This window comes from Ovis canadensis, chromosome 13, assembly GCF_042477335.2.
Source record: "Ovis canadensis isolate MfBH-ARS-UI-01 breed Bighorn chromosome 13, ARS-UI_OviCan_v2, whole genome shotgun sequence".
In the NCBI taxonomy this organism is placed as follows: domain Eukaryota; kingdom Metazoa; phylum Chordata; class Mammalia; order Artiodactyla; family Bovidae; genus Ovis; species Ovis canadensis.
In genome coordinates this window covers 84,775,222-84,919,400 of record NC_091257.1, presented here as the reverse complement: position 1 = coordinate 84,919,400, position 144,179 = coordinate 84,775,222, and positions in this window count along the sequence as shown.

Genomic DNA, 144,179 nt, shown 5'->3' with positions numbered 1-144,179 from the left:
CTAGGGGTACATGTATGTGTGGTATGTGTAGACAGTGCTCTAGGCAGAGGTAGCAGGCAGTGCAAAGGCCTTGAGGTTGAGTGTGAAGATGTTTGCCAGCAGACCAATGGGGCTTGAGCACAGTAAGGAAGGGAGGATCCAGGTCCCTGAAGAACAGACCATGCATGATCAAGTGAGAAGCCTGGGCTCAAACCCAGCTCCATAGCATTCTAAATCAACACTCACCCCATAGCCCCATGACAGCTGATCAGTTCTTCTTCAGTCTTTTTTGAAGTCCCCAGCAGAGCAAAGCTAAGGGACTCTGTGAGCAAAGCTAAGGGACCTCCCTGAGGTCCATCACGGGAGGGCAGTGGTGGGTAACTGAGGATTAACCACCAGAGGTTAACTGCAAATCTTTAGATTCTTCAGAATGGAGCTTTTTAAGCCATTAAACCTTTCTCTCATAAGTCCTGGACCCCCTCTTTCAAAAATAACCAAGACTCAGAACTGGTCATCAAAGTCTAGGTGAGGGGGTATTCAACTGGGGGCAATTTGTCCCCATGGGAACACTTGGCAAATTCTGGAGACATTCTGAAGAGGGTGTTACTGGCCTCTAGTGGGTAGAGAGCCAGGATGTGGATAAACATTTTTCAGTACTATACTGTGTATGAACCAACCCAAAGAATTACCCAATTCATAGTGTCAATGGCTTTGAGGTTGAAAAACTTCCCTGGGCAATTCTGGACAGCGGCCTCTGCGCTTTTTACCTTCCGCCCCTCACACCTGGTGAGTGGACAAGTCAGAGGCCTCTCCTCTGTGGCCACAGGGCATTTCTTCCCAAAGCTTTCTGCTCAGCAGCTGTGCTGGGCTCCCTAGACCCCCACCTTATCCTGTCCTTGGAGAGACATTTCCTTCTCTGGTTTCCTCCTCATCCCAGAAGTCAGCTATACTTGTTGATTTTGTTTTTAAAAATTTACTTAATTTTTGATTGTGTTGGGTCTTCGTTGCTGTGTGTGGGCTTTCTCTGGTTGCAGGAAGCAGGGGCTACTCTCTAGTTGTGGTGTGAGGGATTCTCACTGTGGTGGCTTCTCTTGTTGTGGAGCACAGGCTTTAGGTGTGTGGGTTTCTGTAGTTGTGGCACATGGACCCAGCTGCCCTGCGGCATGTGGAATCTTCCTGGACCAGGGATCGAACCTGTGTCCCCTGCACCAGCAGGCGATTCTTAACCATGGGACAACCAGGGAAGTCCCCGTACTTCTTGGCTTTAAATAGCACCTCTACTTTGTTAAGAGCTTGAAGACACTATGTCTTTTCGGCCCCTTTTCTGGGAGCTCAAGTTCTTTGTGCCTGCATTCTTCAACCACCATTCTCTCATCAGAGCTAAGTACTCGGTTAACATACACCCTGTGTGATGTGGCGGGATTTGAATATTTTCCTCCCTTGTCACTAATTGCAAACAATAAAATAAAACATCAGATTGCCACCAAGACTGCATTGCCATTGAAATCAGGTCCATTTCCATTTAAACAAGTTTGTGAAACACACTCATTGGAAACAAATGTGTTCCTTGCACATGAATTCAGATGACAAATGGCTTTTTTTTATTTTCCAGAGTATGTCTTTCTCCGTTCTTGGGAACTATGAGCTTCTTGCAAGTGCCTTTGTAACCTCTGGAGTCAGCTTGAGGCCTGATTCCATTTCCCCTGCTTACGCTTTTGGGGACAGAGTCCAGAAGGGGGTGGCTTGCTTTAGGGGCTGCGGCCGTCCTGGCAAGAGGGTTGAGTAGATGTGACTCCACCGACGTATCACTCCCACACTCAAAATCACGGTTGTCTGTTGACCACAGGATAAAGGCTGAGCTTCTCCTAATGACATTTGAGGTCATTCATTCTTACCATATGGTTCTTGTCCACCCAATGAGTTTTTGGCTGCTTCTTCACCCCACGAGGGCTTCCCTGGTGGCTCAGATGGTAAAGACTCTGCCTTCAATGCAGGAGACCCAGGTTCCAGGCCTGGGTCAGGAAGACCCCCTGGAGAAGGGGATGGCCACCCACTGCAGTATTCTTGCCTGGAGAATTCCAGGGACAGAGGAGCCTGGCAGGCTACAGACCATGGTGTCGCAAAGAGTCGGACACGACTGAGTGACTAACACTTTCACTTTCTTCACCCCCCTAGACTTTTCACTTTTCCCTAAACACCCTATATCTTTGCAGTTATTTCCACAACCAGGAATGCGCTTGCAGTTCATGCCTGTAAGGTGAACGTATCCTTCTGGATCCAACTCAAACATTACTCCTCTGGGAAGCCTGGCTTCCTTTTCTGGAATGCTCCCTTCTCCATATTCTTTTTTCAAATTTTTTAAAAAATTATTTTACATTGGAGTATTATTGCTTTCTGAAGCACCAACCAATACTTTGGCCACCTAATGCCAAGAGCCAACTCATTGGAAAAGACTCAGATGCTGGTAAAGATGGAAGGCAATAGGAGAAGAGGGTGGCACGGGATGAGATGGCTCTATAGCGTCACCAACTCAATCGACATGAATTTGAGTAAACTCTGGGAGGTAGTGAAGGACAAGGAAGCCTGGCTTACTGTTGTCCAAGGAATTGCAAAGAATTGGACATGACTTAGCTACTGAACAACAAAACAATAGTTGCTTTACAATAGTTGCTGTGTTAATTTCTACTGTACAGCAAAATAAATCAGCTATATATACACATGTATCTCCTCTCTTTTGGATTTTCTTCCCATTTAAGTCATCACAGAGCATTAAGTAGAGTTCTCTGTGCTACATAGTATATTCTCATCAGTTTTCTATTTTATACACGGTATCAATAGCGTATACGTGTCAATCTTAATCTCTCAATTCCTCCTACTCCCTTCCCCCTTGATATCCATACATTTGTTTTCTACATCTATGTCTATTTTTGCTTTGCAAATATCTATATTCTTAAAGTGCTGTATCCATACCTCTGTCGGAACTTGCTCCACAGGGTATACGAAATGCATATTTACTCATAGAACCCAAATAAAACCAAGGCCCCACGTGGCCCAGTCTTAGCATGGAGTTGCATTTAAAGAATCACATAAAGCAGTTGAAGGAATTTAAGGCAATTTAAGTCTTTTATTGGTATCTCTCAAGTGTCAGAGAAGATCCAAATCCTAATTCACAACAACACTTAAAATTCTCTCTCCTCATTCCTGACTTTCAATTGCTCTCTCCTTCTGTAGCTGTCCTCATAATTAACTCCGCACTAAAAGTGTCTAAGCCATACCAATCACAGCTCTTGACTTCCTTGTTACTTCTCTTTCTCTCTCAAGTTCTTTCCTCCTCCTAAGTGGGTTTTCCTTACATTTTCCTAAATGGGAGTTAAAAAAAAAAAAAAAAAGAATCCGAGGGAAATTACTGGCAGACTCAGAAGCTCCCTGAGATGGCAGAGGAGAAAGAGGGTCAGAATAGCTAGAGATACGCTTCTCTTTAGTAGTCTGGGAGGTGGTGAGTTGGCAGACCCTTACAATTTAGTGTCAATTTACATGTCTTTCCCCTGGTGCTGGCTTGTCTCTACTGCTGGACTTCAGGATTGGGTGTGCATCCCATTCATCTGTATCTGAGCCCCACGCCTAGGGCTTTTCCCTAAATGTTCACTTGAGGTTTCTTCCCACAATTCCTCTCATACTGAAAAATTCAAGCATCAGATTGGGTGGATTGAAATTCTGCAGGTTCAGCCCAGACCGTCTGTGTTCCATACTGAGGGATGTGGGGCATGGACCCTTATTCTAGTCACCATCCACTGGGGTTGCGTTCCGATGGAGTTGGCTTTCTTCTATTCCCACCCCTCCCCATTGCTCACACTTATTTGTTTTTGTTTTCCATCTGTGAATGCCTGAATTATTTTTACATGTTCCTTGAATTTTGAAACAGATTTTTAATTATACATTTTCAACTGTTTTAATGTGAACATATGAGCAGCTACCAAAAGTGCAGATAAAAGCACCACATTTCCAATTGTTTGTCACAATATTTGCTTTTTGCGAAACATTCCGGGGATGTGGTCTCCCACATCCACATTTGTAGGCTGTTTTGGAATTACTGCCAACAGCATGGCCAGTGTTGTGAAAGCTGAGAAAGAGAGGGTCTGGAGCTTGTACAGTTATTGTTTGGGTGGGTGGATTCTAGAGCATATCCCTGGCCAAGCTGTGAATACAGCAGGAATGGCAATGGGATTGAGCCTAAGTACAAGGCATCCGACAGACCAGTGAACAGTGTTCAAAGCATGGGTTTGGGATTGATTGATTGATCTGTTCATTCATTAATCAATTCAATTAATTATTCTTGCACATCTACCATGGGCATGGGATCCCATCCAGCTCAGGCCTGGGATTGTGTGTGGTGACTGTCTAAACCTGGAAACAAGTACTGACCAGAGGCTTTGGGACGTGGCCAACTTGAGTCATCAAGGGACTCAGATGGTGTGCAGAGAGGCTAGTGTATACACGGAAAGTAGTCTGAGGCTTAGACTCTTGTGTGTGGAATGAGGGGTAGTACACGAGAGGACTATTCCAGTATTCCCAGAGTTTTAGAGTAGGTGATGGGTTTTATGGTGGTCAGGCAAATATTTTCTCCTTTCTCTCCTTCTACTTCCCTCCCATGTCCATGGGAGAAGTATACTTATCTGCTCTATTAAATTGGATTTTGTCAAAGGCCTTGCTTCAGACTCTTTATGAGAATTCACTTCTTTATTCCTTGACTTTGGGCTTGACTTTGTTGTTTTTCTTGGTCAATGGAATGTCAGCAGAATCTAATCTCTGGCCTCAAAGCCAGCCCAATCTAGAGCAGCTCAGCCTAGAATAGCCAGATCTAAGATGATCTGAAGACCCGTAAGTGAAACATAAATAGTTATCATTGTATGCATGTGAAAATTTTGAGGTGGTTGTTACACAGCAGTAGCTGACTGATATAAGGATCTGACAGACCAAAGGCTATACTGAAAGACAGCACATGATTTTATACCCATGTCTCCTTCAGTAAAAGTACAAATCTCCTATGCTCCTCACCCCAGATCAGAGATTATGACACATCCTTGAGGGACTAAGTCCTCTTCTTCCTTGTTGAGCAGTACTGTCTTCTAGACATCTTCACTAATCAGGGCATTTGATCAGGTTTACTTGTTCTAGTTTACGCTATGGAAGGAGTAGATAGTATTTTAAATTTCCAAGAGGACAAATCATATTAGGATATTGAGGATACTTTCCATAGCTAGGCAAGTCCCTTGACATGACCTCAGCTGAGCTGAGAGATGGGCTGGGGAGTGGCTCTACCCCAAGATGATTATGGCAGGCCTGGATGTTTGTGGTCCAGGCTAGTGCCTTTACCACAAACAGGGTTGGGGCCTAGGGACAAAATCTGGCCTGATATGTAGAGTCCAATAGGGGTCTAGCATGATAGTGATGCTGGGAAAGATTGAAGGCAGGAGGAGAATGGGGCGATAGAGGATGAGATGGTTGGATGGCATCACCATCTCAATGGACATGAATTTGAGCAAACTCTGGGAGGTGGTGAAGGACAGGGAAGTCTGGTGTGCTGCAGTCCATGGGGTTACAAACAGTCAGACATGACTGAAGCTACTTAGCATGCACAGGGGCCTTATTGTTCTGCTGACCACAGACTCTGTTCTGCTGCCTTTATTTTGAGTGTGTGTGTGTACTCAGTTGTTCATTCATGTCTGACTCTTTGCAATCCTATGGACTGTAGCCTTCCAGGCTCCTCTTGTCCATGGGATTCTCCAGGCAAGAATACTGGAGGGGGTTGCCATGCCCTCCTCCAGCGGATCTTTCTGACCCAGGGATTGAACACATATCTCCTGCATCTCCTGCATTGCAGGGGGATTCTTTACCCACTGAGCCACCTGGGAAGCCATCTTCTTTGAGGGTCACATGCAAATCCCAAAGGGCCCTCCTATCTCTGAATCTCAGAAAGGAAGTCCTCAAACCTGCTGATAGGATGGGTTAGAGGTCACAGTGCAGTCCCCACCCTTTCCCTGGGAGTAGGGAGGTAGGCAATGGGAACCAAAAGGCTGTGAATCTCTCCCTTCAATGTCAACAGAGCTCTGAGGTCCCAGCCCTGGGACCACATGATCCGCTCTAGGCCAAGCTGGTCTTCAAGGTAATGTTTGATATTTGCTAGCTGGCCCTGCCGGGCTGTAAGTGCAATTTAGGATAATTAAAATGAAATGTTAGCAAGTAGTGTATCTCCCCATGATGATGAGACTCCAGTGTTGGATACAGCTGAGCAGCTGGGTCTCTTGATCCATCAGAGGGGGATGATGCCAGCCTCTAAGCTCCTGGCCGATCTCCCACGTGGAAGGAATTAACACAGCAGACATAATTTCCCCGGGGTCAACATGCCTCACCCTGCAGATCTGTCTCCTTTCAAGCTCAGGGAAGGCTGACGGCAGCCACCTGCTTGCCTGGCCTTGGAGACCTTGTCTGGGCCTGCTGACCACCTCCCTGCACCCACGGGTTTTGCTTCTAGCTGAAACCTCCCTCCCCCTTCCAGTCTAATCACCAGGGGGAGGGGAACACAATCAGCTTGGGTGTAAAATTCTAAAGTCCTTTGGAAAATGCAATTGGAACATAATCCCGCCTGTGAACATTTCCCAGTTAATTATCATCGGCTATATTTTTGGCATCAGGGCTGAGCGGGTGGGAGGGGGTGAGGGGGATGGGGGTGGCATCTTCATCACAATACCAGTTTTAGGAGTCGTTTATCTTGTCTTTTAGACTAATTATCCCAAACTCACCACTAGGCTGTCACACTTACATGCTCCAATAAATGTAGTTTTAAATCAGCCGCTGACTTGGCGGCAGGGTTACTAGCAGCGTCCCTGGCTCGTGTCTAACTAGGGCCATCCATCTGTAATCATGGCGCTGAGGGGAGGTGGCACTGTTCGGGCCTCCATGAATGATCATGCTTATTTATATGCAAATACGTCTGACAAATCAATAATGTATGATTTAGCTGTCCATGGGCTAGCAATCCCAGGTGGGGGCTCTACTGAAGGTCTGTGTTGGCTCCTGCCCTGTCCCACCAGGCCTTTGCCTGCAGCTCCCCTTCCCCACTGCAACCAACTTCTAAGGTTTCCAAGTTCAAGGTGTCTTTACTGAGATCAAGGAATGTGCCCTCGTGAGGGTCTTCATCCTTATCTCAGGCTCTGCTCTAATTAGGACTTTGTCCCTTTCTTAAACTCAGGACATTATTAATTCATCAAATATTTATTGAGAATCTACTATTTATTATCTCCATCTTTATCCCTACCTATATCCATATAGAAAACAAATCCTTGTAGAGCACTTACCATATTCCCAAACTGTTCTTGAGCTGTCTACATATGCTATCATTTAATTCTCCTAACAAGACAGGAGGATACTGGTGGCTCAGATGATAAAGAATCTGTCTGCAATGTGGGAGACCTGGGTTCGATCCCTGGGTTGGGAAGATCCCCTGGAGAAGGGCATGGCTCCCCACTCCAATATTCTTGCCTGGAGAATCCCATGGACAAGAGGACCCTGGCAATCTACATTCCGTGGGGATGAAAAGAGTCAGACACAACTGAGTGACTAACCACATTATTGGCCCTGCTTTGCAGAGGGAGAAACTGTGTCACTCCGTTGTCCAAAGCTCTTCAGGCAGAGAGGATTGGTTCTGGAACTCAAGCCCAGGCAGTCTGGCCCAGACCTTCCTCTCTGATCTGCTAGGCTTTGTCGACAAGTGCTGCACCAGCAGTGGGGCTACAGCAGAGAGCAAGGCAGACAGGTGCCTGACCTCACAGAGCTTTCATTCTTGTGGGTAGATAAAGAGCAAAAGCAAAATGTAAAACAATGCAAAATGACGACAAAGCTCATACAAGCGAACAACTAGTAATTCACAAATTGTGCAGGCTTCCCAGGAGGCACTAGTGGTAAAGAACCTGCCTGCAAATGCAGGAGACGTAAAAGATGCAGGTGTGACCCCTGCATTGGGAAGATCCCCTGGAGGAGGGCACGGTGACCCACTCTAGTATTCTTGTCTGGAGAATCCCATGGTCAGAGGAGCCGGGCAGGCTACAGTCTGCAGGGTCGCACAGAATCAGACATGACTGTAGCGACTTAGCACACATCCACGCACAAATTGTGTTAATTTCTCAGAAACTGGTAGAATGAAGAGCATAAGGAAGTCAGAAAACTCACCTAACTGAGCACAGCACTGTTGGCATGTAGTCAGTCCAAAAGCAGCGCATTAGTCTGGCTTTGCCAACTCCTGGGGACTTCTAATCTAGTGGAGGGGGCTGGCAGCAAGATTCTTAGGTGCAAAATATTAGGTCATGTTTAAGCACTTGAGAGGAGGTTGGTGGTAAGGAGAGATGGTGAGGGGCTAGTCTAAGTCCTGGAGAGAAGAGCTTTGACATGCAGTAGGGAAGAACAAATCTGACCCCATATTACGTCTGTTGCTTTTACTGTAACATTTGTATTTCATTGCTTTTGCTTAGAGTTAACTCAGATGACCATTATATCTACTACTGCAGGCAGGAATCCCTCAGAAGAAATGGAGTAGCCATCATGGTCAACAAGAGTCCGAAATATAGTACTTGGATGCAATCTCAAAAACGACAGAATGATCTCTGTTCGTCTCCAAGGCAAACCATTCAATATCACAGTTATCCAAGTCTATGCCCCACACCCCAACCAGTAACGATGAAGAAGCTGAAGTTGAACGGTTTTATGAAGACCTACAAGACCTTTTAGAACTAACACCCAAAAAAGATGTCCTTTTCATTATAGGGGACTGGAATGCAAAAGTAGGAAGTCAAGAAACACCTGGAGTAACAGGCAAATTTGGCCTTGGAATGCGGAATGAAGCAGGGCAAAGACTAATAGAGTTTTGCCAAGAAAATGCACTGGTCATAGCAAACACCCTCTTCCAACAACACGAGAGAAGACTCTACACATGGACGCCACCAGATGGTCAACACTGAAATCAGATTGATTATATTCTTTGCAGCCAAAGATGGAGAAGCTCTATACAGTCAGCAAAAACAAGACCAGGAGCTGACTGTGGCTCAGATCATGAATTCCTTATCACCAAATTCAGACTGAAATTGAAGAAAGTAGGGAAAACCACTAGACCATTCAGGTATGACCTAAATCAAATGACCTAAATCAAATCCCTTATGATTATACAGTGGAAGTGAGAAATAGATTTAAGGGCCTAGAGCTGATAGATAGAGTGCCTGATGAACAATGGAATGAGGTTCGTGACATTGTACAGGAGACAGGGATCAAGACCATCCCCATGGGAAATAAATGCAAAAAAGCAAAATGGCTGTCGGGAGAGGCCTTACAAATAGCTATGAAAAGAAGAGAGGCGAAAAGCAAAGGAGAAAAGCAAAGATATAAGCATCTGAATGCAGAGTTCCAAAGAATAGCAAGAAGAGATAAGAAAGCCTTCTTCAGTGATCAGTGCAAAGAAATAGAGGAAAACAACAGAATGGGAAAGACTAGAGATCTCTTCAAGAAAATTAGAGACACCAAGGGAACATTTCAAGCAAAGATGGGCTCGATAAAGGACAGAAATGGTATGGACCTAACAGAAGCAGAAGATATTAAGAAGAGGTGGCAAGAATACATGGAAGAACTGTACAAAAAAGATCTTCATGACCCAGATAATCGTGATGATGTGATCACTAATCTAGAGCCAGACATCTTGGAAAGTGAAGTCAAATGGGCCTTAGAAAGAATCACTATGAACAAAGCTAGTGGAGGGGATGGAATTCCAATTGAGCTGTTTCAAATCCTGAAAGACGATGCTGTGAAAGTGCTGCACTCAATATGCCAGCAAGTTTGGAAAACTCAGCAGTGGCCACAGGACTGGAAAAGGTCAGTTTTCATTCCAATTCCAAAGAAAGGCAATGCCAAAGAATGTTCAAACTACCGCGCAATTGCACTCATCTCACATGCTAGTAAAATAATGCTCAAAATTCTCCAAGCAGACTTCAGCAATACGTGAACTGTGAACTCCCTGATGTTCAAGCTGGTTTTAGAAAAGGCAGAGGAATCAGAGATCAAATTGCCAACATGCGCTGGATCATGGAAAAAGCAAGAGAGTTCCAGAAAAACATCTATTTCTGCTTTATTGACTATGCCAAAGCCTTTGACTGTGTGGATCACAAGAAACTGTGGAAAATTCTGAAAGAGATGGGAATACCAGACCACCTGACCTGCCTCTTGAGAAATCTGGATGCAGGTCAGGAAGCAACAGTTAGAACTGGACATGGAACAACAGACTGGTTCCAAATAGGAAAAGGAGAACGTCACGGCTGTATATTGTCACCCTGCTTATTTAACTTCTATGCAGAGTACATCATGAGAAACGCTGGACTGGAAGAAACACAAACTGGAATCAAGATTGCCGGGAGAAATATCAATAACCTCAGATATGCAGATGACACCACCCTTATGGCAGAAAGTGAAGAGGAACTAAAAAGCCTCTTGATGAAAGTGAAAGAGGAGAGTGAAAAAGTTGGCTTAAAGCTCAACATTCAGAAAACGAAGATCATGGCATCTGGTCCCATCACTTCATGGGAAATAGATGGGGAAACTGGGCTCCAAAATCACTGCAGATGGTGACTGCAGCCATGAAATTAAAAGCCGCTTACTCCTTGGAAGAAAAGCTATGACCAACCTAGATAGTATATTGAAAAGCAGAGACATTACTTTGCCGACTAAGGTCCGTCTAGTCAAGGCTATGGTTTTTCCTGTGGTCATGTATGGATGTGAGAGCTGGACTGTGAATAAGGCTGAGCACCGAAGAATTGATGCTTTTGAACTGTGGTGTTGGAGAAGACTCTTGAGAGTCCCTTGGACTGCAAGGAGATCCAACCAGTCCATTCTGAAGGAGATCAGCCCTGGGATTTCTTTGGAAGGAATGATGCTAAAGCTGAAACTCCAGTACTTTGGCCACGTAATGCGAAGAGTTGACTCATTGGAAAAGACTCTGATGCTGGGAGGGATTGGGGGCAGGAAGAGAAGGGGACGACCCAGGATGAAATGGCTGGATGGCATCACAGACTCGATGGACTTGAGTCTGAGTGAACTCCGGGAGATGGTGATTTACAGGGAGGCCTGGCGTGCTGCGATTCATGGGGTTGCAAAGAGTTGGACACAACTGAGCGACTGAACTGAACTGAACTGAACTGAACTGAAGAACCTTGCCTACAGCCCCAAATACAAGACAGCCCATTCTCAAGACTCTTACCTTTAAGAGTACCACTTTTTCATTCATATATAGATAAAACATTGCAGAACAGAGAATAACATTTGTCTTGTTGAGGGTTTACAAGAACATCATACCTGACCTACACAGTATAGATAAAGGATTCCTATACCAAGAACTTTGTGATAATGAACCATGCCCCTCCCTTTCTTTGCCTTCTACCTTGCAATGCAGGGGACCCAGGCCTGATCCCTGGTTGGGGAACTAAGATCCCATACGCTGCATAGGACCTTAGCCCATGAGATGCAACTGCTGAGCCTACATGCCACAAACAGAGAGTCCATGTGTGGCAATGAAAAGAAAGATGACATGGTGCAGTGAAGATCCAACACAACCAAATAAATAAATAAACAAGCATTGTTGAAAACAGAAAAACAAAACTTAAAAAGGGTATGACTGGCTCCTTTAAAAAAAAATGTTTTGCTGAAATCTTTCAGGGAGTTTGGAGTTTTTTGGAGGGCACGAACTGCTCGTTTTCCTTGCATGTTCCTGCAATAAACCTTTGTCTGCTCCAGACTCTGATGTTTTGGCTTTGTTTGGCTTCACTGTGCATTGGGCACATGAACTTGTGTTTGGTGACAGACACACATAAAGGCCTAATTTGTTGTTGTTCAGTCACCAAGCCATGGCCAGCTCTTTGCGACCCCATGGACTGCAGCATGCCAGGCTTCCTTGTCCTTCACTATCTGCCAGAGTGTGCTCAAACTCATATCCATTGAGTTGGTGATGCTATCTAACCATCTCATCCTCTAATTCACTCCTTAAGAATTTACTGAGTGGATACTATGTGCCAGATGTCTTATCTCAATCAACATCCACAACAACCTTATGAAGTTAGAGATGAGAAAATTGAGGCCCAGGATCATGTAGCTGGCAAGTGAACGGTGGGTGGGAGCCCGGCATTTGAAACAGAATATGTGTCCAGTTCTCCAGTTCTAACCCTAAATCTAAGTTAACTCTAATCCTGAACTGGATCCTCTAGAATAAGCTATATCTCAGGGCTGACTCAGGGTTCTGTCTCCATGTTTCCAGAGCATCTTTTCAAACCCACCCAGACTCACCATTCTTCATGGCTGTATCCTCAGCTTAATGAAGAGCCTAGCACAAGGTGGAGAATCATAAGGTAATTGGTCAAGGAATGATCGCCAGGATGGGGGTTCCCAGAGGCATTTCAGGGGAAGAAGAGGTTGGGCAGGGTTTTCTGATTTATCTTCCTGTGTATTCTTAGAAAGGATGAGGGCCTTCCTGGCTGTGTGTTACTGAGCGGGAGCCTATGGGGCCTTCTCTGGACAGGTCTTCCCCCATATCCTCTGCCTTAGCTCCTCTCTGAAGTACTTAGATATATTAATAGTATTTCATGCAAATTTCCTGAGTTGCTTCGTAGATGTGAAAACCCTCCCCCCACCAAATGGAAGATGTTAACTTCTTGATGACTGTGAGCACAAGCTTCCTGGGGCCCAAGGACTGATAAAGCTAACCCCTGTGACACCACCTTGTCCCCTCATCATTAGCCCATCAGAGAATTGCGCAGGAGCTGATCATGTACCCTGCGACCCCCACCCCCGCGTGCTCTTTAAAAATGCCAAAATCTTTCAGCGAGCTCGAGACTTTTTAGGGCATAAGCCACTTCGTCTCCTTGCATGGCCTTGCAATAAACCTTTCTCTGCTCCAAATGCCTCTGTTTCAGGTTGTTTGGCCTCACTGTGCGTCAGGGACATGAAGTTGCACTAACAGGTGGACCATGCCATTTTCCACCCTCTCCAGACTTCTGTTCCATCCACGTGGCTTGGGAAGTCAGTCTGTGGCAGCTTGAACAAGCTCCCTTCTCTATAGAAGTTTCCAGGAACCAGAAGGTAGAGGAAAAAAACAGATATTCTGCTTGAAAAGGCAGGAAAAAAAAACAAGCAGGCAGCAGCAGACTGTGCCCAGATAGGAGGGCTCATCAATTCCTGTTAGCAACTCTCCTCCCGCCTGGGGAGATTGTTCCTGCCTCATCTCCTGGACTGTTAATGCCAGCACTCCCTGGCACTCACAGCCAGGCCCAGCTCTGGGCTGGGGACCTTCACTTCAAGCTAGGCTCAGAGCCATGAAATATTCAGTGCCAGTGACTTTCTCTCTCATATTTCTTCATATTCGGAGTGGCCACTCAATTGATATGTAAATAAAATGCGCCAGCACCGAGCCTGTCCTGCACTGCATTATTTAAGCTGCAAAACGATGCATCATCCGTCATGGGGCCCATTGGTGGGACCCCGCTGGGCGCCGGGCAATAAAGCCCGCAAGAGCCTCATCAGAAGCAGCGGGTGGCCTAGTGGAAGTTCATTTATGCATGAAATATTCAGCCAGCAACAGTGCCAGCCTTAAACATCAGTAATTGGGGGGTTTCTATTGCTCCTAACTAGCGCCTCTAAATTATTGCAAAAGACTGGCCAATTTTCAAATTACATATATTTGTCATGCTCTTGTACCTTTCCTGAACTAACTGCACTGGCCCGGTGTTGTGGCTGCGTGCACACTCACCGTGATGAGCTGTGCCCAGTGGAGACGGGCACCTCTGCAGAGGAGAAAACAGTAGAGGCTGCATCAGTCCAGCAAGCCCTGTGCTCCCTCTCCGTCTCACTCTCCTGATTTTTGGCTGTACCACTCACTCTGGTTTCCTTAGTGGGGTCGTTTTCATGCTTATATCAGGTGTCTGAAACCCTGGGGTGGGAAGGCAAAGATTCCCCAGGGTTCCCCTGAGAAGGTCGAGTCCAATATCTGCCCTTGTGTAGACTTGCCTAGTTCTGCGAGGACACAGTTCATTGATGGTGCATCTTTTCTGTCCCAGGCCCTCCCTAGGGGAGATGCTGGGGATACAGCAATGAATTAAAAGGCAGGTCACCCCAGTCTTTAAAGAGCTCACAAGGCTGGTAGCTCACAGTCCCATTTAGATTTACTAAATCATCTTTGGGTAAAGTGTTATTGTCTTGCCCTCCCCTTGAGGCAGATTCTAAGACAAGATTGTGAATGCAGATTGTTTATTTGGGAGGTGATCCAGCAAACCATGGTGGGAGTGGGGAGGTGAGACAGGGAAGTGAAGGGAAAGAGGTTCATATAGAAATTGTTCATGAGCTAGGTACCTGGGGTTCCATCCCACTGGGCTGAGTTAGCATAGAATACATCTCAGACTTTCTCTATATGTAGGGTGAGGGAGATAAAGTATTTGTCCAATGGCCCCTGTCCATCCCTTGGAGGCACATTTCAGAGAGGTGCTGCTGCTTGTGGGGTGGGCGGGACAAGGATTAAGGCAGTATGCTTGGCATCCTCCCAACGTCACCCCTGGGAACTGGCAGCATCAGACAACCGTCTGTATGGGAGTTCCCCATTTTTCTCTCTAAATTCTGGCACAGGTCCTGCATGTATAGGGAGAGAGGGGGAGAAGTTCCCTGCGAAGGACTCGGCTCAACCTGCCCAGGGGGCCTGCTGACCTTTTGCACAAAGAGGTCTTGCCCTTTGGTTGAGGGTGCAATGGGTGAGGGTGGAAGGAAGGAGAAAGGAGGAAGGAAGCGGTGCTAAAAGCATCTCACGATCAATTCCGGATGATTGCTGATCATCTCAAGAATGCCTTTTCACCTTGGCTGCTACCTCTCAGCCTTCAAGTTTCTGTTAAGCATCCCCTCCTTAGAGAAGCCTTCCCTGACCAAGTAGATGGTCATCCCTTTATTCTTTGTCACAGTCTGTTTCATCCACAGCATTTTTCGAAATCTGTAAGGTTATCACTTACTTATCTGCCGTCTTGCTGTCAGTCACCCCCCACTGGGTAGTAAATTCCAGGAGGAAGTGATTGTGTCTACTCTCCTCACTTTTCTGTTCCTAGGGTCTGACCCGGCGTTTGACTCACAGGGGAAGCTCCTCATAAACGCTACTGAGTGAAGGAGTCAGTGATGACTGTGAGCGAGGGAGTATGATCCCTCCTGTCACAGATGGGGAAATTGAGGCTGAGAGACTCTGAAGGAATTGTCCCTGTGGTGATGTCAGGGCTGGAACCCAGCTGTCGGTCCCCAGGGCCCTCTGGCAATAACTCCTCTCCTTCTGTCCCCTTTCTGAATCCTTGGCATTCTGCCATTTTTCAGCACTAACACCTCCTCAAACCATACTTGGGAAACCTTGAGGCCAAATTCAGCCTTGAAATCCACAGGAGACAGGATTCCAAGAGTGGAGTTGCCCAGCCATGGGGCAGGCAGGAAAGGGTGGGTTGAAATTCCATTCACCCATTATGCCAGGCCACACCTGGCCCGCCCGCCCGCTCTGTATCCTGCCCCACCAGGGACATGATGTCAGCTCTGGTTCCCAAGGCTCAGATACAAAAGGAATTTAAAATCCCGAGGAGAATAAAATATCCAAATATCCAAGAAACCCTTCAGGGCCAAGACTCTTTTCTGATAAGCTCCTCAAAGGCATTTCCTATGTAGTAATAAACTTTTCTTTGTTGCTCATTGCAATGGACTGAAATTTGTTTTAATCCTTCTTTTGAAAAATAAGACAGATGAGGTGATTTTTTAAAAAAACTTTAAACATTTTAAAACGAGCTCAAATTTACAAGAAAGTTACACAAATAATTCAAAGAATTGCTGTACACTGTTTACCCAGGTTCCTTCACAGTGAACCTTTAACCACATGTATTTTATCATTGTATGTGTGTGTGTATAAACATACAATGTTTTTTCCTGACCTGAACTGTTTGACCTAGGTTTTGAACATAGCGTCCTTTTGCTGTCAATATATCAGTGTATATCTCCTAAAACCCAGGAAATTCTCATATAACTGTAATGGAAAGAGAACTTTCAAAGCCAGGAAATGAGCATTCATATAGTACATCATCTGATCCACTAACCTTATCCTGCTCTTACCTGTTGTCCAGTAATGTGGATGAAGTGCCCTCGAAGGAGCAGCATGTGGCTGTGGGCCTGGGGCTAAAGGAGACATAGTTCCAATCTTGACCCTTTCCCTTTTTACTCTGAGGACCTTGAATAAATAACATATTCCACCCCAAGCATAGGTTTCTTCCTCTATAGAACGGGAGTTACAATAGGACCTTCCTCTTGATTGTTTTAGGGACTTGCCTGGTGGTCCAGTGGTTAAGAATCTGCCTGCCAATGCAGGGGACACAGGTTCAATCCCTGGTTAAACCAGGAAACTTCCACTTGCTGCAGAGGAACTAAGCCTGTACACCTCAACTACTGAGCCTGTGCTCTCGAACCTGTGCACCACAACGAAGCGTAGCCCCTGCTTACTGCAGCTAGAGAAAGCCTGTTCACAGCAAAGAACACTCAGGGAAACTGCACCCCCCAAAATAACAATAATAAAATAAGTTTTAAAAAGATTGCTTTAGAATTAAGTGAGATAATGCAGAGAAAGCACTTACCCCTGTACCTGGCAGCCAATCCACATGCAGTAAATGGTAGCTCTTGGTGGTGGTGGTGGCAAAGGGATGCCTTGTATGGTGCCATGTGTTGCAGTGAGGGCATTTGACACCCCCTCTGCCTTTTCCCTTGTGACTCAGCTGGTAAAGAATCTGCCAGCAATGCAGGAGACCTGGGTTTGATCCCTGGGTTGAGAAGATTCCCTGGAGAAGGGAAAGGCTACCCATTCCTGTACTCCTGCCCAGAGAGAATTCCATGGACTGTAGAGTCCATGGGTTTGCCAAGAGTCGGACACAACTGAGTGACTTTCACTTCACTGCCTTCTCCAGGTTTGGGATGGTGAATAAGCCTCATGACTCTACCTGTGTCTACTTCTGACTCTGATTCCTCTGCTTCTGGACGATTGTGAGAGTTGCCATTGGTGCCCCCATGACACATCCCCTTATCCCATCTCTGACTTCAGCTGTATATATTGTGGGAGGTTCCCATGCACCTGGAGAAAGTCCCATTTTAAAAATTGAAATATAGTTGATTTACAGCATTGTACTAGTTTCTGGTGTACAACACAGTGACTCAATTATATATATATATATATATATATATATATATATATATATGCACTTTTTTGGTATTCTTTTCCATTATGGTTTATTAGAGGATGTCAAATATAGTTCTCTGTGCTATACAGTAGGACCTTGTTGTTTATCTATTTTATACATAGCAGTTTGTATCTGCTAATCCCAAACTCCTACTTTATCCCTTCCTACCCCCCTTTCCCCTTTCATAACTACAAAGGGTTTTCTATATCCGTGAATCTGTTTCATAAATAAGTTCACATGTGTCATGTTTTAGATTCCTCATATGATAATATCACTTGGGGTTTGTTGAGAAAGTCCCATTTTAAGGGCTCGCTGGGTCTCCCAGCTCTCCTGTCTCAAGCTCTTTTCCAAAGCCTCAGGGAGTCTCCTACGCTTGCAGCATATCCAGGTGCAAAGGCATCAAGCACAGGAGTGGAAACATCCCTGGGGGTAGCTGAAAAGAGTCGGTGTGTTGATGCCCAGCTTCCTGTCCTCTGAGGGACAGGTCTGAGGTGTGTGAATGCTGTCGCTTCGGTCACATCTGACTCTTTGCGATCCTATGGACTGCAGCCTGCCAGGCTCCTCTGTCCATGGGATTCTCCAGGCAAGAACACTGGAGTGGGTTGCCATGTCCTCCTCCAGAGGACCTTCCCAACTGAGGGATAGAACCCAGGTCTCTTACATCTCATGCATTGGCAGGTAAGTTCTTCACCACTACAGCCACCTGGGAAACCCCCAGTCTGAGGTACAATCTCACGATTCCCCAGAGGGTCTCCAGTGAGAATGAGACTCACCTTCCCACAGTGGTAAGCAGCTTGTATTGGCTTTCCATCCCCTGTGTCTTACTCTTCCCCATCCTCATTTCAGGGGTCACCTCCCAAGTAAACTGCCTGCATCTAAGTTCTTGTCTTAAATTCTGCTTTGGGGGGAACTCAGATTAAGAGACAAGCCCAAAGGGCTTTGGAAATGTTGGCTGTGTCCCTCATTTCTTCCACTCATACTTCTAGAACTCAGTTTCCAGCCCCAGGCTCTTTATTCTGCATCTCAGACCCTCCTTTGTTCTGTTTTGCCTCATCATCTGGATTCCTGGTGGTAAGAGAGAAGTGCCAGAGCCCAGGTGAGGCCTGACTCTCTGATCTCCTTCCAGAATACCTCCAGGATTCACTTCCTCTTCTCTAATCACACACTTTCACTTTGGGTTTTCTTGGTGGCTCAGACGGTAAAGAATCTGCCTGCAGTACAGGAGACCTGGGTTCTATCCCTGGGTTGGGAAGACACCTTGGAGAAGGGAATGGCTACCCACTCCAGTATTCTTGCCTGAGAAATTCCATGGACAGAATGGCCTGGTGGGCTACAGTCCATGGGGTCACAAACAGTCTAACACAACTGAGCGATTAACACTTTCATTTCATTCTTCTCTTACAGCCATTGTCCTAGCTCAGGTTTCACGATCTTCCAAGAATACTGAAAGTGTCTCAGCTGCCTCTTGTCCCGAATCTCTCTCCTTCCATCTATTTTATTAAAAAAATATTTATTTGTTTATTTGTTTTATTTTTGGCTGAGACAGGTCTTAGTTGCAGCACTTGAGATCTTCATTGAGGCATGCCAGATCTTTTCATTGTGGCTAACGGACTTCTCTCTAGTTGCAGCATGTAGGTTCAATAGTTGTGGCGTGAGGGCTTCATTGTCCCAAGGCATTCAGGATCTTAGTTCCGCGAACAGGGATCAAATGCACATCCCCTGCATTGGAAGGCAGATTCTTAGCCACTGGACTACCAGGGAAATCCCTCCTTCCATCTATTTTGCATGAGGCTTCTTAACACGCAGTTTTATTTTAATGTTTCTACTCTGCTTAGAGTGCTGTTGGACCTACAGGATGAAGCCTTCACCCACAGCCTGGCACAAAATGTTCTGGCCGGCTTGTTCAGTTTCTCCCACTTTCTTGCCAGTTCTGTGTCTCCAAGGACACCCAAGGCCCTGCAGGTCCCAAACAACTCAGCCTGTCTCATAGTCCATGCCTTGCCCCATACTGTTTTCTCTGCCCAGAAAGTGCATCTGCCCTGTGGGGTTTGGAAAATTCCCACTGACCTTCAAGTTTTATCTCAAACATCACGGCCTCTTGGATGCCCCTGAGCATGTCCTCCCTTGCCTCTTTCTCAAATAACATCTATTGCCCTGAACTGAAGCTGTTTCTTTCTCCATTTATCTAGACTGGAGCTCCTTAAGGGCCAGCCTGGTCTTGTTCACACCACAACCCTCAAGCCCAGCTCAGTGCTTGACTCAGATGAGCACTGGGGAAATGTTTGTGGGGTGAATTAGAAGGACAGATTTCAAAAATATGTTTGTTCCCTTATTCACTTATTTGGCTGTGTCGGGTCTTAGATTTGGCATGCACACTCCCTAGCTGTGGCACACAGGCTCTAGAGTGTGCGGGCTCAGTAGTTATGGAGCCAGGTTTGGTTGCTCTGCTGGTATGTGGGATCTTTGTTCCCGGACCAGGGAATCAAATCCTGTCGCCTGCATTGAGAGGTGGTTTCTTAACCACTGGACCACCAGAGGAGTCCCAGAATGATGGGTTCCTGAGCTTCCAAAACAAACTTCCTGTTAACGCTTGCCTGATACCAACACTGAATGGCCCTATGTGGATGCTATTAAAATAATGAATGCAGAAGGGGATAGATGAACAAGGCTGGGAATTGATCTTGGACCCCTGATGAGATCATTAAGAACTGGGGGAAGGGGTGGGAGCACCACTCTCACAAGTTGAGATTCCGCTAGCTTCTCTCCCTTCCTACATCAACTCCACTCCCACCCCCACTTTGATTTATGAGCTGGAAGCCTTCCCCCTCCCCCATCCATTACCCTCATTGCAGCTCTAACTCACCATGGAAAATCTATTTGAGTCAAATAGAATTTTTATCTTTGCCTGGGAATTAATGCATTTTGTAAAAGATGTTTTAATCATGCTTTCCTTATGGCAAAAATCATTCCTTAAAAAATATCTACCCCAAAGACTCAGGCAGGTGTCCCATAGATGTACCTTGTCTCCTTGACAAGGAACACTTTGTGAGGAGTCTAGACTGGTCATACCTGAGGACTAGGTATTGTTGGGGGAGGAGGAAGCTGCCTGGAGGGGATTTTGGCTGGGTGATGGAGAGGGGCATGGAGAGCTCCTACAACTCTTAATAGAGATCATCTATTTTATTATTGTTAATAAATTCTTCCTAGAATCATGTTCTCACATTCTGGTAAAAATGAAGATTTTCATTCTGATGATTTGATTTAATTAAAAAGAGGCTGGGGAGGAAGCACACTTTGGGGAAAGAAGCCACACCCCCCACCCCAGGTCCAAATTCTAGCTGTGCCACTTTCTAAATGTACAGATAACTCCTGAGCTGTGGGAAATTGGGAATTACCTTAGTCACCACTTCTCTGCTACCTTGTGAGGACTGAGTGAAAAAAATGCACAAAATCACACAGCTCTGACACATAGTAAGTCCTCAATAAATGCTGCTGCTGCTGCTGCTAAGTTGCTTCAGTCATGTCTGACTCTGAGCGACCCCATAGACAGCAGCCCACCAGGCTCCCCTGTCCCTGGGATTCTCCAGGCAGGAACACTGGAGTGGGTTGCCATTTCCTCTCCAATGCATGAAAGTGAAAAGTGAAAGTGAAGTCACTCAGTTGTGTCAGATTCTTTGAGACCCCATGGACTGCAGCCTTCCAGGCTCCTCTGTCCATGGGATTTTCCAGGCAAGAGTACTGGAGTGGAGTGCCGTCACTTTCTCCACAATAAATGCTAGCTTTCCTTTACTCTCTTTCTTCCTTCCTCATTTGGAATCAGATGATCTTAAATCAAGTTTTAACATTGCCACTTCATAGCAGCCAGGCACAGTGTAGGAGCTCTGTCAGTATATGTTGAGCAAAAGCATAATTTCCTTTTCGGGTCACTGAGAAATTCTGCTCTCTCTTTGGCTTATGGAGATAAAAATTCTACCAAACGAACCTTTCCAAGTGGGTTGTGGATTTTTGCTATATTCTCTGCAGTCGACCTGGATTTGCTTTTCTATTCTGTCACTGTCTACTATGTTGCCTTATTTAAATTGAATTCTTTTATCATTTGATCTGTTCAGTTAAGTAGCTCAGTCATGTCTGACTCTTTGCACCCCCACGGACTTCAGCACGCCAGGCCTCCCTGTCTATCACCAACTCCTGGAGCTTGCTCAAACTCATGCCCATCAAGTTGGTGATGCCATCTAATCATCTCATCCGCTGTCGTCCCCTTCTCCTGCCTTTAATCTTTCCCAGCATCAGGGTCTTTTCCAGTGAGTCAGTTCTTCGAATTAGGTGGCCAAAGTGTTGGAGTTTCAGCTTCAGCATGAGTCCTTCCAATGAATATTCAGGACTGATTTCTTTTAGGATTGACTAGTTTGATCTCCTTGCAGTCCAAGGGACTCTCAAGAGTCTTCTCCAACACCACTGTTCAAAAACATCATTTCTTCGGTGCTCAGCTTTCTTTATGGTCCAACTCTCATATCCATATAATACTACTGATATTTCCATTTAAAATTTATTTGTTTCTTGTTTGCCTATCTCTTTTACTGGATTTCAAGCTTCATGGTGGCCCGTGTGTTTCTGACAAACGACTGTATCTCTAGAATTTGGAACATAGAAGGTGCTGAATAAAATAATTGTTGAATATATTCATAAATAAGAGCATAAGAAGAGTAAGTGAAAAAAAATTTTTTTAATCTCTGCGTGATGGTAAAGGTACCAAGAGCAATATAGGGCCAGTCTGTTTCCAGAATAGCTTGTGTAAAGACTTAAAAAACTGTAGGCACTAGAGTGGGGGTGGCTGTAAGGGACACTTGTGAAAAGAGGTGCCTTATCAATGTAAGATCTCTGAATGTTGCAGAAAAAGGTCTCGGATGGGGAGGAAGGTAGTTTGGATTGCGAAGACCAGTTTCTCAGTGGGTGTGGCAGGAGGGAAGGAGTTGACCTCTGATAATGAGGTAGGAGAAGGTATTGTACGAATCTTCCTGAGAGGGGTAGCCTATGTACCAGCTTTGAGAGGATGGGAAAGGAGGGCTTCTCTCCATACCCTCCTGGTTTGATGGTTGAAGGGGAGGAAGTATGTGCTGCTTGAGCTCCCCTCCGTCCCCTCCTTGGAGCTGGTGGCATGGGGTGTCTGTCGAGTCTAAAATGAAGTGCTCCAGGGAGACCTCTTGGGCTTCCCTGCGAGGGGAAGGATCTGCCTACAATGCAGGAGATGCAAGAGACATGAGTTCCATCTCTGAGTCAGGAAGATCCCCTGGAGGAGGGCATGGCAACCCACTCCAGTATTCTTGCTGGGAAAATCCCATGGACAGAGGAGCCTGTTGGGCTACAGTCCATGGGGTTGCAAAGAGTCAGACATGACTAAAGTGACGGAGCATGCATGTACAGGGAACCCTCTCCCTGATGGACATCACTTTCAGAATCTTGGAAGCTTGTGTCAGAGACTCTCATTGGCTCACAGGGATTCAGGGTCTCGTGGCTCAGAGGTAAAGGATCATCTGCTTTGACTTATCCCTCTGCTATGAGTTGCTTTGGAAAAGGGCTCTGATTTGGCTGTTACAGAAGTGGGAGAAAAAGGTCCACAGGGAGAATGAATGGGAACATTCATTTAATTCCCTCATTCAATCACTCATGTAATTAATTTACTTAATGAATTTTTAAAAGGTTTTTTATTTGGTGTGGACCATTTTTAAAAGTCTTTATTGAATTTGTTACAATATTGTTTCTGGTTTATGTTTTAGTATTTTTGGCTATGAGGCATGTGGGATCCTAGTTCCCTGACTAGGGATCAAACCTGCATCTCATGCTTTGGAAGATAAAGTCTTAACCGTGGGGCCACCAGAGAAGTCCCTAAACAATGAATTTTTTGGGGGAACACTTCCTGTGTGCCAGGTACTATGTCAGGCCAAGGAATTCAGTAATGTAAATGTAAATTCTATAAAAGACACGCTATCTCCCAACATGAGGCTTACAGTCTAATGGGGAAAAAAAAAAACACATTTATAAGATAAATGCACAAAGAAATACATAATCACAACTGTAGCTTGTTAGGAAGGGAATTTCAGATATCAGTTTTCTGTATTGGTTTTCAATTGTCACAAAATTTTGGATAAAAAAAAATCATCCCAAAATTTGGTGTCTTAAAACAACGAGCATTCATTTAGCTCATGAGTTGGCAGTTAGCCCAGAGCGCAGTGTGATGTTTGGTCTTGGTTCAGGCTCTCCTGTATCTGTTCTTTGGCTGTGGGTTGGCTGATCTGAATGGTTTTCAACTGGGGTGACAGGAGGGGCTCATGTCTGTTCACATATCTCTTTTTGTTTTTAAAAACTAATCAATTTTGGCTGTGCTGCGTCTTTGTTGCAGCACATGGGCTCTTTGCTGCACGCAGGCTTTCTCTAGTTAGGGCACAAGCTCAGTAGTTGCGCCTCATTGCCCTGTGCCATGTGGGAATCTTAGTTGCTGGACCAGGGATCGACCCTGTGTCCCCTGCATTGGCAGGTGGATTCTTTGCCACTGAGCCACCAGGGAAGTCCCATCTGTTCACATATCTTATCTCCAGGCTGGGTACATTCTCATGATGAAGGGTAGATGAGCAAGAGGGTAAGAGAAAATACACAATGCCTCTTGATGTCTACGCATCACTTCTGTTTTATCCTATTGGCCAAAGTAAGTCCCAAAGCCAGCCCAGATTTCAGTGGTGGGGAAACAAATGCCACTTCTTTAGTGAGAGTTGCTGCAGAGTCATAGGCAGAAGCTACGGATGAAGGGAGAGAGGATATGGTGAAGCACTGGGGCAATCAATCTGTGGCAGTATATCCTGTTCATGTAGAATAGGGCACTTGATTTAAATCCAGTGGTCACAGAAGGCTCCTCTAAGGATGTGACATTTCAGCTGAGCTTGGCAGGAAAAATAGGAGCTAGCTAAGTGAAGAGAGAGGCTTCCCCGGTGGCTCAGTGGTAAAGAATCTGCCTGCCAATGCAAGAGATGGCGGGTTTGATCCCTGGGTAGGGGACGATCACCTCGAGAAGGAAATGGCAACCCGCTCCAGTATTCTTGCCTGGGAAATGCCATGGACAGAGGAACCTGGCAGGCTACTGTTCATGGGGTTGTCAAAGAGTCCGACAAGACTTAGCGACTACAGGACAACAGCGACAAGTGAAGAGAGGGGCAGAACACTCCAGGTGGTGAACATGTGCTCTCTGAACTCTGAAGTGGGAGCCCGCTGGGCAGTCAAGAGACCAGAAGCAGAACAGCACGGCCAGAACATGGCTAGAAATGCTTTGGGGTGAGACAAGGCTGAAGGGGATGGCAGAGGCCAGCCAGGCTAGCTCTGAAGTTGCTCTGCCAGGAGCAGAGGCTTTATTTGAAACAATGATCATAATAGTGTCATGGAAGCTCTAATTGAGCATCTAATTGCTCCTGGTGGGGGTGAATAGAGAAAAAGACACAGCCCTTGTATGACTCAGCCATAAAAAAGCAAAATAATGCCTTTTGTAGCAACATGGATGGACCCTCAGATTGTCATACTGAGAGAAGTAAGTCAAAGACAAACAACATATGCCATCACTTATATGTGGGACCTAGAAAAGTGGAACCTAGAAAAATTGAACCTAGAAAATGAACTTATTTACAAAACAGAAATAGGATCACAGATGCAGAAAACAAACTTATGGTCATCAAGGGGAAGGAAAGGAGGGACAAACTGGGAGATTGGAATTGACGTATACACATATACACACTGCTGCTGCTGCTGCTAAGTCGCTTCAGTCGTGTCCAACTCTGTGCGACCCCATAGACGGCAGCCCACCAGGCTCCACCATCCCTGGGATTCTCCAGGCAAGAACACTGGAGTGGGTTGCCATTTCCTTCTCCAGTGCATGAAAGTGAAAAGTGAAAGGGAAGTCGCTCAGTCGTGTCCGACTCTTCGCGACCCCATGGACTGCCCCCTACCACGCTCCTCTGTCCATGGGATTTTCCAGGCAGGAGTACTGGAGTGGGGTGCCATCGCCTTCTCCAGCATATACACACTACTGTATATCAAATAGGTAACAAATAAGATCCTACTATATAGCACAGGGTTGGGCTTCCCAACCCTCGCAGGTGCGCAGCCGGCTGGCTCACTAGGCGCCTGCGGCTGCGAGGAGCTACCCCACGTCTGAGGTCAGGGGCAGTGGCCTAGAGTGCCAGGCTGCGACGGTGCAGGAACAGCTGGAGGAGCTACCCTGCGTCTGAGGTCAGTGGCGGCGGCTGGGAGGAGCTACCCCACGTCTGAGGTCAGGAGCGGTGGCCGGGAGGAGAAACCCCGTGTCCGAGGTCAGGGGCGGCCAGGAGAAGCCACAAGCCACCTCGCGCCCCAGGCCAGGGGCGGGGACCTTGAGGAGCCATCCCGAGCCGGAGGCCAGGGGCAGCAGCTGGGAGGAGCCACCCACGCCCGAGGCCAGGGCCGGCAGCCGGGAGGAGCAACCCGAGGAGTGGTGGCTGAGCAGGCACAGGAGGGCCCTAGAGGAGCTATCCCACGTTGAAGCTCAGGAATGGTGGCGTTAAGGAGATACCCCTCGTCCAAGGTAAGGAGCAGCGGCTGTGCTTTGCTGGAGCAGCGGCTGTGCTTTGCTGGAGCAGCCTTGAAGAGATACCCCACGCCAAGGTAAGAGAAATCCAAGTAAGATGGTAAGTGTTGCAAGAGGGCATCAGAGGGCAGACACGGAAACCATACTCACAGAAAACTAGGCAATCTAATCACACTAGGACCACAGCCTTGTCTAACTCAGTGAAACCAAGCCATGCCTGCGGGGCAGCCCAAGATGGGCGGGTCATGGTGGAGAGGCCTGACAGAATGTGGTCCACTGGAGAAGGGAATGGCAAGCCGCTTCAGTATTCTTGCCTTGAGAACCCCATGAGCAGTATGAAAAGGCAAAATGATAGAATACTGAAAGAGGAACTCCCCAGGTGCCCAGTATGCTACTGGAGATCAGTGGAGAAGTAACTCCAGAAAGAATGAAGGGAGGGAGTCAAAGCAAAAACAATACCCAGTTGTGGATGTGACTGGTGATAGAAGCAAGATACAATGCTGTAAAGAGCAATATTGCATAGGAACCTGGAATGTCAGGTCCATGAATCAAGGCAAGTTGGCAGTGGTCAAACAAGAGATGGCAAGGGTGAATGTCGACATTCTAGGAATCAGTGAACTAAAATGGACTGGAATGGGTGAATTTAACTCAGATGACCATTATATCTAGTACTGCGGGCAGGAATCCCTCAGAAGAAATGGAGTAGCCATCATGGTCAACAAAAGAGTCCGAACTGCAGTACTTGGATGCAATCTCAAAAACGACAGAATGATCTCTGTTCGTCTCCAAGGCAAACCATTCAATATCACAGTTATCCAAGTCTATGCCCCAACCAGTAACGCTGAAGAAACTGAAGTTGAATGGTTTTATGAAGACCTACAAGACCTTTTAGAACTAACACCTCCAAAAGATGTCCTTTTCATTATAGGGGACTGGAATGCCAAAGTAGGAAGTCAAGAAACACCTGGAGTAACAGGCAAATTTGGCCTTGGAATGTGGAATGAAGCAGGGCAAAGACTAATAGAGTTTTGCCAAGAAAATGCACTGGTCATAGCAAACACCCTCTTCCAACAACACAAGAGAAGACCCTACACATGGACACCACCAGATGGTCAACACCAAAATCAGATTGATTATATTCTTTGCAGCCAAAGATGGAGAAGCTCTATACAGTCAGCAAAAACAAGACCAGGAGCTGACTGTGGCTCAGATCATGAATTCCTTGTTACCAAATTCAGACTGAAATTGAAGAAAGTAGGGAAAACAGCTAGACCATTCAGGTATGACCTAAATCAAATCCCTTATGATTATACAGTGGAAGTGAGAAATAGATTTAAGGGCCTAGAGCTGATAGATAGAGTGCCTGATGAACTATGGAATGAGGTTCATGACATTGTACAGGAGACAGGGATCAAGACCATCCCCATGGGAAATAAATGCAATAAAGCAAAATGGCTGTCTGGGGAGGCCTTACAAATAGCTGTGAAAAGAAGAGAGGCAAAAAGCAAAGGAGAAAAGCAAAGATATAAGCATCTGAATGCAGAGTTCCAAAGAATAGCAAGAAGAGATAAAAAAGCCTTCTTCAGCGATCAGTGCAAAGAAATAGAGGAAACCAACAGAATGGGAAAGACTAGAGATCTCTTCAAGAAAATTAGAGATACCAAGGGAACATTTCATGCAAAAATGGGCTCAAAAAAGGACAGAAATGGTCTGGACCTAACAGAAGCAGAAGATATTAAGAAGAGGTGGCAAGAATACATGGAAGAGCTGTACAAAAAAGATCTTCATGACCCAGATAATCGTGATGATGTGATCACTAATCTAGAGCCAGATATCTTGGAATGTGAAGTCAAGTGGGCCTTAGAAAGCATCACTATGAACAAAGCTAGTGGAGGTGATGGAATTGAAGTTGAGCTGTTTCAAATCCTGAAAGACGATGCTGTGAAAGTGCTGCACTCAATATGCCAGCAAATTTGGAAAACTCAGCAGTGGCCACAGGACTGGAAAAGGTCAGTTTTCATTCCAATTCCAAAGAAAGGCAATGCCAAAGAATGTTCAAACTACCGCGCAATTGCACTCATCTCACATGCTAGTAAAGTAATGCTCAAAATTCTCCAAGCAGACTTCAGCAATACGTGAACCGTGAATTCCCTGATGTTCAAGCTGGTTTTAGAAAAGGCAGAGGAACCAGAGATCAAATTGCCAACATGCGCTGGATCATGGAAAAAGCAAGAGAGTTCCAGAAAAACATCTATTTCTGCTTTATTGACTATGCCAAAGCCTTTGACTGTGTGGATCACAAGAAACTGTGGAAAATTCTGAAAGAGATGGGAATACCAGACCACCTGACCTGCCTCTTGAGAAATCTGTATGCAGGTCAGGAAGCAACAGTTAGAACTGGACATGGAACAACAGACTGGTTCCAAATAGGAAAAGGAGTACGTCAAGGCTGTATATTGTCACCCTGCTTATTTAACTTCTATGCAGAGGACATCATGAGAAACGCTGGACTGGAAGAAACACAAGCTGGAATCAAGATTGCTGGGAGAAATGTCAATAACCTCAGATATGCAGATGACACCACCCTTATGGCAGAAAGTGAAGAGGAACTAAAAAGCCTCTTGATGGAAGTGAAAGAGGAGAGTGAAAAAATTGGCTTAAAGCTCAACATTCAGAAAATGAAGATCATGGCATCCGGTCCCATCACTTCATGGGAAGTAGATGGGGAAACAGTGGAAACAGTGTCAGACTTTATTTTTTGGGCTCCAAAATCACTGCAGATGGTGACTGCAGCCATGAAATTAAAAGCCGCTTACTCCTTGGAAGAAAAGTTATGACCAACCTAGATAGTATATTCAAAAGCAGAGACAGTACTTTGCCGACTAAGGTCCGTCTAGTCAAGGGTATGGTTTTTCCAGTAGTCATGTATGGATGTGAGGGTTGGACTGTGAAGAAGGCTGAGCACCAAAGAATTGATGCTTTTGAACTGTGGTGTTGGAGAAGACTTTCGAGAGTCCCTTGGACTGCAAGGAGATCCAACCAGTCCATTCTGAAGGAGATCAGCCCCGGGATTTCTTTGGAAGGAATGATGCTAAAGCTGAAGCTCCAGTACTTTGGCCATGTAATGCGAAGAGTTGACTCATTGGAAAAGACTCTGATGCTGGGAGTGATTGGGGGCAGGAGGAGAAGGGGACGACCGAGGATGAGATGGCTGGATGGCATCACTGACTTGATGGACGTGAGTCTGAGTGAACTCCGGAGATGGTGATGGACAGGGAGGCCTGGCGTGCTGCGATTCATGGGGTTGCAAAGAGTCAGACACGACTGAGTGACTGAACTGAACTGAGGGCTTCCCAGGTGGCGCTAGTGGTAAAGAACCTGCCTGCCAATGCAGTTTGACATAAGAGATGCAGATTTGATCCCTGGGTTGGGAAGATCCCTTGGAGGAGGGCATGGCAACCCACTCCAGTATCCTTGCTTGGAGAATCCCATGGACAGAGGAGCCTGGCGGGCTGCTGTCCATGGGGTCTCAAAGAGTTGAACACATCTGAAATGACTTAGCACACACACATGCAGGTATAGCAGAGAGGACTCTACTCAATACTCTGTAATGACCTATATGGGAAAGGAATCTTGAAAAGAATGCATATTATGCATATTATAACTGATTCTCTTTGCGGTACAACAGAAACTAACACAACATTGTAAATCAGCTCTAATCCAAAAAAATTAATAATAAAAAAAGACACTGTCTTTGTCCTTGGAGGGGTCACAGAAAGGTGGGGAGGTGGTCAGAGGAGTGATTGTGCACGCGGAGGGGTGTGATGAAGGGACACGCAAAGACAATTGGGAGTCCTGCAGAGGAAGCAGTGCCCTGGGAGGTGGGGGTCCAGGGGAAGGGAGCTGGGTCAGAAAGGTGAGTAGGTACCGCAGGGGCTGAAGGCGAAGGGCCTTCTGAATGGAGGAAAGGGTCTGAATGGCCCATGCGGGTATGAGAGGTGGTCAGTGTGGCTGGAGTGTGGTGAGATATCGGCAGGGGCTGGGCTGGTGGGGGCAGGCCAGGTCTGTGAAGGATTTTGAGTTGGCTGAGAAGTTGGGGCCTTGAGTGTGGGTTGGGGGAACCTCTGCTCTGTCAGAGGGTGGGGTGGGATGGAGCTGGAGTTTTATGGAAGGATTACTTTGGTCGTGCGCGTGTGGCAGAGGTCAGATGGGGAAGCCAGAGCTGCTGCTGGCATCCAGACAAGTTGGGGAGAACCGAGCACAGCAGTGGTGAGAGATACAGGCCGGGGAGGGGAGGTACAAGTTCCCTGAGACCCCGAGGGAGCCTCAGAGGAGGTTGTACCCGGGGCCAAGCAGGGATCATGGAGGTTGGAGGAGTTCCTGGGGGACCTGGAGAAGTAGGAGTGGGCCAAACCTTCTTCCCTCTTGCTCTCTCCTCTGAGGCTGAGGTCCCCGGAGCTAACAGGTTTTCTATCCAGTCTGTGATCCGTGATGGTGCTGGAGTGAGAAGGATGTGATTGGAGGACCAGACTGGGTGGAGTGAGAAGGAGCCATGGATGCAGTCCCCAAGGAGGGTCCCTTCTGCAAAGTGTCAGGGACAGGGAGGGACCTGAGGAGTGGGGTGGATCTGGGTTTAGATCCCACTGTGTGACCTTGGGCCAGTCAAGTCACCTCTGAGCCTGAGATTCCTCATCTACGAAGTGGGTACCCAAAAGAGTACTGTGATTATCTAGAGGTTGTGGGGAGAGGTCAGTAGGATAGATGCTTAGCACAAAATTAGGATGCCTTCCAGAAATGTCAGCAGCACTGCTGTATCACAAACTCCAGGGGGCACCTTTTACATGGAGAATGAGGTGAATTATTTGATATAGGCATTAAGGCCGGAAGACCTCAACAGTTGGTCTTCAGGGCCAGGTGATCTGATGGTACTAAGCTTTATGGGTGTAGGGCCTGGAGGGAGGCTTGGCATTTGGGGAGATGCTGGCCTGTCCCTACACTGCTGTCCCTTCCCCATAGGAGCTGCCCATCTGTCAGGGGCTCAGGCAGTCAGGCAGGCTGTTGAAAGGGCCTGCAGGCAAGAGACGCTTCCCCTGACAGGGGCGTCCTTCACTGTCAGCAGCCTCGCCTCGGTGGGTTAATAAAGCCATCCATCACCCTTCTCCACGCCAGGTAGCTAAATGCCTGTTTAATGCCACCCGGGGAGGGGGTAGCCTGCAATAGGATGCTCACTTGGCATCCTTACCTGGGTTGAGGACAAGAGGAACCTGCCTGGTGGTTTGGAACCTTACTGCAGCCCCGATGCAAACCCAGTCCGAGACCTCCCTCCACCTGGCTGGCCTAGGCTTCTCCAGATCACTTAGTGACAAATGGCATCAAGGCATCCAAGTTCCCGTTTGCTGTCTTCGTGCTCGCAGAGGATACATGTTGGAGCAGGAACAGGTGTCTGGTGACCGGAGCCACCCAGCTGATCTGTCCCACCCATCTGCCTCGGCACAGAGTCGGAGATGTGCGGGTTGTGTCTGGCTCTTCAGAGAAAGGCATTTGAGAGGCATGAGTGGTTGCTTTGATGCCTGTTCTGGCTAAGGGAGGGAAGGGGAGGGAACTTGAGGACTGTCAATCAAATGACAGGCTGCTGTTTACTGAGCACTTACTGTGTGCACTTCGCCTGCATATGACCAAACCTGGGTGCAGTTATTACCCCCATTGTGCAGATGGCAAATTGAGGTCCAGAGAAATGAATTGTGTATGATTAAAAAGCCAGAAGGTGCCAAATCTGAGTCCAGGTTCTTTTGACTCTGAAGTCTCTCTCTCTCTCTCTTTTTTGGAATATAATTGCTTTACAATGTTATGTTACTTTCTGCTGTACAACAATGTGAATCGCTCTAAGTGTACATATATCCCCTCCTTCTTGAGTTTCCCTTCCCCCCATCCCACCCCTCTAGGTCATCACAGAGCACTGAGCTGAGCTCCTTGTGCTATATAAGAGGTTTTCACTAGCTATTTTACACATGAAAGTGAAACTGAAGGTTGCTCAGTCATGTCCAGCTCTTTGTGACCCCATACAGTCCGTGGAATTCTGCAGGCCAGAATACTGCAGTGGGTAGCCATTCCCTTCTCCAGGGGATCTTCCCAACCCAGGGATCAAACTCAAGTCTCCCAGATTGTAGGTGGATTCTTTACCAGCTGAGCCACCAGGGAAGCCCTTTTTACACCTGGTGGTGTATACATGTCAGTGCCTTTCTCCCAGTTCATCCCACACTCTCTCCTTTCCCCTCTGTGTTCACGTATCTGTTCTCTATGTCTTTGTTTCCATTCTTGTCCTGCAAATAGGTTCATCTGTATCATTTTTCTAGATTCCGTGTATGTGTGTTAATATACCATGTTTGTTTTTCTCTTTCTGACTTACTTCATTCTGTATGACAGACTCCAGGTCTATCCATGTCACTACAAATGGCCCAATTTTGCTCCTTGTTATTGGAACCTCATTCTGAACTGGAACACTTTGCTGGCTTCAGGACTGGATGGTCTCATAGTTCTCCTAAAATCCCCCCAGTAATTCTGTGAATCAGTGTTCTCCCCCGACTTTATCTATGAAGAGAAGGAAGTTTGGGGAGGTGATAGGAGGAGTGTAAGCTCACCCAGCCCGAGACCTCAGGGCTGGGCTTCAACCCAGGTCTGTGGGACCCCAAACTAGTGTATGTAAAATGTTTCTTTCCCATCGGACCAGTGTGTTTTCAAACCTTTGTAGCCACAGATCTTCTTTTGCTCTCAAAGGGGAAATCTGGTTTGGGACCCTGGAATAGAGAGCAGATGAAAGAGGGTGCCACTCTGGTTAAGCGGGGGCTTTCCCTAATTGTCTCCTGCTGTGTAACAAAATGCAGTGGGCTTAATACACAATCATTGTGTATTATGTCTCGCGGTTTTGTGGGTCAGGAATTCGGGCAGGGCGCGGTGGGGATAGATTGCTTCTTTTCCACGATGTCTGTTGGAAGACTCGAAGACTGGGGCTGGAGCCTGCAGGGTCGTTTAGTCTCATGTCTGGCAGGCAGTGCTGGTTTTTGGTTGGGGGGTGGGTGGTTCACACTTCCTCCTCGTGTGGTCTCTCCCTGTGACCGAGTTCGGGCTTCCTCACAGCATGGATGTTGGGTTCAAACCACAGGCAGCCACAGAGAGAGAGAGAGAGAGGCAGACAGAAGCCATGATAGCTTTCATGATGTGGCTCAGAATGTCCCTTCCTGGCTGAGCTCAAGGAGAGGAGACAGACCAGAAGGGCACGTGGGACTGGAAATTTTGCTGGAGCTAGTTTTGGAAAATACCATTTGCCGCATGGAGCTGGCTAACCCTCTTCCTGCCTCCCTAGCCCCTGAGCAACCCAGGGGTTCCAAAGAGTAATTAGAAAACTGTCCCATAACATGTGGCCTAGGTGACCTTTTGAAGATCCATCAGTTCATTAATCAACAGTCAAATCACTTCCTAACTTGCCAGGTCTCTGCCGAAGCGGAACTCAGCCTCATCATGAAGCTCACCAGGCAAGTTCGTTCTTTCTTCATTCATGTGTCAAGGGATGCACCGCATCACAGCCTTTAGGGCACTTGTGGTTGGTGGAAGAGACACAAAGGCCAACAACCTTACTAAGCAATATGCTGAATACCGTACTTGTACCAGTCCAGTGCACCTCAGCAGAAATGAATAGACCTGGGGTGGGACTTCCCAGGTGGTCCAGGGGTTAAGACTCCAGGCTCCCAATGCAGGGGACCTGGGGTTCCATCCCTGGTCAGGGAACTGTATCCCACATGCCACAACTAAGACTTCTCCTACCCCAACGAAGATAGAAGACCCTGCATGCTGCAACTAAGATCTGGTGCAGCCAACAAACAAACAAACAAATAACAAAACAAAAAATCTGGAGGCCTCAGGGATGCTTAGGATCTTCTCCTTTGATTAACCCCTGCATTCTGGCCTTCCTGATTTTCCTCTCTGCGATGCCTGGGACCTTTCTACTCTTCCCTGCTTTGTCCTGGGGGTGGGGGCTTCTGCTTTAGGTGCCCCTCTTCCCTCTCTGCTCCTGTCCCCCCCTGGCCAGGTCAAAAATATCCCCTGTCTCTAGCTCTCCTCAGGGACCCAGCAGGCTCAATCCATCCACCTCCAGCTCACTGGCTTTTTGACCAGCAGCTGTATTAGTTGAGATAATTCTGTCAACACGTGCCTTTTGTACCCAGAACGTGCCTGGTTAAATTTGTTAAAGAATACCCCAGGCTAACACATCATTATACTCCCAGACTCATCTATCTTTGACTTCGGATTAATTCTTTTTTTTCCCCCCTCTCTCTTCACCTCCTCCATAAATCCTGGTGCACTTAATTAATTTCAGTTCCACTGTAAGGTCCATAATACAGAATTGTTCAAGCAAACACAAAATTAATTATTCTATTTACAGCCTTCTCATTGAGAGGAGCATTTCATCTTTCATAATTACATTTTGGAACGTCCAATTATGAATTCAGGAGCCTGCTGTTTTGCACACGGGGACAGTCCCCGACTTGTCCTCGAGGTAGAGGAGTCGCGCTGGTGGCCTCTTGTGCCCTCTGCACTGGTTCAGTCCTCGAAGGACCTTTTAAGGAGACACTGAGGCAGGGGCAGGATGACGGGATCTGGAAGGGAGTGGAGCCAAGAGATGCGGGGTGGAGGGCAGGGGGGAGGAGGAAGTTGGGGGATGTGCCGGTTTAATTGGTTTCTCATCATATGAGCAAGAGCCTTCAAATGAGAGAAAACAGACCTCTTCATCTTGCCAGGTTGGCAGGGAGATCCCTGGCTTTTCTGAAAACCTCTGAGCCAGGCACACGAGAGCCGTCTCATACCTGACTTTGCCCTGCTCTCAGTCACGAACCCCGGAAGTCCAGCTTTTCCTCCTTTTCTCTCTGGACCACGTTGTGACATGAGTTTTACAAAACCATCAGGCTCTCGGTCAGGACTCTTCCAGCAGAGGAGGAGAGCCTCTGTGTTCCCCAAGAGCTGCTCTTTGCCTCTCCAAGGTCATGGGCCAGCATCGCCTCTCAGATCAGGATGGGAGGGACGCTTGCTCTTTGGCCCCAGAGGGCATTTCCGAGATGCTTAGCTTCCTGGAGTTTTAAGATACAAAGGAAACCCTGTTTATTAAAAGAAAAAAATTAAGATTTTTTTTTTTAATGTGGACCACTTTTTAAAAGTCTTTATTTAATTTGTTACAATACTGCTTCTTTCACGTTTTGGTTTTTTGATCTCAAGTCATGAGGGCTCTTAGCTCCTCGACCAGGGATCAAACCTGCGTCCCCTGGCATTGGAAGGTAAAGTCTTAATCTCTGGACTGCCAGGGAAGTCCTGAGATCCTGTTTTAAAAAATACCATTTTCTGACAGACTCATATTTTGATGAGATTATGCATATATGTTTAAAGAGAGGGTTTAAAACATTTGTTAAGAGTAAGGTCCCGTTTTTGGAATGGGTATGCTCTGCTGGTCCACCCTAGGTATTAGGGTTCCTTCCTCCCAGCCTGGTCTCCCATGTTTTTCTTCAGAGACAATGTGGCTTCACTTTAACATAAGTAGAAAAAAAATCTATGAAGCTCCTGCTAAACGCTAGGCGTCGTGTCAAGCCCTGTGCTGGCTTCTTTGCACGTGTTCCTTATTTAACCCTCACAACCACCCTATGACATTCAGAGGTTCTTGACATTCAGAGTTCTTGACACAGAGGAGGGTTATCTCGGACAGGTACATGCAGATGAGCAAGAGGAGACTTGAGTTCCAGGCCTGCGTGGGCTCTGAAATCTCAGGGGAATGATTTACTCTATAAAGGCTGCAAGGTGTGGTGTCAGACCTGGACTCTCTCCGTGTTTGAATCCCAGCTCCAGTACAGTCTAATGTCTTGGTAATTTACGTAACTTCCCTGTGCCTCAGTTTCCTTGTGTGTTAAACTGAGACAATGTTACCCACCTCATTGGACTGTTACAAGTTTTCTGGGAGACTCTACACAGAAAGCCCTGGCTCATATTGGGAAGGTACTCACTAAGAGGCTGTCTCTGTTTCTCTGTCTGTGGAATGAGTTAATTTTGAGTACGAGGGACAACAATGCCTATTGGAAATGAATGTTCTGTCACAGTTCACGAAGGCCTGGGATGCACTAGTATTTTAAGGGTGGGACAGGAATTAACGTGATGTAAAAGGAGGGATGTGAAAGGCTCAGAAGTTGTGCTGAACCTTCCGCTTTTATTTCTGCCTATCACGTTGCTCTCCGAGTAAACTCTTCTCAGTTTCCCCATTCATTCAGAATAAAAATATACCCTTGATGGTGGCCTATATGGCCCAGCCAGATTCTGTCTCTCCAAACTTACCTACCTCCCACTTTTCTCTTTACTTTCCCTGTCTAGTCATAATGACCTTCTCTCTGTTCCCCCTGTGACATCTTTCCAATCTCAGGACTTCCACACTAGCCATACCCCTTGCCAGACATTTCTTCCCTCTGCTCTTAGGATGGCTGGTTTGGTTCAAGCGTCATCTCTTTGGAGAACCTTCTCTGACCATCCTACCTGTGAAGTAGCCCTTAGCCCAATACTCTTAATCACATCACCTCTTAATTATCTTCATAGCTCTTACCAGTCTCTGAAAGATCTTGCTTGCTTCCTTGTTTATTGTCTGTCTCCAAATCACTAGCAGATAAAGACGTGAGAGCAGGGGTCACGTCTGTCTTGCTTCATTCTCTAGCCCAGGTTTCATGATGTGTGTGTGTGTGTTCAGTCACTTCAGTCATGTCCAACTCTTTATGACCTAATGGACTGTAGCCTGCCAGGCTCCTCTGTCTATGGGATTCTCCAGGCAAGAATACTGCAGTGGGTTGCCATGCTCTCCTCCAGGGGATCTTCCCAACCCAGGGATCAAACCTGCAACTCCTACATTGACAAGCAGACCCTTCACCTACTAAGGCACCTGGGAAGCCTGGTTTCATGATAGGTGCACAATAAATACTGTTTACCTTCATCCCTAAAGTGACAACAGCAAGCCTGGGAAAACAAAGACTTTTGTAAAGTCTCGGTTTATGATTAACCATAGAGGAAATGGGCGAGGCTTCATTTTTGCCTTAAATCAGTTTCCTGATCTTGAAGAGCCTTCCTCCACTCTAACAGATCCTCAAGATTGGGGAGAGCCACTGATTTATCTCATAAGTGATTTTTTTCCGGACCTGCCCACACTGAATAATGACTTGCTTTTGTGGGCTGAGAATGTCTTTCTGTTGTTCCACCTGGTAGGTTTGTTTTGTTTGTTAATTAGCTATTAATTGCAAGGGCTCCTGGGGACTGGGGTTTGGAAGGGAGGCCCCAGAGGAGGGCCAGGGGGTCTGGGGTAAGCGAAGACCCAGATTGAATTGAGGATGACCTCACTGGATACTGGGCTAATTTATTTCAAATGCTGTCATGTCCAGATAGTCAGTGAGTTCGTGGGATGATGAGTGATTTTGTTAATTAAGTCCTGTAAACACTACAGCTTAATTTTCAGCAGTGGGACTGCAGCTGGTGGGTGGGAGCTGCCAGCAGCTGTGGCAGAAGTTGTCCTTGAAGGAACAGGCCATGGGTGGTTAGAAGTGGGGCAGGGCAGGGCAGGGAGGCAATTCAAAGACAGGAAACTCATTCTGGGGCATTCTTTTCTCCCTCCCCATTTTGTCCCTTCTCTGTCCCTCTAAGACATACCTTGCCCATGGGAATACCCCAGATTAATGAAATGGTAATAATGGCTCAGTGATAAAGAATTTGCTTGCCAATGCAGGAGACATGGGTTCAATCCCTGGGCCAGGAAGATCCCCTGGAGAAGGAAACAGCAACTCCAGTATTTTTGCCTGGAAAATCCCATGGACAGAGGACCCTGATGGACTATAGTCCCTGGGGTCTCAAAAAATTGAACAAGACTTAGTGACTAAACAACGGCAACAATGCCCATAAATTCTCTGAAGGGAACTTCAGGGAGAGCACCCTATCTCCTTTAAAGCCCAAGCTTCCATCATTTTTTTCGTCTTCCTCCACTTCACCTTCCCCCGACCTCACGTCCATCATCTCTTGTATCTTTCAGTTTGCCTCTGAAGCACTGTATGCCTTGCCTTTGCCCAGGTCTTCCCACCTCCTCCAGCAGCCCTGCTGTAGCCCACCTCCTTCTCTCTCTGGAAAGACCCTGATTACCATCGTTTGGATCTCTTTAGTGGCACTCGTGGCTCTGTAATTCTCTCTCCACACAGCACTCAGTACGATCGCTTTGAAACATACCTTTGACTATGTCACTCCCTTGCTTAAAATTCTGTAGTGACTTTCTATGTAGTAAAAGTCCTTTCCAAGGTCTATGAGATCCCATACCACCGAGTCCCATAGCCCTGTTTGCCATCACTTTCAATTGCATACTTGGGAACAAATTGCTTTTCTTATTTTGGAACCAGATTAAATAAAACAAAACAAAACAAAACAAAAAAACTTCAGGTCTTGAACAAGATGTTCCTTCTGCTTGGAACCCTTTCTTCTTTTCCTTGATGCCTTTGCTTGTCTCACTCCCCACTGTATAGGTCTCAGAAGTCCCTTCATTAGATCAGGGGATTCTTCCTGACCCCTATAGCCACTTAGGATTCCCTCAGGTGGCTGACCCCATGGAGGACTTGATGGCATTAGAGTGTTCACACTGAAAGTTAATATGTTTGTTGTCAGAGTCTGTCCTTATAGGGATGGGACCATGACTAGCTCACTGCTCCCCTCCCCATGCCCAGAATGGAGCCTGCCATCTACATGTTTGTTGAATTGCATGAATTCAGCACTGCATTTCTACGATGGACAGAGAGCAGTGAGGTGCAAAGCAATTGCTTCCATGGGGACTGTGAGGAAGGGCTTCAGAGAGGAGGCCATTGGGAGTCAAGTCCTGAAAGAAATGGCCGCAGAGATGACAGGGTTCAAACGGTAGATTTACCAATTTCCCAGCAGAGTTAAGGGAGTTAGGAGCATGAGGCAACAAGGTCAGCACTGAAGGTCAGGGACAGGTGAGGATGGGGTCTTGGGAGTGCGGAGGAACCACCTGAGGGTGATCCTACCTGAGAGCCAGGGATGGCCAGGGCTTGGGGAGCTGCTGCAGTCCCCTGGGACTTGATGCCATAATGCCCGGTGCCCTCACCTGGGTCGCCCTCTTAAGGGATGCTCTAGAGTTGTCTACATCAAAGGGTATTCACTGGGAATTCACTTCCAAGAATGCTGGCTTCCTGAGACAGCTAGCCCATCCCCCTGATGAGGGCAGAGGTGCAGCACAGGGCTCCATAGCCTCTTACACACTCGTGGCCCTGATTTTATATGGAAGACAGATCGGATCCTCACAGCTGCATAGCCCCAGGAGGATCTCAAATGTTTCCTTTTGGCTTTGGCTGGTCCCTCTGCTTGTGATGCCGCCCGTGCTTTCTACTGCTGTGTCCTACCCCAAACTTACTGATGTCAAGCACCCAGCGGGTTCAGCTCACAGGTTCTGTGGTTCAGGAATTCTGGAAGGGCACAGTGGGGACAGCTCTTCTCTGCTTCACAATATCAGGAGCTTCAGCTAGGATGACTTGCCTGGGGATGGGGGATATCACTTCCAATGTGCTTTCTCCACCTGCATACCTGGTATCCCAGGTAGGGATGGCTGGAGTCTGGGCTCAGGTGGGACTGTCACAGAGGACTTAAAAATGGTCTACATTCCTGGAGTCTAGGGTAGTAAGAACTCTTACTTGGATACCTCCTACCATGTTGTGATTGTTACAAACTCCTTCCCTGCCTCTAAATTATTGCATGGCCTTAGTCAAGTTGCTTAATCTCCTCTGAGGCCTCAATTCCTCATCTGTGAAATGGGGATAATGTTGGTGGCAATCCCATAGGGTCTTGGTGAGCATTAAGTGAGAAAATGTATACAAAATACACAGAATAAAATCTCAATGCTTGTTAATATTACCATTGCTTCCTTACCTTTAACATGCGAGAGTCAATGACTCTGTATTCATTCAGTGTCTAAGGATCTCCTTTTTGACACTGAATGTGTATGGAGAGAGAAAGAACGATCTCTTTGGGATCTCTTCTTATGAGGACGTTAATCCTATTGGGTCAAGGCCTCACCTTTATGATCTCATTTGATCTTAACTACCACCTGAAAGTCCTATCTCCAGATACAGTTGACCATGAACATCTTCCAGGCTTAGGGGCACTTTCAACCAGACAGCTGAAAATCTGAGTATAACTTTATATATATATATATATATATATATATATATATATATATATATAGTTATCCATAGTATATATTTATGTAGAGAGTATATTTCTATATTTTTGTTTTATTTTATCTCTCTCTCTATATTATATATATATATATATTCTTATGTCTGGGCAGTCTATTTTAATGCATATTTTCTTCTATACATATAAAATATATTTCTTTCTGTGCATTGTGCATGCATACCTAGTTCTGTCCAACTCTTTGCAACCCCATAGCACACCAGGTTCCTCTGTCCATGGAATTTTCCAGGCAAGAGTACTGGAGTGGGTTGCCATTTCCTATTCAGGGTATCTTCCAAACCCAGGGATGGAACCTGTGTTTCCTGCATCTCCTGCACTGGTAGGCAGATTGTTTATCCCTGCGCTACTTGGGAAGTCCCATATGTCTCTCTCTTTATAAAGAAAAAAATATGTATTAAGAAAATAGGACTGAACTGCACAAACCCAAGAACACACAAATCCACAGCTAGTTAGAGGTCAAGCCAAGCTATGAATCCCAGTTTGTCTTACTCCAAAGATCATTTGGAGGGGGAAGTGAGGAACTATTGGGGGATGGGTATAAGGAGAGGAAATGTCCGTAAACAAGTTTTACTTCCTTGTCACAATTTGTTATGATATGAGTTGTTATTATTTTTCTGAAGGCAATTAAAATTTTCTCTGTAGTTTTCATTTTTGGGCCTGAGCTTTACCTGTCCTTGGAGAGTCAGGGAATTCTATAAGATGTGTCGCAAACCTCTCCAGTAGTTTCTCTCCCATCTCCCCTGTCTTAGAGGTAACCACCCTCCCTTCTCGCAACAGACTGAGATATTTACCTCTGTGTCTCTGCACAACATGTTCGCGTTAGTACTTCTTGCTTTTTCAGATGCAGGTATTTTGTCTTGATTTCTCATCATGGAAAGTGAGGATTTAACTTTCTTCTACCTGTTCCTTCCACACTTGTACATACTTGTCACCTGCTCCTACCCCCCCAGCACAGATATACCTTAGTTGTGTTAAGACTGATGTTTACCCTTTATATTACTGTGGCTATGTAAGCACTCCTCATGACTGAGGCAGATAGTAAGCTATTATTACTTCTTTTTCTCCACAAAACCTCTAATTTTCCAAGAGTTACTATTTGCCTTGATTTTTTTTTTTTTTTGCGGTTTGATTTGCTATATATTCATCATTGGTTCAATCCCAACTCCTTGCTAATTACCTAAATCACCTATCAAGACACTCAAACATATCAGATATTCTATTTCTCCTTCTGAAAGATGTCTCTCCCAGTGGCTCTAACTTGATCTCATCTGGCCTGTATGCCTTCTAAGCTTGACACACAGCTGTCATCTCAAGCTCTCTCTTCCTCATCCTACTGAGGAGTCCTTCTTGCTCATTCCTTGGTTGGATTTCTCATTTTCTGAATCTCATCTTCCTCTTTCTTGGCTTATATATACCAAGAGAGAGAGCTCCTTGGTATTTTTGGAGAGCTCCTTCTCTAGCTGTGTCTTAAAAAGAGATACGTAAAAGGTCAAAAACCAAAAGCTTCTCAGGTCTGAAAAATAGCCTTATTTTATTCTCACATTTGATGAATATTTGCCTGGGAGTAAATTTTTTGCTTAGAATTCATTTTCCTTGATAGTTTTGAAGCAAGTCTTCCATAACTAGCTTCCAAAACAGGTAAGATAGTTCCCGTCTCTTGGTAACCATGTCCCCCATAGTCCCTTCCCACATTTAATAAGGATGACATTCATAACCAGTGGAAGAGTATAGAAATGACAGTCATGAAATACATGTGGCTTCTGGGCCTAAGATCACTCTTTCTGAGAGAAGCCAGCTGCTGTTTTATGAAGACATTCAAGCAGCATTTTGAAGAGGTTAACATGGTGAGAAACAGACCTCCTGCCAAGGGTCAATATCAACTGGCCAGACATGTGAGCGAGGCATCTTAGATGTGGACCTACCAGCCCCAGTCAAGTCTTCAGATGATTATGACTCTGGCCAACATTGTGACCATCACCTCATGAAAGACCTTGAGCCAGAACCACGCACCTAACCCACTCCTGAATTCCTGATTCCAGAAACTGTGTGTGATATAAATATTCATTGTTTCAAGCTGCTAAGTTTTGGGTTAATGTGTTATGTGCAATAGATAACTAATACTTACTGTTCTATTGTCTTCTAGCTGTTGAGACATCTGAAGCATTTCTGACTTCTGATCCTTTCTTGGATTTATTTGTTTTTTCCCTCTAGAAGCTGGTTGGATCATCTCTTTGTATCCAGGGTCCTGGTATTTTCTTAACATTTCATTATAATATGCCTTGTGTGCGACTATTTTCATCCTTTCTATAAATGTTTTCAATGGAAACTCGTAGTCTTCAGAGCTCAGAAATTCTCTTGAATAATTTTAGTAACTTTCTTTCTCTGTTGTTTCTACCTTCCTTTTCCAGAATGCTCGTCACTTGGAGTCTGGACATCTTTGGCTGATTCTTTCATTTTCTCATCTTTTCTCTCTTGTTTTTTGCTCTGTCCTTTTGCTCTATTTTCTGAGGAGTATCCTCCTTATATTCAAACTCTTCTCTGAGTCTTTTATTTAAACTGCTGCATTTTAAATTTCTAACACCCTTTTGTATGTGTTCAGAATGTTCTTTTTATATCATTCTACATTTGTTTGATGAAGAATGTCTTTTTTCTCCTCTTTCTGAAATATATATAAGATAGCATATATGTATATGTATATATATATGTAATTTTTTTGGTAACAGCTTTACTGAGATATAATTCAGACAACAGACAATTCACCCATATCAGTATACAATTTAAACGTTTTTAGTATGCCACAGAGTTGTGCAATCATCCCCACAATCAATTTTAGAACATTCTCCTCACTCTCTAGAGGAACTCTGTACTTTTTAGTTATGACTTCTCAGCTCCTCATTCCTACTGTAGCTTAGGCAATCACTAATCTGCTTTCTGTCTGTCTATATTTTCTGTTCCGGACACTCCTATAAATAGGATAAAACTTATAACATCTTATAAGTAAGAATTGATGCTTTTGAATTATAGTGTTGGAGAAGACTTTTGAGAATCCCCTGGACCGCATGGAGATCAAACCAGTCAATCCTAAAAGAAATCAACCCTGAATGTTCTTAGAAGGACTGATGCTGAAGCTCCAGTACTTTGGCCGTCTAACGCAAGGAGTCGACTCATTGGAAAAGACCCTAATGCTGGTAAAGATTGAGGGCAAAAGGAGAAGGGGGTGGCAGAGGATGAGATAGTAGGATAGAATCGCCGACTCAATGGACATGAGTTTGAGCATACTCCGGCAGATAGTGAAGGACAGGGAGGCCTGGCGTGCTGCAGTCCATGGGGTTGCAAAAAGTTGGACATGACTGAGCAAGTAAACAACAACAACTAACAAGCTGTTTTTTGGGGAATAGGATTGTTTCTGTTTTTTCCCAATTGCTTCTCATTTTGCATTTATTTGCCTTTATCTCCATCTTCTATACTAGGACCCTTTCTCAGATGTCTGTTGATCCTTAGTTGCTTATTCTTATTAAAGAAGGAGGCCCTAGCCAGCTGATTGGACACTTTGAGTGTGTGAGTAAGACTTGTCATCTCTGAGCTTGTGCATTGGGTGATCTGTGGCTTATTTGGTAGAGCAACTGCAGAGAACGTCATTTTTAGGTCTGTGTTGCTGGGATGAGTAGACTCCTAGAGGAGATTGCTTCAGTCTCCCACCTGGAGGTAGAGTTTTGGCTGTCAACATTCTGAGAGTCAAATGGGAGAACAGTATGGGGCGGTCTAAACACCTAATGTTAGAAGTTCACTCGTTTCCCCTACTTGTAGTAAGGAACCCTGCTCTCAACAGAGCCTGCTATCATTTTATTTTATTTTTGGCCACACAGCATGGCATGTGGGACCTTAGTTCTCCAACCAGGAATCGACCCCTGCAGTGGAGTCTTAACCACTGGACTGCCTGAGAAGTCCTCTGGTGTCCTTATTTTAGAGACTTTTTTTTTGTCTAATACTTTCTGGAGAAAAATTCTCCATTCATCTGCTGAGACAGGACAGGGGCAATTGCTTTTCTGTCAAAGAGTTGGGAAGACGCTTTAGGGATCTCACTGCTCCTTAAAGATATTTTAAACCAATTTTATTTATATTTGTTCAACAAACATATAACCACTACTAGGTTCCAGGCACCCTAAAAAATTTTAAAATAGTAATTTTTTTATTGGAGTGAGAACATTTAACATGAGATCAACCCTTGTAACAGATTTGGAGTGGACACCACAGTATGGTTATCTGCCGGCCCAATGTTGTACAGCGGATCTCTAGAACTTACTCATCTGGTGCAACTGAAATTTTGTACCCATTTGTCAGCACCTCCTCATTTTTCTCTTCCCCAGCCTCTGGCAACCACAGTTTTATTCTTTGCTTCAATGAATTAGACTATTTTTTTATACTGCCTGTAAATGGAATCAGGCAATATTTGTCCTGTGGCTAGCTTACTTCACTCAACATACTGTTGTCAAGGTTCATTCATGTTGCTGCATATGGTAGGTTGATCTTCTCTTTTTAAGGTTGAATAATATTCTACTGTATGTAATAAATCACATTAAAAAATCCATCCATCCATTGAACATTTAGGTTGCCTCCATATCTTGACTGCAGTGAAAGGTGAATCAGGTTGATTCTCAGGCTTCTCTACTGCTGGCTTAGGATCCAGTTTTCTCAAGCGTGTTCGTTTGGTTCTCTTAGAGGTAGGCACTCTGATTGGATTAAAGGTAGAAGAGGTTTAATGGTGAGAACACTTATGAGGGAGAGGGCTTGGAGGGCTGTCAGGCCATGATGCAGTTCTAACCTTTTGGGAAGAGAGAGGGAAGGAAGCATGGTTGGGTAGTATCGACTGAAAAAAAAAATACAATGTGAGAGTTGTGAGTTAAATTTTATTTGGGGTAATATGAGGACTGCAGCCTAGAAGACAGCACTTCAGATAGCTCTGAGGCAACTGTTCCAAAGAGGTAGGGAGGAACACAGTATATATGTGATTTTGGTAAAGGGGGAATATGTGCAATCAAGAATATAGTTTTTTGTAGAAAGTTTCTACTGATCTCATGAAGCTTCTGCTAGTCATGAGAAACAATTGTCACCATGAAGGATTTTAGTGTTTTTCTAAATCTGAGGAGATAAAAGAACTGGGCTCATAAAATCAGCTCCTGAGAATATTTACCTATCTAAAGACCTGTCCTGCCAATTTTCCCAGAGTAGAGTGCCGTATTTCTGCTCTCCACCCTGAACTCAGACGTGTGTGTGCTTGTGTGCACCAATGCTCAGTCGTGTCCGACTCTTTTGAGCCCATGGACTGTAACCCACCACGCTACTCTGTCCGTGAGATTTTCCAGGCGAGGATGCTGGAGTGGGTTGCCATGTCCTCCTCCAGGGGAATCTTCTCAACCCGGGGGTCAAACCCTGCAATGAAGGTAGCATGGGACACTGTGGCAGAATAAATGATGGGCTCCCAGCTCAGTCTCTGGGGTTCATGGGAGTCTTCTTGGAGGGGACGTTTGAGCCTCAGTGGGCCGCAGATGCGGGGAAGGGTATTTCAAATAGAGGAAACAACGTGTGAAGAAGCATAGTGTGAAATGCAAGAGTGCATTCTGGAAGTCCTGAGCAGCTCAGTGTCACTGGGGCATAGAGTACAAGGAGTGGAAGTGAGAGATGTGGCAGGCCTGATCCTGAGGATGGCGGATGTAATCCGGAGCTGGCGGCTTGTTCTGAAGGTGGAGGCTCGTGCATCCATCCCTGCTAGTTTGGGCAGTCCCCTGAGACTGTCAGTACCCAGCTCCCCAGCACCCCCTCCCCCAATGTCTTTCTGGAGATCTTGCAGATGCCCAGGGTATTGGCTGGCTGTGGACATCCTCCCACGATGGTGGGTCCTAATACTCTCTCCTGTTAGATGACGTTGGGGCCATCTTGCCCTGGCTCCCCTCCCTAACTAGATAGCCCAGAAGTGTTATCCTTGTGCCGGCATCCTCTCTTTGAGAAATCACATTCCACACTCTTTACCTTGCAGGAAGCAGGAGGCTGGGACCCCCTGCAGACCCTGCTCTGCTATCTGGCTTTGGGGAGAGCATGCCAGCTCTGATTTCCCCCAAGAACCCCAGGAGTCACTGTTTACAGGAGGGGTGTTGAGAAGGAAGGTGTGATGGGAGTCAGACAGATCTGGTGCTAATCCTGGCTGAGGCGCTCCCCTGCTGGGTGACCCTGGGCAAATTCTTTCTTTAGTGAGCCGGCACTGGCTGGTGCCCTCTCCATGCACAGCTAATATGCTGGGTTCTGGGGAAACAAGACACTCTAGGGGAGGTAGACAGACAGAGAAGGGGAGGGCCGAGATGCTGTGTGAGCCCCGGGAGACTCAAGCCCTCACTTTACTCCAGAAGGTGAAAAAGGCTGGAGCTTGAAGAGGTCACATGACTCACCCAAAGTCCCTGTAGCTCTTCTCTCTGACACCACAACCACTGTTTCCAAGGTTTGCCCAGTCATACCATAGCAAAAGCACAGCAGCCCACAGTCTCACTCTCCACACCATTGCCTGCTTGCCTGTTGAGGGACTGGAAGTTATCAGTGAACCTGGAGGGATGGTGGATGCCCCAGACCTCCAGGTGGACCCACCTGGAATGGGCAGGACTCTGTGTTGGTGGCCTGAGATGTTTCCAGCCCCTTTTCTTTCTCCCCCCGCAGGACCATGGTTCCCATGCTCCCGAGGCTCTGGGTGGGTGGTACCCACAGTTACGGTCTTTGAGGGGGACTGCTGGGGCTTCTCTCCTTGGCACCTCTTAGCAGCGGGGCTGGGCGTGTGTGCTGGGCTGACAGGAAGAGTTATCTGCAGACAGCCCCTCGGCCTGCCGGCTTTCTCCTCTGCAGTCCCCTCCTAATTCATTTTCCGCCTTTAATGTACTGTTGTGGAGCTTCCTCTCCCATTAGGGCCTGTAATGCGCACCGATTCCCTTCAGCTTGACTGCCCTTAATAGGCAGCGTAAATAGAATTTAGTGTGGCGTGCACTAACATCTCTATCCATTGTCCAGAGATTAAATACTTGCCACCGATGGTTCATGCATCATCAGCCTCGGGCCCCGTTTCATAGCTCCCAACCAAAGGAGGATATTAAATTAATTTGCAGGTTGCTTTAGCAAAACCTAACAGAAAAAACCTCCATCAGAGAAGGAGGGGGCTTGAGGTGTCTGCCGACCATCAATCACGGGTGGGGGTGGGAGTTATTGGAAACCAGGGCTGGGGTCCTGTCTGTCCAGGGCTGGGTCCATGTGAGGGCTGCACTGCTTGGCTGTCTGCTTCAGTCATGGTCCCCAAGCCTTGGTCCATGACCAGCCCTTCTTTCAGCTTTGGAATCTGTCTGAGGATTGAGAAAGGGATGGAGAAAGGGATGTAGGAACTGGGGGTCTGAGTGCAAGATGCAGGGGCTACTTCCTCTTTCTTAGTGTGTGAAATGCCCTTGTTGTCCTGGTAAGGGAGATCCTGGAACCATTTTTAAAAATCTTTTGAAACCCCTTGGCATTTCTTCTTTATTGGGAGCTCTACTGGCTGGCTGTGGAAGTCTGGGATATGGAATCCAGGCTGTGAGATAATAGGGCTGAGGGTCAGCATACACCCAGCTTCTGGGGTCCAATCAAGGCAGGTACTGGTCTTTTTGCTCTGGACGCTGGTCGGTGTCATGAGTCAGGAGAGACAGACCTGCAAACACACAATGTCGATCCAGAATCCCTGTCTCGTGGGCTCTGCCTACACGGAATCAAGGCATTGGGTGAGAGGAGGCAGGTCAGAGGGGTGCTCACTTGAGCACGGTTGGAAGGGAAGACGCCCCCAGCTGGTGAATGGACCAAAGAGGAGAGTCGCTCTTCCAACAGGACTAGCATGCCTCCAGCCTCCACATCGGTGCCCTGGCAGGCGTCCCTAACCAATTAAGCCACCTTTCCCAGGATGCCTTAGTCAGTACAGCACACAAAGGCAGCCATCACTACTGGCCTGGAGTTAGCACAGGAGAGTGCTACCTGGACTCTTGAGCTGCAAACAATCGTGTGTAATCTGGGGCACCTCTGGCAGACTGGGTAGTACCACTCAGGATGACTGAGTTTGGCCTGTAAGCCCATTTTTTCCTTGAGGGAACTGATGTATGCACGGGTTCTCAGATGTGTTTGACTCTCTCTGGCCCCACGGACTCCAGCCAGCCAGGCTCCTCTGTCCATGGGATTTTCCAGGCAAGAATCCTGGAGTGTGGAGCTATTTCCTCCTCCAGGGGATCTTCCCAACTGAGGGATCAAACCTGCGTCTCCGGCATTGGCCGGCAGATTCTTCACCACTGAGCCACCTGGGAAGCCAACATGGATGGGTAATAACTGGCCAGTTATTTGTTTGATTGCCAGCCAGGCTCTTGTTTCTTCCCAGGTTTGAGCAGCGTCGTGGGTGTGGGGAGCCTTTCCTTTCCTCAGATCTTAGCAGATGTTTCTAGTTCCTCACCCTACCCTTCCCTGCATCACGGGAATGTGGGTCACTGTGCCTTTGGAGGCAAGGGGAGGTGAGGGCGGGGTCCTCAGCGGCAGCGGGAGACTCCACTGTGGGCTGCCGATTGCTCCCTGATGACCCCCTGCACCAGTGGCCTCTGCTCATGGTGGTTTATTAATAGCTTTTAACACAAGCATTTGGACTGATTGAAAATGGGAGCGATGCTAATATGCCCCTTGCATTTCATTCCTCTGTTATTTCAAAAAGATGCTAAAAGCATTTATCGAGTCATTTCTGGGGAAAAGTAAGGTAAAGGTCTCCCCTCTGGCCATTGCAATGGTGTGGTCTCCTGCCGACACCCCACACGGGAGTTCTTGAGGCTTATTAGTGTGATTTAAGGTGTCCAGGTGACCCCGTTATAAAGCCGTCAGCAGGAGCTGCTCGGACACAGCCTTGGCTCATTGGTAAGCTCTGCCTGGTCCTGATGACAGAGAGTGGGTGGGACGGGATGAGGGCTTCACTCTGGCCCCTCTGTGTGGTTTGGGTGTGATTGTGGTACAGGGAATGAATGGTTATTTTTTCCTTGTTTTTCTGTCTTTCCGGTTGGAATTTAAAGTCCTGGGAAAGTACCTTCTTAGGTTAGCGCCCATCTCTTGGTCAAAGCAGACAGGTTGTTTTCCATTTGCCCTCCTTCTTCCCCTGGTTCCTATCTTTATCCTCTCTGAGCTCCAAAAGATGACCTTCAGATTTGCATGTAAGCCTCCCACTGGACTTGGCCAATGGGAGCCAATGGAGGAGATGAGAGGGTGGAAGAAGGCTGAGGCTGGGGTCTCTCTTCCACACCCCCTTCCCTCTCTGGGTTGCACTGGCTCTGGCAGTCACTGTCCCTGTCGGACTTCATCTCCTGCTGGACAGTCTCTCTCCATAGTACAGCTATCCAAGCAGGGGAACAGCGTCCTGTGTGTCATCAGCCTCTGTTGGTTTCCTTACACCATCTGTACTTTGACAACCGTCCGCTCATTAGAGACTGCCCGCTCATTTGTGAGGGGGCTTTGATTCCAGTTATCATAGTGGAAGATGATCACACTTTGTTGGAGAGAGATACTGATGTTATCCCAGTAAAGGAGAATGCATGTAGGATGGCCCTCGAAGCTTCACCCATCCTTCATATTCTGGCCTTACTCTTGGCCATAGACTGAGCCCTGGGTCTGACTTCTCCTTTCCCATGAGTGTGTGGTTTTGAGGCTGAGTCTGAGGCTGGCCCTGGGCTTACTCTGCCCCTGGCCATCTGGGGACTGATTCTCCTTAGCCAAGTCTTCATCCCACTCCTGGTTCTCCAGCCCTCTTCCCAGCATGGGGACTGTGTGCCTGTGGTCCCAGCTGGGGACAGTTCTGGCTCCCCAGAAGTCATGTCCAGAAGCACTCCACAAAAGCTTTACCTCCATCTGTAGTTCCTTCTTGGACCCCTCCTAAGAGGGCCTATTGCAGTCTGAGCACATCAGAATAAATACTGAGTTGGCCAAACGTTTTGTTCAGGTGTTCCATCTTATGGAAAAACCTGAATGAACTTTTTGGTCAACCCAATACAACTGCCTGGGAGCTGTTTCCAAAATCACTTCTACCCTCAGAGGATCAACGTTTGCCCTTGACAAGGCTTCCTGGCTGCAGAATAAGAGCAGGGCTTTCCAAGGAGATCCCTTTGATACCAGCACAAGGGTGTGGATGAGCTGCTGGCTATTGACAATGTAGCCATAGCTCAGGCTGTGGGTTGTGTGCACATGTGCCTGAAGGTGTCTGTGTGTGTGCATGAGTGTGCGTTCTTGACAAGAGCTGCTGTAGAAAGGAGAGAACTCACCAAAGGAAAGCTCTCTGGACTCATCTTCCAGGGAAAGGAGGTCCCTAGGACCCACCAACCTAGATCTCACCTCATCCTGGTCTGGGGAGGCAGCTGAGGTTAAGCTGGGAGCCCTCTTGGACCAGAGAGAGGCTGAGTCCAGGTGCCAGGTGCTGTATTAAGCTCTAGAGATAAAAGGCTGGACTTGGGTACTGGCTAGTGTCTACTCTAATATTTACTCGAGCAGTAAAACTGGACTTGAATATTGGGTACTTCTAACTCGGCAGTGACTTTCAGGTCTTCTTGGGTTCTCAGTATATTTATCTGTAATGGGATCAACACCCTCAGACAGTCTTGAGATTCTGTGGTCCTCCGCATGGGGGAACCTGGGTTTGTCAACCTTGGTGCCATTGGCATTTGGGGCTAGAGGACTGTCCTGTGCACTGTAGAATGTTTAACAGCATTGCTGGCTTCTACCCATGGATGCCAGAGCACCCTGATCATCAAAAATATCTCCAGGCCTTGTCAAGGGTCTCCTAGGGGGCAACACTACCCTGAATGAGAACCACTGGTCTAGAATGATGATCGAAGCTCACCATATAACTTGGCCAGGGGTTCTCCCAGGGCTGTGTTAGTGAACAGACTTGGAGTTGGTTATGGGTCTTAAAAGCCCGATTCTGAGGCTTGGGGCCTCAGCCTGCCTTGTCCTAGCCTCACGAGGCAGTGAAATCACAACCTCAAGCCTTTCCAGCTGCAAGAAATGAGGGCTTATTTATTCTATGATCAGATAAGGTCTGAACCTGACAGCTGGACTCCCAGCCCTGCAGGAGAGGACAGTGAGGTCACACGGGCTAGCAAGAGCAGAAAGCCATTTCCTCGCCTCCTTCACTAGGGTGAAGGGGCGAGGGGAGGAATGGTGTTTTATGAGGCCTGTGAGGGTCAGAGTCTTGGAACCCCTCCTCCAGCCCCCACCTAGATTCGAGGCTAGAGAGGAACGCAGCCACGGCTAGAATCCCTACGGGCCCTAGTCTTGTGCAGTGCTTTCCATTGCAGGAAACCAGCCCCCGCCTGGAGGGCAAGGGAGCTCCTGGCACATCAAGCATCTCAGGGAACGCTGGAGATTAGATGAGAAGGACAGTGGGTGGGGGTGGGAAGGACAACTGTTAGGAAAATGACCTCGTGGATGTTTGTCCAGTGCTTAGAATAGCCCTTAGCACATAGTAAGCATTTGCTAAATGAAGCCTTGTGCTAAACTCTGGGTACAACATACGTTAAATAAACCTCTGCAGCCTCTCCTAGGCCCAGGGTAGGGCTCCCCTCTGGGAAGGTCCCAGGCTCTTCCTTTTGGAGTTGTGAGAACAGCCTGGGTCGGCTGTGGTTGGCCCCCACATGGAGACTTTAGCACAGGCTGTACCCCTCCCCTCCATACAGATACAGCCGTGTAAGCTCAGCTTGGGCCTCTCCACTCATGCCTGACACAGTCATCTGGATTCACCCATGCTTCCTTGGCCCTGCTCCACCTCTCCCACCTCTCCTGGTTTCTTTTGGCTTTGACCCCACAATTGGGCCAGGACCCGGGAGGCCTGAAAGGCCCCGTCTGGGGAGAAAGGAGGCCCAGCCTCCTTTGTGCCCTCAGTCTCCTTGGCACTGACGTTTTCATGATGCACAGAAGGGACTGTCCTTTGCTTTTGTGAGTCCCTTTTGTGCAGCCCTGCAGATATGGGATGGGGAGCCACGTCATGGCTCCTGTGGGGCTTGAGCTCCTAGCTGCCTACAGGAGTGCCCTCTCAAGGGACCTAGGGTCAGAGGGGTTGCCAGAAAAGCAGGGAGAGGCAGAGGGGGTGAGGAGGCAGCATCTCATGAGCTTTCATGCTTCATCCACTGTGGCTCCAACCGTAGGCTGCCTTGCAGGTAGAAGGCAGGCTTCTCCTGCTCCTGGGGCCTATCTCCAGGGAGAGATCTGGAGATGCTGTGAGCTGGAACCTGAGCCCCTTTCTGCTCAGATCCAACAGAGGCATTGGAGGTGGGGGCTGGGCTCAGAGAGGGGAAGGTTCCTGGTCCTTTCACCTCCCTACCACCTCTCCTCCATCTACAACAAGCCTCCATCCAGGCTTGTTTCCTGTGTCCAGTGGGCTCTTGTGAGCCCTGGATACTCTGGCAGATCCACCTTGTCCTGACTCTCCACCTAATGTTGCTGGATATGATAAAGGATGCTGGGACTTCCCTGATGGTCCAGTGGTTAAGTCTTCCCATTCCAATGTAGGGAAGGTGGGTTTGATTCCTGGTTGGGGAGCTAGGATCCCACATGCCTCGTGGCCAAAATATAAAACAGAAGTAATATTATAACAAATTCAATAATGACTTAAAAAAATGGTCTACAGCAATCAATGAATCCATAAAGGATGCCGAGTTAGAACTGATTTCAGATAAAACAATGAATCATTGTTTAGCATAAGTATATCCCAAATGTTGCATGGGACATATTTATGCTTGACAATGACTTGTTATTTATCTGATATCCACATGTAACTGGGTGTTCTTTTTTTTTTTTTTAATCTGTTTTGCTGAATCTGATAATCTTGCCCCCAGACTCTCTGGCCTACTTCCCCTCCCCCTACTGGCCCCCAGAAGTAGGGGTTTCATGACATCATCCTCTTCCTCCATGTTCCCTTACAAGTGAAGTCCAGGATCCGAGCTCAGAGAGCTCTGAAGAGGGGCCGTTTCTGGTCCAGGGCTGGCAGGCTGAGACCTTGGTCTTGTTGCTATGTCAGTTCTTCTCTAGCTGCGGGGAGCGGGGGCTACTCTCTAGCCGCGGTCCCCAGGCTCCTCATTGTGGTGGCTTCTCTCGTTGCAGAGCACGGGCTGTAGGGCGCGGGGTTCAGTAGCTGCAGCACATGAGCTCAGTAGTTGTGGCTCCTGGGCTCTAGAGCACATGCTCAGTAGCTGTGGTGTGCGGGCTTAGTAGCTCTGTTGCGTGTGAGATCTTCCCAGATCAGGGATTGAACCCGTGTCTTCCACACTGGCAGGCAGATTCTTTACCACTGAGCCCCCAGGGAAGCCCTCTGGTTGGCGTTTGTCAGGTTGGGGTGGTAGAAGCGTGTGGAGTGGGGATGGATACTGCACAGACTCCTGAGCTCCGACAGCACAATGACCCTTTGGGCTGCAACCAGCATGTGAGGTCTGAGCTTAGGCAGACTTTGTGTTCAGGACTGGACTTGCCTTATTTCACTCGCCCTCTCACAGTTCTGTGAGGCTGGCACCAATAGTATCTGTGTAATATAGGAAATCAAGGCACAGAGAGGTTAAGGGCGAACTCAGGGTCACACAGCTGATATGTAGCAGAGCTGGAGTTTGAATTCAGGGCTGGCTTCTCAGCTGCTGGACGGCACTGCCTCCCCTTCCAGGTCTCGGTTTTCTTGTTTTCCCAGGGTATCATCAGGCCTGGGGTCGCTGCAGGGCGGGGGCCGCAGCTCAGGGAAAAGGCTGTCTCGGGAACATTTTTTGCACGCCCCCCAGCCCCGTGCAGCTGTGTAATGAGCCCACATCTGTTCCCACCACATGTTGCTCAGTGCTACGCAGATGTAAAGTCTCAATTTTTCTAATTAGCAGCAACACGAAGTCTATCTTCATTTTCTCCTCCCCTCCCTCTAATAAACGTGATATTAACAAGGTTACACGTCTGCGTTTTTGCTGGTGTAATTGAATCAGGTCGCAGATTTGATTAGTGGGTGTGGGGTGCTGGGGTCTGGTCAGGCTGAGGGGCTGGGAGAAGGAAGGGGCTGGGTCCCAGCCACGGACGGACCTCAGGATGGAGAGAAAGAAGGAGAGAGAAGAAGGCGAGGGAGAGAGAAAGGAGGGAGGGGGGAAGAGGAGAAGAGGAAAGAGGCAGGGAGAGACAAAGACAGACAAAGATGGGTAATAGATGGAGAAAGAGATAGAGAATAATAGAAGAAGTGGGGAGAGAGACAAAGATGCAGTGAGATGGAGGGGAAGACAGACACAGAGAGAAAGATATACACACACACACACACAGCACACGAGCAAGCAAGAGACAAAGAGGGAGAGGAAGACAGAGATGCTAAAGGCCAGGGAGGACAAAGCGGAGAGGCAGGTATCACCGGGCCTCTGCTCAGAGCTTTCTGCAGAGGTACCTGGTCAGAACCCACCTCTGGAGGGCCTGGATTCAGGCGGGAACGGCAGCCAGAGCGCACCCCGCCCCCCATACCCCGCTAAGCCTGAGGCCGCAGGCAGGGGTCATGGGCCTGGCTCTGGGCGCCCGAGGGCCAGTCAACTCCCTGAACTCGGCCTCACTTTCTCCATCTGTTAAAAGTGGTCTGTATCAGGACTTCCCTGGCAGTCTAGTAGTTGAGACTCTGTGCTCCCAATACAGGGGATACGGGTTTGATCCCCAGTCAGGGAACTAGGATCTTGCATGCCACAAGGCCAGAAAAAGAAAACAAATGGTCTGGATCACAGACTCAGAGAATGAACTTACAGCTTCCAGGAGGGGAAGAATGATGGTTAGAGATAGTTATGGGGTTTGGGACCAACATGTATACACTGGTATATTTAAAATGGATAACCAACAAGGTCCTACAGTACAGTACAGTGAACTCTGCTCAGTGTTATGTGGCAGCCTGGATGGGAGGGGAGTTTGGGGGAGAATGGATACATGTATATATATGGCTGAGTCCCTTTGCAGTCCCCCTGAAACCATCACAACCTTGTTAATTGACTATATTCCAATACAAAATAAAAAATATATATAAAAAATGAAATGAAATAGATAACCAACAAAGACCTACTGTAGGGCTCAGGGAACTCTGCTCAATATTCTATAATGACATAAATGGGAAAAGAATTTGAAAAAGAATAGATACATACATTTGTATGTATTTTTAAAAAGTGATCTGCAGGTCCCACTCCCTGCCCTGAAAATCTAAGGTTCTCTGGAGCTGCCCCCCACCCTGCTTTGACTGGGAAACCTCACTTACAAGAGCCTCATGGTTCCTGCCTCCAGCCCAGAGGATCTCTACAAGCATCTCTCACCTAGGGGTCCCCTGGACAGAACTGAGGTGGGGGAGTTGGTAAACCAGTGTCTGGAATGGAACCCCCTTGCCTCCTCCCAACCCTCCAAATTGCACCCCTCTAGGCACCCCCGCATTCAATGGCTTCACACAGGATAGTCTGACGCTCAGGGTCACGCAGTCTCTGCCCCACCTGTCCACCATCCTCACAGTCCTCCACCATGGACCAGTGACTGTTCCCAGAGCATCCCATGATTCTCTCACACCCCAAGGCTTCACTCCTGCAGTTCCCTCCACCTGGAATGCCCTTCTCCACTTCCTTGCCTTGTCCTCTGTCAACTTAATTCAAATGTCCTTCTTACCTGGGCCCTGCTCTGATGGACCCAGGAACTGGCTTCTTCTTCTGTGTGATAGCATGTTCTTTGCTTTTTATCACAGCATCAGATTTATTTATGTGACTGCTTCTACTCACCGTTTTTCCCAGGTGCACCTGGCTGGTGTCTAGTAGGCACTTTGTGTGTGTGTGTATGTGAAAACGTGATCAGGTGTGTGGACGTACAAGTGATGGTGTGTGTGGGAGGAGGGCTGTGGCAGGGCTGTTTTCCTGCTGTGACAATTTCTCCTGCTGATGACTCAGTCCCCAGGGCCTCGGGAGGCGCTGAGAAGCTTCTGTCAAGGGGCAGTGGCTTTTCCCCTTTCGCTTAAATGAGATATGAATAATTGATTTGGCTCCTGAATAATTAATCAGATATTCAATAAGGAAAGTAATTGTTTGCTACATCCCCCATGGATGGTCGGGCTCAGCCGCCGCCCCACTTGGGGTGGGAGGCTGGTAGGGGGCTATGGGCCCATAAGGAGTCCAGTGCCAGCTGGGGGAGGTCACCTTGTCCAGCCCTTCTGGCACTCCTGTCTGGCTCACTGTCCCCCGGGAGGCCACTGCCTGTCTCCATGTGCCAGCCAAGGCCTGGGTCTTGTGTCCTCTCACCCAAGTGTCCGATGGTCCCTGTGCCTCCCAGCTCTGTAGGGGGCCCCCTCACTGGATGGTCTTCCTTCTGGATGCCACCCCCTCCAATGGATGCTCTGGCCTGGGGGCTGGCCAAGGGGACTGTGGAAAGGTCTCATGTTCTCACTGCTACCCCTCCTTCACCTTCATACCACTGCAAGCCTGTGTGGCACTGCCCACTTTCTGTGCCGTGGGGCCAGGTGGGGATACGCTGGTGGTGAATGAAGCACGGCTCTGTGCCATGGAGAAGCCAGGAGGAGGATCTCTGAGTGGGGGTCTCATGCGCTTCCTTGGGCTTGCCCTTCTTCCAGAGAGCTGTCTTCTTCTAGGTCCCCCGTGGGACCCTTGTACCCGCCTCTTAGGGACCCTGACCTGCTGACCCCTCGCCCCTGCTTCGAGGAATGGCTCCCCTTGTGGCTGCAGCCAATGGTCATGGCCTTGGACACTCCAGGGCTCGCTGAACAATTTAGGGGTGCCCTGGGGCCACAGGTCTGCCCTCAGCGGGGTGAGTCCCCTTGGGATTTTATGAGTTGCAAGTAGTTGCACACACTTCTGTGTGTCAGACCAAACGCACTTATGCATGCCACACAAACCACCCAACCTACTCAAATACACACAGCAGACACATATACCTTACACAACACACAAACATATACATCGCACACACACAAACCCCACCCCACACAGAAACATATACTCTACACATCACCCACATCACACAAACCACACAAATACACATCAGATACACAGTGTAGATGCACACTTTTGATATACAATGTATACACGTTACGCAATAATACGTATGCCACACACACCATGTAGGCAAATGTAAATTCACACCACGAGACCTACCTGGGGGTAAGAATGGGCTCATTTTCCACGCCTCCAACTCTTCGCAGCCACTACCCCAACTCTTTGCAGCCACTTCCCCAGGCAGACAAGGCCAGGTGCTGGGGTCATTGCTCTGGGAGGGCCTGAGAATGCGCGTTCTCTGAGCCCAAGGCAGGGAAGGCTCGGGGCTACAGACTGAGATAAAACCAGTGTGTGGGACTGACATTCACATGCTACTGATACAGGCATAAAATAGGTAACTCATAAGAACAAGCGTATAGCGCAGGGGGACTCCATCCAGTGATTAGCGGTGACCTAAATGGGAAGGAAATCCCGAAAGAGGGGACACATGTATACGTGTGGCTGATTCTCTTTGCTGTACAGCAGAAACTAACACAACCTTGTAAAGCAACTATGCTGCTGCTGCTGCTAAGCCACTTCAGTCGTGTCCGACTCTGTGCGACCCCATAGACAGTAGCCATCAGAATCCCCCTGGGATTCTCCAGGCAAGAACTCTGGAGTGGGTTGCCATTTCCTTCTCCAATGCAGGAAAGTGAAAAGTGAAAGTGAAGTCTCTCAGTCGTATCCAACTCTTAGCGACCCCATGGACTGCAGCCTACCAGGCTCCTCTGTCCATGGGATTTTCCAGGCAAGAGTACTGGAGTGGGGTGCCATTGCCTTCTCCAACTGAAAAAAAAACCCAGTGTGCGGAGTGGAGCCCAGCTCAGCTAAGAAGGGAAGGGAACCTCAGTGAGCGGAGAGAAAGAGCCTGAGGGGTTTCAGTGTGTATATGTGTCTGTGTGTGTAGAGCTGTGTGTATGTCTCCACACGTGTGCACACTGGGTCTCTTGAGTGGGGGAGCAGCCCAGCAGCCCCTTGTTCACCTCCCAGAGGCCTCACCTCTCCCATTGCTCTCTGATCTGTGTGTCTCCTTCAGGGCAGGGTTGCAAAGCCACTGCCGTCGCCCTGGGAGACCCCTGGGTGTCCCCCCAAAAGTACCTGGATTGTGCCTGCTCGTCCAGCCTTGCAAAGCACACACACAGATGGCCGTGTCAGGAGGCTCATGGTGGGTGGGTGGCTGGGGCTGGGCATCAGATGCTGGCTGGAGGTGGAGGGGCAGCTGGTTGGGCGGCTGGGAATTTGCGTGGATGCTACTGACCAAAGGCCCTTGGGCCGTGCCCTGCCCAAATCACTCAGTGTCTGTATTAGATTGTGATGGGGACCTCACAAGGTGACTGTCAATTGAAAATGGCACAGTTTGACCAATGATAAAACTCAGCATACATAATCAGGGATTTGTCCTCTCAACCAGCCACCAGGAGTGTCCTGGAATAAAAGAAAAACCAAATTTCAGGGTAACCTTTAGCCCCAATTTAGGTATGGCAGGTGTCCCCCAGCCTCCCCCAAAACCTGCCACTATGGGACAGAGTCCTGGACAAAGAATCTTCCTTGGCAGAAGCTCCTTGGAAATCCTCAACGTCAGCTCTTATCCCAGCCCAGGCTCTTTTCATGAGTGATGGTAGTCTGTCTAGCTGCACAAAGCACTGGATATTTGAGGCACTTGGTTTATCTATGAAAGAGGAATGGGGGTGGGTGGTCAGGCGGGCCTGGTGGATGCTGAGATCTGATTCTACTGAGGATGCTATTTATGTCTTGCTCTGTATCCCTGGGCCGACCGGAGTCCACCTGTGGCTGCAGGTAGTTCCTTTGTCCCTTAAGCCCTCTGTCTCTCCTTTTCTAGGTTTGGGGCTCTCCCTGGTCCCCCAGGAACCTGCCCAGCCTTGGATAGAAGGTTCCAGAGATGTGCTCAATGACATTTTGGGGGCGTGGTTTTTATCACTTGTGCTTTCTTGGTTCACCTAATAAACCACCTCGTGGTGTATCCTTGACTGGGGGACTCCGTTTATGGGAACCCAGTCTAAGACAGGTCTTACATGCTCCAGGGCTGAGGGGAGGAGAGAGGGGGTCCTGAGCCTATCCCTCACGCCTCCTTGACCTCCCCTCTTTGTGTTACTTCTGAGAGTTCAAATTCTAGGCGTCCTGCTTCTGACCCCAGGCATAATATCAATACCCAGAGAGTAGAACGCTTTTGCATCTGAGCTCTGTCCCCATCAGGAGAACAAAAATCTTTTGCTAGACTTTGAGTCTCCAATTTTGATTTGAAAGAAGACAGTCAGTGGAGCTAAAATAGTCTGCATTCCCCAAGGTGACCACTTCTCCTAGGCTTGTTCTCATCCAAGTGTCAACAGTAACATATCTCAAAGGTCCAAGTTCCTAGGGGGGCTTTTAAAACCCTTTCAACAATTTTGACAACCCATGTCTGGCTGTCCCCTCTGATTCCAGCTGAAATCACTGGAAAGTCTCCGTGTTCACTTGTGCTGATGGCTGGTACCTTTCACTGCCCACGGTGGTGTTGCCTTTTTGTTAGGACTGTTACATGTGCCTGTGAAGTTCACCTGCTGCTCAACTCCAGGGAGGGCCATTTACACGGAGTGTGACATGAATGACAACCCCTAGACTTGCACAGTGCACAGCCTGAACAACTGTACACAACACCCCTGCTCTGGAAAACAGCAGGCTGCTTGACTGTGCTCTCTGGCTCCTGTCTGTACTCTACTTATGCCTGGATTCCTGTTCTGGCATGGTTCCTGACAAGAGAAGACAGCAACTTGCATTCTGATGACGGGACTTGGTCAAATCCTCCCCCGAAGCTTGGAGTCCGAAGCATTTGCTGTTGCTAAGTACAGGAGGTTGGAGGATCAGAGGAAGCAGGGACTAGAGAGTGATCAGAAGAGGACATCAAGAAGGCATCCCCAGCCCCTCGACCCTGAGCTCAGGGAACATTTTTTAGCACTGACCTTTCAGAGGCCTCTCACCTGCCCAGAGCAGCCTCAGACACTTGATCCCACTTCTGAAGCCTGGGGTTGTCCCTGGCTCTCTGACTCTCCTTGGATCCTGCCTGGCCTTTTACACATTTGCCAAGAACAGGAGGCCCTTGGAAACATTTAGCAGAAAACCCGGCTGCTGGAACATTCCAGAAGTGAAGGATGCTGAAAAAGGCGGATGGCAGCATTGAAATCAGCCAGAGGAACTGCCACCCAGGACCTAAGCTCTGGGTTATTTATGCACGTTCAGAAATGGCTTCTTGCATCCGGGTGCAATCCAATGATGTGTCGGTGCAGCCTCCCCATGCCCCCTGGCCCTGCCCTGCCTCTGATAACATTTACAGGAAATCTATTGTACTGACCATTAAATCCGAGGCCGCCCCGAGCGATCGCTTCAATGGGGCGCTGATGGCCGAGAGTTAATAATAACGCAGACGCTAACCTGTTTATTGATTTGCTTTTTGTTCCCTTCATCCTCGCTCACTCCTTCTCCCTCTCCGAGGAGAAATCTTGGAATCAGTAATCAGGGGACAGCCTCTCCCCCTCCGGTTCCCAGCCATGTCATCCTGCTTAAACTCTCCGAGATAAATGAGCCCTACCTCCCTGGCCCCTGCCAGCCACTCACTCTCCAGTTACTCAGCACAAGATGCCGCATCTGTCACTGGAGCCAGCAGACAGGAAAAAAACATTAACACAGACATGAAAAGCTTTTAACTTGGACAAGAAGAGCACAGCAAAGTTTTATATTTAGCCCCTCCAGCAAAGGCCAGGGTCCATCCATTAGGGTGGCTTGTCAGGCCTGGGGACTACGGACCACACGTCGGCCCAGGATGACCACCACCTTATCCTTTGGGGCTGAGGAAAGGGTCTATGTGGGGGGCCTCTGTTTGTGGGTTAAAATAGAGATTTTTAACCTCCGTTTAAAGATTTTAAGATGCCGTCTCACGTAAAACTGACCCATTTTGTGGCCACAGAGTTGCCAATATCCACAAATAAGATGAATCTTTTTATGGAAACCTGAAGAACTAACAAAGAAAGGCTTGCTTCTCATGAGGCGAAATGTAAGCCTTCCCAAGGAAAGGGGGGCACTCTTGTTTATCTTCTGCTCAAGAGTCAATCATCTCAGGCTGCGGGTTCCTGACCTCCCCTCCCCTCCTCCCTCTTCTCCCCATCCCTTTTTTTCTTCTTCTCTCTGTCTCCCTCTCTTCACAAACCACCTCCCAACTCTCTGAAACTGAGCCCTTGCTGGCTCTTGCCACTTCTCACCTTCTCCTGAATTTATCTTCTCTTTCCTCAAGAAAGGATTTTTAGAAATAAAGAAATAACGTGTTTCTGAGCACTTTTGGATCCCCCACCCCTCATGCTTTTCCTCAGGTGGCACAGGCTGAGTTCCCCTCTGCAAGGTGGGATGGAAAGGCAGTGAGTGTGCATCTATGAATATATAAGCTCACGTGCACACAGACACACACACGCACGCGCGCGTGCACACACACATACAATGCGTTATGGCTTCAGGACAGGAACAACTGCAATGACTTTGTGGAAGAGACACCTCGAATGTGTCTTGGAGGAAACAAAGCCATCTTTTGAGCAGTATTTGGGAGGAGCACAGGGAAGGGTTGGGATGGAGGCTGCAGGCTGGACCCACGGCCAGGACCAAGGTCAGGGCAGTGATCTTGGTGTATCTGAGGGGGAGGAGGTAGCCAAGTTGGGAAGAGGACTCCTGGGGAACCAAGCAGGCACTGGTGGGTGGAGGAAGTCTCCGAATGTTACTTTAGCCTGGGGTTCTCCCAAAGCAGGACTTGGAAGAAGGTGTCAGGGGCAAGTGGTTACCTTGGGAGGTGAGCCCAAGGGTCCCGGCCAGTAGTTGAGCATGAGCTAGGGAAGGAAAGGAGGTCTATACAGGGTGTGTTACTGAGCAGAGTGTTGCTTTGGGCAGCTGAGGCACCATCCTGCTCGGAACCTCTGGAAGATCACGTGGGACATCACCCCAGTTGCCCTGCCCCACATCCCCACCACTGGGTGGGAGGAAGCTGGAGCATTTAGTCACCGGTCTCCCTCATCACTGTGGAGGGCTACCTTGGGGTGGGAGGAGCTGTGTCTGGTCCACCCTACCTGGGACTGGGGTCCTCAGGGGCCAGAGAAGGTATTCCAGAAAAGCGTCTCTAGCTCTACAGTAGGAAACCTCCAATGTTTACAGACGTGGGTAATGTACCAACAATACCTGCTAGAGACTCCCAACCATCAGTACAACCTCCCCATCCAACGGTACAACCTCCCCATCCATCGGTACACGTGTCCTTCATTCATCCACCAGCTGGACTCCTGAAGAATCTGAAGCAGGGATAGTTTCCGGGATGAACTTGTAACTGAATGAGAGATTATGTTAATATTTCTTTTTCTCTCCTAGGGATGAAGTCATAGTCATCTTTTTTTTTAGTGTTTTTTTTTTTTTTTGGTGTGTGTGTGATTATGATTTTTTTTGGCTGCACTCTGTGGCATGCAGGGTCATAGTTCCCCGACCAGGGATTGAACCTGTGTCCCCCGCACTGGGAGTAATCAGTCTGAGCTGCTGGACCACCAGGGAAGTTCCTCATCTTTGTGTCGTATTACAGGGTCTAGGTCCTCAAAAAAATGTTGCATGCTACTTTGTCATTATTATTTTTGCACTGATCTCCTTTCTCTAGGAGTTTTAGAGCTTGTGAAGGGCAGGGAGGGAACCCTGGTCAGTTCCTGCTTCCAGAGCCGAGCATGGGGCTGTGTAGAGATCAGGTGTTCTGGGAGAGTTTATCAGAAGAAGGAAAAACATCCAGGACTTTCCTGGGACTTGGCGAGTGGGTCAAATAGACAGATCCTGTGGATCCTCGCCCACGGGTATAGGAAGGAGGCTGTCTCAGCCCAGGTGAGCAAGGGTCCTGTCTCAGGCTATGGGGAAGGGACTCTGGGTGGAGTGGAAGGGCAAATAGTGGGTGTACAGAGGTGCCAGGGCAAAGGTGAGCCAGACACACTAGAAGCACTGTCCGTAGAGCCCCAGCAGAAGGAACCAGAAGCCCAGCTGCAGGTAGAGATGGAGTTCCTGGGGGCAGGAGGTCAGCTGTGGTCAGCAGCAGCTCCTTTCTGCCCGTCTCTCTGGTTTCCCTCCTCCTTTCATCCAGCCTCAGGGTCCCAGCCAGACCTGGGAGGATCCGAGAGCTTCTGGGTCAGCTCTGACCGGAGCCTAGTGTTTTTAACACTGGCACAAGGACTCCAAGTTTGGAGATGGGACCTCCGTCCTCAGCGCAGCCGTTCTTTTCCGGTGTGCACAGACGTTCCTTTTCAGCAGCTGCGCAAACTCCCCAGGCTCCTCTGCCACCCCCTAACCCCCACCCCATGAGAGGAAGGAGCCCAGAGTCAAAGGAAAAGCCTCCCCCCTTTTCACAGCTCAGGTAAGATGGAGGGAAGCCATAGTCTCCAGAACCCCTTGGGTCCTGTGACAGCCTTTCCTGCTGGGTCCCAACTTGGCTCAGTTTCTCAAAGGCACTTGATTTTTCAGGATGGCTGGGAAGGGGGTTGTGGTGGCTGGGAACCGTCTGCAGGGGCAGGGCAGGGCAGATTCCTAGCGATATGAGTGTTGGGGGCAGGAGGCGTCTGCCCACCCTGGAGGCCGGGGTATCAGGTCACCCTTGCCAGACGAGGTGAGTCCTTGGCTGCCGAACAGGACCTGATAGCTCTCGCTCTCTGTGTGGCGATAAAGGCCCAGAGAAACCCAGCCGCTGCGGACTGGTGTCTCCTGTAGCAGCCATAGCTGCTGAATCTGCTGTTTCTGAGAAAGTGAAATTCCAGTCCCTCCACCCTCCCCTCACCCGCTGGGCTGGCATGGCCCATGCAGAGGGTGTCAGCCAACCTCCCAGGCCTCTTAGGAGAAAATGAGCATTCTTTTGGAGGCAGAGACTGGATCTCCACTGACAGGGCCCATCTGCGGACGTAGTCTAGGCCCCTCTGGACCTTGGGGTGAGGGAAGCTGCGGACCGCTTCTCCGTCTGCCCAGCCCCTGGCCTGATGATGTAGGGGCAGCAGGTGGAGGGGCCAGAGGGGATGTGGTTGGTGCCATGCCCTCTAAGGACAGTGATGCCACCACCCTTCCCTCCCCTCTCACCTTTATCCTAAAGAGAAGACCAGTGTCACATAGGGAAGGGTCAAAACGCAGAGGAAACGGGCCAGAGGCCTGAAGGAAGAGAGCAGGGGAGGGAGGAAAAGAGTCCACGCAGGTGACAAGTTGAGGGGGCTTCTGGTGAATTTCAGTGTTAGGGGTTGATGGGAAACTCTGGGGTCTTGCCAGGGTCTGCCATGTGCCTCTTCAAATCTGTTTCCTTTCTCTCCTAGACTCACAGCTTTCTTTGCCATCAGGTGGGCTGTGGTCAGCTTCCCTGGTGGCTCAGCTGGTAAAGAACCTGCCTGCCAGTGCAGAAGACTCAAGAGCTGTGGGTTCGATCCCGGGGTTGGAAAGATCCCTTGAAGGAGGAAATGGCAACCCATTCCAGTGTTTTTGCCTGGAAAATCCCATGGACAGAGGAGCCTGTTGGGTTACAGACTGTGGGGTCTCAAAGAGTCGACACCACTGAGCATGCACACACACAGGCTGTTGTCTGGTTCTGGCTGATAAAATACAGGTGGCTGTGCAGATATCTCTTTGAGATGTCCTTCAGATGTACACCCAGAAGTGGGATTGCTGGATCACACGGTAGTTCGGTTTTTCAGTTTTTGAGGACCCTCTATACTGTTTTCCATAGTGGCCGCACAAGATGAAATAAAAGAGCATGCTCGGAATTGCCCAGCACAAGATTTGGCACTTAGCAGGGCTCCATATATTTTTTCCCGTAGCTGCAGACTCTTCTTGTCTTCAGGGAGGGAGAGGATGAGGAGATGCTCTGAGCAGAGAAAGCCACAGCCAGGCAGAGGAAGGAAGAGCCCAGGGTGCTGTGGGGCTCATGCCTGTCGGCTGCGTGTGTGGGCACTCAATTGTTTCAGCTGTCTGACTCTTTGCAACCCTGTGGACTGTAGCCCACCGGGCTCCTCTGTCCATGGGATTCTCCAGGCACGAATACTGGAGTGGGTTGCCATGCCTCCCCCAGGGGGTCTTCCCAACCCAGGGATCGAACCTGCGTCTCTTTCGTCGACTGCATCACAGGCAGATTCTTTACTGACGAGCCACCGGGGAAGCCTGCCTGTTGACTGGGGAGGTAGAAAAGCAGCCTTGCATACCTGGAGTCCCCAGATTGTTTTCTTTCTTGATCTCAAAAATTTTAGAGAAAACCTCCCCTCCCTTGTGCTCTGGATAGAACACTTGTCTTTGGAAGAGAAGATATAAGTGGTATACTGTTATATTCCATCGTTAGTATTCATCTCTTAATTCTCTCTATCTTGTTTCAGCAGCTGGAAATAGAATTTAAAAACTAGCTTTGTAAGATAAGCTTTCTTCTCGCTCAGTTAGGGGTCCAAAGCTGCCAGTGGTGCATGTAAAGATGTTTGCCTATTCATTCTTGTGAGCCCTGGGATGATGGGTATGAAGTGGCCACTGGGAAGAAAGCAAGGGTCCCCATGTGTCCCTGCTGCTCCCACGCACCTTCAAAGGGAGTCAAAAGTGATGGGCTCAATTACCTCTGCCCTTGCCTTTTAAAATATCAAGTTTTTGGCAGGGAGTCTTAAAGTTGTTCCTAATATTTTGGGTTTCACAGACTAGGAAATGTTAAAAAGAATAGTTTGGAGAGCTATTCTTTTTAACAGCACAAGGCTGACAACTTTTTATTTTGCCAAGTAAAGACGTAGAGAAAAGAGAAGGCAAACCATCTTTCTGAAAAATCATTTTAACATCCCTTGTCCATAGGAAGGGCATGGGTTTTTTTTTTTTGTTTGTTTGTTTGTTTAAAATTTGCTTCATTTTGTATTGAGTTATAACTGATTAACAATGTTGTGATAATTTCAAGTGAACAACAAAGGGATTTAGCCATCCATAAACAGGTATCCATTCTCTGCCAAACTTCTTTCAGGAAGGGCATGATTTTGAAATAAAGAACAGTCCATCCTAAGAAAAGCAGTTGAAAATTATGTCTGGATATAAAATATGAGGCACATTTTATTGCGGAAAAGTGACAATGTCATCACATGCTAGCAGTAGTTTGTCACAGACATTCAGGTGCCATGATGTCTCAGCTAAGGCTTTGGCGCTAGGAAGAAGTCGTGCCTTCAAAACATATTTGAGCATCTTATTTGCTTTGTGGTCTTAGGGAAGCTAACTGACTTTGTTGAGACTTACACTTCTCTCCTGTAAAATGGAGAAAATAAGATTACTTGCTGTTAAAAGGACTGACTGGGTTAACACAGGGAAGTGCTCAGGATGGTCCCCCACATAAGACTGTTGTTATTCACATAAGATTGTTGTTATTCAGTTGCTCAGTCGTGTCCAACTCTTTGCGACCCCATGGACTGCAGCACACCAGGCTTCCCTATCCTTCACTGTCTCCTGGAGCTTATTCAAACTCATGTCCATTGAGTCGGTGATACCATCCAACCATCTCACCCTCTGTCATCCTCTCCTCCTCCTCCTATCTTTCCCAGCATCAAGGTCTTTTCTAATGAGTCAGTTCTTCGAATCAGGTGGCCAAAGTGTTGGAGCCTCAGCTTTAGCATCAGTCCTTCCAATGAATATTCAGGATTTATTTCCTTTGGGATTGACTGGTTTGATATTCTTGTAGTCCAAGGGACTCTCAAGAGTCTTCTCCAACACCGCAGTTTAAAAGCATTAATTCTTTGGTGCTCAGCCTTCTTTATGGTCCAGCTCTTGGCTTCCCTTGTGGGAATCCGCTTGCAATGAGGGAGACCTGGGTTCGATCCCTGGGTTGGGAAGATCCCCTGGAGAAGGGAAAGGCTACCCTCTCCAGTATTCTGGCCTGCAAAATTCCAAGGACTGTATAATCCATGGGGTCGCAAAGAGTCGGACACAACTGAGCAACTTTCACTTAACTTCACTCACCTTCATACATGACTACTGGAAAAACCATAGCTTTGGCTACACATAAGATAATCACTGAGTTAATCCCCTTTATTTATTTATTTTGGGAAAAGAAATTAATAGAAATGTGTGTGAGGATGCAAGGAAATGAAGATACCATAGTTGTGGCCTCTGGGATTCTGGGTTCCTTCAGATTTCTTAGTAAGACCTTGGGGCTTCAGGGAATGTACACCATTCTCCATCGGGCATCTGGGAGGAGGAGAGTATCTGGTGGTGGGAGCAGAGGTTCCTGGGCTTCTGCTTGTCATTTCACGGAGGGGCATTTATAAGTGGGATACAGGAGTGCACCACTCAAATGGCCCCAGGGACCTTGTCCCAGGTAGCTGCTTTCAGTTCTATTCTCTCTCCTGCACTTTTATGCTCTATCTGATGGCCTATTGAACACATCCACTTGGGTACCTCACAGATACCTCAAAGCAGCGTCACCTCCCTCTAAGCCTGCTTCTCTTCCTCTGTTCATCCAATAGAAAACGATACCAGCGCCCGCTTGCTCTCTTAAGTCAGGAACTCTCTCCTTCTCCACATCCGGCTTTTCCATCATCCCTATCTTTCCTCTACCAAGTCCACTCGGGCATAAGTTCCTCAGTCTCTAGGGAAAAAAGCCAGGTTGATTTGTAGCATTTTTCCAATTCCATAGTGTGAACACGGTCAGTCTCAAGCTACCAAGATGGGGCCTGAAGTGGTACTGGGAAGAGATACACATAATTGGCTCCATGGCACTTGTGGTCCCGGTTCAGCACTGGTTTGTCTACTTGAAATGCTTGTGTTCATCCTATATTTACTGAATGAGTACATGAACCAGGGATTCGAATCCAAGTCTTTGCTCTGACCTGCCTCCTAGGCAGCGCCTTGAATCAAAGTTGCAAACAATTCTGCTCTGGATTTTACCGTATTTCTCACTGAATATTGAGTAGATAGAACTGCTTTCACTTTGCCCCCTTAAAAGCCATCTTTCCTCTTCCCCTCTGCACCGTATTAAAGCTACGTCTTGGGGTTGTTTCCAGAATTAAAGGAGACAGTAATTGTGAAAGCACCTAGTGACTAGTAGATGCTCCCCCAAACCAGCTCTTCCCTCCCTTCCTTTGGCAGAAATGCTAGCTGCGCTTTCAGCAAAGAAAGCCTGTTTAATGTCCTCTGGGAGAAACGCCTCTTTGCTCCTGGCTTTGAAATCCCTGGTGCCCACAACTTAATAGACTTACAATTGGTTAATTTTCTCTTGACATTGATCAGCAACGGGTCACATCTGGCACTTGCTGGTCCAGCCCTGGATTGGGGGAGCCGTGAGATGCCTGGCCTGCTTCCCTAACCAGAAATTCAATAACTTTTTCATATAAATTGTCCGTAAGAGAAAACTTCTTGTTTTCGGCAGTTGCCGCTGTTTCAGCATTTTTCTGTACAAGATGAAAAACTTTTGCATTGAGCAAAATACAGATTTATGGTCAATAAAGTGAAGTTTAACAGTTTATAGGGGCCATACTTTCTTTCTTAAAAACTGATATTAAAAGCCATTTTTCCCAGTCTTTGTAAAGATGGCTCGTCTATCAATCAGGATCCTGGTTTGTTTAAATGATGGGAGAATTAGGAAAAACTCTCTCATCAGAGGACCTCCGAATATACTCTCATCATCCCTTCTGGTCCTGGAGCTTTGAAGACAACAGGGGTTATTTCTTGAAACTGGAGATGGTTGAGTTCGAGATAGAAAGTTGTTCGGAGACAGTAGCGAGTGTGCTGAACCTCAGATGGGGCTTGAAGAGCAAGTGAGTGCAGAATATTCTTCTTGTACCCAAGATCTGTTTAGTACTTTTCATTTATTCAGCAAGTATTCACTGAGTATCTACTGTGTATTAGAGTCAGAGCTAAGCATTCATATGACAAACATAAATCACATCAGCTTCCTGCCTGCAGGGTACCCACCGCTGAGGAATTGAGTCAAACAAACAGCGACAATGCAGTCAGGAATGGTATTATGGGAATGCTGAGGAACCACACTTTGCCCAGACTGAGGGCATCTGTGAAGACTTCCTGGAGGAGGTGACGCCTGAACTCAGTTCTGAAGATGAGAGAGGGAAGTGGCCAGGAAGGGAAGCACAGACTGGGAAGAAGGAGTAGCAGGGTGGGATAAGAGCAAGTCCCCTTCCTAGGATTGTCTTTCTCCAGGGTGGATTGGGAAAACAGGTGTTTGTCTCCCAGCTGCTCTTTTTAAAAAGTATTTTATTTACTTATCTGGTTGTGCTGGGTCTCAGTTGCGGAATAAGGGCTTTTTGATCTTTGTTGTTGTATGCAGGATCTTTAGAACTGTTTGGTGGCACCATGCGGGATCCTTAGTTGTGGCTTGTGAACTCTTAGCTGTGGTATGTGGTATATAGTTCCCTGGCTAGGAATTGAACCCAGGCCTCCTGCATTGGGAACCTGGAGTCTTAGCCATCAGACCACCAGGGAAGTCCCATCCCAGCTGCTCTTGAACCTCTCCTCAGTTTCCAGCTCCCTCCCAGTGCTCATCCTGGCTGTTCCCAGTGCCACCATGGACCCCTGCTCACCCCACAGTCCTGGGAGGTCTGGCCCCCTTGACATGAGGCTGCTGCTGGGAGGTATCATGATGGGTAGACCATGCTTCCCTTCCCCTCCCCCACCTCCCCATCCCCATCATGCAAGGTGGTTAGAATGTGACAGACGTGATTTCAGTGTGGATGGTACTGATAGCAATGACAATGCAGGAGGAAATATTCAAAACTCCTTAAGGTATGACTGTTCTTGGAGTCCCAGAAAGAATAACCATAAAAGAGACACTCTGAAGGGGTTTTGGAGCCTTGCCCCCTTTCTTCAGCTCTGTTTTTCCTTCTCTCTTGGAGAAAGGACTGTTCTCTTTACTCTTCTATGGAGCCCAGTATCAGCTACTCTCCATGTACAGGCGACCCCACTCCTATGACCTGTAGGGGTTGATTCCCTTTTCCCCCATTGCAGTTGGAATCCCCACCCACAAAACACTCATTTACCCAAACACATCATTCTCAGAGCCACAATCAGCTAGTTTTCCCCTCACTGTAGCCCATTCTGCTCAGCTTGTCTGACTCACAAGGGGGACAGTCCTTGACATTTAAATGCATATGTATACAGCTTCTCTTGGTTCTTCTGCTCTTGGCTTATCAGGACCGCCCCCCCCCACCCCCGCCACCCCGCTGCCCCAAATGGAGGCCCTGTTGGTGACTGCCTCTTAACTGCACTAAGACAGAGGCCAAAACTCTGAAATGATCATTTATTTTTAAGATCAGTTAAAATTCTTAGACAAGACCTGACTCTGACCCCCAAGCTGAAAAAACTCATAGGTGCTGGTGGAATGGGAGGAAGGTTTTCCTATCCCAAAGGGGCTAGAGCAGGGCTGTCTAATGGATACAGAATCAGAGCCACCTGTGTAATGAAAATTTTTCTTGCAGCCACATTTAAAAAGTAAAAAGAAACAGATGAAACAAATGAACTGATCCCAGATTAATAGGAATGAACCAAAATCTTATAATTTGATCATGGGATCAGTTCCAGCTTATCAGTGAGATATTTCACATCCTTTCTTTTCATTCTAGTTGTTCAAAATCTGGTATATGTGTATTTACGCATATAGCGCCTCTCCAGTTGGATTAGGCACATTCCTAAGTGGCCGACAGCCAATGTGTGACTGAAAGAATGTAGAGTGCAAATGTGTGTGTAGGTGTGTTTGTGTAGGTGGAGAGAGAGAGAAACATGTAGAGATGAGGGTTCAGAGGAATATAGGAGCCAGCGGAAGAGCAAGAAGACAAGAAGAGTTTAGGCTGTGGGAAGGCACGCACACTGTATCCTGAAGACAGGGGGCAGACAAGGAAGGGGTTTTAAGCAGAGGAGAGTTGTGATTAGATTTATGTTTTAGAAAGATCCTCTGAATGGGCAGAAAGAAGTTATTCGAGTGAGCAAGAAAGCTTGAAGAAAGACTTAACTAGAATTGCTTCCTGGTGATAAAGTGGGGTTTAAAGTTGCGGGGTGGGGGGTGATGGATATGGAGGGAGGTGGATGGATTCTAGACTGATGAAGCAGGTACAGCCCACAGGACTTGTAGGATGTGGGGATAAGGAGGAGCCAGGGGTCAAGGGTGCTGTGTCTCACCCTGTCCAAATGGGTAGATGCCCTGCCATTTACAAAACGCAGAGGAGAGAGGATGCCCAGGTTTGAGGGTGGTTCAGGATATGTGAGTTTGAGTGTCCTGTGGACGTTTGAGCAGAGGAATGGATGGGTGAGTCTGGCACTCAAGAGAGAGGGGTGGGCTGGAGGTGGAGGGTGGGGACGCATTGATGAGTAATGGAGGAGCCCAGTGATGCCTCTGGCTGCAGTAGACCTGTCTCAGATTTTTAACTCCCAAGTCTGTCTTGAAGATTGGTAGGGATGGTACTTGTGCGTTGTATAGTACAGAGCTCTGTGCATGGAAGCTGTCAGACGATCATGCTGGTTGGGTGGGATCCCATCCCATGTGCCCTTCTAGACTTTGCTTTCACCCAGCCTGGCCATTTAGCAAAGGTTTAAGACAGGTGGTCATCTGGGGGAAACTGAAACTTGAAACCGAGGGACTAAAGCTCTGCCACTGTCTTTGAAGCCAGCTCGGTGGCTCACCCATCATCAATCCTTACCTCCTGGGCTATCTCTGACTTCCCACCCACTTTTAGTTCTTATTACTTCTAAATTCTTGGTGTTAGCGATAGTCTGCCGCACTGCCCAGACTCCCTGCTCAGGACCAATGGACTGATTTCTGTCCCCCCAAACCCTGCTGGGGAAGTTGTCAGCTGATAATTGGCTGTAAGTTGTAAGTTGTTTTCAGGACTGACCTGGCTGAGGAGTGTTGCCTCATTCAAGGTCACACACCCCCTGCCCAGACCCCCTTGCCCCCCCAGGGGCGGCCCACACCCAGTGACTGTTCAGTGTGGGGATAAAGGAGTGGTCCCTTTGCCCCAACTCGGAACAACTCTGAAGAGTAATCCTAGCTTCAGAGGCCCCCTAGGGTCAACTGAGAGTGTGTTGTTGGGGTGCATTGTAGCCAGTTTCTCCCTCTGCCCACTCCAGCCACCTTCCTTTCTCCATGGGCACTGGCCCCACTGGCTGCAAGAGTCCTCACTAATAAATCTCCTGTGTGCTAGTCACCACCCCACCCGTGTCTGCCTCCCGGAGACTCAGCCCCTGACCCTTGGCTTTGTCATTAGTTCCAGCCATGAAGTCACAGCCCCAAAAGCAGTTGGGTCTCTCTCTCTCTCAATCTCTCTAACACACACACACGCACATGCACACACACGCACAGGCACACACACACACGCACATGCACATGCACGCACAGGCACACGCACACGCACATGCACACACACGCACAGGCACACACACGCACATGCACACGCACAGGCACACACACACGCACATGCACACGCACAGGCACACACACGCACATGCGCACGCACACGCACACGCACATGCACATGCACAGGCACACGCACACGCACATGCACACGCACACGCACACACACACGCACACACACACGCACACACACAGGCTTAAGCATTGACTCATCTGGCCTCTATGTCTTATTTCCTGACATCCTACCATCGCACTTTATTCTTAAATACATCTTTTTGTGCCCTGCCTCCCACCACATCTCCTTCTTCCCATCCCTCTCTCCTTCCACATGAGTAAGCCCCGACCCCATAACAAAACAACTCCTAACCTCCAGGCTTTTCCCCTTCTCTAAGTTGTCTGCCCCCTGGACTTGGCACCAGCAGATAGAGGCGATACCTCATCCCCAACACTCATCTCCCTACTCACCACGGCTCCCTCCAGGCCCCCAGAGCCGGTGAGGTGGAGAGGGCATTTGAGGGCTGTGTCCCTGTAGTCCCTCGAGCCAGGCCTCGGGGGCTGGGCTAAGATTTCTGCAAGGATCTTGGAATCGGAAGAGCCTAAGTCGTAGCTCACGTCCCCACCGAACAATGAGGCTTGATGAACGGGGTGTGCTGTGCAATTGCTGATGAATATCAAACTGATTCCTAGGACTCTCCGAGCTGTGCATATGTGACAGCCAAGCTGTGTTGTCCCGGGAGGGCTCCAGAGGGGTCCAAGTTTCCCAACTTCCTGCCCTCAAAATTGATGTGTACCAAGGCAAAAAGGGAAGAAGCAAAACCCACAAAACCTTGTTTCCTGAGGCGAAGCCCGACATTAAGACTGTCTCTTTAAGAACTTGTATTGCACACACACACACACTCACACACACACATATTTTTCAACTGCATCTTCTGACTGACAAAGCTCTTTCTTGCCACAAGCAACTGTTATAAAATTATGACTTGCGCATATATAATGTTTGCGTTCAACAAGAAAACAGAAATGCCACCTTATTTTGTGGTTACAGCTGCACAATTCACATCCGGCAAGATTGATCATATTAAGGTTATGCAATCATCTAATTGCACAGACAAGCCTTGGGTAATAACTCCGAATGCTTGCACTTCAATCCGCACAGCAGAGTCATTGCCGAGTCCTGATTAGCGCCTGGCAGCGTTCGGGCACCATTATTCGCTCCGGCATTGTCTAAATCTCCATTTTCAGCCAAAGCAATCTACCCACTAACTGATCTATGACAAACAGGCCCATAACAGCAAAGCTGTTTGGGTTGCAGATTCATACGTAACCCAGTGCGGCTCTTTGGGCTATTTCCAGCTCTTTGCTGCAAAGTTTCTTCATTTTTCCCGGGAGGAAACAGCCCTTACTCACGTCCCTTCCCTCTTCTGGTTGTCAGGAGGCTGAGGATCACTGGACAAGGAATTTGCAAAAATCTTAACCAAATCAACTACTACTCAGATCTTGGCCCCAAGGTGACTTTCACAGAGAGGCCAGTGAATTTTTTGAGATTCACAAGTGATGCATAACACTCCATTCTTTTTCTTTGTAGCATTTAGAATAGCTTGCAACTGTACCTGAATACCCTATGGTCTCCAGCTTCAGGCTGTCTCCGGAATGCAATCACTTTCATCATCATAATCACTTGGGCTGCAGCCTCCAAGACTAATTTTAATTGGTTTAAATGTAAGTGATCATGGTCAATGGCTGCCATATTAAACAACACAGGCTTGGACTATCAGCTTCATGCGAGCAGGAGTCTTCTGGAGGGTGATTACGAAAGACGCCTCTTAAGCCCTAGACCTAACCCTCGGACCCCATGATCTGATCTTGCTTTCTGAAACTCGTTCTAAGGGATAGCTCTTTGTAGAAGAAGGTTCATTGCGTTGTCATGGATGGTGCAGTGTGTGTATGCTCAGTCGTGTCTGACTCTTTGCGACCTCAGGAACTGTATCCTGCCAGGCTCCTCTGTCCATGGAGTTTTCCAGGCAAGAATCCTGGAGTGGGTGGCCATTTCATCCTCCAGGGGATCTTCCTGACACAGGGATCGTGGATAATAATGAAAATTACAAATAATCTAAATGTCCAGCAATAGGGGATGAACAAATCAAAGTGTCCATGTGATGGAACCTGGGCAAATATAGAGGTTTTAAAAAGTTTTTTTTATTCATTTTTGATTGTAGTGGGTCTTTGTTGCAGAGTGCGTGCTTTCTCTGGTTGCAACGAGTGGGAGCTACTCTTTGCTGCAGTGTGCGGGCTTCTCGTTGCAGTGACTTCACTTGGTGCCAAGCACAGGCTCTAGGGCACGGTTTCAGAAGGTGTGGCCCACGGGCTTTAGTTGCTCCACGGCATGCGGGATCTTCCCGAATCAGGGGTCGAACCTGTGTCCCCTGCCTTGGCAGACCGATTCTTAACTACTGGACCACGAGGGAAGCCCCTAACTATTAAATTAAAGACAAGCATAAACATTTGTGATAGACTGTTAAATGGCAAAAGAAGCCAATGAAACTGCGTCGATGTTATAATCCCCATTTTAGAGAAAATTGTATATGTTATCTATAATGACGAGGAAAAGAATAGAAGAAAATCTACTGGTGGAATTACATGTGGTTTTTATATTGTTTGATGTGTTTTTGAAACATTCCAAATCTTCTGCAATCAATATCCATCATTTAATTGTCAGAAAAACAAAGTGAATAGATTTTAAAAAAAGTTAGCTTCTGCCTGTTCTGATCTGAGAGATATATATAAGCCAATTATATATATATAGCCAATTATAGATATAGAATCTGGGGACAAAGCTGATTTGGACCCTTTGTCCCCAATTTCATTGAATTAAAATCTTCCCTGGGTGGCTACTGAGGGCTGGTTTCTGCCTTTAAGAGATTCTGTTTCATTGGTCCTTAAGCTTCATTAATCCATGGTTCCTTTTTTGAGCATTGGGTGACCATGAAGTGGTTTGAATTCTTTTTCTCCCCTCCTAGAATGGGGCACCCTGGGCAGTTTATTCACCCCCTGTCGTAGTCAGGGATCACTGAGCCTTCTGGCTTTGTTCTTGTCATCTGCTCAGGACTAGCGCTGAGGCTCTTCTTCTGAACTTCGGCCACTTTGTTCTGGCCAGAAGCATTCTCTCCCACTCGAAGTCCTAAAGACTCATAGGAAAATATGAAGAAATTTAGGAAAATCCTTCTGTGTGTGCATTGCGGCAATGGCATTCCTCAGCCTGGAAACCCACACGGTCTGTCCCCTGCTCACCTTTCCAGCTTCACCTGTCACATCTCTCCACTTGCACATCCAATTCCTTGAGATCCCCTCAAAACCTACCTTCAGGCCTTTGTACAACCAATTTCCTCTCCCTGGAATGCTCTTTCTGAGTCGATTTACTGCCTCTTTCCTCCTCATGCATTAAGATTGAGACTAATTTTTTTTCACCCCTGGTATGAACACTGTTGTTCTTCAGTCGCTTAAGTCATGTCTGACTCTTCGAGACCCCATGGACTGCAGCATACCAGGCTTCCCTGTCCATCACTAACTTCTGCTCAAACTCACATCCATTGAGTCAGTGATGCCATCCAACCATCTCATCCTCTGTTTGTCCCCTTCTCCTCCTGCCCTCAGTCTTTCCCAGCATTAGATGAATGTAGTGGTCATGTGTGGATGTGAGAGTTGGACTATAAAGAAAGCTGAGCACCCAAGAATTGATGCGTTTGAACTGTGGTGTTGGAGAAGACTCTTGAGAGTCCCTTGGACTGCAAGGAGATCCAACCACTCCATTCTGAAGGAGATCAGCCCTGGGATTTCTTTGGAGGGAATGATGCTGAAGCTGAAACTCCAGTACTTTCGCCACTTCATGTGAAGAGTTGACTCATTGGAAAAGACTGATGCTGGGAGGGATTGGGGGCAGGAGGAGAAGGGGACGACAGAGGATGAGATGGCTGGATGGCATCACTGACTCGATGGACGTGAGTGGAGTTGGTAATGGACAGGGAGGCCTGGCATGCTACGATTCATGGAGTCGCAAAGAGTCAGACACGACTGAGCGACTGAACTGAACTGAAAACTATTCTATTGTTTGAGTTACTTTGTTGTTCAGTGCAATTCAATAAAGCACTGGCGTGTCCCATGCACAGAGCTAGCTTTTGGTGAAACAAGTTTGGAGGGATTGTGGAGGAGAGAGAACAGCATTTGCTAGATCCCTGCCATGCGCTGGCCGTTCTCCATGCATCCCTCAGTGTATCAGAGGAGACAGACAGACAAACGGTGAGTACAATGCAGTGTGATACATGTCCTAGCTGCCGTGTAGACATGGTGTTAAGGGAAAGGTGATTTCTGCTGGGATGGGGCAAGCTTCAGGGAGAAGTTTGTTCCAGTTGGGTCTTAGATGATAAATAGCTTTCGTTTATACCAGTTGCCTGGCTATATGACAGTGGACCCAGCTCTTTGCCTCTCCAAGCCTCAGGGATCTTCTAAGATGATCACAGTAAACTGGTGTCCTGGCCTCCCCTCCAGGCTGTTTTAAGATTGTTTGAGAGTGAGTCGGGGGTGGTGTGGAATTAGTGCCTCAAGAGGGCCCTTCAACCAGTGACGGATTGTTCAGAAGTGGGATAACTTAGAGGTGTGTTTTTTATACTAGCTCCATCATTTCCCACGGTGGCAGCTTTCTCGACCACATGCTCTTTACTGCCATCCTTCCCCTCCATGACTCACCTTCCCCTCCACCACTGATACTCCTGAGATCACCTTCTGCTGCTGCTGCTGCTAAGTCGCTTCAGTCGTGTCCGACTCTGTGTGACCCCATAGATGGCAGCCCACCAGGCTACCCCAGTCCCTGGGATTCTCCAGGGAAGAACACTAGAGTGGATTGCCATTTCCTTCTCCAATGCATGAAAAGTGAAAAGTGAAAGTGAAGTGGTCCAGTCGTGTCCGACTCTTATAGCGACCCCATGGACTGCAGCCCACCAGGCTCCTCCGTCCATGGGATTTTCCAGGCAAGAGATCACCTTCTAAACACCCTCAAATCCTTGCCCCCCTGTCTGCTCCTGGGGACCCAAGCCACGACATCTTGGAGACGCCAGGCGTCACTCCCCACTGTCTCCCTGTGACATCTCCTGCCCCCAACACACAGTGTTTTTTTCATGTAGGCTTCGGTTCATGGTTATGCCACAAAAAGCTTCTGGAGCATAAAGCCCACAGACAATAGGAACCCAGAGAACACCTAGGCTCAGCAAAACACAGAGAAAGGCTGGATTTTATTTTACAGTGCGTGTGGGAGCCATTCTCAAGGGGCTGCCACCTAATGCCAATCCATCACCTCCGAGAAGTCTCCAGCCGAGGCGTTTGAAAGTGATAGGTGGGGCAGGAAGGCTGGGGGGTGCGTTGGGAGCCAGCTCTTTAGGTCCTTTGTCAATTTCTCCCTTCACTTGAGGCTGAGATGAAAGGAAGGTCTGGGCTCCTGGTTCTGTTCCTCCTGGTACCCTCCTCCCTCCCAGGCCAGCGTACCCCTCCTGGGTGGGGCCTTCGGGAGAAGGGGTCCAATCTGCGGCCGTCACTCTCACTCACGGGAAAATTGTCTGCTCAGCCACCCACTTTGGCTCCTCCCATGCAGCTGGCTCTCCCAGCCAGCCATGCATTCCCACCTGATCCCTGGGCCTGGATCTTTGGAATCGATCAGCATCAGCAGAGAGGCACCGAAAGTCTCCGTGGCGCCCAGCCCCCAGCCACAGTGTTGGTGTATGTTGTTTTCAGACAAGGAAACTGAGATAGGTGAAGAAGAGGCTTTCGAGGTCCTAACCAGCTGGCAAAGTCAGTCCCAGGAAACAGCATCCCTGAGCTGGGGAGGGAGCTGGCAGGCCAAACCCAGCCTCACCTTCTACAGCCTGCTGATCCAAAGCTCATTAACTAGGCAGCAGCAGGAAGTTGCGGTGTTCCCACCAGCACCAACATCTGGGGCAGGAGGGGGGGCGGGGTGGGGTCTTCATTAAAATGCACTGACTCCATTGGCACCAAAATAAACGTGACATTCATCAGAAGCTGCTAAATCTATTCAGCGCCTGCTTCCTTCGGAAGTGCAGGGTTCGTGCCGTGGGCCTGGAGAGAAAAGGTCTTTGCTTGTGCGAAAAATGAGGCGGCAGCAGGAAGATGAAGAGAAGGGAGGCTGGAGAAAAGGGCAGACAGAGACGGAATGAGCCACAGCCCGACTTGAGACCTCTAATGTCTGTGACTCCCCGGCTGAGGGGAGGTATCTATCTGAAAGCATAAATCAATCATGTTGGGGTGCTTCTCCAGGAAGGAGTGGGGTATCTGTCACCCAATAAGGCAATAAAACAAAAGTAATCCCCCCCTCCAATCTATTCAGATTACACTAAGTTTTAAGGAGTTCCTAGAATATTGCTGGTATGTTTACATATATTAATTCTCACAATAACTTGGCAAGTTACTTTTCATCCCCATTCTACAGATGGGAAAACTGAGGTACAGAGAGGCTCAGTAGGCCACTCAAGAGCACCCTTCTAGGGGGTGGCAGCTCATGATCTAAGGTCTGCCAAACCTTGGTGGAGCCACAGTGGTCTCACTGGTGTGGTTTAGAGGTGAGAGCTTGGAAGAAAGGAGATGGAGTTCTGAGTCTATATTTACCATTTGGTTTTGGAAAGTCTCTGCCCCTTCTCAGGCCCCGATTCTCCATCTGTAAGACCTGATTCCCCTGTGCCTGTGAGTATTTGTGCACTCTGAGTCATCGACTGAGGAAAAAAATCCCGAGTCACCATTCCCAGACCTCTTGCCTGGGTTCAGGTCTCTGGAGTGTAATAGAAGCCGATCACTGGACACTTATCAGGTGGAAACAGGATAGAGTGGTGGCACCCTGGCTCCCTGAATTCGAATCTTACCTTTGCTGCTAACCAGTGGTGTGTCCTTGGGCAAGTTACTTAGCCTGTCTGGGCCCTTTCATATCATTTTTGTTGTTGTGAGAATTATAAATTGTAATGACAGCACATATTTATCCAATGATTATTAAGCCTCAGGCACTGTGTTAAGGACATGGATTCATTTAATTTTTATAACTGCTTTATGAAAAGTTTCCTTTCATTCTCTCCACTTTAGAGATGAGGAAACTGAGGTATAGAAGTTATGATATTAGGTGTGATATATCACGATTTCTAGAAAACAGAAGAAACTCAGAAAAGGTTTTTTTCCATGTTCCTTCCTGATCTATGAGTTGGTAATTCCTAGGCACCTCCCCACTGTGGGTCTTCCCTGGAGGCTCAGTTGGTAAAGACTCTGTCTGCAGTGTGGGAGACCTGGGTTCAATCCCTGATTGGGACGATCCCCTGCAGAAGGAAATGGCAACCCACTCCAGTATTCTGGCCTGGAGAATTCCATGGACAGAGGAGCCTGGTGGGCTACAGTACATGGGGTCACAAGGAGTCGGATATGGCTGGGTGTTTAACACTTTCACTTTCCTCCATCCTGAAATTGAACCAAGAGAGTCAAATAAGAATAGAGAAAATAAAGTAATTTCACCTCAGGGAGAAAGGTATTTATTTTTCTTTTTAAAGAACAGATACACTGCTAGACCCAGAGTCACCTAACACTGTCATTTTGGAGGGACTCTTTTGAGATTACTTCCTTTGGGGAACCTCTCTTGCTGAGGCCACTTGGGGCCTTGGGTGGCAGATGAGCCCACCATTTGCCTGAAGTTACATGGTCCTGTGAGCCTTATTTTAAAGCATCTGAGAGGCAGATAGCTCTTGGAGAGGAGTTTGGGATTCCTGCTGGAACCTGAACCACCAACATCTGCAGGCTGCTCTGTGCCTGACTCTGTGCTAGGAGTGTTTGCTTAGGAGATTGCTTCCAAGTGGTGGGTGTTCCTGACCCCATTTTTCAGAGGAGGAGACTGAGGCTCCACCATGTGCCATCATCAGCATGGAGCTGAAAGGCAAGAATTTACTCAATGACCTTGTCCTCCGTATCCTGCTTGCTCTCCTCCCCGCCTTGTTTTCCTTTTTGACTCTAAATGGTTAACAGTGAGGCGACTGAAAACAAGTGCTCAGTGCAATGATCACCAAACAGTACATAATTGCGTATTTTTGTAAACAAGTTTAGAGGCTTTTTCAGTGACCTCTCTGTGGCTTTGTGGTTTTGCAGATAAATTCTCTTCCCTTTTACACTCTGATTTTAACTGGGAGCCAAGGCTCTGCCGCCATGGCTCTCAAAGCCCTCAGCACTACTGCTGGTGTGTGTGTGTGTGTGTGTGTGTGTGTCCTGCACAGGCACATGTGCTTCAGTCATATTGAGTGTGTGTCCCTGTGTGCCTCTCTGTGGCCATGGCAGAGTTAACAACACTGAAAACTCACGGCAGATTTTGTTAAGAACTCCTAGGCAAGGAGCAAGGATTCCCCTTAAGTGTAAGGAAGACTTCACCTTGGCAGAAGCAAAGAATCTGGAGTTTCCAGCCCCTGACATGACCATAGGATCTTCATAGGGATCATTCATTCACTCACTGCACAAATATTTATTGAGGCCCTGCATGTGCCAGGTTCCCTGGAGACATAGCCCTAAACGAGTCAGATCCGGTCACAGACTGGTCAGGAAGTGTTCTCAAACTATATTTAATATTTCAACAAGCTGCCATCAGGCCACCCAAGTTACCTAAAACACTCAGCTTTGCCTTGGGCAGAAATTATACCAGTTTGTTGGGGTCACCCGGCTGGACAGAGAACTCTGGAGGGTTGTGACTAGTTAAGGCTGGAAATGAATGAATTATTACTTAAAACATTTAGGGTGTTGTTAGACAAACTCTTGAAATGCGGGTACCTTGGTAGAAGGTGGCAATGGGCCCAGTTGTCACCATAAAGGATCCTGGTATCCTCCTCCCCCATTTTCCTAGTATCTGCTTCCCTGCAGGCCTTGGGTGGGGGTGCTAGGTTTCCCCAAATGTTTCTGCTGCTGTTGTTAGCAGTGGACAGTGAGGGGCAGGGCCCCAAACCGCCCTGCACTCAGAAGCCTGTGCCACCATCAAACTGCTCTGCAGGCCCTGGCCCCTGCTTCCTGCTTCCAGAGCCGTGTCCTCCCAGGCTGGGGACTCTGGATCCAGAACAAGCTGAAGTCACTGCGATTCCTCCTGCATTTATATCTGGGGCCTTTGCTATGTTGTAAAAGAGATCCTTTAACCTGCTTCAAGAAGCAGAAACCAGCTCCAGGAGACCAGCAAGGCAGCGTGCTGGGTACCCGTTGGGGGCCGACCAATGAAAAAGTCCTGAGGGTGGGGGCTTGGGCTGGGTGTCTCACGTAAGAAGAGATCAGGACAGTCTGGGCTCTGTGGCTGCCACCTGCATCCTTCAAGACTCAGGAGATTCCTGGACTTGACACAAGATCCATCCCAGGGTATGGGACAGCAAAGCCCAGGCACAGCTCTGGCTCTGGGGTCTGCCGGCCGGTGTTACGAATCCCAGCTCTGACACCTGCAGGTCCTGCAACTCAATTTGCCCTTCTGTAGAGAGGGAGTTACCCCACACCTACCTCCCAGGGTCCTGGCTGTCGATTTTGAGGAATAAATGGTAAAGGACTGTTGTGTGTACATGTGAAGGAGTGTAATTATGAGGATGTGGTCAAATAGGAGAGCTCTGGAGTCAGAATGCCTGAGTTCAAATCCTGGCTCTACCATTAGCCTGCTGTGTGACTACGGGCAAGTGACTTAACCTCTCTGTTTCCTATCATCCCTAGGGATGACAGTTTCTAATTCATAGGGTAGTTGGGGAGACTTGAACTAATTAATACAAACAGCATAACAAATTTCCTGGCACCTCCTAAGTGCATAATAAATGATGATGGTGAAGATGCTGGTGGTGATAATGGTGATGATGGTGGGAATGGGGGTGATATGAGGAGGGGGTGTGGACACCAATATTATCCTCATTCACGGAGAGCGGCACTTAGCCATTTCAAATCTCCTGGACTCTGTGACCTTGACCTGGCTCTGGCTGGGTGGGCAACTCATGGTGAAGTGGATGCCAAGTCTCAACTTCAATTGGGTTGGGGGGTGTGAGGCTGGTCCCAGATGGAGGAGGTATGGATAAACATGCTCCTTGGGGTCTGTTTTCCCTGTATTCTCTCATAGGGTCAGCGGTGGAGGCTGAGCCTGTGACCTGCACCTGGACCCTCAGGTGGGTCCCTTTACCTTTCAGAACAGGCACAAGGCCCCTGGCACGCTGACCAAGTTGGGATCAATGGGATGTTGCAGAGAAGAAAAAGAAGAAATAAGTTCAATAGAGAAATTCTTCTGCCGCAGTTCAGTTCAGTCACTCAGTTGTGTCCAACTCTTTGCAACCCCATGGACTGCAGCATGCCAGGCTTCCCTGTCCATCACCAACTCCTGGAGTTTACTCAAACTCATGTCCATCGAGTCGGTGATGCCATCCAACCACCTCATCCTCTGTCATCCCCTTCTCCTTCCGCCTTCAGTCTTTCCCAGCATCAGGGTCTTTTCCAATGAGTCAGTTCTTCGCATCAGGTGGCCAAAGTATTGGAGTTTGAGCTTCAGCATCAGTCCTTCCAATGAATATTCAGGACTGATTTCCTTTAGGATAGACTGGTTGGATCTCCTCGCAGTTCAAGGGACTCTCAAGGGTCTTCTTCAACACCACAGTTCAAAAGCATCAATTCTGCTTGACAATCAATTCTTCTGCCTACTTGACAATAAAGAGCCGATCTAAGCTGACATCTGGGGAAGCATTCAGAGTGCCTTTGATTATGAAGTGTTTTCAGTGGCAGTGAATAGAAAGCTTCTGGGGACCTAGAAGGCAGCACTTCATAGAGTGCCCCATTTTCCAAGGGACCTCGTTTCCTGAGGAAGTACCCCCAAGCTTCATTTCTGGCCAAAGAGCAGCAGCCAGAATCCCAGGCTTGGGTGGTGTGGACCAGGAAGAAGGAAGGGTCTGGATGAGAGGCCTGGAGGGAGGACCACTGGACCCCTCCCTTGAGAGCTGATCTGCTCTGCTCTGGCCAGCTGGCTCTTGTTCTGGGCAGGCTAATCAGGCGACCTCATCATTCCCTTGGGTGCAGCCTCCCTGAAAACAAGAACAGTGATGACAGCCACCGCTCACCTGCCCTGAGGGCTTCATAGGTGCTTAGTAGGCGTTTAGTAGGAGCTTAGTAGGCACTGTGTCCAGGTGCTACAGATATTATCGTATTATTGACACGTGGCTTGTCCATCAGCCTCTGGCCAGTTTGTCTTGGGTTGTGAGAAGGTACTGATTGCCCTGGCGTGCGGAGGTCAGGGCTTCTGCACCTGCAGAGCTGTGGGCGGGGCTGGAACTAAACCCCGCCCCCCTGCCTGATGAGCCCTTCTGTTTCCCATCCTCCTGGGCCTGTAACTCTCCATCCCGACTTCTCTTCTCCATGGAGTCTCTCTCACCCAATGTGTCTCTCGCCTTCTGATGTCTCTTCCTGTTGGAGGCTCTCTGTCCTCCACTATCTCTCACTCCAGCCCTGCAGCTCCCTCTCTCCAGGAGCTGGTTCTTTCCTACCAGCTCCTGCTCCCAAGTCCTCTGGAGAAATAGGAGGTTCTTAATCTGCTGGGATCAGCAAAAGCCTCTATTCCATCCACAAAACACCAACCCTGGTTCCTGTCCCTCCCCAGCCCCAGTGGACGCCTCTGATCATCTCTCACACCAGTTCCTGAGCCCTCGGCCCATCCAGGTTTCCTGAGGAAAGCGGGCGTGGGGGTGGTCCTGGCTGGTAGGTTGGGCGGTGGCTGGGTTGGGTTCCCATGGGAAAGCATGTGCCTGTGTGTGTTTGTGTGTTCTTAGCCTGCGGTGACACGGGCCCCCACCTCTGCTGGCTCAGCCTCTGGTTGTGGACCACCTGGGTCGCCAGGAGAAGAGAAGTTGGGACCTCAGAGCCAAGGGAAAGGAGGGATGTGGTCCGTGGCAAGACACGGGGGCGAAAACCACGCGCTTCCTGGTGTGTCCTTTCCCGGGCTCCCGGCTTGGCCCCAGACACCGGGAGGGATGAGAATCAGCAAACCCTGGCTCCTCCACGGGGCAGGAGGGCAGGACGTGGGGTTGGATGGGTGCCCTGGTGGTGTGTCCTCTGGCCAGTCACCTCACTGCCTCTTGCCTTGGGCTGTAACCGTGGTAGTGAGGATACTGGCCATGAGAGGCTCTTTTAGTCATCGTGAAAGTACCGGAAATGTGAGGATGCAGGTGCAGCACCGGGGAGGTGGGCAAGAAGGGGCAGCATCCATTCCTCACCTTGTTCTTCTTCCTCCCTTCTTTCCTGTCCTCCTTTCCCATCAAGTCATTATTAACAACCTCCTAGGCTTGGAAGGGCTTCCAGGTGGCGCTAGTGGTAAAGAACCTGCTTGCCAATGCAGGAGACATAAGAGATGCAGGTTCGATCCCTGGGTGGGGAAGATCCCCTGGAGGAGGGCATGGCATCCCACTGCAGTATTCTTGCCTGGAGAATCCCATGGACAGAGGGGTCTGGTGGGCTATAGTTCATAGGGCGGCACAGAGTTGGAAACAACTGAAGCCACTTACACGCGTGCACAATTAATATAATGCAACAACAGAAATAATAATAATAACAGTAACTAATCAAATGCAGAATCTCAGGCCTTATCCCAGATCTTCTGAACCAGAAGCTGCGTTGGATCAAGACCCCTGGGTGATTCAAGTGCACATGGACATGTTAGTCTCGGGAACTCACTCCAGTCTGAGATTCAACCTGGCTCCACGACTTACCAGCCAGGTTGGGTAATTCTGGGCAAACTGGTTAACTTCTCTGGGTCTCAATTTCCTAATCTACAAAATAAAGAGAATAATCAAAGTTTACCCCCTGGGGTCATTGTGAGAATTCAATAAGATATATGACCTGAGAGCACAAGCGGGGCCATCAGGGAGGACTCCGTCAGCACGAATGTGACCCGGCTGCCATTGTGTCACCCTGGTCCTCTGGCTTGTGGATTAATTCTGACATTAAGTAAGAAAGGCTGAGTGTCCGGTTCACACACAGCGGAAATCCCAGAGGAGTGAAGTTCATGGGACCGGGAGCCAGACATCCAGGGCTCAAATCCAGCCTCTGCCTTTTGCTAACTGGGTGAGCTTAGACAGACAGTTTCTCCAAGCTCTGGTTTGTCCACCTGTGAAATGGGGCTGTTGTAAAGTTTAACTGAGCCAGTACCCTGAGAATGCTGGCTCCTAGCCAGTGCTAGAGAACAGTTTTCTAACTCAGAACTGGCACTCTGTCACTTCTGCCACATTGCGCTGATGGAAAGAAGTCCCAAGGTCAGCTCAGGTTCAAGAGGAGGACAAGCAGACTCCTGTCTTGACGGGAGGAGTGTGTACAGGGATGGAAGGATTGTTGGCGGTCACACTGGAAGACAAAGTACCTACCCATAGGAATTGTGCTGCCAACTTTTGAACTTAAAAACCTCTCCTTTTTTTTTTAAATTAAAAAATAAAAAAAAAATATTTTGGCATGTGGGATCTTACTTAGTTCCCTGACCAGGGATCAAACCTGCAACCACTGTATCAGAAGTGCAAAGTCTTAACCACTGGACTACCAGGGAAGTTCCAAAAGTCTCTTGTATTTTTTTTAAACTAGAGTGACTATCATTATTAGTTATAGCATCCAGGCGCTCACAGGGGCCTGTACTAGAAAGCTGAACTAGTTAACTCTACCTGGAGAAGGTAAGGAAGACTCCTTAAAATGAGAAAACTCCTCCTCATGAAATGAGAAATGAACATGGGAGGGGATGGAATCCAGGCCGAGGGACAAGAGCAAAGCGGGAAACAAGAGATTATTTAACATATAAAGGGGATAAAAAGAGGCCACCCCTAAGGAGGCCTGTGGGCTTCCCATATCTGCAGGTCTGAGGTTTCAAGGATAACCAGGCAGGACATGGATCTATAGGAATGTGCCAGCATTCCCTGTCCACCCGCCACCCCCCACCAGGTGGGGAGAGAGAGACCTGAGCCCCACCAGGGTGTCCAGTGGAGGGGGCGGGGCTTAGGCATGGTGGGTGGGGAGACCAGCTGGCTCTGGGGAGCAGTCTGAGCCATCACTCTTGCGCTGTTCAAGACCAAGCCAGCTTCATTTCCAACAGTGTTCTCCCCACTTTCATTTGAGAGACCAATTACAGAGCGTTTTGCACCACAATTACCGACGTTAAAACCTCTCAGTTCCGTTTGAAGAATTTTAGTAGTAATTGAACAGAGGAAGCCATCACACAGGAGATGGTCCAATTGAATCTGCCCACGCACTGAACTGTGAATTCCAGCCCTTCCCCGGGTGGCCATGGGGACCCAGGCAGGGGATGCCATTTGCCTTCCACTGGGGACTGCACCCAGGCCCTGGGTGAGCGGCAGTCTGTGAATGGAGAGGTGATGAGAGATAGCTCCAGTCAGGGGCTGCCAGCTCTTAAGTTCTGGTATGGAGAAAAGGCTGGAGAGGAGCCTTCAAAGTTCTGAGAACTTAGAAACTTCGATGTTTCAGGCCTGGGAGCCAGACTGGATTCATGCCTTCATTTCTTATTTATTGAACAAACACTGCTATAGCGTTTACAGTGTGCTGGCCACTATTCTAAGTACATTACAAATGTTAACTTGTTTAAAACCCAGAGGAACTCGAGAGTTAGCCATATCATTATTATTATCATTCCCATCTGCTGGATGGAGGAAACTGAAACTCAGAGAGGTTAATTAAATTGCTCAAGGTCACACAGCTAATAGGTAGCTGAGCAGTCTCCAGAGCTCCTCTTCTTCTTTTCTCATTCTTCTGTGACATCCTGTCTTAGTGGTTGGGAAAGCCTCATCAGGTCAGGGAAGGGGTTTGGCCTTTCCTAACCTGGAGTGACAAAGGAGCCCGTAAGCCTGCTTAACAGAGGGGGAGGAATCCAAGTGAAATCCCTCAGTGGAGAGGGAGGGTGAGGGGCGAGATGGGGGGAGACTCAGAGCCCAGAGTCAGGACTGGGTGGTCTAGGCACCTCTCCTCACCTGAGGCTCAGCCCACACCTGAGTCACAGAGTTCCAGTTATGTGCTGAGCAGAGGCGTCCATATCACCCTGGGACATATGTGGTTGCCCCCATCCTTTATGACTTCCCTCATGGTTCAGCCGGTAAGGAGTCTGCCTGCAATGTGGCAGACCCGGGTTCAATCCCTGGGTTGGGAATATCCCCTGGAGAAGGAAATGGCAACCCACTCCAGTATTCTTGCCTGGAGAATCCCATGGACAGAGGAGCCTGGCAGGGCTACAGTTCACGGGGTTACAAAGAGTCCAACTGAGCGACTTCACTTCTTCACTCCTTCCATCCTTTCAGCTGAAGCTGAAGCTCTAGTACTTGGGCCACCTGATAAGAGCTGACTCACTGAAAAAGATCCTGATGCTGGGAAAGACTGAGGGCAGGAGAGAAGGGGGCGACAGAGGATGAGATGGTTGGATGGCATCACCGACTCAATGGACATGAGTTTGAGCCAACTCCAGGAGCTAGTGAAGGACAGGGAAGCCTGGCGTGCTGCAGTCCATGGGGTTGTAGAGTCAGACGTGATTGAGAGACTAACAACAGTCAGGGCTCTACCCTCATAAATTCTCATTCAGAAGATCTTGGAGGAGGTGGAGGAAGGTAGCATAGAGGGGCTGAAAATCTGGCTGACTCAGGTGTTAGGTGCGGTCGCGGGCTCAGTAGCTCCGAGGCCTGTGGGATCTAACTTCTCTGACCAGAGATCGAACCTGTGTCCCCTCCATTGCAAGGCGAATTCTTAACCACTGGACCACCAGGGAAGTCTCAGAGAATCTGCATTTCTAGCAAGCCCCCAGGTGATGTTGAGACTGCTGGTCGGGGATCCAGACTTTTCACTTTGACCAGAATGCTGCCTTTGGACGTTTCTCCCTTGAGGCCTCCCTTGGAGGTTGCTCTTGCTGGCACTGAGCTGGGTTCCTACCGAGCACAGCCCTCAGCTTGGTGTCGGAGGGGTGCAGGTGACAGCGAGGACCGGGGCAGCTCAGGCAAGGGCACCAAGTTGAGAGGGACTCGGTGGATAGGACCCTGGCGCAGAGCACGTGTGGCCACCAGAGGCAGTTGTGATGCTTGCCCCTGAGAAGCGACTGAGTCAGAGGTGGGGGCCCCATGGAGAGCTCTAGAAAACCCTTCTGATGCAAAGTTAGGAGGCTGAGTGGAGGAGTGGAGGAGAGATTGCATAGGGAAGACTCTGCCAGAAGTCTCTGGCTCTGTGAGAGAGAGAGGGAGATTTTGAGCAAATGACCTCCTTTTCTGCCTCAGTTTCTCTGTCAGTAAATGGAGCTAATAATACTTTCTATGCTTGATGTCAGGATATAATTGCGATTATCAACAAGACAGCTCCTAGCATGAACCTGCCAGTACGTGTAGACTCCCTAGCCCAGAGACTTCATATGCTGACTGAGCTGGGACTCCTCTCTCTCTGCCAGTTTCGGCCCATCCTCTCCAGCCACTGGACCATCAGTCCCTGTTATTATTTAAAAGGAAAAAAAAAGAGGCTAGATTTTAATTTGTGGAATGTTTCTTTCTTCTTCTTCTTCTTTTTTTTTTTTTAAAGAAGAGCCTAATTAGGAAGCCTGTTAAATGCCTGCAATTCCAATATAATTCTATTAAATTCTCCCTGTAAAGTTAATGTTACAGACTTTTTAACAGATGTTTTAATTAGGCATTGTTATTAAAGAGAATACTGTAGAAATTAAAACCAGACCCTAAATGGGGGAAGAAAGGCAGTTTTCTTATGCTGGGTAAATGGTGGCAGCCGCCCAGCAAAAAGCTGTTGGCAGCAGGTCATGAAAAACACGCACAAAAGGAGAGGAAATGCTTGGTGCGATTCGCAGTGCTCAGCAAGAAGGGGAAAATGCGTGTGCCCGGCCCACTCAGCCAGCACAGCCTCTGGCCCAGCCGATGCAGAAAACGGAGAGGAGCCAGGGTGGGGGTAGGGGGCGGGCTGGGGGGCAGGCAGAGGCCCACTGGCCAGGGTGGACAGGTTTGGGGGTGTCTCTGATGACTGGAGCTGTTCCATGTAGGTTCACATTATCTGCCCCTCATGTCAGCCATGACTTACTGGCCAGGGTGGACAGGTTTGAGGGCGTCTGTGACTCCTGGGGTTGTTCCATGTAGGTTCAGCTTCTCTGCCCCTCACGTCAGCCATGACTCTTTCCCGTTTTACAGATAAGCAAACTGAAGCTTAGAGATGTCTGATCATCTCTCCAGGTGTGCACAGGAGGGGCTTGAGTTTCTTGCTGGGTTGGGTTTCCAGAACTGGAACTTGGGTTTTCTGCTGTATGGCGCTGCTTCCTTTCTCCACCGCAATAGAACCAGTGGTTCTATACAGTGTGAACTCGGGAGACAGAAAGACCTAGGTTGAAGTACAGGCTTTGCTGCGCACTGGCCACGTGTCCTCAGGTTATTGGCTTCATCTCTCTGAGCCTCGATTTCCTCGTCTGTAAAATGGGAACAATAAGATGACTGGTTTGTTAGTTAACATGAAACATTGGAAATCAGAGACTAAGCCCAGGGCCTGGCTCAGTGCTCAGGGAGTGGACTTGGACTTGATAAGGACTCTAATCCAGATGGCCTGCAGCCCATGCTGTCCCAAACCATTGGCTGCCACTGCCGAACCCTGAGGCGTGGAGAGTGACCTCACCTTTGATGCCAGTGAAACAAAGCGTCAGCCAGAGAGTGCAGTTGGGTTCAGGTAAACCATCCTGCCACTGTGGGTAGAGTCACTGGTTGCCATGGAGACCTCCAGTGACCAATCCAGTTCTCTCAGAGTCACCCAGTGCTCCGTGGCTGCTGGAAGGCAGGGGGAGAGGAGTGAGGTTGGAGAGAACTGGATTCAAGCCCTTGAGTGAGGTTGGAGAGAACTGGATTCAAGTCCTGGCCCTGCTCCTCTGAGCCTGCATGTTGCCATTGCCTTCTCCTGGGCGTGAAGCCAAGGGCTTGGGTGGGAGCAAACCCTTCCTGAAGCCATCGAGGCTGCTGGCACACCCTCTGAGTGCATCCAGTGACATCCTCAGGTTTATCCAGGGGGTAATTTTCCTGTCCATTCCAAGGCTGTCAGCCTGAGATTATTCAAATGATGTTTGTTTCGGTCTTGTGATCAAGATAGATCTGCCACGAGCACTTTCTCAGGAGCGTGACAGGAACTAATAAGTGAAAGGGGAGCCACCACGTGGGTCTCGTCCCTTGGGCCCCCTCCAGAGGAAGCGCAGTTCCTTGTGCCTTGTGCTGACCCACGTTCCCCCACTCGCCACACTGCTCCTTCATCACCATTCAAATTACCCCTCTGAGTTGAGGGGGATGCCCCAGGAGTGGCTCTCGATCAGGATGTCCAAAAGGGGGCTGTCACCACGGGAGCCCCGAGGTGTCCAGGATGCACAGCCTGGTAGGCGCTGGGTGCTTAATAGCTGCTGGATGTTGAAAGTCGGGCTCCTCTCCCCATCCTAGGGCCTCCTGGGTCTTTTGTTTCAAGGACATAAAATGATTCTTCTTGGTCACCTCTTTTTGTAGGTTGGAAGGCACTGGGAAACACCCGGCCTCTGAAATCAGCAGACAGACTGGGTGTGAATCCCAGTCCTGTTGCTTATTAGCTGTGTGAGCCTGAGAAAGTGGTTTAGCCTCTCTGGGCCTCAATTTCCTTGTCTGTAAAGTGGGGATGGTGATGTGTCTAGGCCCTAGGACAAGGATGATGTGAGACAATGTTCCTAAAATCATCTGATGCATTCAGTTCATTTCAGTTCAGTTACTCAGTCGTGTCCGACTCCTTGTGACCCCAAGAACCGCAGCACGCCAGGCCTCCCTGTCCATCACCAACTCCCAGAGTCCACCCAAACCCATGTCCATTGAGTCGGTGATACCATCCAACCATCTCATCCTCTGTCATCCCCTTCTCCTCCGGCCCTCAATCTTTCCCAGCATCAGGGTCTTTTCAAATGAGTCCGCCCTTCGCATCAGGTGGCCAAAGTATTGGAGTTTCAGCTTCAACATCAGTCCTTCCAATGAACACCCACAACTGATCTCCTTTAGAATGGACTGGTTGGATCTCCTTGCAGTCCAAGGGACTCTCAGGAGTCTTCTCCAACACCACAGTTCAAAAGCATCAATTCTTCGGCGCTCAGATTTCTTTATAGTCCAACTCTCACATCCATACATGACCACTGGAAAAACCATAGCCTTGACTGGTAGTTCAGTTCAGTTCAGTCGCTCAGTCGTGTCCGACTCTTTGCAACCCCATGAATCGCAGCACACCAGGCCTCCCTGTCCATCACCAACTCCCGGAGTTCACTCACACTCACGTCCATCGAGTCAGTGATGCCATCCAGCCATCTCATCCTCTGTCGTCCCCTTCTCCTCCTGCCCCCGATCCCTCCCAGCATCAGAGTCTTTTCCAATGAGTCAACTCTTCGCATGACGTGGCCAAAGTACTGGAGTTTCAGCTTTAGCATCATTTCTTCCAAAGAAATCCCGGGGCTGACCTCCTTCAGAATGGACTGGTTGGATCTCCTTGCAGTCCAAGGGACTCTCAAGAGTCTTCTCCAACACCACAGTTCAAACGCATCAATTCTTTGGCTCTCAGCCTTCTTCACAGTCCAGCTCTCACATCCATACATGACCCCTGGAAAAACCATATGGTTATATAAGGGGTGGGAAAAGCAGTTATAATGTGTGCACACATACACACACACACGCAGCAAACAACGCACAGGAAATGTCCATAATAACCCCCGAACTGGTCATATAAGTTACCTATAGAGAGTAGACCTGAGGGTTTCTACTTTTCTCTCCAGTCTGAATCATTTTTAAACCATGGGCTTGTATTATTTTTTCATTAATAGGAAAAAATCAGCAAGAAACCCAGTGTGGAAATCCGTGGTGGTTTGGGAAATGCTGATGGGTGGGAATCAGCTGATTTGCAAGCAGCATCATTTAGCCCGCAAGGGGCTGCTGGGCCATCCTCTAGCTCTGGGTTCTGAGCACCTGGGTTTGGACCACTGTGAGTTCTCAGCCATGTCTCTGAGCCTCAGTTTCCTTGCCTGTATAATGGGAATAGCAAAACCTACATGCAGGGCTGTTTTAGGTGAGATGAGAAAGGATGTGAAACATAAGGACACATGTACCCACCAAATAAGTGCAGTTTGGCTGGCTCTGGGTTTTCCGTTGCTGCCTCTGCCCCAGGAGGCTGGACTCCCCTCCCCCATCTGAGGTCAGGTGAGGGACTTAGAGGTAACTTTGGGTCACTAAACCCAGTGGGCACTGGCCAGTCTTCATCTTACTTAACATCTCAGCAGCATCCACTCTGCTGTTGGGGACACTCTCTGCTTCCCTTAGCTTTTGCATCCCATCCTCTCCCAGTGACTAAAGAAGGTGGTGTGGGTTGTAATGACCTTTGTGGGCCCCACATGGCTGGATTAGGGGTATGAGAATTCCCCTGTCCTTTAGAACTTGCAAGTGAAAATCGTCTGGAACATTCTGCACGTCCATCGGGAAGGATCCTGTTCCATCTCTGGAACCTCAGGCAGCCCTTACGAGTGAGTTGGACAATTGTCCAGGTGGGCAACTCCACAATAGGCTGAGTAGAAAATAAATAATGAGAAAATAAAGCCTATAGTATGATCTCACTTTTATGAAAAAATAAGATTAAAAAAATCCTTGGAGTAGCAGAGACTAAGAAGTTTTTTTCTTACTTAATCTGCACTGTTCACCTTACATGAACAACAATAATAAAGATTTAAAAAAATATGAAAGGGGCCTTCCTTGGTGGTCCAGTGGTTAAGACTTTGAGATTCCATTTCAGAAGGCCTGGATTTGATCCCTGGTCAGGGAACTAGATCCCACATGCCACAACTAAAACCCAAATTTAAAAAAATAAATAAAATATATGAAGGGACCTTGTGCAGTTTGGTGCTAAGTGGGGTGAGTCAGGATGGCTGGGAATTTGGTCAAGCTGGGGGGATTTAGGGGTGAGTCAGGATTCAGACTCTGAGTGAGTAGTACGACTGGGAGGTCAGACCTCAAGGCCAAGCTTGGGGAGAGAGGGGATTCCTTTAGTGGCCCCAAAGACAAGTTTTGATGGTAAGCCTGGTTATTCCCATAGCCTATTCCCTGCCTTCCCCCACTCAGCAGAAGTAAATGGGGTCTTCCAGGTGTGGCAGGGGGAATAACGCTGCCTACCCCCTAAGATGTCCACCTTCTAATCTCAAGAATTTGTGATATTAGGTTATGTAGAAAGGGGGAATTAAGATTGCAGATGGGATTAAAGTTGCTAATCAAAGCCCGTAAAATCGAGAGTTCATCCTGAATTATCAGGGTGCTCAGTCACTCAGGCGTGTCCGACTCTTTGCCACCGCGTGGACTGTAGCCCCCAGGCTCCTTCTGTCCATGGCATTATCCTGGCAAGAATACTAGAGTTGGTTGCCATTTCCTCCTCCACGGACTCTTCCAGGGTGGGCCCACGTAATCATGAGAGTCCTTAAAAGATGAAAGAGGGAGGCAGAAGAGGAGTCAGTGCTGGAGTAATTCCATGTAAGGACTTGCTGGACCATTGCTGGCTTTGAAGATGGAAGGGGATCATGAATCTAGGAATGGAGATGACCTCTGATGGCTGGACAAAGCCAGGAACGATTCTTCCCTGCAGCCTTCAAAAATGACTGAAGCCCTGCTGGCACCTTGATTTTGCTCCTTGAGACCTGTTTTGGACTTCCCACCTCCAGTGCTGTAAAACAATAAACTCATGTGGCTTTAAATCACTAAGTTATGTGGTGATCTGTTACAGCAGCTGTAGAGAACTAATACAGGAGGGATCTTGGTTTAAAGAGTCAAGGTTTTAAGGGTTAGGAGTGAGTTACATCCAGCCCTGTCAGGACTTTGTATGGCACAGCCTCAGCTCCACCCAGGCCAGGAATGGATGTGGGTCTGCATGACCCCCGAACAAGCCTGGAGTCCAGAGATGAAAGAGCCAGCTGCCTACTGGATGGAGGTGCAGCTTTCTGGTCAGGGGAATGGGGGTGATGGCAGGTACCAGAGATGCATTGTTTTTCCTCTCCAGGCCCATGACTTGCAGCTGCCTGTGTAAGGAAGGTGTCACTGAAGACATGGACTTCATCCCCAGTTCCACCTACCTCTGCTGAGTGACTCAACATGAGATCTCATCGCTCCAAGCCTTAACACTTCAACCTGCCAAATGGGTATCACACTGTCCTTTCCGAGTTGATGTGGGTCAGGTGAGGGCCCATCTGTGAAGCACTCAGGACAGTCCTTGGTTCAAAGGGGAAGCTGAGAGAGGGAGACCCAGTGCAGGGAAGGTGGGCAGTCCCCACCTGGTCTGCCCTCCCGGGAGTCCCTACAAAGCTCCCCAGAATTTCTGCAGGTGTAATCTGTTGGTCTATTTGATGGACATGGATTCCACACTCTGCTCTGCCTTGACGTTATATTAACAGGCATGTCCAAGAGATCTCTTTTGCATTCCTGAGCACCTTGACAAAATGTTTTCTCTGGCACACAGGTCCTTGTTTCACAGGGAGGCACAATTAGACATTTGTCACTGCTTTTGCCAGGAAGCTCCAGGGAAAACTGCCCATGACTCTCAGAGTGGGTGATTTTCATGGACTTGCCAGAAGTCATCCCCTTGCTTAGTCCAGTTAAACATCTTCCAGGGACTATGGGTAAAATTTCCCAGCTGAGTTTAAATCGTCTAAGTCCTATGGATCAGCCAAAGCTAAATACTCTCTCTGGCTATGAACTTTAAGGTCAAAAGTCCAGTGCTGGCTTTTCTGTGAGTTACTAGCCTAGTCACTTCATTCATCCTATACACATTTATTGAATATTTACTGGGAGTGAGGCAATGTTTGGGGCACTAGAAATAAATCAGTGAACAAAATAGAAATCTCTGCTCTCACGGAGCTTCAAAATGGGGGAAGAGAGAGAGAGAGAGAGAGAGAGAGAGAGAGAGAGAGAGAGAGAGAGAGAAAGAGAGAAAGAGATAAATCCAAACAGCAACAAAAAGCAACTGGAATGAATAGTACGGGAAAATGGGTTAAGCATATATGAGAACTCTCTACTATTTTTGCTGCTTTTCTGTAAGTCTAAAATTAAAACAAAAATAAAAAGTATATATATATATATAGTTATTATGAGTGCTATAAAGAAAATTCAGTTAAGAAAGGAAATAGGCAATTAGGGGATCTTATGAGGTGGGAGAAAGAGCTGTAGTTTTGTCTGGTCTCTTTGAAAAAGTGACATTTGAGTAAAGATTTGAAGCAGAGAAAAAGAGCAAGCCATGGGCGATGGGATATTTGGGAAAAGAATATACCAGTTGGAGAAAATAACTGCAAAGTCGTAGTGGTAGCCAGCCTCCAAGAGGGACCCCAGGGACCCCAGTATGCACACCTTTGTCCAGTCCCCTCCTACACTGAATAGAGCTGATGTGTGTAATTAATAGGAGATGGGAGAAATGTGACTTCCGTGGGTGAGACACCAAAGAGATTACAGCTGGGGCCTTGCTTTCTCTTGGGTCACAGGCCCCAGCTGCCATCTTGTGAGGATGGGAAGTGTGACTGCCATGGCTGAGACACCGAAGAGACTACACTTTTGGCCCTGCTTTCCTCAGCGCACTGGCCCCAGCCGCCATATTGTGAGGAAGCTCAAGGAGCCCTATGGGCAGGTCCACTTGGGGAGGAACTGAGGCCTCCTGTCAACAACCAGCACTAATTTGCAGGGCCATGAGTAAGCCACCTTGGAAGCAGATCCTATAGCCTTTAATTTTTATTATTAAAATTTTTTTAAATTATTTTTTTGGCTGTACCTCACAGCATGTAGGATCTTCATTCCCTAACCAGGGATTGAACTTGTGCCCCCTGCAGGGGCAGAGAGGAGTCTCAGCCACTGGGCCAACAGGGAAGTCCCTCAGCCTTTAGATGACTGTGGCCTCACTGACACCTTGACTACTCTCTCATGAAACACTTCAAAGTGGAACCTCTTGGCTAAGTTGCTCCTAGACTCCTGTTCCACAGGAACTCTGGGAGATCAAAAAAAATTTTTAGCAGCTAAAAACTGGGTTGATTCATTATACAGCAATAAATAACCACTACAGGTCTTGAAGTGGGAGCTGGCATGGTTGCTTGAGGAACTGCAAAGGGGCCATGTGGTTGGAGTGGTGGGTATACAGTGGAGAACAGGAAGAGATGAGGGTAGAGGGCCTGAGTCAATCTTCCTCCTGAATAAAAGGCTTCCTCTCTGTGGGTATCATTATTATTTATTCAGCAAGTGGCCTCGCCTGAGTGTTTCTCAGGCCCAGACCTTGGGAACGAGTGTGCGATGCCCGTTTGCTTCACTCCTCTGGTCTTTTGAGATGCACTTAAATCTCCTTTTCCCAGGAAGTCTGTGGGGGTGTCCTCCTTCCTGAAGTGGTTTCCACGAGACCTCACGCTGAAACTGGGCCAAGCCCTCTCTGGGCATTTTTCTTTTTTTTTAAAGGCCAGGTTTATTTTGGTAGAGAACTAACATAGATTTGAACAACAACAGAAAGAGAGAGAAAGTGAATTCGATTAATTAAGAAGTTGTTTGGAGAAAAGCTCCCAGGGAAGGTGAGGTTTGAGGGAGGCTGGAAAGATGGTTAATGGTTGTCATTCAGTTGCTAAGTTGTGTCTGACTCTTTGGAATCCCACAGACTGCAGCACACCAGGCTTCCTTCCCCGTCCTTGACCAACTCCTGGAGCTTGCTCAGACGCATGTCCATTGAGTCGGTGGTGCCATTCAACCATCTCATCCTCTGTCGTCCCCTTCTCCTCCTGGCTTCAATCTTTCAGGTCTTTCCCAAGAGTCAGCTCTTCGCATCAGGTGGCCAAAGTATAATTTTTGGGCAAAGGTGGTGCGTGAGGGCAGTGGAAACAGAAAAAGCGGAGATGAGCAGGTGTGAGGAGGCTTGCTGTTTTCTGGGAATTTGGCATTGTTGGTGTGAAGACGGGGAATGGAGATGGTGAAGGTGCTGGAAAGGGAGTTGGGTGTGGAGGATTCTGAGTCCAGTCTGCACCCTTCAGGTCAGAGGTTCTCCCTCCAATTGTTTGCAAATCTTCAGAGAGGGGTTCCCAGGGGTAGCCCATCTGAGACGCAGTTAGGATTATTCTGATTAGAAAGGTCATAAGATCCATTTCAAGTTGGAGCTAGGGAAAAAGAGTATTGTTGATTTACATAAAGAGACCATGGTCTGATGTAAGTAATCAAGACCCTCTTACTTTCTCTTTTGTCCTGCCTTTTCCATATTGGCACAGCCCTTAGGCTCTCTCCTTGGGGTTCCAAGACAGTGGCCAGTCTCTTTCTAGGACTGAGTCTAGAAGAAAAGAGTACCTGTGTTTGTCCCAGCACCTCACACAAAGTCTTGGTATTTACTTTGGTTGATTATTTGACTCATGTATATCATGTGGCTACTCTTTACCCGATCACTGCCACCAGTGAATGTAAAAAAACTTTGATTGGCTAGGCCTACGTGCCACCTTGTAGAAACCATAGACTGAGAACAGATAGGGTCTATCGATCAGATGAAAATCAGTGGGTTGACGTGTCATGCGACAAGATGCAAAGAGGCATATTTCGCAGCTAGTCAAGAATTTTCCTTTGTAAGTATATAAGAGAGTATGGTCAGGGCACCAAATCTAATCAAGCTGATACATGGTACTGAAAAGTCTCCCATTAAGCTGTCAGATGTTTGTCTTTATAGAATCTGTGAGATATTGTTACATGGTAGCCATGATCATGTTATCATTATTATTGATTTGTTTCCTATTTTGAGTCTTTTAACCCCTTTGTATCAATATTACTTAAAGTTTTATTAGTTGCTATAACAGATAAACCCTACAACCTCATTAGCTTAAAACAATTTTCCTTTGAGTAAAGTCCGAAAGCATGAATTCTTGATTGGTGGTGCTGGGGCTTTGTTAGACAGAGTCATTCAGGGGTCGAAGCACCTTCCACTGTGTGGCTCCACCATGTCTTCATATCTTAGTCTTTTCTTCCAGCTAGCAGATAGGAGATGAGATGGTAGTAGGGGGGCACCTGCTTCTTGAAGACCTCTGCCTGGAGGGGAGCTGTACATGTTCCATTCACGCTCCATTGGTGAAAAGTCGTCACCTGGCTCCATCCAGGTGTGGGAAGAACCTGTAAAATGTCACCCTGGCTGGGCGACCAGGCTCTAGCAACTCCATACGGTGGCAAGGGAGAAGGTATCTTTCGTGGGTAGCTAGGCAACTTTGCCACACTCGCCAAGGATGGTATCCCAAATTCAAGATTTTCAAGTTACACACTAAAAAGGTGAGAATTACTGCCAAAAGGGATGTGGGACCTCCGAGGGGTTTTAGGCAGCAGTGGCATTAGCGGTAAAGAACCCACCTGCCAATGCAGGAGGCATAAGAGATGCAGGTTCGATCCCTGGGTTGGGAAGATCCCCTGGAGAAGGAAATGGCAACCCACTCCGGTATTCTTGCCTGGAAAATTCCATGGACAGAGAAGCCTGGTGGGCTACTGTCTATGGGGTCACAAAGAGTCAGACACGACTGAGTGACTGAGCATGTATACACGTGAAATATCAAGTCAATCTGTATTCCAGGGACATGGAGATAATGGAAAAGAGGGAGGAGGTTTTGTGAAAACCTCAGTCAGACCAAGTCCCTATCATCGTTATTTGTGCCCCAGTTTTGAATGGGACAATACCCTGAGGTGCCCCACACTTACACCCAACCATCATCCTACTGAGGACTCCAATGCCAGTGAGGCAGATACTCTTACCTGCAACTTAAAAATAAAAAAACTGAAGTCTCTGGAAAGGAAGTGACTTGTCCAAGGTGCATTGGCCTTTCAGTGGGTTGTCACTGAGGCTACTGATCTAGATTTGGATAATTTGGGGAACTCTATGGTGCAATACTTTGGCCACCTGATGCAAAGAACTGATTCATTGGAAAAGACCTTGATGCTAGGAAAGATGGAGGACAAGAGGAGAAGGGGATGACAGAGGGTGAGATGGTTGGATGGCATCATTAACTCAGTGGGCATGAGTGTGAGCAAACTCCAGGAGAGAGTGAAAGACAGGGAAGCCCAGTGTGCTGCAGTCTATGGGGTCGCAAAGAGCTGGACACAACAACTGAACAACAACAATGGTGCCAAGCATGTATTTGCCCCGTCGCATGATGTCTTCTAGGTGTCTTGATGTCTGAGTATCCAGTGGGGACCAGGGGGCTGGCAGGTGGCTTAGATGGCCCCTTGCACCTGTACCTCCTCCAGGAGCAAAGCTTCAAGCACTGCTCTCCCTGACCCCTGCCCATGCCACTGAATCCCCTCCAAGTCCCTCACAATGCTCTGAATGTCCCCTCATCAGCTGCTAGGAGTCATCGCTATGGCTCCTGGCCCCGTTTGGGAGGGTGACCGCAGACTTGCTCCCGGGGCTGCAGGAGCCCGTTCTGCTGACGGCGCAGATGGGGCCCACGCACCGGGACCTGGGCAGAGGGAGAGGAGAAAGTGGCTGAGCGCAGCTTTGCGAGGCCTGGTGATTTATGAGGAGCAGCTTCCGCCGGCCATCTGGACCAGGAGCTTCAGGAAGCACATCCTGTGTGGAGGCGCGGGCAGCGTGGGAGCCCTGCCAGCCAGGAGGCGTGCTTCCAGGGAGCGGAAGGAGGAAGGGGACAGGGAGGCAGGCTTGGGGAAGAGGCAACGGGGAAGCAGAAACTGGAATCACTTCCAGTTTCTTCCTCTTGCAGACCCTTTGGCCACGACTCGACCGTTGCGGGACCTTGGTCTTACTGACTTTAAAAATGGGACAGTGGCTGCACCTGCTGCTCTGTTGAGACGCTTAAGTGGACTGTTGCTTCTCAAAGTACCCAACCCAATGCGTTGAAGGAAGAATGCTGATACCATCGAGAATCTTCTGTGTGCCAAATATTCAGTTCGGTGCTGGGAATACAAAGGTTCTCAGTTTGCGGGCTGTTGGGGCAGGCAGGTTATTTCGAACCACTCGAGATATTTACAAGGAACTCTGTGAATGGAGAGGTGGCCAGCTCTGCCTGAAGGTGAACTTTGGACTGGACCTTAAAGGAGACATAGGAGCCCGGTGGGCAGTGAAGAAGGGACAGAGGTAACAGTTTGGGTAAATGCATGTCACACTGAGGTCAGATGTTGGTTTGTTCATTTACGCTTTCAGTCCTGAGCAATCTGCTGAGCTCCAAACAGGAAAATCCAACTGCCCACTTACACCTTCATTTGGGTATCTAATGAACATGTCAAATATAGCATAGCCAGACCAGACCTACTGGTCCCCTTCCCATGGCTCCCTTATCCCCCTGCATTAACCATTTTTCTTCCGTCCACCCAGTCACATAAGCCGAAAGATCTAGAAAATATTTATCTCCTATTTTCCTGATTCCCTCACTCTGTCCGGGTGTGCCATGTTGCACCACTATAAAGTGGTGGTTCCTCCTAGAATGGTTCAATAGTATCTTGACCTGACATCCCCAACTCCAGACCATTAGCAAGTCCTGTCTGTTACGGTCTCCCAAGTTCATCCAGAACCCATTTAATTGTCTCGAATCCCACCACAACCATCAATGCCTGACCGGCTGCAGAGTCTTACCCAGGAGAGTACAGGCTTCTAATATTTTTTCCTATTTCCACATCTGTCTTCCAAAAACTCATCTCCGCATAGTGACCAGAGTGATTTACAAAAGAGAAATCAAATAAAAACACTCCTCTGCTTGAATTCTTTACCAGGCAGTTATTTTCACAGTAATTCTGCATAACAGTTAACCTTAAAACTCAACACTGCACAGTAACTACACAGACACATTTCCTCATGTGTCTGAAGGTTGGCTGAGTCTCGGCTGATCTAGGCTGGTTTTGGCTGTAGACTGTAGGTTGGGTCCAGGTCTACTGTGTGTGTCTCTCGTCCTCTTTGGGACAGTGGCCACTGAAGGCATGTTCTTCTGATGGTGAAAAACAAGGACATAAAGGTTCAAGAACATTACAAGCCTTGCTCCCAATATATCCAACACCATCCCATTCTTCAAAGCAAGTCATGTGGCCAAGTCCAAGGTCAAAGAGACAGGAAGTGACCTTCATTATCATGAGGCCACAAGAAAGGTGCAGATAGATAGATAATTTATTATAATGGAATAAAAAATTAGGACTAACCAGTAACTCAGCCGTCAACAAAACCTTTCAATGGCTTTCCATTACACTTAGAATACAGGCTAAACTCCACCTCCTCCTTTACCCCTGGATCTGGCTCCTGATATATCTCCACCATCAATCTGTATTACTCTTGCCCTCACACCTTCCCCTCTAGCCATGCAGCTTTCTTGGCGTTTGGTCCAAATTCTTTTTCCATCTCAAGACCTTTGCGCTGGTCACTCTTTGTGTCTGGAACACACTGCTCCCAGATCTTCACCGGGCAAGATCCTTCTGACCATCAGGTCTCAGATGAAATGATACCTACACCTATAGAACCTGTTAAAGACACAGAAGTCTGGGCTCCGCTCCCACAGATTCTGAAAGAGCTGGTCTAGAGTTGGCTCTGAGGAGTCTGTTTCTAACAAGACACCCACCATTGACATCGGTGCTGACGTTCCATGGACACATTCTGAGAAACACTGCTGTGTGAGAGAAGCATGTCCCAGGAAAGAAGAGGAAGGCTTTAGTCTGTTGGGGTTTGAGAAGGTTTCCAGGTGGTGCTAGTGGTAACAAACCTGCCTGCTGATGCAGGAAGTATAAGAGATGCAGGTTCAATCCTTGGGTCAGGAAGATCCTCTGGAGGAGGGCATGGCAACCCTCTCCAGTATTCTTGCCTGGAGAATCCACTTGGACCTCCTCCACCAGAGGAGCCTGGTGGGCTGCAGTCCATATGGTTGCAAGGATTCAGACACGACTGAAGTGACTTAGCACACAGCACACATCAGAAGAGGTAGTAGCTGAGCTAGGGTTTGAAGAATGTGGGGAGGTCGTCGGGCTGACAAGACTCCATGTTTGGGGGATTATCTCATGACTCTGTGAGCTGCCCAGGTCTGAAGTTCCAAGTTATTCTCTCTGGGTCCCTCAGTCCATTCAGCCTGGATCCAGTTGGTGCTGCCTCCCACTGAGAGCCAGAACTGACCATATTATATATGACCACCATCTGAGCTTCTTGAGACAACCAATTCCACAGGAAGTCTTAGAAAGCTTTTTCTCTCTAAATGATTTCTTTCTTTCTTTTTTTTTTTACTGTCTGTCACTCAGAGTTGTAGAGATTTTATATCATCTATGAAATCCTATTAAGATTTTATTTCCTTATTTTCCTTTTATGATGACCAGGATTTCCTTCTGGAGATGAGGTCCGCAGGAAGTGGGCATGGCTTGGCAGGAGTCAGGCCCTGGGGGGCGGCGTGCATTACTGGGGCAGCCTCGGCCTCAGTGACAGCACAGGCACTCAGAACTGGCAGCATCCTTCGAGGTCCTGTGGCCCATTTTCCACTAAAGGGATCCTCTGTGGAGCATCCCGAGGCCCAGGAGAGACAACCGTGGGACTGTAGAGTCAGAGAAATGATTTTAGAGCTGGAGCAGCTGAGTTAAGACTCAGTCCTTCTTAACGGACTGGGCTTTTGGGTTGCTGTGTTTTTGGGTGAATTCAGGCAAGCCCTTTGCCTTCTCTGACCCTTATTTGTATGTGTGTACATGTGCTATGTTAAAGACAAGATGTGATAAGTGCTCTGTAAACAGGGATTGTCTCAAACAGGTTCAGTGGTGGGGAACCTGTTTGAGAGACGTACTACTTTGACAAGCAGAGTATTGCAATCTGGTTGGTTCTGGATGCAGTTAGCCAGCCCATTGGGGGTCTCTCCCAATTTCAAGTCATTTAACTTGAACCTCAAACTTCGGGAGCCTCACTGAAGCCACTGACTTAATATTGACCAGGAAAATATTCAGGGTTAGAGACATATGGACTGGGGACTTCATTTCAGGCTGTTGGTTCTCAACTGGCTTCTTAAGAGAATGACCTGTGATGATAGCATAACCTACCCAAAGCTCAGACCTTCAGTTCAGTTCAGTTCAGTCGCTCAGTCGTGTCTGACTCTTTGTGACCCCATGAATTGCAGCACCTGCCAGGCCTCCCTGCCCATCACCAACTCCCGAAATTTGCTCAAACTCATGTCCATTGAATAGGTGATGCCATCCAACCATCTCATCCTCTGTTGTCCCCATCTCCTCCTGCCTTCAATCTTTCCCAGCATCAGGGTCTTTTCAAATGAGTCAGTTCTTCACATCAGGTGGCCAAAGTATTGGAGTTTCAGCTTCAGCATGAATATTCCAATGAATATTCAGGACTGATTTCTTTAAGGATGGACTGGTTGGATCTCCTTGCTGTCCAAGAGACTCTCAAGAGTCTTCTCCAACACCACAGTTCAAAAGCATCAAGCTCAGTCCTTATTCCAGATTTATTAAGGAAAACTCAACAAAGGTATCAGTGTGGTTATTGAAGTTCTCCAGTTAATTCTAATTTTACAGCCAGGGTGACAGTCTCCTTTTAGGTACAGTCAGTCAGTCATGGATCCTCCCTGGAGCACTGGCATAGCTCATATTTCCCCACTTGTTCACAAGGACATCATCTCGAGAGCATCTGTTGAATGGATGTCTGTTTCATTCCAGACACAGGATGTGGAGCCTGAATTTATCTAGGGCACCCCAGGTTGGGGTTAAACCTGGGACCATATTAACAAAATTCACCCTTGTTTTCTGGGTTCTGACCCCACTTCAATGGGCCCCTGAAAAGTCCTCTCAGTTTTGTCAAGGAGTCCCTTATACATTTAGGGGAAATCTCAGGCCCTGTGTGATGATGTGTGCTAAGTTCTTTCTCTCCTACTCTTTCTTGGTGATGCCCACTGCCCGTGAATCAGAAAGTGGTATGCGTCCACTGCTTCCCCTCTGCTGGTGCTCCCTGCTAGGATGCAAATGCCCATATCCAGGGTGCAGTATCCCAGACATTGGTACCCTTCCTTGGCATCCCCATTGATTAAGCTGCACTGGGTCTGGTGTAGAAGTGAATGGAAGGCTTGCCTTGGGGGAGGCTCACACTTTGCCATGTGAGTTTCACAGTAGGGCTGTTTGTTGCAAGTCTCTTTTGAGTTCAGCCTCAGCAGCCTCTTCCTGAAACCTCTCCCCAGACGACCTGGTCCTGGACCTGGACCTGATTACTCAGGCTGACTCATCATGGCCTCTCTAGTGTATGTTTTTGCTCTTTTCCCTCCAAACTAAAAAGACCTAACTGATTGCAACCCAAATTGACTTGTACATGTCACCTCCTGGCCAGTTTACCCCCAAATTTTCCTTATGAGCCCAGGGTACTCAGTAGTCTGTCTTAGAAACCCAGGCCCAATTCAGACTACAGTGCAGCCTCAGCTTAGGTCAAAGCTGGGACTTCCAAGTGTGTTACAACCCTCTGGTCTCTTAATTTAGTCCTACCATCTGGAGGAAATAATTGTATTAATAGCTGCTGTTTATTAAGTTCTTAGTCTGGACTGGCATGGTGCTAAGTGCTGTACATATCTCATTTAATTCATGCAAAAGCGTTGTTGACTGGGTGCTATTATGACCTGTTTTACAGATGAAGGAAAAAAGGATCAGAATGGTAAATTTCCAGTGTCACTTAGCATGGAGGTGGAGAAGCTGGGATCTGGATTCAGATCTGGGTAACTCAGATACACCAACTCATGAGCTCACTGGGTTGTTCCTCGAAAAGTCGTGTGGATTCCTGGTGCTCCCTTCCCAAGGGCTCTTGCGTTATCCAGAAAATAAGCAGATCTTCAAACTTGGGAGGAGTCCAGGGTCTATGATCAGAGTTCCATGTTTTCTATTGTAAAATTGGATGGCTTCTGCCCATCTATTATCTTCCAGATCCTAAATTTTCCACACTCCCCAAAGGGTTTCCTTCATGGCTGAGATGGTAAAGAATCTGCCTGCAATGTAGGAGACATGGGTTTGATCCTTGGGTCGGGAAGATCCCATGGAAAATGGAATGACAACCCACTCTAGGATTCTTGCCTGGAGAATTCCATGGACAGAGAAGCCTGATGGGCTACAGTTCATGGGATCACAAAGAGTTGGACATGACTGAGTAACTAACACGCACAAAGCTCTCATTTAGACCAAAAGCACAGTGTTCAATGTCAGAACATCAGAGCCAACAGTGCCCTGAGAGATAGACTGTGAAGTCCACTTCCTTCCTCAGCAGGTAATGGGGATTTATCTAAGATCTCACAAATTCACAGCAAACTGGATTTAGGACCTGGGGTCCTTCTCCCAAAGCCGTGGACTCACTATGTGAGCTTGCATGTCACCCCTCTCTGCAGCATGAAGCAGATATATCCCCAGAGGCAGTTCCAGCATTAAGCTAAGCTTTTAGGCAGTGGAACCTTTTGACACAAGGGAAACTGAAATGGAAATCTTCTCTAATTGCTCAAAGCCAAGGTGGTCTATTGGAGAACCCCATGAACAGTGTAGTCTGGTGGACTGTCGTCCACGGGGTTGCAAAGGGTTGGATATGACTGAAGTGACTTTAGCAGAGCACAAAGTGGTGTATTGACTCAGGGATGTGAATCCGAGAGATCCTTTCTTACCCTTGTCATCTTTCCCCACCTCTTCCTTCAGCACTTCTGAGAATGCCAGGTACCTGCTAATGTAGAAAATCATGGCCTTAAACATGTTGAGGGGATGGAAAGAGAACTTGATTGAACTAAATCAAGTCATCATGCTGACTGATCTCAGAGAAAGAGTCCCCCAACCAATGGTGTTAATAAATGATTAACAACCTGCTTTCTGGAGACAAACATTGCACATTTCCAGGGTGTAAATGATGGCCACTTTTAAACTGTACATATGATATTGACCAACTTGCAGATTTCCTGAAAATTTAACATTTGGCTCTTGTGGGCTGATCTAAGTTGTCTCCTGCACACTGCTGCTTCTGTATCTTCAAATATATACTTTTGCTGGATTTGGCTCATTAAACTTTGCAGCAGTTTTCTATTGCCCTGGGACTATGGTGAAGCAAATGGTGGGTGGGGCTGTGACGATAACTCGGATGACTCATTAATAGGTCTTTTCCTGTGATATCACTGTCTCTGTTTCATATCTTGGCAAAAATGTTGCCGTTTCTACCCTGTTATAGAACAAAGAGAAGTGTGACTTGTGGCTCACAATCTTTGAAGCTGATTTCACATGATTTTGATAATTCTATCGCATTTCTCACAGATACAACTCTTTTTCCCTCCTGGGATGGTAGAATGTCATCTTGGGATTCTTCTTTCCCGCTGATCCTTTCTGTAAGGCTGCCTTCCTCTGTGCTTTTACACTTGCCCGAGCGCCAGGCTTTGCCACATGCTCTTTATGAACATCCCTTACCCCTACCCTGGTGCATCTGGAGGAGGGGAGATGAGACTCCGTGGTTCTAAATCTCTCCTTGGCACACGTGCTCAGGCTTGAGCGAAGAACCAGTTATTCCATTTGAACAGAGAAACTGCAGACAGATGTGCTGTTTTCACATCTGGCTACTGGGAGGTACATAGCTGTGTTTGGTTACCTACCCACTCTTTTTTGCACTTACAGGTGGGGGAAGGGACTCATCCCTTTGTTGTGCTGGTGTTTTTATCTGCACAGGGGAGGTCATGTTCTTGGGAGATGCTAGGCGGACTCCTGGGGTGGGGAAGATATTTTCTTAAATCTGGATGAGCAGGCAATTGAGTAGAAAGATTGAGGGTGGAGGGAAGACATCCCTGTATCCCTGGTCTGCTCCTCACTCCGCTGAGGGTTTGTGAGAGAAAGCACAAATCCATCTTCATCCAAACGACTCCTATCACACTTCTGGTTGGGGTTAGGTACACCCACTCCTTAGATGGCACTGAGCCAGAAAATTAGCAATGATCAATGAAAGGGGAAGGATGATGAAATAAAAGTGGAGTCTCAATTATGCTCTAAATGAGCAAGGAGATGTTAAGTCTTTAACAGAGGAGGGGCTGGGGACTGGAGGAAAGAAAAACGATTACTTGGAAGAATTCAGCACCCCAGTCTGGACTTAGCCATTGATTTCCTATTCCAGTTCCATAGATGGACCATAAAGGCCTTGTAGAGTGCGCAGCTCCCCCTGCGCTATTTCTCCATGATCTGCATCGAGGAAACACAAGTTTCTCTGCCTTGCTTTTCTGTCCACCAGCATCAGATCTGGGGTGGATCCAAGGGAAGAAATGTCTGTGGGCATGACGTTAGGGTTTCCAACTTACCAGCTGCTGGGAGGTCAGATTTGTGGTTTCGGGGCACAGGATGTTTCTGTGTGAACCGTGGTTAAAATTGTTTTGCCAAATTATAAGCGTCATTTGTTGTGTTTGTATGAAAAGGAAGGCTGCAGTGTTTCCATGAAATCTCAGTCATCTTTAAAAACAAAAAACACAACTTTCTTTTCCTGAAACTCTGCTAAAAGACAAAGTAATTGATGTTGAGTTTGGGGATTTGCCCTGAAAAATGCAATCATTAGGACAGCCTGTATTAGTCATTTAGAATGGAAACCAAATGTTTCCTTCCATATCTATCCATAATGTAAAAGTTATCCCCCATCTGGCAAAACCTCTTTCTGTTGAAACGTTCCTAGTGGTGTTGCATTAATAAGTAGACATCAAGTGAAATGTACTATTTATGTCCTTTCACTGGTCTCTGTACACACAGTTGCACGTACAGCTTGTATCAATAAACATCTCTACCTGCGGGTTTTCAAGACAGATTAACTGGGAAGGGCCATTGTAGGATAAAAGAAGAGGCCATGCTGGGAGAAAAATGCAATTAAACGTTCACCCGTGCAAACACTTCCTTCCTGGATACCATTCAGATTTTAATTTCTTTCTTTTTTAAAATAAAATAAAATACAAGATGTTGGTGCAGCTTGGAGATAGCCCACATCTGTACTGTAATGAGACAATTCTGCAAAGTGGAACTCTCAGTGGGGTATGTATTTAATTCATATTGGTTTTGGACCACAGCCTATAATGAGGAAAGATACGGGTGGAGGCAGGAGATGGCAGTTGGAAGTCTGTACCCTTTTTGAACACGAAAGTACAAAAGGGTCGTGCATGTATTTGTGTTTTAGTGAAAATTCAATAACTTTAGCTGCAGACACTTTGCTCCGGAACACTACTAAAGATGGGAGACCTAATAAACGACCTGAATTCAAGCTTCTTGGAGCGTAAGGCTGGAGGATTGCCAGGTTTGGCTGCCCTGATGCTAAAGAATGTCCTGGTGTGATTTTTGTACGTGGGCCAAATGAGGACAAGGTTGATTTTTAAAGCATCTTCTAAAAGCGTGTGAGCCCCAAGGTCCTATAAACATCAAACAGATTCTGCATAAAAAGGATTCAATGAGGAGGGTTTCGGAAATACTCAGGTTTCCTGCCAGCAAACGTCCTGAGGAAGGGATGGATAGGCCAAATTTAAGACCTAGAGGGTGATGGTGGTTTAGTTGTGAAATCGTGTCCGACTGTGACTGTAGCCTGCCAGGTTCTTCTGTCCATGGGATTTCCCAGGTAAGAATACTGGAATGGGTTGCCATTTCCTACTCCAGGGAATCTTCCCGACCCAGGGATTGAACCGTCGTCTCTGGCGATGCCTGCATGGGCAGGCAGATCCTTTACACTGAGCCAAGATGCTTCCCTAAGTTAAGACTATCCTCTGGTCCTGAGTCTTTCCTTCACCTGCAGGGCAGTGGTCTGAGCATTGTGTCCGTGAGCTTGAGTTTGAGTCAAAATGCCCAAAAGCTCAAAGAAGGATCCACCAAGTAGTAAGAAGAATGAGAAGCTATAGGTTTGGCCTCTCGAACATTTAGGACTCTCCCTGAACTATCTAATGTCATCCTTATCACCGTCAGCCACTGTCATTCCCTCCCATTTCAGGACACTCACTTGTCCACCTTCATGCCTTGCAAGTGGCAGAATCAGGGCTTGAACCCAGGCCAAAAGCATGGATGGCATGGTCTTCGCCCAAAGGCCTTCTGGGGCTCAGATCCTGCAGGCTCAGGAGGAAGGAAATCAGGGTCTGAAAAGAGGAAGAGGAATCAGGGATGAGGTGAAATCTAGGGATCTGCCTTGTTCCTGGGTTTGACCACATCTACTGAGAGCTGCTTGGGAACCATCTTGAAATCACCCTTCAGCCTTTTCCGCTGCAGGCTGGATGCCCTCAGCTTACACTGTGGTCGATGCTTTGTGGGTGGATTTGCCCACATTTGAGGAAGACTGCCTGAGAACCGTCTGTCTGAGAAGCTCAGCCTTCTCCCCACCAGGAGGGAGATTCTTAACTGGCACTAGCTCTGCCTTAGGTCTAGATGCTCGTTTCTATGGCTATGATCAGTACTGATGATTGCTGCAGCGCCTGGCATGGTCCATGGCATCTGGTTGTGACAACTCCAGGAGGTTAGGCTCTCCTTATTTTTCTTTTATAGATGAAGAGAGTGATTTGATGCCAGGGCTATTGCAATTCCAAGCTCATGGAGTGAATGCTGACCAGGGAGGCTGTGAGTTGGAATCTTCCTGAAGGAATGTGGAGGATGCTCTGGGCATTTCTGCCAGACTCTGTGAGCTGAGATACACATGGGCAGGGCCAGACAGGCTGCTCACAGGGGGTACCCCCTGTATCTACTTCTTCCTCCTAGCAAATTCTTGCATCCCTGGGCATCGGCTCTGGGCCGTTTTTGTCTGCCTGAGTTGCTTTCCCCTTTCCTGTAGAGTTTTGGAGTCTCTTCCCCAGCAAAGCTGACCTGCCAGTGATAAATACCATTTAATTACAGAACAAGTTTTTCTGCCATTTTTCTCAGCACGGCTTCTATTGCCTAAGATTAAACTTCATTGCAATACCACTGAATTACCTTTTTAAACCTATTATTTCAATGTGATTAACTTCACTTCTTTCCATTTAGCTGTAAGCAAAATCTTGTTTACAAGGCAAAAAAAGTCTTTGCCTTAATATCGGCAATAATAATACAAACGAACATTGCAAGAAAATAATTTATGTGAAAAACAGGAAAAAATGGCATTGATACATGAGGCTCCTCTTCAATTAATAAAAAGGAGGAAATATTTAAAAACAATTTATCAAAGAAATATATACAGTTCATACATCATGCGTTTGCAAAGAATGTACTAATATTCATTCCACAGATAGCCCCGTGAGCAGGGATTTGAATTCTTTTGTGTGTGATGTCTGATGGTTTGTGGCTAAAATCCAGAGCTGGGTTTGGTTAATGAAGTGCCGGTCCATACAAGGCTGCTGATGGAGAAATAAGCTTATGCTGGCTAGACACTTGCCATGCCTTATTATTAGAGCATGTGCTCACCTTTGAAGTTGACCAAAAAGGCACTTGAGACTTTTAAAGAAGAGGTTGTTACTGCAAGCCTGGGTGGTCACCCCAAAACCTAGGACAGATTTTTGGGCACATCTACAACTGTTTTCTCTCACTGGTGTCTCTTCGGGACTGAAACCCAAAGGACTAGAAAAAACCATGATTGTATTAAGAATTGCAAAAAAGTAGCACAGTATTAAGAATTGCAAAAGGTAGTACAGGAAACTATATTCAGTATTCTATGATAAACCATAATGGAAAAGAAAATATAAAAAAGAATGTATATATATACATATAATTGAATTACTTTGCCGTGAAAGTGAAAGCATTAGCTGCTCAGTCGTGTCCGACTCTTTGGGATCCCGTGGACTATAACCTTCCAGGCTCCACTGTCCATGGGATTTCCCAGGCAAGAATACTGGAGTGGATTGCCATGCCCTCCCCCAGGGGAATCTTCCTGACCTAGGGATCGAACTTGGGTCTCCTTCATTGCAGGCAGATCCTTTACCGTCTGAGCCACCAGGGAAGTCCCCAGAAAAATATTTTTTAAAGAGTGAAAAAAAAAAATTGAGAAAGGGAGAAATGCTTGGTGATTAAAAAAAAAAAGAAAAGAAAATTGTCTTTGAAGCAGATCCCGGCAGACTGTTTTCTGCAAGTTGTCAAGGCCGAGTGGCCGCTGGGAAGTGGTGGCACCTGTCACCGCAGTTATGCAAATCTTCTCCTGTTGGGGCCAGAGAAGGGACCCACGGCTGCGGGTTGGCAAAACAGACTCTGTATGCTTCCACCCAAATTTCTCCCTAATTTATTTTGACCATTTTCTATTATGGCTTTCCACTAGATGCACTTCATAGGGAGTTCCTTTACGGGGCGATGCAGAGAAATTAGCATTTGCATCATATTTAACAGTTTACAAGGAGGAGTTTTGCTCACACATAAAACAACATGCTTTTACCTGGAAAACGTAGATATCAGAACTCATATTTCCACATATGGTGTCCGCGCTTAGCAGACGTTTAGAATCAAAGATAGTTCAAAAGGTAAGACAGAGTCGGCAAGTCTCTTCAGCTCAAGCCAGGGTGCCTTGTCCACTGTGCTATGCCACCAGGTTGGCAGAGAGAGAGAGAGAGGATGTGTGGATACAGGACTGGAGGGTCTAGGGTGCGGGGTAGAGCGGGCAAGAGGGACAACTACTCTAATCTACTTCCTCCCTGCTCAACACTCAGTCTCCTTGTGACTCACCCTTCAGTTCTGTTCAGTTCAGTTGCTCAGTCGTATCTGACTGTTTGTGACCCCATGGACTGCAGCACACCAGTCTTCCCTGTCCATTGCCAACTTCCGGAATTTACTCAAACTCATGTCCATTGAGTCAGTGATGCCATCCAACCATCTCATCCTCTGTCATTCCCTTCTCCTCCCGCCTTCAATCTTTCCCAGCATCAGGGTCTTTTCAAATGAGTCAGTTCTTCTTATCAGGTGGCCAAAATATTGGAGTTTCAGCTTTAGCATCAGTTCTTCCAATGAATATGCAGGACTGATCTCCTTTAGAATGGACTGGTTGGATCTCCATGCAGTCCAAGGGACTCTCAAGAGTCTTCTCCAACACCACAGTTCAAAAGCATCAATTCTTCAGCACTCAGCTTTCTTTATAGTCCAACGCTCACATCCATAGATGACTACTGGAAAAACCATAGCCTTGACTAGATGGACCTTTGTTGGCAAAGTAATGTCTGCTTTTTAATATGCTGTCTAGGTTGGTCATAACTTTTCTCCCAAGGAGTAAGCGTCTTTTAATTAACTCTTGCCCCGAGCAAATTTTCTTGCCTTTTCCCCTCTATCCTACCCTTCTTCCTCCCCCTGTTTGTCCCTAGTTTGTTTAAGCCTATTACCTGAGCAACCACACAAGTCCAGGTTCTGACCTGAGGTTGGCATGGCCAGGGAGAATCTGATGCGCCAAGATTGCCTAATCTGTGCAGTTTTATTTTTCAGGCATAGAAAACACACCCAGACATGCACAACCAGTCTGATCACCGTTTCCTCCCATGAAGTACATAATGTCGAAATCATGTAGGAACTTCCATGATGGTGACTCCTACCAGTCAGGAAAAGGGGTGATGGATCTGACTGGGGCCCTATTCTTACCCTGGCTAAATGAACCCTCCAGTTTTCCTTGTAAGCTCTCCATCTTGTTCTACCCAGCAGCTGATGGGTATGCCTTTCCCTTCTCCAGGGGATTTTCCCAACCCAGGGATTGAACCCAGGTCTCCCACATTGCAGGCAGATTCTTTACCAGCTGAGCCACAAAGGAAGCCCAAGAATACAGGAGTGGGTAGCCTATCCCTTCTCCAGGGGATCTTCCAGACCCAGGAATTGAACCAGGGTCTCCTGCATTACAGGTGGATTCTTTACCAACTGAGCTATCAGGGAAGCCCGATGATCAGGAAATGTGTTTATATATTCTCAGCTCTTAAATAACTTGTGGTTTAGAAGAGAAGACAGAGGCAGAAGCAGGTGTGTGGCTGGCCACGCAGACACCAGTCTTGCTCTCTGCTGGGATTTGCTGGCCTGAAGCTGGTGTAGCTCCTCTGAGGACTCATTGTGTCTGTGGTACCTCTGGGATCAACATCCCACTTGCTGTCCCAGAAGGGGGCTTGTTGGAGTGGTGGGCATCAACAAAAAAGCAGAGCAGACTGAGTCACCCCTGAGACTGGGGCCCCGCCCTCAGGGGGCAGCCACCCCTCAAGAATATCCCAGGACACCCTCCCGCGGGAGTGCCAAGAACTGTTAAACTGAGGATGAGGCTGCTTCCAGGGTTGGGCGGGGGGAGCAGAGAAACTCCAAAAGCCTGGGGGAAGTGCCAGAAACCATCAGGGCAGGTTGACAGATGTGTTTCCAGCATCTGCCTTGCTCCTGGTGTTTGGCAGATGGGGGGCGGGGACCAGGCAGCTGAAAACCTGGATCCGTTTCAAATAGCTCGCCTTCCCAGGCTGAAAGCAGAGCGTTTCCAGTGGGCAGCCATGCAGCCAGTGGCCTCAGGGTGCTTCCAGCCAGAGAAAGTCCCACTGCCACTTCGAACAAAGCGTGGTTTTGTCGATACGGGGAATTGTGGGTCCGAGTGAACGTCCTCTGGCTTGTGAAACTCCTTGTTCTGCGCTTGCTCTTGTCATCCTTTGCTTCACTTTTCACCCTGTATTTCAGCCTTTAGAGGCCAGATGACCTTGAGATATGTCCCCTTGCCAGATGGGAGTGTCAGCCAGAGGGCTGACTTGAGCTTCTAGAGCTGGTGCTGTCTAGTACGTAGTAGCCACTAGCCAGATGTGATTACTGAACATTTAAAATGTGGCTAGTCCAAGTGCATATAAAATAGTCAGTGCAGTGCAAAAAATGATTGTAAAAATCTCAGCAATCTTTTTATATTGTTATATGTTAAAATAATAGCACCTTGGATATATTGAGCTAAATAGGCTATAATATATAAAATTCATTTCACCTGTTTCTGTTTTTGTTTAAAAAGAATGTGGCTACTAGGAAATGTAAAATGACATATGGGGCTTGCATTCTATTTTTTTGAAAAGCTCTGTCCCAGAGCGTGAACCTTGTAATACAATTCTCAACGACACTGTACCTGGGTCCTTAGCCAAGTTTGCCCGGAAGCCTTCATTGCTGAGGATCACCAGGGCCTGCAGGCACCAGCCCATCCCCTCCACTCTTGACCAGAATGTGAGTCAAATGGGGGTCCTTAGGGATCCAGCTGTTTCTCAGGAGGGGAGGCTGCGGCCGCTGCTTCGTGACTCTGAGCAGTTCTGCTGGTCTGTCACTGCAGTGCTGAGACACAGGCTCTGTGCTGGGCCCCAAGGCTCATGTTTCTCCCCCTGGACCCAAAGACAGGTTCCAAAGGGGCTTCTCTGGGTACCCAGTAACCTCTTTTCCTGCTCTCCACGTGGCTAGGCTCTACTTCAGCTGACTCACAGGACCCTCTCTCCTGTCTTGTACATTCTCTACCTTAAAGGGCTGCCAAGCCTCAAGCAGGAACCCCTGTAAGCTGAAACAACCATGAGATGCAGGTAGGAGGCGTCATCTTGCGGTGGCCGCCTCCATCCTGGCTCACCCTCACTCCCACTGGGCACTTTTCCAACTGGGGACAACAGGAGCCACTCATCCCTAAGGAGAAGGGGGCCAGTGGGGATGGGGTGCTCTCTAGGCTCTGTCTCAGCCACAGCCACCCTAAAGCCCACTTAGCCAGGCCACCTTATTCCTCCGCTCAGAGGCACATCCTTGTTGGACTCCCCAAGGGCAGCCAGAATCCTCCATCTTCCACGGCGGCCCCCAGGGCTGGGTGGGGAAGAAGCGCTTTATCTGCCTCTCTTCCTCGGGGAGTAGATATCTACTGAGGATCTGCCTCGTGAAAGGCACCGTGCCGAGCGCTGGCAATGGAGCAGCAAACAGAAACTCCCATCTCTGGGCCTCTCAGAGCTTCACTCTCATGGGTAAGACACACGCCAATCAGGAAATCACACTCATGTCTCCCCACAACTATAAGAGCTCTTTGGCCAAGGATGCTGGAGACGGACATGGTTGGAGTCAGGGAAGGCTGCTCTGGAGATTCACGTGATGCTTGAGCTGAAATTGTATTAATATTTTCAAAAGCTTTGCTCCTGTTCCCTTCCATTTCAGAGCTGGGGTCAGACTCCCTAGGAGAAGGTCCTGAGGATCAGGTAAGACCCAGAAAACATTTACCAGCATGACCTGAGGCAGAATTGTCTGGAAGGGAAATTATGTAATGAGAACAGAGAAGTGATCCAGAAAATCAATGTGTCCTGGCTTAAAATCCAAGAGTAGGGCCCAGGATGCATGTAGGAGGGGGACAGCCCTGGGACTCAGGAGGGGAGAGGCAAGAGGCTCAAGGTGAAGTAGGTGAGGGGTAACCGAGTGTGTCTCCGCTCTGCCCGAGACCCCCACTCTTGCAGACAGTCATTTTACAAATCTGTGCTGGTTGTATGTTTCTAACTTGGTGCCTTAATGGACCTTGTGTTTTATTGGATCTCAGAAAAGCATCAAACAGTCGAGTCTCCCTGTTGGGGCACCCCATGTTGGAAAAAGCCCTGAACCAGGAGGCAGGTTCCAGCCCTGATTTTGCCCCCACTCGTCCGCTGTGTGACCTTGGGTGAGCCCCTTGCCCTCTCTGGAATGTAGCTTTCTCATCTGTAAAATGAGGGGGCTGGACTGGGTTGACCTCGAAGCCCGCATGCACATCTCAGGTTCCAGGACCCCGGGAGTCAATGACGTGCTTGACTGAGCCGTTCCCAGCTGTAGCCCAGAGGTCGGGGTTCAAGCCTGTTATGAAGCTGCCACTCAGATGCTGCCACTTCTGATATTAATTTCATTTCTTCCCATGAGGCATGGGGTCTTTACGAATGACTCCAAGAATTGCTTCCAGCCTTGGGGACAGAAGCTGGTCCTGAAAGCAAATGGAGCTAAAACCCCAGAGTACCCCCACCCTGGGCTCTTGGTGAACTGACCAGAATCAGCTTCTCAATGAGCAAGTTGCGGCTGAACTCCCGAGAACAGGGAGCTGGTGACAACTTTCATTCTTGTCCTCAGAACAGCGCCCTGCTCCATTCCAGGCCGGAATGAGCTGGTTTCTGGACCAGAGGAAGCCCTGCTTTTATCAGAAGTGCAAAGTCACAGATACGGGGTTCCTGAGTTGTGAGTTAAAATCTTTTTTTTTTTTTAACATTTTGTTTTGGGGTATAGTGGCCAATTAACAATGTTGTGATAGTTTCAGGTGGACAGCAAAGGGACTCAGTCATGCAAAAACGTGCATAACCATTCTCCCCCAAACTCCCCTTCCATCCAGGGTGCCACATAACATTGAGCAGAGTTCCATGTGCTATACAATAGGCCCTTTTTGCTTATTCATTTTAAATATAGCCTTGTGTACATGTCCATCCCAAATCCCCTAAGTATACCTTCCCCTGGCAACCAACCATAAGTTTGTTCTCAAAGTCTGTGACTCTTTTTCTGTTTTGTATGTAAGTTCATTTGTACCATTTTTTCTTAAATTCCACATGGAAGGGATGTGATGTGATATTTCTCCTTCTCTGTCTGACTGACTTCACTCAGTATGACGTTCTCTAGATCCATCCATGTTGCTGCAGATGGCATTATTTCATTGTGAGTTAGACTCTTGTAACTAGCTGAGTAACTCTGGGCCATGAGCCCTGGTTTTTTCATGCCTCAAATGGGGAAAATAAAGTCACCCACCTTCACCATATTATTAGGAAGATTAAAAAGAGTTCATATTACATCATATCATGTGTAAGTTCCTGGTAAAATTTAAAGTTGTATGTAGACTATTATAAAACAATGATAATAAAAATATATATCCCTTCCGGATTGGGAAAAAAAAAAGTTTAGAGCTTCTGTTGTTAACAAATGTAGCTTTCCTTTGCACAGGGCTTGCACTTCTAAAATACCTCCCTATTCGTTTTCTCGTTTACTTCTCACCAAGACTCATGAGGCAGGTATCGTGTGTTTCGGGGGGACGGGTGGGTCATGGCTGCCTGAGGACTAGGAACCCTCATCTGATTGCCTCCAAGTTGGGCAGTTTTCTACCATCTTGTTCTATTTGGACTGGATGATTTGGGCCACAGCCCTCTGATCCTTTTTTGCTTGCACTTCTTGTGACAGCCACCGTCTCTGTACTCAGATGCTGGTCCCTCAGAGCTGTGATGGTTTTGCCAGAAGGGCCTTTGAAAGCACCTGTGTTCACTTTTCTGTGACTGAGGGAAGTGGGCTTAGAATAGCTCTGAGGGATGGGACTTCCCTGTGGTACAGTGGCTGGGACTCTGTGCTCCCAAGGCAGAGGGTCTGGATTAGGTCCTTGGTTGGGGGACTGGATCCCACATGCTGTGACCAGGAGTTTGTCCTTCACAACTAAAAGATTTGCATGCTGCAAACGAAGATGGAAGATCTCATGTGCCACAGTTGAGACCTGATGCAGCCAAATAAATAATTTAAACAAAAAGAAGAATAGCTTTGAGGGCAACTCCTTGGCCAGATGGGTCAGAGGCCCCCGCTTCAACCTCAGGTGAGTGGGGGCTGGGCATGTAGTGGACTTGACTGTTCTTGGCTGGTAGGTGGGCCCAGAGTGGGGCAGGCAGCCTAAAAAAGTGAGAAACTCTAGAACAGGAGATCCATCACTGGCCTCACTGATTTATCCAACAGGCCCAGTTCCACTCCTCAGATACTGGGCTTAGCTTTTTCTTGCCACACCGCAGGCCAGGGCCCTACACTCATTCACACTAAAGCTTCCTTCCTGCCCTTGAGATGCTCACAGTCACGGCCTGGACAAGCCATTTAGGAGCCACCAGATGAGCCAGGAGCAAAGTTTCTGATTCCTTTCCAGCCAAAATGAAAATGTCTTTTCAGGGAAAAAAAAAAAAAGTCCCTGGAAACAACACCTTATCAGAATAATAAAATTAAATTATAACAGGGCTGTCAGTGACACAATATCTGAGGGTGACAAGATGTAATCTCAGTAAAAACATCGGATCTGTCTGTTTATAGATCTAATAAATTATGGTGGAATTGTGCTCTTATAAATCCAGGCTGTCGAGGAAACCTAACAACTAATTCATCAGTTGCTAGTACAGAGGTCTGCTTCTCTGTTCCAATTGTTCACCGCGTAGATAACAAGGAGCCTTCCAGACCGGCTGGTTAAATGTCATTTGTTTCAGAGCTGTAACACGGCACGGATCATTGCTCACACATAGTCACCCAATTATATTAACCTGTGCAGCAATACGGTGTAATGACATGACATTAACGCAGCCGCTACAGAGGGGCGCCAGCTTCCCTCCTCAGAGAGAACCAGGAGCCACCGGCTTCTCCCCAGCAGCTCCCTTTTCATTTAAATGCAAAACAAAAGCTCTAGAGTGGAAGGAGCAGAGAGTCACTTCTCTCTGGGAGCCTCTGAAATCTAAAACAGTCTAGGCTTTATCCACTGTGAGCTCTCGGGGGCTTGCTGGCTGAGTTTTTTTTTTTTTTTCCCCCCCAGCGGCTCAATTTTTTTCCCAAGGACAGAATTCTTCTCCCTACCTCCTCCAACCTTTGAAATTCACAGTTCCTTGCCTCCCGGATGGGGTAGGGACGCAGGTCTGGGATTGTCCCAAAGATAGGGAATAATGTGATGAACTGAACTCCAGAGAGACGCAGAGAACCCTGTTTACAGAAGTAAATGACAAGGTGCAGAGTTCTTCTGGGGGATTATGGTACTTGGGGATATCTAGTTTCCTTTGTCTCATGAGAGAAGGGGCAGGTGAGGAGATCTAGTTGATATCGAAGCCTGTGTTTCTCAGTCTCAGCTCTACTGACATTCGGGTTGGATCATTCTCTGCTGTGAGGCATGGTCCCTCTGCACTGATGGATGTTTAGCATCATCCCTGTTCTCTGCCCACTAGATGCCAGAAGCACCCCTCTGGCTCCCTACTACTCATGACAACCGAAAGTGTCTCCTGAAATTGCCTAACTTTGGGGGCAAAATCAACCCTCCCCAATCGAAAATCATTAATCATGGGCAAGACTTTCACACTATAAACATCTAGCATATATCTGTAGAACACCAGATCTATGCTGGGTTTGGGACTCTTGCCCTGGAGCCTTCTTAATAAAAGAGTGGCTTGTCTCTGAACTCCCCAAATCTCTTTCCTCTTCAAAGAGGTGGCTCTGCTTTTCAGCCTTCTCAGATTTGAAGCCCAGTTCCTCCTCTTAATGGGCTTCCCTGGTAGCTCAGCTGGTAAAGAATTCAGCTGCAATGTGGGAGACCTGGGTTTGATCCCTGGGTTGGGAAGATCCTCTGGAGGAAGGAATGGCTACCCACTTCAGTATTCTGGCCTAGAGAATTCCCTGCATAGTCCATGGGGTTGCAGAGTTGGATGTTACTGAGCGACTTTCACTTCACTCCTCTGCTTAATAGCAGTGAAACTTCCAAGCTTCCTTTGTACAGTGGGGGAATCATAGCAGCGACCTCACAGGGCTGTTGTGAGGATTAAATGATTTATGCAAGTAAGGAACTGAGGGTCTGGCGCATAAGAAATCCTTAGCTTGTGGGATGGGGGGGGTGTTATTTTCATTAAAGCCGCCTCATGAAGGATCTTGGAGATAAGTTGGCTCAGACCTCAGGGACCTCTGGATTACCAGTGCTGGCCACTTTAAATCAGTCAATGAATCAGTCATGTACATAGCATTTCGTTATGCGTCAGGTGCTAGTCTAAGTACTTTTCAAATATATCACTTGCTCCTCAAAATGACCCTACGAAAGTGAGATGTTTTATCATTATCCCCACTTTTACAAGTGGGAAAGCTGAGGGACAGATTTTGTTTTGTTTTGTTTTGAATCACTTGTCCAGTATCATTCATTTAGTAAGTGATAGAGCTGGGATTTGAACCAGGCAGATTCCAGAGTCCAATCTTTTAACCAGTTACTCAGCTGATAGCTCCAGCACCTGTCTCTGATGGGAATCTGAGACTCCTTGTCTTGCTCAGGGTTGAGATAGGGGAAAGGCAAGGCCAGAGGGCTGAAGGAGGCTAGGACTGACCATCCCCCATGGGGAAAGGCAAGCCACACTGAGCTTGCTTTCTTATTTCCGTTTGAGTTGGTTATGCCTGTTCACCTTCTCTACTTTTCCATTGAAATGTTTATTAAAACACATTTTGCCATGTTTAGCTGCACTAGAACCCTGGAATGTTAATCAGTTTTATATAAAAATATAACATATATACTATATAATGTATATATAATTTCCACCAACCAAAGGGACGTCCCTAGTGGCTCAGATGGTAAAGCGTCTGTTTACAATGCGGAAGACCCAGATTCAATCCCTGGGTTGGAAGATCCCCTGGAGAAGGAAATGGCAATCCACTCCAGTACTATTGCCTGGAAAATCCCATGGACGGAGTGAGCCCGGTAGGCTACAGTCCATGGGGTCGCAAAGAGTCGGACATGACTGCGCGACTTCACTTTCACCAACCAGAAGTCAGATAAAGTCTTTTTTAAAAATAATTAATCGATTAATTAACTTGGCTGTGCCAGGTCTTAACTGTGGCATGTGAACTCTGAGTTGTGGCATGTGGGATCTAGTTCCCTGACCAGGGATCAAACCCCGGGGCCGCTGCATTGGGAGTGGGGAGTCTTAGCCTCTGGACCACCAGGGATGTTCCCAGATCGAGTCTGGAGGCAGAAAGTGGAGCCACATAAGGTGAAGGCAGTCTCAATCTCCCTAGCCTCGTTCTGTGGGAATTTCATTCTAAGGAGGTCGGAGTTCTCAGCTCCTTCAGTCCAGCCCAGCTGTGCTCTCCCACCAGTCTGGCTCCCAGCACGATCATGCCACTGGGGTGGAAATGCGCAAGGGTGACTGATGGATGTCCTGGGAGGTGACATTGGCTTTGGGAAAGGGTGGACCCTAGGACAGATGTGGGAGTTCAGGAGTGGGAGTTTGCATTTATACTTGGCTCAGATTCTTCAGGAGTATGTGACCTTCTCACGACCGGTTGGCCACTTCATGGGACTCTCACTGCCCGTGAGCTGAGTCATAGTAAATACAAGAGTGGAAACCACTGGAAATTTGGAGAGAGGATGAGAGAATGCCATTTGAGCCAGTGCTCTGTGTATGTACTGAGTCCAAGGTCTCAAACAGCAGCCGGATGGACTGTGAAGAGGGACCAGTGAAAAATCTCATTTTATTTACCAGAAAGATCTTATTTCTGTATTGACTTCCCTTTTCTTCCTTCATTTCTTCCTTCCTTCCTTTCTTTCTTTGGATCAAAGATGAGTAAACAGAGAAATAATAAAGAAGCATATGAAGTCTGTGAGAAAATCTCCAACATAAAACAGGGAACACTGTGCACAAGGCAGGGAAAGAACTTACTCTTGAAAAACGCTGATTATAGTAACTGAAGATCATTTTAGAATACGGCTAAATCTGTCTCTTCAGTGAAATTTGGGAAAACGTGCAGTTTATGATACAAGAAATTAAGAAATGAGCCGATGGCACACCACTATGAGATATGAAGGGAGCAAGTAGGGAGGAGTTAGAAATATAATTAAAGATAAGATAGTAAATAAAAGACTTAAAGAAGCAGAGTTAACAGCAACATTAGATGCATCACAAGCCAGAATTGGCGATGCAGAAAACAGAGCCAATAATCACTTAAGCTCCCGATGCCTCAGTGTTATTATCTGTTCAATGGAGAGAATGCCAGTGTTTCAAGGAGTTGATCTGAGCAGTAAATGAAATAAAGCACCCCATTCTTAGCAGAATACCTGGAGTGAGGCATGCCTTTAATAAATATTAGCCATTATTTTTATAATTAAAAACTTAATATAAAAACTAATAATCATCACAAAATAAATAATTTTAAACTTATTTTAACTGAGCTTTTAGACTAATAGTAGATGAAGCAGACATTGAAGTTGGAATCAGGAATCTTGGACAAACTTGAAAAACTCTAGCAAAAAATGAGAAAAAAAGAGATGAAGTATTTAATACACAGGAGACAGAAAATGGTGCTTCAGAGTACCTATAATTGCTTTTCCTAAAGGAAAGAGTATGCTCTTTCCTAGATATAAAATACTTTAAAAATTTTCAAAAATTTTTTCAAAATGAAAATCAAATTAAACCAAAAAAGAACAGAACAACAATAAAATAAAAATTGAAGGTGAACTAGAAGAAAACTTTTTTGACCTTAAGAAAAGCCTAAGTATTTCAATGGGATTCCACAGACAAGTTAACTGGGAAATAATCGCATCTCCCTCTTAGAGAGTAGCAAGGCCCAGTGCATATTTTCACTGGACTCCAGCTTGGTGAAGGCTAGCCTGTAGGAGAAGGCAATGGTAACCCACTCCAGTACTCTTGCCTGGAAAATCCCATGGATGGAGGAGCCTGGTAGGCTGGAGTCCATGGGGTCGCTAGGAGTCGGACACGACTGAGCAACTTCACTTTCACTTTTCACTTTCATGCGTTGGAGAAGGACATGGCAACCCACTCCAGTGTTCTTGCCTGGAGAATCCCAGGGATGGGGGAGCCTGGTGGGCTGCCGTCTCTGGGGTCGCACAGAGTCGGACACGACTGAAGCGACTGAGCAGCAGCAGCAGCAGCCTGTACATGACCAAGTTAACTAGAGCCTATAGGACCTGACCTCCATGACAGCTCTAATCTCAACAGCTTCCACTCTCCCCTCTGCTCCTTCTCCTCCCGCCACAGTGGCCTTCCTATTATTTCTTGGATAATGTATGATTTTGGTTTCAGTTCAGGGTCTCTCCAAATGCTGTTCCTTCAGTCTGGAATGCTCTTCACAAGATATCCCTGTGACGAGCTCCCTCATTTCCTTCAACATTTTCTTGAATGTCTCCCTACTGAAAGCGATCCTATTAAAATCGCCATGTGTCCAGTTCCCTAAGCTCTTCCTCAATGGTGTTCTTCCAGCACGTCTCACTCTCAGAAACGCTAAATGTGTGCTTCCTTCATTTTGTTTATCATCTGTCTCCCTCCACTAGAATGTCAATGCCATAAAGGCAGGGATTTTGGTCAATTGCATTCATTGCTGTGTCTAGATCAACAGTTCACACACAATAGGTACTCAACAAACATTTGTTGAATATATGAATTAATAAGCAAATAAACCCGAGAGGCATGCAGAAAGAAAAGAGTTTCCTGTAAAGGACAAAGATCAGACTGCTTTCAGATTTTGCTGTAACTTTGAAAATTATAAGACAGTAAGACCGTATCTATGGAATTCTGAGAAGGAAAGATTATGATTCAGAGCCATGCTAGTCTCAGACAAGTTATTCATTTGTGGAGACAACAAAAAGATGTATGTGCAAAGGGTATAGTTTATGAGCTCACCCTAAAATACAAGAACAAAGCAAATAGAATCCTTCAAGATATACTCTTTTGATGGGGACACAGGAATGGGTAAATCCAGATATTAAGTCAAAGTAGTAAATATTAAAATCAGTTAAGCATAGAGCTGAATCTGTTATGTTATTTTAAGGACCATAAATATAGTTACTCAGTAATGCAATTATCTAAAAAAAATTCTTGGAAAAGATGAACATAATATAAACAAACATAAAATTAAACATTAATAATCTGAGTCTAAAGATTCTAGATTACACCAATGAAAACATGAAAGTGGGTTAGAAAGGAATGGGGGTAAATTTAATAATGCTTGCTAGTCAAGGCTATGGTTTTTCCAGTAGTCATGTATGGATGTGAGAGTTGGACTGTGAAGAAGGCTGAGCGCTGAAGAATTGATGCTTTTGAACTGTGGTGTTGGAGAAGACTCTTGAGAGTCCCATGGACTGCAAGGAGATCCAACCAGTCCATTCTGAAGGAGATCAGCCCTGGGATTTCTTTGGAAGAAATGATGCTGAAGCTGAAACTCCAGTACTTTGGCTACCTCATGCGAAGAGCTGACTCATTGGAAAAGACTTTGATGCTGGGAGGGATTGGGGGCAGGAGAAGAAGGGGACGACAGAGGATGAGGTGGCTGGATGGCATCACCGACTAGATGGGTCCGAGTCTGAGTGAACTCCGGGAGTTGGTGATGGACAGGGAGGCCTGGCGTGCTGCGATTCATGGAACTGCAAAGAGTCGGACACAACTGAGCGACTGAACGGAACTGAACTGAACTGACTCTTCTTATAGAGGAAGAGTCAACGAAAATGACTTAATTCATTATACTGATGAACAGACCAGTTGCAGGTTCAAGTACAGTTGTTACAAAGGAAAGATAATCGCTCAGAGGAATATAAGGGATATAAGAATATATATACTCTTTAATTAACCAGAGGTGAAAAGAAAAGCAAAGAGAACAGAGTTTATGGTATATCTTAATATATTATTATTGATTGGTGCGTTTACATATTTCAAAAGTTTTTCAAAATTTAGAAGTTGGGCCAATGGTAAATATAACTAATGGCAAGAAAATCACAAACCCCAGAAAATATAAAAAGAATGAAAGATTTTAAAATTTAAAAAATAAATAACTAAAAAAAAAAGAAATACAAGAAGAATTGTAATACTAGAATTCTGACTGTTTAAATAGAATAAACTTTAATACAAAATTCAGACTTCAGATTGAGTTAAAGCAAGCAAGAAAGTAAACCACAGAAATCGCCTATGAATTCTGTACAAAATTTACACCTGTGTCAAAATGACACAGAAAGACAAGATCAAATCCAACGTAAAAAGCATTAAACTGAAATAATTTTATTTAATATGAAAGCAGTTTACAGTAAAAAGTAGGCATGAACCTTGATGTGCAAGATAGCTTAACATTGAAATTTATAAATAAGAACTGTTAGCCAGACAAAGGAAAGTGAGGAAACAGCAGCGGCAGAGGCGTTTCATACGCTTCTCTTCACAAGTCATTTAGATAAAAATGTAAGGATACTGATGAGTAGAGAAATGTTTCTATATCATGGTATCTGTATTTAGTCATTATGAACCAGAGGAAACAAATAGTGGCTTCACATGCGTCCCCACTGAGAGCCACAAAGGCAGACACTCCAAATTACTGACATTAATGTGTAACCAAGCTAATTCTCACATGGTCAATGCCTTGTAGTGTGCTACAAGGGAGAAGCAGTGGGGATCTGCTTATTTAACAATGGTCAATGATTTTCTAAAGTAGTGTCAATGGAACCAAAGAGTCTATTATTACAATTGTAAGAACAGGTCAAATGTAAAAGTGCTAATATCTTGATGAAGACTGTAAAAGAATTTGATAAGACTCAATGTCTACTTCGGACTTTAAAAATCTTAGTTAACATAGTTTCAAAGACTCACTACTCAACAAAATTTTGGCCTTTAACAGTCAGTCCATACATAATGGTGAAACACAGTGAAATCTCATTTTCATCGAGATCAAGACTAAGACAAGAACGGCCCTCTACTTACTAGAAACATCTCTCTAATTGTGATAACCAAAATTGTCTCCAGACAGATTGCCAAGCGTCCCCCAGGGCAGGAAGTCATCCCCAGCTGAGAATTACTGTTCTAGAAGTTTCAGTAAATGCAGTAAGATAAGGGGGAAATTTCACAATGCAAATAGTAGTCATAGCAATTATTGTTTTAGAAGTTCTAGTAAATGCAAGGAGACACTTTAATTTAGTAAACACAATGGAGTAATGTAACTTTTTAAATAACAAATTGTAAATATTGAAAGAGAGAATAGTTACTACTTGCAGATGTTTTTACCACCCTGCTGCTGCTGCTGCTAAGTCACTTCAGTCGTGTCCGACTCTGTGTGACCCCATAGACGGCAGCCCACCAGGCTCCCCTGTCCCTGGGATTCTCCAGGCAAGAACGCTGGAGAGGGTTGCCATGTCCTTCTCCAATGCATGAAAGTGAAAAGTGAAAGTGAAGTGGCTCAGTTGTGTCCGACTCTTCGCGACCCCATGGACTGCAGCCCACCAAGCTCCTCCGTCCATGGGATTTTCCAGGCAAGAGTACTGGAGTGGGGTGCCAAAGCCTTCTCTGTTTTGCCACCCTAGAAAACTTAAAAGAATCAACTAGAGTATCTACTAGGAGTAATACAATAAGTTCATTAGGGTGGCTGTATATGGAATAAATGTACAAAAAAAGTCCAAAATCCCAGCAGGAAAAATAATGGACAAAAAGATTTTATCCCCATAGCAACAATAATGGGATAACTTGAGTAAACTCACTAAGATATGTGAGATACTGGAATACATGTGAAGAAAACATACAATTTTATTGAATAAGGTGTTCCTGGAAGGTGTTCCTGGATCCATATCTAGAGTGATCTGTTGAAACTGAAAACATGTCACTGTTTGTCTAACACTGTCAGTGGCTTTCCATTGCCTTCAGGATAAAGGCCTAAGTCTCTAACCTGCCCAGTTTGGTTCTTGCTGATCCATCAGAAGTTTTCTCCTGCTCATTCCCTGGACTCCAAGAGGACCCAGGATATTTGAGTAAAGGGTTACATGCTATTCAGCTCTGCTCTTCTTCAACTCGTACACCCTCAGAACTTTGATCTTATACGGCGTAGTTTGCAGCCCCTTGACCACTCACATTACTTTTCCTTGTATATATTCCATTAGCCAAGCAAAGTCTCCCTTTAAAGTGTGCCTGTAGAATTGAATGTGATACCCTGAGTGGGGGCTGATCACAGTGAAATATTGTCCCCTCCCTTGTCTTAATATTGCATTCATTTATCCATTAAAATTTCTAGGATGCATATGGAAATGCATTTAATTCCCGGCTCTACTGCTTATTAGCAAGAAATATAACCTCCTTGAGCCTCATGGTCTCCTTCAGCAAGATGGGGATAACAGGATTCCCGGGCTGTGATGACAGCACTTGTTCTTTTTCTCTTTCTGTTTTCTGATTAATCATGTCCCAGTCTCCTCCATCCTTTCCCCTTCATCAACATCACGCTGTCCATACCAACATGGTGACTGTGCTGGGCTATTGTTGAAGCTGACTTGTTGGACCCCCTGCCTCTATTTGCATCCCCTCCAGTCCTCTTTGCAGAACCATCTTCTTAGAACACAGGTGACATATATAACTCCTCTTCCTGTATCTTTGATGCCTCTCCACTGCCTCCCCAAAGTTAAAATGTTTTATCTGCAACTGGGCTGTATCTACGTTTCTGGCATTATGGCCTACTCCGTCCTCCTGAGTATCCCACACCCGAATCTGGCTCAGAAAGTCCTTGACTTGCCAAGCTCTGGTCTGAGAAGGTATTCGGGTATCAGAGAAGATATTCCACGTGGAATACCTCAATACTCCATGCTCCAACTTCCCTCCTCTAGAATTCTCAACCAAGAGAGTAAAGATTACAATAGAATGTCTCCCTTTGGAGCTAAACATCAAACTGCTTCTTAGCAGATTAAGAGCCAAGGTCAGGCTGGGGAGTGGCTGGGAGCCATGAGGATTCCAGCGGGATTCCTGTCCCTGAACTAGAGAAACAGCCCTCAGGCTCCGGAGGCCCCGTTTCTGAGCACAACAGCTTCCTCAACCCAACACCTCATTGGTCACGGACACTTCCATTTCACGGTCAATTGGTCATAATTTCAATTATGTAGGAAGCCTTTTATTTTACATGCAAATTCCAAAATGACTGAGAAATCTGTGGAGAAGCCTAGGTGTAAAGGACCAGTTTTAAACCTGAGAGGTGAGAATAACCTACATATTCTACATAATTATTCCTACTGGCCCCGGCATATTCAGAGGATGTTGTGAGCAACGATTTTTGAGAGAACTTGGGAGGATGGGAGGTATATAGCAGATACGAAATAGTCTAATGGTCTTTTTTCTTTAGCAAAATCCATTTGCTCAATTTATATCTAAGATATCATGTTTATATCTTCCAACACTTTGTAGATCCATAGAGTCACACACAAAAACTTTCTGTTGTTAAGAGACTTGAGTTTTGATTTGGAAATCCAGATCTCAGTTCAAGGGAGAAGGTCTTTAGCCCGGGATAGATGAACTTCCTCCTCCTCTCCCCTGCCTTGGCTTACCAGACAGACTGGTGGCGAAGCTCATGTGGTGCTTCATGAATGGCAGAGAAACCCTATGGACAAGAGAGTCTCAACTTTGGTTGCCCATTAGGATCACCCAGGCAGCTTCTAAAAGCCTTGATTCTCAGGCCACTGCCCAGTGAATCAAAGCCTCTTGGAATGGGACCCAGGTTTCAGGGACTCCATTGTTCAGCTGAGTTTGAGAACCATCACCTTTCTCTCCTCTACTGTCCCCTACTATCACGGCTTTGACACTGTCTGCAAGGAGGCAAGAAGGAACCTTACACATGCTGAGGACCTGATATGCGTTAGACCCTGTGCGGGGAATTTTCCTTATATGTCATTTTCATAACAATGCTGAGAAGTACATATGATCATCTTCACTTCCAGGTGAGGGATCCAGCTGCTCAGAAGGGCAAAGTGACATGCTCGAGGTCACTTAAACCCAAGTAAGTGGTGAGGTTGGGAGATGACGCAGGTTTTTCTGGCTCCAAGTCTTATGATCTTTCAGTTTCATCAAGGTGCACGCACTAAGAGAAGGGACCCAACCTTGCCATGCCCAGGGTGGGTGTTAGCTATTACTTCCTTGTCCTAAACTGATTTGAACAATGTTTAGGCTCCCCTGTCCCCGGAGGGAGAAGCAGGAGATAAAACAAGAGCTGAGATGCATGAAGTAGCATACATCCTCATTCCTGATCTTTCTGCATCTCCTGCAATAACTCCAGGACTTTCTGCCTTAAGTGCAATTCTAACTATCTGCATTATTTGCCATCCAGCTTGCACACTTGCATACACAAACACTTTCATTCACACACAAACACAGACACACATTTTCACCCATTCATTAAACAAATATTATGGGGAATCTACTCTGCGCCAGGCACTGGACGTGTGTGTGTTACACCTGATTATAAAGGGAGGTGGTTCGTTGAAGAGAATGTTAAATGCATAAGCTCTGCAGATAGATGACTTGAATCTTGAGCCCACTCTCCCAGTTGTATGAACTTAGCCAAGTTAGCGAAGCCGAATTTTTTTCTTCTTTTGCCATTACTGTTCTGTATAAGAATTTATACACACATCTCCTTGGGTTTGGAGCTAAAATAAAAGCGGGAGCTAGTGGGGGGGGGGGAGTGGTGGACAACTCGCAGGCCAGTGTCCTCGGAGTTTGTCCCTCAAGTCGGCTGCGGCTCCCGTGGCAGCCACTGTGTCTGCCCTGATCCCTCTCCAGCTGAGGTGTCAGCTTCCAGCTTCTAAGGGGATCAGGTATCAAGCCAGGACTGGCCAAGGCCAGCCAGAGGAGACCTGGAGGCTGGGGGTGTTCGTGCTGAGCCTAGTGCGGCGTGAGATAGAACTGCCTGCCGCTTTGATACCTCCTGATGCCTTGGGCAGTGGGAGCAGGTGTGAGAATCCTTTCTCCCTCCTGGAATTTCCCTGGCTGCTCTGAGGGCTCAGACAGACAGAGAGATCAACATCCCTTGGGATGTTAATGTGTGCTGTGGTTAAGGGCATGGGGCTCTGGCCTTGAACCCATCTCAGTAACTCTCAGCCTTGTGCACAATTACAGATCTCTGATGTTGAGTGATAAGTTTGAACCTACTCCCCTTGTTTTAATACTCGGGTTTGGTCAAATTTTCTGGCTTTAGTCCTTAAAAGAAACACACACACACACACACACACACACACAACAACAACCCTGATTTAGAGAATGTTTGGGCCTCACCGAAAGTCAGTTCTTCCTTGCTGTGACTTAACAGGATTCCTGCAGAATCATAGAAGACAAAGTTTACCAAGTTGGACAGATGGACACAGGCCCTTTGCCTGCCCAGAATCCCCGGAGACCCTGTGGAAACTGCTTTGGCAGGACAGCTGCACAACCTGGGGGGCAGGGGAGTCACTAGACCTGCATTTGAATACGCATTGTGTTACTGTTCAGCCCTGGGTAAGTTTCTTAACCAAGCTGAATCTCAGCACCCTCTTTTTGGCTCTGAGTAAGGGCATCAGATAAAAGTGTGTTGTAATCCATTGATTTTAACTTGACTGTTTCTCTCTGACGCCTGAAACAAGGTCAAAGTCCTCTTTTAGAGATGTTCACAATATAATGATCCGTCCCCCAGAGTCCTCGTCCCTACGTCATCAGCTATTTACCTATAGACGACTTGTTTGTTAGCTACAGCAGTGAAATACGAATTCTGTGAAACAGGCATCTTGTTTAACTTGCTCATTGCTGTACCTCCAGCCTAGCCTGGAGCCTGGCACATAGCAGATGCTCAGCAAATATTTGTTGAATCATGAACTTGGGAGTGGCCCAACTCACGCAGTCAGACTCATTGATTTATAAAGTGACCTGTGCCAAGAGTTCCTGGGAGCCTGATGTCAGTGATGTCCCCATAGACTGACCTGGTTCACAGGTTAGGTAACAGGCCTCCTGTCTCCTCTGAAAGAGGGAGAGAGCTGAGATGAGCTGCCTCAGAAACAGGAAGAGAGTGTTGGGGGAGAGTCACACTGCCTTTGACCCTGAATGCCTGTTCACATGGGGCTTGGAAGGGAGGTTGGAGAATCCTTGGTGAAGCTGTGTGTGGTCTCCTGTCTCCCCAGCAAGGACACTGAACAGATAGGGTGCTACCCAGATAGCAGTTTTTAGGGACAGAGCCTGGTGCTGGGATTAAGGAAGCAGAGTCCTGCAGACACAACTGTAAGACCTAAGATGACAATATGGGCATCTCTGATAACATCACCCACTTGTCATGAGAATCAAGAGAGATCATGCAATTCAAGCATCAAATAACGATAGCAGTGGATTATAACACATTGAATAAAAGAAGAATCTGTGTCCGTATAGTCAGAAATTTAAAAATGAATTCATAGGCTCCCCTGGTGGTGCAGGGTATGGGAATCTGCCTGCCCATGCAGGGGATACAGATTTGATCCCTGGTCCGGGAAGATTCCACATGCCGAGGACCAACTCAGCCTGTGGCCACAACTACTGAGCTCATGCGCTAGAGCCTGAGAGCTGCAACTGCTGACCCAAGACGGTGTGCCTGGAACCAGCGCTGTTCAAACAGAGAAGCCACCGCAACGAGCAGTCTGTGCACTGCAATGCAGATCCAGCGCAGCCAGAAATAAAAATAAATGAAGCTATTAAAAAATGAATTCATAAATAGAGGGGAAAAGGCAGAGCTCGGTTGCATTCTTACAGTTTTGAATGCCAAGTGGGAAATGTAGAAGAGGTTTAGCAAACTCCATCATTTTGCGCCCATCACAGTAATAACTGATTTGGGCAAGAAACATCAATAGAGACCAAAATGAATGTCTGCAAGGATGTTTACGTATCTCAAAGTGTCACTCCACGAAGTACCCACGGATAACAAAGGGAAAACAATAACTTAACTGTGGAGAAAACTAGGATCACCACATTATCCAAGTGATGGGGGTCAGCTTCACCAAGAATGGGACAGAATGCCCTGAGAAGAACACATCACTTCTGTGGTGTTTCAGCCCCAAATTCATCACCCAAATGGTAGCTCAGATGGTGAATCTGCCTGCAATGCAGGAGGCCCGAGTGGCATCCCTGGGTTGGGAAGATCCCCTGGAGAAGGAAATGGCTATCCACTCCAGTATTCTTGCCTGGGAAATCCCATGGACAGAGGAGCCTGGTGGGCTACATACAGCCATGGGGTCACAGAAGAGTTGGACACAACTGAGCGACTAACACTTTTAATCACAAGGCAGCCAACAGAGGGACCTTCCGCAACATAGGTGAGCAGAGCTCTTCAAAAACACTTTCAAGTCACGAAAGACAAAGAGAAGGGAACTGTCTGACGTGGAAGGAGTCTGAAGAGACATGATCAGTAAATGCCACATGTGGTCCTGAACCAGACTCTGACATAAGAAAATAAATGGCTATAAAGAGCACTAGTGGGGACTTTCCTGGTGGTTTCGTTGTTAAGAATCTGCCTTGCAAGGCAGGGGATGCGAGTTCAATGCCTGGTTGGGGAACTAACTAAGATCCCACAGAGGCATAAGTCTGCATGCTGTAACTACCGAGCCCACATGCCACGACTAGAGACATGAAGCAACAAAGATCCTGCGTGCTGCAACTAAGACCCGACGCAGCCAAATACGTAAATAAATAAACATTTAAAGAAGAGCATTAGTGGGCGGGCTGGCAACGTTTGACTATGGACTACAAACTAAATAATAGCATGGCATCTAGGTAAATTTCCTGATTTTGACTATTATAATGTTATGTGAGAGACTGTCCTTGTTCTTAGGAAATAGGCACTGATGTCTTTAGGGTTTAAAAGGGGAAGTGGGACAAGGAACTGGAGGCCTTGGCTGGATACAAGGCTACTTTCTTGAGCGTTGCCAGGAAATCTGCTCCTAGCTGGGGGAACTTAGCCATTGGCTGGTGCTTCTGTGTCCTGCACACGGATGCAGTCTACCTGTAAATGAGCCCTTTGGGCGAGGTCACCCACCCACCATGGCTGGGAAATGGGGGTTCTTGCCCTTTGCAATCCCTGGATCTTCCCCTCCTCCACGCCGTCAGCTCCCCATTACCCAGAAGACGAGCCAAAGACATAATGTTCTTCTGTTTATGTACTATCTCTGCTCCCAGTCAAAACCCACTAGAAAATACATCGAAACAAAATTAACTTGACAGGGAAATGGATATTTGAATGAAGCTTCTGCTTAAAACAATAATTCATCATGTTCCGTCGTACATCTCTACAAAACCAGGATCACGGGTGGTTTAGCTGAAATGAGGGAATTCATTACTCCCCGAAACATCTCCAGGACTCATTTCACAGGGACTGGGGGGTATGGGGAATGAGGGAGGGAACGGACCTCGATCGAGCTCCCCATACCTGCACCTTTGTATGCATGTCACCCCTAAAGCCTCACGGTACTCTGGAGACAATGATCAAGACCAGTTTCGCAAACAAGGACACTGGGATTCTTAACGACAGTAGCCGAGCCCGAGGTCACCCAGCTGGGAGGTGATGGGCCAGTTTGTTTTTGTTCTGTTATGGAAAATTTTGCAACTCTATTTTTTAAAAAAGAAATTATTTTTAAATTGGAGTATAATTGCTTTACAATGTTGTGTTAGTTTCTGCTGTACAACAAAGGGAATCAGCCATGTGTATACAGATGTCACCTCCCTCTTAAGCCTCCCTTCCCCCCACTCCCACCCCATTCCACCCCTTTAATTCATCAGAGAGCAGCGAGCTGAGCTCCCTGAGCTGTGCAACGACTTCCCAGTAGCTGTCTATTTTACACATGGGGGTGCATGTATATGTCAATGCTACTCTCAGCTTGTCCCACCGTCTCCTTCCCCTGCTGTGTTCCCAGGTCCATTCTCTACGTTCGTGTCTCTTTTCCTGATGGGCCAGTTCTTTAAGGCTGGGAGAATCACCGTTCCTCTCATCAAGGCTGGGATGGACTGCCTTACCCCCTTCATAGCCTCCTGACCACCTAGGAGAGTCAGCCTCTTTCTGTTGGGGAGGGAAGTCACAAACCCTCTCATGCAATTAAAAGCCCTCAGCCCTGTCCCAGGACACATATTCCTCTTGGGTGCTCTTATAGATGTCTGATAGACGTTGGGTAACCCAGACAAAGTGTAGCGGCGTATGGAGTCCCGGTTAGAGGGCTCACAAAGGGAGTTCTTATTATTTATTCAATCAGTTCCGTATTCATTGATTCATTCTGCAAACACAGGTTGCATCCCTACTGTGTACTGGGCCCTGGGGATGTGACCATGGAGCTTAGAGTCTAGTGTCTCAAAATTCTGCCCCCAGAATCAGCACTAATACCTGGGAACTTGCTAGAAATGCAAATTCTGAGGCCCTACCCCATGCCTACTGAGTCAGAAGCTCAGGGAGGGCACCCAGCCATCTGCGTCTTAGCAAACACCACCCCCCAATTCCACCTCCCCCCAGTGATTCTGATGTGTACCAAGGTGTGAGAGCTCTGCACAGGGCCCATAAAATAATGGCAGGCTGTGAAAACAACAGCTAGGGAAAGAAGCACTTGACAACTATGGAGCTCTGACCATGATAAACAGTGCCCAGGACTGCACGGAGGATAGTTGTACTTCCCAATTCCACCGTGTCTGGAAGTCTGGTCTCTTCTTGCCCCAGACAGAGCAGCTTTAAATCCAGAATAATATAATAATAGCAGAATAAATACAGCAGATGATCCATGGCCCAGCTCAGCCTGGACACATCAGTCGTGCTGGGAGCCCAGGGATGCCCGGGGGTACCTAAGATGGGAAGTCAGCTGGACCTAAAGATACTGAGCTCCTTTTAGGTTGTGTCTCCCCTACGGTGTCAGTAAGTTAACCAACATTTTCAGGAAAATCAGTGAATCAACCAGATGGCATCAAAAACTGAACTAGGGGACTTCGCTTGTGGTCCAGTGGTTAAGCCTCCTCCTTGCAATGCAGGGCACACAGGCTCAACCCCTCATCGGGGAACTAAGATCCCACATACTGCAGAGCAACTAAGCCACGTGTCTCAACTACTGAGGTTGAGCCCCACAACTTGAGAGTCTGTGCCTCACAATGAAAGATCCTGCATGATGCAATGAAGATCCTGGGTGCCACAGCTAAGGCCCAAAACAGCCAAATAGACTAAAAACACTTGAGCAGAGAGTTTGGGAAGTATTTGGGACAGCAGTTCACAGAAGAAATCATACAGTTTATCCAATATTCAGACTTCCAGCCCACACTCCCCAGATGCTTCTGAGGCAGATCAGGGGAAGCTCAGACTTTGCATCTCCTACAAGCTTTAGGGTAGTCTCAGCACAAATGGTTTGAGGGATACCCATTGAGAAACACTGTCTTGTGAAATGCATTCAGTGGGGCAGGCTCATAGCTCTAGCCACACACAGAGGCTTATAATCTGACCACCCCTGGCTCCTGGGTGCCTGGAGACAGGTCTGTGGTTTGGGGCAGTTTTCTCGGAAGAGAATGAGTAACTACGGTCATCTGATGAGTGATAATAGGGATGAGAAGAGCTTGTAACTTGGCTGGGAAGTGGTTCATTGCTCTATAAGCAACAGAGACATAATGAAGCCTTTCTCATTTTATAAAAGTTGCTTTGAAATCTAATTGGGCAATGAAAGTTGAGATCTCGGACTATTTTTAAGCAAAGCATGAGTTCAGCAGGAATAATCAGTGCCAGAGCTCCGCCCATCAGGCTTCACTGGGGCAGGTCATTTGCTTCCTTCGGGAAGGGTCCTTGAGGGTGGGACAAGTGGATGGAGAAGAAGGGGACCAGACTTACACACACACTGAGCTCTGTGATGTGGGTGACAATTAGGGGAGGAGATGGGAGGTGGTGAAATCTCCAGACATTCTCAAAAGTCCCAGCTGGGCCCTCAGGGGAAGAAAGGGTGGGCGCCTGCCGTGTGGATGGTGGGTGACCTCCTCTGTTAGAACTGTTGTTTTTTATTCACTGAGTCATGTCTGACTCTTTGAGACCCCATGGACTGTAGCCTTCCAGGCTCCTCTGTCTATGGGATTTCCAGACAAGAACACTGGAGCGGGATGCCATTTATTTTTCTGGAGGACCTTCCCAACCCAGGGATCAAAAGTTCATCTCCTGTATTGCAGGTAGATTCTTTACCACTGAGCCACCAGGGCAGATTAGAGGAAGCAGATACAATATATTTCCACTCTCCATGGGGGAGAGCTGTGGGGGTGGTTTAGTGAGAAGGAGCATGAATTTTTGGAGCCAGATTCGAAACTGAAGCTCAGCCCTGCTCACTTACTCACTGTGTGATTTGACACATTTTGCAGCCGTTCTGAGTCTCAAGCTCCCCCATCTGTAAAATATTGATAATAATGCTAACCGTGAGAGTAATAAAGTGAAATCAGAATAGCAATCACAGTTAAGCTGTGTGTGCTTTATGTGCACATGTTATTTCAATTGGTCTTTACAGCAACTGTATGAAGTTCAGGGACCTGGAGGGCTTTGCCTTACTAAGTGCAAACAAAGCATTCCAGATAGCCTTTGGTACACAGTAGGTGCTCAATTAATATTTGTTTCCTTCCTGGGGCAAGGGGAAGGGGTGGTAAGGAGGCTTGTTTCCGAGAACAGAGCTCTCCCATCAGCTGCACTTCCCCAGGCAGTAGTGACAGCTGATGACTAAAGTCTGCTGAACCAGAGCAAGACTTCCAGAACCAACTGGTGGGATACTTCTGATCCTGCGGCTGACACTCAGCCGAGCAGGCAGGTTTGGCAGTGCCTGCGTGAGCCAGGATGCACGGACTCCAGAGATGCTCACGTGACCATTGCTGGTCCGCTTTGCAGGGACATCCCACCCAGATGTGCCTTCCTTGAAGAGGAGGAATGCAAAAGGCCATTTTTCACTTTTAAATAGCTTTCATTCTATGTCTTAATAAATGCACGTTTGTTGATTTGTGTAAGCATGATGTGGGAAGTCTGCAAATGGATGCAATCTGCACCAAGGCCACATGTAAGCACCAGTGAGCACTTTTGAATAATGAATCCCTCCCGTAAAAGACGGACGCTATTCATAATAATTCCTTGCTTTTCTCATTTTGCCGCGTACAGTAGCGATTAATCAATTTGCAATGTTATGTCACCCGCAACAAATTGCTAGCACCAAGACAAATTTATTGCTTTATGATAAAAGAACTTGTTTAGGTAGAAATAAATTAAATTTGGGGGGCTTGTTCTTTGGGTTTGATGTTCACATAGGTGACCCATAGAGAGTGGGCTGGGGGAGGGTAAGAGATGATTCAGGTAAGGACCTGGCACCCTGGGGGAGGAGTATAAGGGTGTTTGCTCAGTTACTGACCCCGAGACAGAGCAGCTCTGATGGGAGGCAGTAACATGGAGAACTTCTGGTGGTTCTTGGCCTGGCTCTCCATGTTTGGAAGTGTAATTAATTTAGAGTTCTGCACAGAGTTTTGGATAATCAGCAAGTCTTCAGGAAAACACACTTTCTTCCCCAGCTATATTTCACTTGAGTGATAAGATCTCAGTTTCTTTCAAATTGGAAGAAAGAGACCTCTATTCTAGAAACTTGGGAGAGAAGGAAACCTTTGTTATAGGAACTGGGAACAGAGTTCAGAGATCAGAGTGTGACAGTCTCCAAGGCATCCATCGATCAAGGCTGCTGATGTATTGAAATACTGGGGGAGAAAAGGCCAAAATGAGTTACCAAAATTGTGGTGTAGTAAATGTTACCTTTGGCAAATGAACACTTTTCATCCATAAAACATTTAATTCTCTATAATGGTGTCATGAACACAGACAGTGTAAAAAGCTCTCATTTAAAGTCTTTCATGGTATAAAGGCCGGCTTGGCTGGGTTGCCACCATGGCAAGAGTGACCTGGGGACATATAGCCCTGTTCTCTGTATCACATTCGTAGAAAAGACACTCAGGGATGGGAAAGCATTTTGCCCGAGGGGGTGGGAGAAGCGTCTGACTCGCAGGATAGCACACATGTTTGTCATTAATTTCTTCTCCATTAATTTGGAATCTGGAGAGGAATCAGAGCTGGATGCATCAATTCTGACCCCTCCCCCAACACACACACACACACACACACACACACACACACGTGGGGGAGTTTTTTCTTAAGCAATCTGATAGTCTAACATGATTTGTGAAAAGCAGATTTCAATTAGGAAAGACGTTAGATCCACCACTTTCGCGAGGGGATGTTTCTGCCCCAGCTCACCAAAATCGATTCCTTTCGGCTCTTAAAGCAGGTGCTGGGACCACCTCTTGGATCACCTTGGTACCCACGGCCCACCTGCCCGGGAAAGTGCCCCAGGGACTTTCTTAGATTGCAATCTCTGTCATCCTCCTTTCATTTCAGCCTTGGCAGAGGCAGGGGGCCATGGAGGCCCGCTTGCAGATGCTTCTGCAGCCTCTCTGCAGGATCTGAGCAGCCTCTTGGCTGCCCCCCAACCCTAATGCCCACATCCAGAGCCCTGTGAACAAAGGCCTACACAGAACCCAGACTTTTTGCTGGGACCCTTTCTACAGCCTTGTGGCTGAAGGGGCCCAAGGGGGCATGTGGCAGCCCCAGGGGGTGCCAGACTCACCTGGCGCTGGCTTCTTTGTCTTCCACTGTGCCTGCTCGGTGGACTCCAGTCAGCCCAGGTCCTGGCTGGGGGAGCCAGCAGCTCCCCTGTGTGCCTGGCCAGGCCTGCCCACTCCCTGGACACCTCCTTAGCAGGGGTCCTGCAGGAGTTCCCCAGCCCTCGATGGGGCTCTCTTACCCTTGCTCCCGCTGCCCGCCTGCTGGCTAATTCTGATTATTTCTCTTTCTCCTTGCTCTCTTGGGCGCCTTTATTCCTGACCGTGCATTTTCTCTGGACTCAGGATTTAAAAAAAAACCCACACTGCTAATATCCTTGTCAGCCTTTCCTGAATCATTGCTGTGCAGTGCCGGGAGCCACGGGCCACTGCCTTCTGGCCAGCAGACTCTGTCCCTGAGCCTTCCTGTCCCTGGGGTCTGGCAGCCCTGTCTGGCTCTCTTTGCCTCCTGAAGACAACACTCAGAGGCCTAGATACTCTGAGAAATGTCCAGGTAGGGGAGGCAGATGGTGGGGGCTGGGGAGTGGTGAAGAACTGAGAATCCCGCTGAGGTTTTCCATCTTACAGGTGACTTCTTGCAAATGCTATTAAAATATTTTTTAGTGTTTCCCTTTACATTGTCTCATTTTCTATTATCATCCCTGTTTTAAAGATGAGGAATCCAGACCTCAGAGGACTTAGTGATGTCCTTAAAGTCTCACAACTGCTAAGGGTCGGAACTCTAATCTCTACTCAGCTACAGGAGGGAAAATCATCCCCATTAGACAGATGAGGAGACTGAGGGTCATGTTGCTGAAAGAACAGATCTCAGATCATGCAGCCGTGGAGGTGGCCCTAGAAGTGGAATTCAGGCACCGCGGGGTCCAGGCGCTGGGCAGAGGTTTCTCCTTGTGTGTTGTCCATGAAAAGCCAGTGTTGTTCATGAAAAGCCAGGTCAGGCCAGGCTAGGAAACACCCACCAGAAGATACTTGAAAGCCTCAGGTCAAGAGTTCAAGGTGACTGGTGGGCTGTCCTGGAACACTGGTCTCATCGCAGGTACACAGGGTGTACTGGGGAGGACACATTTGTATTTCCAGGAAGAAGGCTGTGTGACCTGGGCAGTGTCCCCGCTCTGTGCTAAGGTATGTGTGTGCGTGCCAAGTCGCTTCAGTTGTGTCCAACTCTTTGCAACCCTTTGGATTGTAGCCCACCAGGGTCCTCTGCCCAGGGGGTTCTCCAGGCAAGAATACTGGAGTGGGTTGCCATGCCCTCCTCCAGGAGGTCTTCCCAACCCAGGGATCGAACTCCCATCATGTACGTCTCCTGCATTGGCTGGTGAGTTCTTTATCGCTAGTGCCACCTGGGAAGCCCCTGCACTGAGGACAATGGACTAAATATGTTTCTGATTGGTAACTGAGGTTTCCAAAATTCTGGTTCATGCCCATCAATCTCATCAGAGACACACAGAGAAGGTGTCACTTAGCAAATGCACCCTCCTCCAGTCAGTCCTCCTTGATACCCCACTCAAGACAGAACAAATCCTCTCCCTCCTTGGTCCTGCAGCCTCTACTTCTCTGAATGGTCACCTTTCTTTTGAATGGGCCAGCTGTTCCTCCACCATCCCTCACCTTGGCAGAGCCATGGCCATTAAATTTCTCATGGAGGCCTAACACCTAGATGCACAGCCAGTTGCGTGGACGTCCATTTGCCCAGTTACAGTCAGTTATACACGTGCCTACCACCCTCATCCTCTCCTGGAGACACAGCTACACCCAGAAACACTGCCCCACACATCACACTCAGACAGTGTCACTTGCTTGCACACTCACATATACACACACAGCCCTGCAGGCAAACACATGCCCTCTTAGAGTCTGCCCATGTCTGTCCAGGCCAGTTTGTGCAGGACAAGCACCTCCCCATCCTGGTATTCTGAGTGTCCTTCCTAGAACAGAGCCTGTGGCTGATTCTCTGGTCTGTAGGGAATGGGAAATTGGCCTGCTCTGGCCCAAAATTATAGGGCACCAAGTTCTAACACTGGAACTTTCTGTTCAAGAAGCCCATTCCAGCTGGAGCCTGACTTCTTTGTCCTCTCTGCCAGATAGACCAGCCCCAGCTATCTCCAGGGAGCATCTGCCCGCATCACGCCCCTCATCAGATAAGCCCCCTTGCTAAGGGCTCCCGGGGTCCTGTCACCACCCTGCTTTGCCACCTCGGCACTTTCTCAATAACTCGCCAAGGTCAACTATTGCTCACTCAGTCATTTTCTTTTCCCATCACAACTGAAGCTTTGTTTTTCCCTGGGACAAACAACCTGTCCAGGGGCTGGTGGCTTAATGGAACAGTAGACAAGAAAGAGAAGGGAAAGCCAGCATCTCTGCTGAACTCTGGTTTGTCTCCACCCCCCAAATACTGCAAGTCCTAAAAGGGGGCACAGTGACAGACCATGGTGGGTCTGATGGGCATGGGCTTAGACCCCAGCTTGGCCCCTTCCCAGCTGTGTCATTGTGGACAGCCCCTGGGTCTCTGTAAGACTCCATTTCTGCATTTGTAAAATGAGCATAACCATTTGACACTTACAGGGTTGTTGGGAGGATTCAATGAGATTAAATGCATGTTAGAAGCACTTGATAAATGATAGAAGGCTCTAAAAATGTTAGTGACTAAGACTGTTGTTTTAACTATGAAAGTATCCCTCTGAAACTCAGGCAGGGCCTGAGTGGTGGTTCATATAAGGCTGGACCTCCAGCTTCTGGCAGAGGAGAGAGGTGAGAGTCTGGGCAAGGGGTATGGATCTGTCTAACAAAGCAGGAGAGAACTAGGTGCGTAAGCTGTTTCCTTTGCTGGTGTGAGCTGTCCCTAGCTACTTGTCATTGATTAGTTGTGCCGGTAAGGCTTAGGAGATTACCATTTTCCTATGAAACTCAGAGGGAGGGAGCTTATGGATAAGGAGCCCGACATGGATTAAGACCACGTTCGTGTTGGTCATTTTTAAACATATTATCCCATTTCATCTCCAAACAATTGGCAAGGGAAGGGTTATTACAAATGACACATCATGGCTTGGACAGATAACATAGCCCCTAAGTGGCTGAGCTTGGAAGTGAACCCCTGATTCCTGACTTCAAGTGATGGTTTTCTCTTCATCCTCTCTGCCACCTTTGGAATGTGAACGGCAGAAAAGCAAGCTGATTTGCAATGATGAAACCGGCTTCCTTGTCCTTGAAGGGAAGATGCTGAACAAATCCATATTGTAAGCAGTACTTACAGTGAATCTTCCTCCACAGAACAGTTCAGACAAAGACCTAGTTTATACAGCTGAATATGAAATATGGCTGATGTCTTACGACATTTGTATAAAAAGACTATTTCTTTACTATCACAGCCACAAAGCCACCTCTTACCAGAGGCTGATCTGAAAGGCAGAAGACTGGGGAGATTTTTCCTTGAACTTCTTGGGGAACCTCAAATCAGTTTCACTCTCTCTCTGGGTCTCTGGTTTTCCATCTGGAAAAGAATGTGGCTTTCCGGGGTGACTTCTCTGGATTACTTTTAATCTCCCCAAACCCATAGCTATGGTGGCATTAGTGGTAAAGAACCTGCCTGCCAGTTCAGGAGACGTAAGAGACATGAGCTCGATCCTTGGGTCAGGAAAAGCCCCTGGAGAAGGAAATGGCAGCCCACTCCAGGTAAGTACTCTTTTCTGGAAAATCCCAAGGACAGAGACTAGCCGGCTACAGTCCATAGGGTCACAAAGGGTTGGATGTGAGTTAGCAACTGAGCACACACAAATGTAGAGCTCAACAAAGATCAACAAAGTAGGTTAGATCAACACAGTAGGTTTTGCCAACTCGCAAATTCACTGATTGGCAAATCCTTACAGGGGTGGACTACTTCGAGGGTGTTTGGTCAATATATTTAGAAAACCAAAAATAATTCACGTGGGGTGTAGAAACCCAGGTAGAAACGGCTGCTCCTGTCTGACACCATCGTGTTCACAAAAGAAGAATTTTTGGCCCCTGAAGCCTGTTTCCTTGTCAGTGCTTTGAGCTGTGGCTCTCCTTTCTGTAGAGGCAGCGGCCAGGTTCTGGGTCCCAGGTGAACTGCCCACCTTTGTCCCTGTCAGAGGTAATAGGAAACCTTCGCAGGACTCTTCCTTCTTCCAGAAATACAAGTCCCCAGAATGGGCAGCGGGGCTGGCCTCCTGCCTGTGAGGGGGGCTTCTGGCAAGATAGGTGCAGCAGCCCTGGACGTGTATTCTTCTGGCACTTTCTTTTGGCCGGGGGGGTGCTCTTAGGAAGGGCCTCAACGTCTGCTAACTGCTACCAACAGATCAATCTGTTGACAGAACTGCTCTCCATGCAAGTCCATTGAAACACCGGTCCCCTTGTGGGGATTCAGGCTGGCCAACTCCGTTTGCCAAATGCAAATGCATTAACCTTACAATTGGGTAATCTAATAAAAAGGATCAATGGTCTGATACAGTGCTTATGGAGTCATTTACTGCAAGCGAGAGCAATTTAGCTGGGACCCAGAGGAGTGGCTGGGGGATGCGATTCAGGAGAAAGGCTCGAGCTGGCCGGTGGTCCTCCCTGACGTCCCGGGTGAAGCACCCCCACCTCCCTGCCACTGCCCAGATATACTGGGCTGAGAGGGCGAGGGAGTGGGCTGGGTGTGTGCCATTCATTTCTGCCACTGTAATCACTTAGAGGTTCAATTAAGTATAAATCATTAGTGGTATTTCAAGTTACTTTATCCAGGCTGGTGCGTAACACTCTTGACTGGCGGTGGGGAGCTTTCTGCGACTAGATTTAGCGAGCGAGCGAACAAGGCAGTCATATGGGTTTTTCTGCTATGAAATTGATAAATGAAGCGGGCATTGGAGGTGCAGCAGTAATTTCTGTGGTGCAGCCAAGTGCTCTCTCCCTTGTCTCCTCCAGCGATGAGGGCATGGGCCCCTTTAATGCGGCAGCTTTCCCCTGGGGGCCCCAAAGCCAGGCTGCACTGCCGGCTTTGGTTTTATTTCCTTGTGGAGAACTTCCCAGAGCAAGCCCTGGTTCATTAGCGAGAATATACCTGGGGAGGAGAAAAGAAAAAAAAAAAGAGAGAGAGAAGGAAAAAAAAATAGGATTACTTCACCCTTGTTCATTCTGATGAACACTGATTTTTTTCATCATTTCTTTGGAGTAGGAAGTAGCGCAGAGAACAAAAATCAGGCTGTTTAGGCAGCTGAATGCCTTCTTCCCATGGATGCAGTGGTCCCCAGTGGCCCGCATCCCTGTCTGAAAAGCATATTTTCTCCTAATCGGTTTTACAGCTCTTTTAAAGTAATATGTCAGATCATTTTCCCCATATACATAGTTAATGAAAGTAACCCTACAAATTCATTTTAAATAGATGGAAGTTGTTATAACCCTGATCCAGAATTTATTACGTTCATTACAATCTTGCTGAAGTAGGTAATGTAATGGACTA